Source organism: Patagioenas fasciata, chromosome 5 (assembly GCF_037038585.1).
Source record: "Patagioenas fasciata isolate bPatFas1 chromosome 5, bPatFas1.hap1, whole genome shotgun sequence".
Taxonomy (NCBI): domain Eukaryota; kingdom Metazoa; phylum Chordata; class Aves; order Columbiformes; family Columbidae; genus Patagioenas; species Patagioenas fasciata.
The window spans coordinates 14,705,521-14,820,490 of record NC_092524.1 but is presented as its reverse complement, the minus strand read 5'-3'; the positions used below and the strand labels follow the sequence as shown (position 1 = coordinate 14,820,490).

The 114,970-nt window shown below is 37.4% G+C and overlaps 1 protein-coding gene and 1 long non-coding RNA gene across 3 annotated transcripts; one reads left to right on the top strand and one right to left on the bottom strand.

Moving 5' to 3' along the window:
• Positions 1-4,173: 4,173 nt before the first annotated feature.
• Positions 4,174-114,691, bottom strand: OTOG (otogelin). The gene is made up of 56 exons (XM_065839410.2): positions 114,575-114,691; positions 114,432-114,492; positions 114,239-114,293; positions 111,313-111,403; positions 101,832-101,924; positions 101,459-101,613; positions 100,949-101,067; positions 100,334-100,539; positions 98,684-98,814; positions 97,772-97,878; positions 96,793-96,902; positions 95,836-95,961; positions 94,408-94,516; positions 93,499-93,545; positions 92,518-92,663; positions 85,153-85,285; positions 83,992-84,169; positions 82,057-82,181; positions 80,398-80,610; positions 78,644-78,809; positions 78,066-78,140; positions 75,768-75,811; positions 74,307-74,460; positions 61,465-61,572; positions 56,865-57,003; positions 56,494-56,628; positions 55,328-55,474; positions 54,557-54,676; positions 53,569-53,685; positions 51,966-52,122; positions 50,906-50,932; positions 48,011-48,178; positions 45,570-45,848; positions 37,082-37,199; positions 36,311-36,390; positions 32,107-35,909; positions 31,314-31,482; positions 30,201-30,337; positions 29,062-29,151; positions 28,511-28,694; positions 25,456-25,676; positions 24,407-24,545; positions 22,083-22,277; positions 21,012-21,224; positions 20,165-20,269; positions 19,686-19,796; positions 18,399-18,500; positions 17,853-17,951; positions 17,116-17,156; positions 15,910-15,985; positions 14,796-14,974; positions 13,469-13,573; positions 12,922-13,041; positions 11,652-11,697; positions 6,979-7,058; positions 4,174-5,705 (listed from the first exon to the last, which is right to left on the bottom strand). The coding sequence occupies exons 1-56, from the start codon at positions 114,624-114,626 to the stop codon at positions 5,505-5,507; spliced, it is 10,707 nt and encodes a 3,568-aa protein (XP_065695482.1). The 5' UTR covers positions 114,627-114,691; the 3' UTR covers positions 4,174-5,504.
• Positions 53,419-93,522, top strand: LOC139828086 (uncharacterized). 2 transcript variants are annotated; one of them, XR_011739295.1, is made up of 5 exons: positions 53,419-53,708; positions 67,776-67,863; positions 82,569-82,667; positions 84,022-84,172; positions 89,735-93,522. It is a non-coding gene; the product is annotated as an uncharacterized lncRNA (long non-coding RNA). The 2 variants fall into 2 exon arrangements; XR_011739294.1 differs by lacking the exon at positions 67,776-67,863.
• Positions 114,692-114,970: the final 279 nt, after the last annotated feature.

The window sequence follows — 114,970 nt, the reverse complement described above, 5'->3', positions numbered from 1 at the left end:
AATAAAAGGTCTATAAAACAGAAATACTTTAAAATTCACTCACCTTATAGATCTTTTCCAGCTAATAGAACACCTTGTCGTGGCAATAAACATGTCACATTTTCCAAATTTAGCTGCGCTTTTCCATCTTGAAGATTTGGCTGATGACGACATCTTTCTTCAGCTCTGGAGATACAGGGATAGTTTGGGTATAGCTGTCATATGAAGTAAGCATACCTTAAGACATACAGAAAAAACTGTACAAGACCAAGTACATTACATTACATTCAGCTTCAGATCAAATATTACCATTCATCACCTCATATCAAGAGACTGGATAAAATATGCCATACACACTATCAGAGTGGCTAACTTTTGAGCCTGTCAAGATAACTTAAACCTTTAATTTAAGGGTGAATTTCATTCCAACTAATTTTAACAACCTAAAAATGAGGTGCCTGTTGACATCTTGCCATCCAACTTCTCTCTACATTGCAAAGGAAAGATGATACACTGAAGGATGATTCATCACATCAATCTTATTTTAGGATGGGATGAGTCACTCTTTGGATGCACCTCTCTTTCTTCAGTGATGGATGGAGCCTGGATACTCAGGTTAATTCAGATATCTATGTTTTAAACAGCTGAAGTGAGCTGACACAACGAAAGCCTTGACCAAAAGTCCATACAGAAAGCAGATGTGAGAGGATGGCAGACTGTCAGGTGCTATTTCTAAAGAGGTTAGATGTCTTCATCACAATGAGAGGGGATTTCAAAAAAAACAACCAAAAAAACACCATCTGCATAGCAGCTGTGGCCACATTTTAATTACTCATAGTTAGCCACTTGCACTAAGGGGAAAGATGATTGCATGGGCAGAGATAAGAGCTAGGACAAAATTTTAAAAATTATTTGGTCTGACTTCACGGACTGCATACTTGAGAAGCCGTCTGAGGAGATGCAAGTTATTTAACTTGTGACTAATAGTTTGCATTAAACTCTAAACCAACAGATGCCAATATTTCAGATTTACTTACCAAACCACCAGGCAGCACTATTGCTAATTATAGGAAGCATTACTCAAGAGGCTGTTATCCTGAGACCAGATCATGTAATAATAACCCAGACACTGAGAGTTTAGATACCACAGTTGATATCATTATATTTCTTTTTAAAGGCCTTTCTTAATGGTCAATATCCATCATACTCAAGGCTCCAGCTGCCAAATCATTAATATTTTCCTGTGAATCATGGCTGGGCAAGCTTACTCGAGGTAATGCGAGTAAAGTGTTTTTTAAAGGAGGTAACAATGAGCAATCAGCACCATGACAAACAAGCAATGTTTCCGTACTCAAATCGCTAAATATTTTATTCAAAGATGGAAACCAATCCAGGATTGAAAATCTTTTAAAAAGCTAGTTTTAACAAGATACATGCCTATCATGTTTCTGTACCCACATGAGGACTCACTTTCGTGGAGAATCTCCACATTCCAAACACATGTGAGACCCACAGGGGTGGAGTAAAGTTTTGAGACTTGTGAACAAGTGTAACAGGCCTTGGTTTCAAGAAAGTCATCAGGGTTTCACTCCCCCCCCATTACTTAGTCTCTCACCTACCTTCTGAGTAGAGAAGTTTTCAAAATTTGGATTTGGTTTCTCTATTGAGGATAAACAACTTCACAATGCGCCCAGCCCTGCAGAGCAGCAGTCACAAGATGTCTGCCAGAGAAACTCCATCAGCATTAATTTGTTTGAAGGAATCACCAATCAGCCTCTAGAAGTCCATTTCTGCAGACAGCCTTGACACCAACAAATGACAAAAAAAGTAGTGGGCATTAGTAGCTGTTTTGCCCCAACAATCACCACAGTTTCAGATTTGCAGAAGCAAGGCAGGTCTGCTCTCCAGCCAAGAGCCACCACCCCCAGCAGAGCCTGAGGAGCTAATTCAACGTGCTTGTACAAGCACAGAGGCTTCCAACACCACCAGCTTTCTTATGTATTTATTTGCTGCTTTCCCCACCTGGAAGACAGCTGTTACAGAAGAAAAGCCTACCTTTTCAAATCTTTCTCACAGCCACATCAAGATAGACACAAGGGAAAGAAGAAAGACCTCCTAAGGCCACGCACCTCCTATCCCTCATTTTACAGCCCACAGATCCCATATCAGCAAGCCAGTCCTCTCTTCTAAAATAACAGGCTCATTCAGGAAAAAGAGCACACACAACACACCCCCACTGCCCCTATCCCCAAACACCCAGCCCACCACCACCATCCCCCCACACTGTTGCCCCCAGAAACAGGCTCCAGCTGGTGCAAATTGGCCTTTTAGCTGGAGGGAGAGGAGTCGGCCTCTCCTTAACCCCTTCAGGCTGCCTCTGGCAGAGCAGCAGGTGCATGACAGCAGCACAGGTGTTTTTTCCAGGCCCATCTCCCTGTTTATGAGGGAGCAAAGTCCCTCTGCTCTGGTCTTCACACCCATTGCTGCCCCAGAAGTCACCCAGCTGAGGTGGTTCTCCAGAACACTACCCAGTACCTGCAAGACAGGCAGCATTGCTGCAACAGGAACAACCGTAACAACAGAGCACGTTGTGGCAGCAACGCTTTTAGAATGCGAGTTTCCCTCCAGCAACTTACTTTATGTGCTGGAAACAGGATTTAACTTTTTTTGCTTTAGGAACTTACATAAAGGCTCCAGTATTTCGTTAGCTCCAATGTACATGTGCCTTTGAGGATAATAAAGACACAAATTTGTGACAGTAAAATGCATGTATTCTAAAGAGCATAGCTTCAGTGCTATATGCCCTTCATATTACACCTGTAAAATCAAGCAAAATCAACTTCTTAGTAAAAAGAAAGTTGCTTTAGGACTCAGATTTTGTTACAGTCCAAATACCTCCTGCATGGGATCATTTGATGAAACTCATATCTTGCTGAGATCCCTTTGGTTTCTGAAGACATGGAAGTACAAATTAGGCAAAATCTTTTTCCAAAATATTTTTCCTGCTTTGTCACACACTGCATAAGATAAACACACTGTAAGGGCCCTGGGTTGCTTTGAACTAACCACAGGCAGACAGGCTAAGCACCTGTGAAAGAACTTAACACGGAGGCAGGGATAAAAGTAGCTTCCCTGTCAAACCATAGGCAGTTGGGATCTTTCCCCTTGTTTCTCCAAGCATAAGCCTAATATTTACAAAATCACAAGTAGGTACTTCACACAATATTTATTATTTTACTGCTGAAGTAGAAGCAGTAGCAGTGTTTGATTACAGTTACTGGATACGCTACCACCTTCTTTCTACTCATGCTGCCAGTATTCAGTTGCTCTTTAACCACGAGTTGAAAGCTTGGATCTTGACTGGCTTTCATAGGAGCGGCCCTGAGCTCCTAGAAGCAATGAACGCTTTGCCATTAGCACGAGTGGCAAGAGGATCCTTGCACTGATCTGTCCCTCATGTTGGTGGTTGGCGCTTCACAGCAAATACCATCTTGCTTGAGAGCCAGAGAAAAAGTTGTTTTTTTTTAATTCCTACCCTCTAGGGTGGCATCTGCCAGCTGGTACTGAGGGAAGCTGAACTTGACCTTCGCAAATGCCAAAGTTTCAACGTTAGGTACTTGGGTTCAAGGACTTGTTTTCCAAAGGATGCACTCCTCCCAAGCTCTGTCCTTTCTCACTCCTTAGAAGACGTCATTGAACAAGAAACATATCTTACAAAATGGGTAGTGACTGCACATATTATTATAGTTAGATCTTAATGACTTACCTGGCCCTAAAAGTGTAATCATCACCACATAACTATAACAAAATGCCTACACTTAGCTCAAAACAGTCTACTCATTGCAGTCAATCCCAAGGGACAGTTTAGGAAAACGCTGTGGAAAGGAAATATGCAGAAATCTACCCTCCTTTTTTCCCTTATTTTTCCAGAACAAACAGCCTGACAGTGTCAGAAATGTGTTGTTATACTTTGATACACAACCATTTTTCAGAGGTTTTTTTGAATAAAATGGCATAGTGGAATTTTGCATTTCTGAGACCATTAGTACTAGTGATAGCAGCAAACCATAAAATTAACCATGTGCACTGCTGAAAAATAAATTAGTAAACACTATGTGTTGAATCACACGATAGTAATCTTCTTTAACAATGATAGCAAAATTACTTGTAACAAAATAAGACTTCCTGTTATTTATTAGATATTGTAAGAATGAAATGTACAGTATACAAAATTAATATCAAAAATGTTCACATGATTGATTTTAACCACACATTTTTCTTTGGATCAACTGCAGATTAGCAGCTTTTTAAGAAGTTCTGCTGAGATCTGTCTTCTATTATAGGATCTCAAGTGTATCACTATGTGCTGTCTACAACTTTAATCTACAAAATCAAAGCTACTAAATTTTTGCTGAATCTTGGCATTTGGTGGAAAAGAACAGAACAGCAACGTTAGCTTAGAGAAGAAAAAAAAAACTAGTTTGTTACAACAAAATGTTAGATGTTCAAGTTCATAAGCAAAATAGCTTTTGACCTTACAATTGTACATTTTCCATATCAAACAGTTGCCATAAGAAGTCACATTCTACTATACCGGTGACAATGATTTTCAACTTTGTTTTTCTTTTAGACAAATATCTAATCCTGGTTTTCTTTTTCCTAATGAATTTGCACATCTTTAAAATTACTGCTAGAGAAAGTTCATTCTTCTAAAGAAACAGTTTAAGTATGGTGCATTTCATAAGCTGAATGTTTTCATTTCAGGTATTACCTATATATAGGAATGTAAAATGTTTTTCATTTGTTAAGTCTGTGCATTTTCAGTTTACATCATATTGTTTAGCAGAAAGATAAACTACTAAAGACTCATCTAGATAGCCTAAGACACTCTATCTGTTCCATACATTACATGTTTGCCGTAATGCTTTTCACTACAATATAAAATACACTATAAAAACTGATATTATTACCAGGGAATATTACATACAGTTATTAGTATTGACAATGCTTCCCTGATTAAAAACAAACAATAATTTCTCATACATGCTCTACTTCAAAATAGGAATATGATTTAAACTGAAAATTCTTCTCATGTTGCCAAACATTTTTTCTTAATAGACATTGAATGTATTTGCACAATTGCAATGCATTCAAAATAATGAACTGCTACCAGGTAAGCCAGTTGATGATTTAAAACAGGAATGTGTGCCTGAAAAAGAGTGGGCCAGCCTTCCAGAACAAAATAGATGGTGTTTTTTCTCTTGAGGTGTCTCTAAAGTAAATCACTTCACCTTTTAAGTTGGCACCTATTGCAAGAACTCTTAAAACAATCCCTGTAGATTGTTTTCAGAAATTTCTCTTCAGAAATTTCGAAGACCCAGAAAATATTTTTATTCTTCCACCTTTTAGCATTAACGTGCTAAAATTCAGTTGACCGGGTGTTTCATTTTTAATAGTTAAACTATTCAAACTATCTTATGCTGGGGATAGCTGGGCTTGTTGTTTTCTTTCCTTCTAGGTTTTTTTTAAGACCATTGGCAAGAACAATCTGTAGGCTCTTGGACTGAATAGCTGACCCAGGTTGAATTACTGGCACAATACAATTGCACGGTTCGTCTCTGTAGTCCGAGCTCCCTGCAGCATTTGCAGAATCTTGCATATGTGTTGATGTTGTAGTTGTAAATGCTTGCAGAAGGGCACTTTCCATCACATGAAACAATATTCACCTGGTAACAAACATGCAGAATCATCAGCAAATTGAAGCAGCTAGGAAATAAATCTAGGAGTTCTCAAGGATGTCCAAAGATATCAGGCACCCAAATCCAATGGAAAGCAACCAAAGATTTGGAGGTATTTCCTCTAATCCCTTATAAAATCCCACTATATTTGAGTAATAAACCCCAAAGTACGTTGCACAGAGAGGCCTCAATTTTTATCTTGCAGAGATTAATGATAACTTTCCTGTCATTTTCAGTAACAGCAGATTTTGTCTGTTATCAGAAACCAGGAAACAATTTCAGGTTTTTTTCAGTTTTTAACAAACTTGGCTTGAACATAGCACCAAATGTTCTGTCCACAACTTCCTACAGCATTAATTTCAGTAATACACTGATGTAGTGTTGCTATACGGGAATTGGTAAAGAGGAATATAAGAAATCAACCTTTTGGAAAGCCGAGGGGAATATTACTAATGATACCAAAGCTGTAATAGAGACTGTAACAGAAACAGTCATATAAACTGATAATTTTTTCAAGTTTAATAGTCAGAGTTGCGTTTCTGTTCAATGAGACCGTGAGACTAAATTTCCTGGCTGCTCAACAGTTTACTCTGCAAAATGTACTCTCAGAGTCATTTTAGAGGCTACAGCTGTTTCCCTGTACTCTTTTATTACAGCTTTTCCAAGCACTCTTACACATCTCACACGAGACGTCTGTCTGCACCCTTGCTGCTGCTCCTGCTGCCTGGCTGCCCAGCAGGACACTGGTGGTGTCCTGCAGTAAATCCTTCGGCAGACACGCCGATAGGGCCTCATTCTTCCTACACATTTCACAGTACGCTCATGCTGCAGTCTAAAAAAAACCCTTCACGACCCAAGATTCCTTTCTTCATGAAGCTGGCATTTAAATACTTTCCCTAGACAGATGGAAAATGAAACATATCTGTAGCCGGTTTAACTGTAGCACATCACTGGCAAGATTCAGTCATATCAAAGTTAATTTGCATATAATAATTGTGTTATAGGGTGAACTGAGATCTTGGATTTGCACTAAATCAACATGTGCCTAAATGCATACAAAAGCAGAAGTCACATCCCCCGTTTTCTTATTATTTGAGAATGAGAATGTAGGGAAACATTACAACAGCTCTACGAAGCACAGAAACCTCGGTCTGTGAGAGATGCAGACAACAGCCTTGTGGAATTTGTGTTCTCCTTCTTCCTTCTTTTTATTTCTTGTATTATTTCCCTTCTATTAAAAGAAACTGTGATATTTACTTACTGGTGTGTTACTCCTGCAGTCATTCTTGCGGATAGTCATCCTAACAGTCACCTTTTTACAGAATTTTCCATCTTCTTTACCTGCAAAATGGGAATTGATTGAAAAATATCAGCTCAAAATCCTAAAAAATTCAGAGACAAGAACATTCCTGCATGTTTTCTGGGGTCAAGAGACACAAAGTAGAAAATACCAATACATCACTGCACATACCAAACTTTGGCAAGGTGACACTAGCTATACATTGTATTGCTTTAAAAACTATTCTATGCTTCATGCATCAAAGTATGTCTCATTGTATCTTCAATGATCATTATAAAAGGACTATTCTTATTTCAGAAGCCTTTAAAGAGTAAGCCCACTGCCTTTCAAAAAAATTTTTAAAACTGGTCATCCACTCCTGTCGTAAGGCTTGTTAATAATGCATAAAATTAATTTCCTATGAAATAACTGTAACAAACTTTAATAGCAGCATTTGCATTCCAGTGGTGTAAACAAAGTTTAAAACAGTAGAATCTGATGAAGAATAAGGATTCAGGGGACTATACATTTCTGTACGTTTTTATTAAATGAGAAAATATCCACCAGTAAATAAACAATTTTTTTTTTTAAATTTACATTTTCATTAGCATTATTTACACATTTTTTCTCACAAAAGTATGTAAAAAGTACATGGATGAAATAAAGATAAAACAAAATCACAAAATGAAATGAGGAGTTAAACTCAAGACAGGAATGCTGAACATTTGAAGAGAAGCAAAGTTCAGTATAAAGTTCAGTTGTTAGAGACCAGAAAGCACAGAATCTTCTGACCATGATCCTCTCTATGCTGAAGGAACCAGATCACATTGCAGATCTGCAAGAGAAATGAATAGTTCGTTCCATTATAACAGCTTCCACAGTTCCACAGCAGTTTTTACGCAGTCCCACGTGACTCCACTTACAGAGCTGCATTTTCTTTCAGTCAAGAAATCCAAAGATGTTGACACAAGCTGAATACTGTTAGCTCCAGAAAAGGAAGGGCCATGAAAGACTAACTCGTTTGACCAATACCTAATACTGAACTGTGACAGAGGTTTATTATATCTTCGTGTGCAATGTCCAGTTCCCTGCTCTAATAAATGTCAAAACAGGTAATACTGCTTCTCAAAGAGAAGAATTTTTTTGTTTCTGTTGGGGTTATTTTTTCCTTTTTGTGTTTTGTTGTTGTTTTTTGCTGGTTTGATTTTTTTTTTTTTTTTTTAAACACAAAAGCCTGCTACTGTTTCTAGACATAACACAGCTTTCTGGGATATGGAAGAAAGGACAGCAACTAATCTTCTTGGAAGCAAATAAAAATCTACAGTTGGAAATGGCTGGCTATTGTTTGACTATCATTGGATTACATTTGCTTAGAGAAAAAGTAAATTAAGAAATGAAGAAAAAATAAATTGTTTTTTAAAATAAAAAACTCACCATTATTTAATGTTTCTCATAGTCCTATTCATGTTCTTTCTTCTTTTACATTATCCATGGTGTGTAGGATGGAGAATTTAGTGCAGCTGTAGCTGTGACTTCATCCAGGCTACAGTGAAAGTACATTATATCTCATATATAATGTATTTCCATGCATGTACTTTAATGTCCAGTGGCTTTTAATGAGCTCTGCAATATAATACACTTTTCCATGAACAACCTTACAAAATACACGAGCATCTTATACATGTCATGTTGTAGTGAGATTCTTTTCCACAGTCAGTATGGTTAAAAATCCTTGCTTTGTTTGTTTTTGGGTTGACTTACAACCTTGTCATTTAAAGTGATGTCAATATGAAAAGAGTAATATAGATTTCAGTGTAGTACTCCTAGAGTCATGAGTGTAATTTACTGAATGATGCGTCACTCAGTGATATAGAAAATTACAGGCAACATCATTTCTCTTACAGAAATACAGAGAGAGGTTTTCACAAAGTAAATGCCAAAATAACTACATTCATACCATGTTACAATTCAAAAAATTATCATGCTCTAATAAAAAGAGCAAATATAATCTCCAATTTGCATGAAGTAAATGCAGGCTTGCTATTTTCAGTATACTGTCCTAACTATGGATGGGAAAGGAATAACCTGCTTCTACTGAGTATGCCACTGGAAGCAAAACTATACAACACATCATCTGCAAAAACGTTTACATAGTAAGCTTTAACAAGCAAAGCTATTAGTCTCTATGTTCTACAGCACTATAAACATAACGGAATTAGCTTACATTTTTAAACACAGCAATTTTACACATGCAGCAAGCTAAAGACTATGCAAGTACTTACTACCAACAGTACATTGTTGGCTAACAACAATGCACTGCCCACACAGTGCAAAATGAAAACCAAACCACAACCAAAATGTGAGCCACTCTGAACCATGAGCAGTTACACTACACTGCAGCTTTTGGCATAATTGGGGAGCGTGAGGCCTGATGCTCCTATCAGGGAGTACATTGTTGGAAATCAACAATGATGCTGTTTGGGTTGTTCCTACTTTCTAAGGAAAATGTACCTGGGTAACAGCTAGCATAGGCTGTAGGAGTGACTGGGCTAACAGGGAATGGGAGGAACACTGACACTGTAGAACCTGGTAAGAATATTATATATTGATCAGATTATGTTACATTCTGGAGTCATTAGATTTTGGCATATTCAAGAAAAGAATTCAACTTTTACATGTCTTTATATAACAGGATCAGAATGGCTGAGGTTGGAAGGGACCTCTGGAGGTCATCTGGTCCCACCTCTTTGCTCAAGCAGCCAGCAGCTTAGGACCCTGTCCAGGTATTACTTGCATTGCTAAGCCTAATATCAAAACTAGGAAGAATCTGATCTGCACTAGTATAACTAAGACAATCTGGTACCCTAAATTTAAGTCGTCCTTTAGGGCTACAAGAAAGAAATAGTCTGATTTCCTCTGAGCCACATTTGTAAAAACTCTCTAGGTTTTGCTGGAACTCATGGGACTAAATTTTCAAATACCACTTAAAACTGAAAGGAAAAATCACAATGGTTTCTAATGGTAAAAGACTTCAAAAGAAAACAACCTGAAAACCCTTCTCAGAAAACTTCTCACATGATTACAATTGACTAACAGCTCTCATGCCACATTTGTTTGGAGTCAGAATGAACTAGAGGTACTAGAGGTTCATTCATAGAGGTACTATGTTGTCTATAAACAGGCGCAAAATCAAAACTGTATGAATCTACTTGGTAAATACAACTCTGAAATCACTGGATTTTTCAAAGGTTTAGTTTTGCATTGTAATGCATGCTCCAGATGAACAACTTACACTTTCGTCTTAATTATTTAGGAGTGTGGTTATGATCTTCTGCCTTGCTGAAAAGTAGCTTAATGGATTTTTAAGCTTAATGGATTTTCAACGGTCCTAATAAATTGTTTGTTCAGAAGCTGTCTTAGATGGCTGCTAAAGCACCGAAGGGTAATATCAGATAATCAAAAACTAATCCAAACTGTGGAGAACTGGCTTCAGAACTACAAGAAACAGGTCCATCAGAACGAAAAAATGTGAAAAGATGTTACCATTCCCTTACAGTGATCAGGCACTGGAAAAAAGCAGGTAAATCTTCCCATTTCAATAACTTATGTGCTACAAAACGCAATGCATAATGAATAACACCGAAAGGCACCTCCCAGTTGGCCATATATGTCTCAGTGCAGTAACTGTGCATGTGGTACCATGTCCTGGTCATCATGATTGTTCAAGTCCCATGCCACCCAGCAGGAAATACATGCATTTTTCTCCAGCTCTCTCCCACACTGTATCTGCTGCCATCTTCAGCTTTTAGATCACTATTCCAGCCACTTATGCAAATGAAGTGAGATTTTTTCACCTTTTTGAAGATAATCTGATATTGCCCATTATAAAATCTCCTTTTCAATTGCATATAACATTGTCAACTCCAAGTATTTGAGCTTAGAGTCTTCATCTTAGGTGTCTGATTCCAGCTAAATTCTTCACAAAATCAGCCAAAATGTTTCAGCTATGTACCATTGTGTTAATAAAAACTGTACTCGGCCACTGATTTATATTAAGAATTAACATATTTGGAACATATTCTGTAGATAATGTTTTTTTTCCAGAGAAACTTTATTAGCTCTCTTAGATGTCAAAACATATCTTGGTAATCAAGTAAGGGGAAATTTTTAAATTTTAATTTCTTTTAAAAGATATTGCCTGAATGCTTCTGAACTATGTCTATTAATTGAATCCAATACTATATTAAAATCAGTTAAATATTTACTTCATTAACTTAAAAACTGCATAGATCAGTCTTCAGGTTTACCAAATATGAAGGTATGAATGTAGACAAAGCATGTTTTAAGGTGCCTTTCGAAACACAGTACCATTTATTATACTAAATGAAGTAACTAATATTTTGATGAGTTTTACATGAGAACTACAAAATACTCAAGGTAGTAATTTTATTGACTTGGCCAGCCAGTCACTATCAGTGGAGCAACCACTTCAGTGTTAAACTACTTCATTCTGATTTAAGCATGTGAAACTGGGAATAGCACAGCCTTTCGAGATCAGTGCAGCAAGCTTTCACACAGGAAAGAATCAACCTTATTGCTAAGGTAAGAACAAATCAGATAGACTTGTGAGGCAGCAAGTGTCATTAATCACTTACAGGTTTTGCAGCATCCTTCCAAAAATGGTACAACATAGCCTCCAACCTGGCCAAGAGAGAAACAGAGGAAAAATATTGATTTTTTTCAATCATTCATTCTCACATATCTGCACTATACCCATATATCTGCACTACTAGAAATATCTTCCAGATAAAGCTCTGCAGTGTTATTCAGGCAAATGCAGCACTCTGGCGAATGGATAAAGGTTTGGATGTAAATGATCTAACTTGACTGTTCTAACACAAGTGAGTACTAAGCAGTTGTCACTGAATGCCACTATACATCACCTGCTATCAAAAAGCCAGGTTTGGAGAGGGAACGGCTGTGTTTAGACTGACTCCATTATGTGTTACTTAAGAGTAAATCCCTGACTTCTTGTAGAAGCCATACCAACAGTCACAAAAAACCTGATTCTGAAATCAAAGCAGGAAGAAGTCTCGTCTAAATGAGAAGCTGCCTGGTCCCTGTAGTGGAGACCATGGCTGTTTGCAGTGCTGTAGCATTAAATGAAGCACTCCCCAGAGCACAGTGGAAAGAAGAGCTGCAGCTTGTTGAAAAGCTCTCTCAGGATTACCTTGAAGGAGAGTTCAATTTTTGATGTCCACATCGGTATCTCAAGCCATGATAATCTAGCTTTCTGCCTTAACTTTTTTAGTTTCCCTGGAACAGCAAAAGGCCTTTCACCAGTCGTGAAACTGAAACTCTCTCTGAAGAATGAATACATTCTTATCTGCGAGGAGGAACTACAGCCACCCAGCTCCTTTAGGGCTGTTCCTTGCTTGTGTACCATCATTAATTAAGGAGAGTATCCCTAATCTCATTTTGCAAATTCAAATAGATCTTTTGCTTCTCCTGGAAAATTAGTCCACAAAACCTTCTGTGTCAGTGTAGAAATGTTTTACTGATATTCAGACAATCTTTCATTTTCTTCAGTGTTTTTGACCACTGTGATGAATCAAATTGCTATATGCAGAAAATCAGCTAGAAAGAAGTCCAGCCCAGAAAAGCATCCAAGTTCAGACAGCTGTATGAAGACTCGTTCAACAGTACAAGCCTCTATTAAAAATAAACAAATTCTGAGACTAAGAGGTTTCTCCAGGAGTGTGGTGGCACACTATATGTGTATAGTTAGAGCTTTGCACCTTCAAATGTCTGGGCAAAATGCAAGCATTTTTCCCTTCTTGAGGTAAAATCATCTTTTGTAAGTGTTAGTCTTTTCATGCAAACATTTATCACAGCTGAAAGGAAAAAAATGTATTAAACACTGACCTTCACACATTCAGTTTCATTAAAGGGTGGGCAGCCAACTGAAGAGGAAACCAGAACTGGTCCTATTGCTGTGTTAGTGCATTCGTATCTGATGCAGTTCGAAATCCAAACAGTACCGGGCTGTTTAAAATTGTAAACCAGAACCTTTACTTAGCAAAAACAGTACTAGAAGTATTTATGATGGAATTCCATTGAAAGTGATTTTATCTGAATCAAAAGTAATACTTACAGCAAAATATAATTTAGATGCATGTTAAAGTTCTGTTTAACTGCAGAACTTAAAAGTTCACTAAATATAGAATGTTAAGCAGGTTCTAAAACAGTCAAGTTGAGAATAATTCTCTGATACATCAAAATGCCTTAATCTTTGTAGACAGCTATATGATTTACTCTACAATAAACTGATTTTGTGTACATGCAAAACTTTTCCTAGTAATCGGCCAAATAAAGCTGCTCTTTGCACATTTTATATGGCCAAGTGTGTACAGTATCTCAATCTTTTTGTTTACTTCTAGACATTTTGAGGGAATTAGATGTAAAAACTTACCTTAAAATTGGAAACTGTGCCATTGCTGAAAGTGTGGAGACAAGACAAGTTCTTGCAGCTACCACAGCAAGTTGTTAAATCTTTTGGAGGCTGATAGACTTGGTTCTGCCAAAACCAAATAGAATATTCCTTGTATGAGACCATTTTGCAGCTTGACATTTTACTACTATGATGAGCAGATTTTTTTCAGGTATCTGATTTTAGGTACATCTTTTAAATAACTTTCAAAGCCACACAGCTTACATTTGTACACACTGTACATTCATTAAACTTTTATAGAATACTTTTGTTCTTCATTGAAGGAAGTGGGGAGAAGTTCCAACTCTGACAGAATGAACTGGTCTTTCTACCATTTTCAAATGTGACAGAGAGTTCAGAAGAGGGCAGTGAAGCTGGTGAGGGGCCTGGAGCACACGTCTGATGAGGAGCAGCTGAGGAAACTGGGGCTGTTCAACCTGGAGAAAAGGAGGCTGAGGGGAGACCTTATCGCTGTCTGCAACTACCTGAAAGGAGGTTGCAGCATGGAGGGTGTTGGTCTCTTCTCCCAGTTAACAAGTGATAGGACAAGAGGAAATGGCCTCAAGTTGCGCCAGGGGAGGTTGAGATTGGATATTAGGAAAAAATTCTTCCCAGAAAGGGTTGTCAGGCAGTGGAACAGGCTGCCCAGGGAAGTGGTGGAGTCACCATCCCTGGAGGTGTTTACAAGGCATTTAGACAAGGTTCTTAGGGACATGGTTTAGTGCCAGAGTTAGGTTGTGGTTGGATTTGATGATCCTGAGGGTCTCTTCCAACCAAAATGACTCTATGATCTTCAGGAACCACTGAAATTTTGATTTTGACTTTTTACACATTAGACATCAAGTAAGTACATAATTATAATAATTGATCTATATAATATTCCCATGGTAAGGTACCATACTTTGTAAAAATACAAGGTATCATTTGCTTATTTTATAAAGCTGTTTTCACCACAGCTAGAATTATTGTTCTATTTATAGTTATTATCTTTCCAATTATTTTTGTACTAATGTCTGCCAGGAATTTGTACCAGTTTGCGCATAACGCAGTTAAAGTCACACAGGGATGCAAGGTGGCATTATGCAATATACATTAGTTCGAAGAAGGTTTACATGGAGGAGAAAACAGTGAAGGGAGTGAGACTTCCGAAAACTTGTATCAGAAGTGCGGTAGCACATCATTAGAGGGAGATGTCAGTGTTACTCTTTCTGTCTTGTTTATATGACTGTGATCTACTCAACAAAACCCAACAAAACGCAGTTAAGACCACCAGTCACAATGTACACGTCTAAAATAGTGAATTTCTTACAGCTTTGCACTTGACAGCACAGTCTATTGAAGACCTGTTTATTCGGTAATATTTAGTGGAGGGATCAATCACATTTGTACAGTAAGAAACATGGCAAATGCCATCTGCACTGTGTTCCACGATTGTCTGTCCAGGACGCAGCACACCTCTCTCATTACTCAGGCAAACTTTGTCTCTCACTACAAGAAAACACAAAAAATAAAAAGCATGGTCACGATAGTCAGCTTGGTATCAAGTCTCTGTTAAAAAATGTTTCAAAGACTAAAACAGGAATGAAAAAAGCTACTCTACCTCTTTAAGAATTATGGGTCAGATTTTAAACAGTTAATAGTAGTCTAATGCTTCAATACAATTGCCAAATTATTTCAAATATAACATGAAGGAAATTTAAATAAATCTATAATATTCTACTAGCTGCACCAACAAAATGACAGCGCAGGCTTTTTCAGCAAATTTGTTTTATAAGTCTACTTCAGGATAGGAAATGTTCCCAAGAAATGTCTATTTCTGCTCACTGATTACCAGGGGCGCAGGGGGCTCGGAAGTATACATCTTTGTTGTAGAAATCTAGGCAAGGGCAATCCCAACTCTGTCGGCCAACTGGGTGCCCCATAGGAATTACTTTTCCCTGAGTCTTCCCAGATGCTACTGGGCATGCTCTAAGATGAATTTGCATGGTGCTGAATGCTATCCTTGATCTTGTAGAGCACATAAGCACGTCTACCAGCTTCTGAGTAGTCCCATAATGGGTTAGTGGCACTTCTCTTCATGTGTACATCGAGTGGTTTCATTTCTTGCTGGGGTCCCTACTCCAGCTCAGCGAGGTGCAGGCCGCTTAGTCAACACCACCCAACTCTCCCAAAACTCTGTCTGCTATTTCCCTGCACAGATCTCCTGCTGCAGGAACCAACAAAATACAAGGACAGGCCATAATCAACCAAATATTTAGTGATGGGTCCTGTTTTCTTGCTTTTTCTTACACCATTTGTGAATTATGTCAGTCAATTCTTTCCTCCTCAGGACCATGTTCAAAGTGAACAGCTGATTTATAATTCCTAATTAACATTAGCACTTGAAAGATTATTTTTTAAAATTAAATTATTTTCTGACTTACCACAGATGTACTTAACACAGTTACAGGTATTTTCTGTGCTGTTCTGAAACTGTTCATCTATCTGAAGTTTCTGCCCCTATGTGTACAAAAGCAGAAAAAAAAAAAAGTGAAACAACAAAAGAAAGTGAAACAACAGTGTTTTCTTACACTTGACTTTTAAACACCTTTCCTTCAGTTTTTGAGAAGCAGTATCTCTTGCCTCTAGAAACCTGTTTTGAATCCACTTTCGTCACCCACAGAGGAATTTGATTTAGTAAAGATAACAAAACAGGAATTTTTATTACACCTGAAAACTAGGAATGGTTGTTGGTGTCAGTATAGCAGACATTTAGGACAGAAAAGACTAAGGGAGGCCAACAATAAAATGCAATGGCTTGCCTTTGTACAGAAATCTCCATGTAGGGCAGAATGTAATCTTTCCTGGAATAACTTAATGGCTATCAATAGTACCACCATAGCACAGATGTACTTTTTAATTTTTCCTTTTGTTGTTTGTATGTATGCATATTAATATTTTTCTCCCAATTTTCTGCAAGTCCTTATTACTTATGCCCAAGTTTCTTCATCTACAAAATGAAAGTACTAACAACAACCACACTTACAAAGCATTTTGAGCTTCTCTAAAAAGTGAGTACTATTTCCAATTCCTTCCTAAGACTCCAAATTATAATCATTATAAATTATTCCCATTGCAATATTATTTTCTGGACAAAATAATGACAAGCAAAACCAAAGTATACCCAGTACTGAGAATCTAACTCAGCAATGCTAATGAACATGTTTGTAATGCAGAACAAGTCACAATGAAATACAGTTTAAAAGTTCTGCTTAGTCAGTGGTCTGAGTGCATGACATGTTGACACATTCACTATAACAAATAACATTAACAAAACACTGATGCTCTAAAGCATTTAATTCTGACAATTTAACTATTATATTTTACTGTTGGGTGCAGCTCCACTCTACAAGTACTTCAGGGCAGGATACAGTTGTAAAAACTCCAGAAGTATCAATGTTATACAGCCATTTTATTCTGCATGATATTTACATTTAACTGGCTTCTTAAAAAATTATATGTTTTTGTAAAGCAATTTTTAAAATGAGGTCTTTTCATATTTCTCGGATAAACCTACTAGTAAGATACTGATAAATGCATTTATTAAGAAATTAATAAAATCATACTGCCAAAGAAGATGAATTTCATACCAGTTTGCACTGAGGTTTGGGGATTGTTTCGCATGCACATTCTAAAACAAAATACAACAGAAACAATAATTTAGAAACCATTTGCCATTTGCTTAAAACAGAGCATCAGAGAAAACAGAAATTCCAGATTTACAAGTTATCACTGAAGAAGTTCTGCTGGTTTTTTTAAATATAGTTGTCTGGGGAGTCTAGATTTCTATTCCATCCTGAAAACTCATACTAGCGTCTATGACCACTTTTACTTATTACAACAATTTACAACACTGTATCAACTGCAGAACCCCTGAACACCTTAAAAAGATGGTGATCATTCTAGCCGCTAGCCTCCCAGCAGTGACAACTATCATTATAATCAATATAAAGCAATGGGGAATTGTGTTGAAGATGTATGATATCGTACCATCTTTGTAAACTGGCAAATTCCTCATCTGTGAACCTAAACTTTTTTTTTTTTTTAAAGCCATAAATAATATACTAAGTCTTACGAAATTTTCAAGATGATAAGTCACCTGTTTGAACAGCCAAATTCTACAGTATGCTATCACCCTTGTGAAGCAGAAAAACCAAAACGGGCAGTTTAAGAGATCTTGTACTGTTACATGATGTTTCTGTATAATTTGTCCATAGGCAGATCACAATGGTACAGCTGACTTAAAGCAGACTTAAACCCAAGAGGCCAAAGCTCTTGTCAATGTCTTATTGTCTAAGGCAACTAAAATGAAAATCAGTCATTTTACCACAGGTCCGAAAGGGGCAGCAGTTCTCTGGACTCCATACCTCCACCAAAGACATGCCTAGCATACATTTGAATTCAGGACAACGATGTATTTCGCAAACTAAAATTAAGGAACAGAAAGTCCAATAAACACAAGGTTGATGAACAGAAATACAAATCAAGACACAGTAAATTACTTATTCACAATAAATACCTATAGAAAACATCTTACTTGAAAAGACTAATAGTCAAAATTTAATTATTAGCCATCAGGTAACAGTAGCATAGAGTACAACTACTCTGAGCAAATATTTCAAACAGTTTTAAATCTCTAGAATTTGAGGCCAAAATTACTGTTTTGTCTCCACGATACAGATATTCAGATAATGGTTTAGGCACATCAAGTTTTAAAAGTAAAGATTACTTGTTCAGGACTACAGATGATAGCTTGTTTATATGCACAAGTGGAGTTGTAACTCTAATATACCATTTTTGGCACTGAACATCCACACTACAAAATTTGGTATGTTCTCTATTACTTAAAATACCAAAATCAAGTCAAACTTACTACACTGGTATGTAGGGCAACACCTCTCTGTCGTATTCCCATCCACAATTAGAACTTCTCCTTCTTGACATTTGGGTATTCGATCTGAGCAAGCCCCGCATGCTGGAGAAAACAATTATTTAAATCTAAAATATAGGAAGAAATTTTACTACTGCCTAGGAAACATGCTCATAAGGACTGTCTCAGACACACATGGAGAACAGAGACACTCTGCATTCATTCTTTATAGTCCCTATTCAAGAGGCTCATTTTCAGTGCATCTTGCCTTTTCTATGTCCCCTGCTATAAAGAATGAATACTTTGTGAGTCAGATAACAAACAACAGGATTTTCTCTCCCTTGCTGTTATGAATTTTTGTTGCTAGATTTTCTTTCCTAACAAGTTAGCCTGTCGTTTTCTGGAATGCTCTTCTGCCCCAATTATAGGACCTCTGATCCTCAATGAAGGGCATCTCTTGTGATCCCAGTGTTATCCTCCCACTTGAACATACATGAAAACCACAACAGGTACTCTTGGATACATACAGTGAAAAGATTCATTATAACAAAAAAGAGACAGAAGGATGCTGTGCAGACAGCAAGATTACTGTAAATAACAGAAGTGTAATTCAAGCTTTCTATTAACGTTCAAATTTATGCACGTGGAAGAGCTAATCAAGATGACTTGGCCTTTGATTCATAGATATCTATGTGCAAAAATAAAAATAAATTCAATAGGACCTTTTTAGCACATTATTATCACACAGAAAACAACTGTATGGTAACATTGGAACTCCTATACTGATGCCAAAAGTGCAATTTTATTATTGAATAAAGTCATTAAAGGCCAAACCCCAAAATAACTGAAGAAATTTGCATAATACTCTCATATGGGTTATTTACCATTCAATAAGATGGACAATAGATGATACAACAGGATATAGGGAACAAGAGCATATATAACTTGAGTCTTCTTTCAGATAAAAATATTCATGCAGCCAGGCCACACACTGCATATGGACGGTCCCTCAAAAGCCCTCAAATCCCTCATCCATGGACTCTACCACCACTCCTCTGCATGACCCAGAATACTACTTATTTGCACACAAAGCTGTTTTGTGACCCTTGATGGTTTTTGCCATTTCTTAAGTTTTGTAAAATTAATACCCATTTTTTTAAACCACTTTCAAAAATTTGACTATGTTGGGAGAGCTAAAGGAAGTACAGGGAGCCTTAATTGGCAAGATAATTGTAGACATCATTGCATATGCAGAAGCACATTTAGTCTCAATGAGCCAGGATACTGTACCACATATATAGGAAATGCAGCAGGTGCTCTCCACCCGAGAAGCAACTAGTGTTTGATCATCTTGACAGCTTGGCATCTGCTCCACTGGTTCACATTTTGCTGGATCACATTCTGAAAGAAGAACAACATATGTATCTCTTTATTCAAAGTATGGCATTCCCCCTTGGTTATGCTATAACCCTAAGAAATGGCCGTGCAGAGCACAGAAATACTGTAAGACACTTTAGAAAAACTTCTTCCTTGTGTCTCAAAAAAGTAAAGACATTCTTGTCTGATTGTTAACACAAGACACCATCATTATACCTGTTCAAATTGAGGCATAGACCAACCCTGAGCTTTTAGATGAAAGGGAATTTTGTAAATGGCCATACTATCAATGATGCCTACACGAACTACCTTTTTGCTTCTAAGTTGTTCTATTTAGTTTACTGAAAGTCTTTTACAGGGTGAACTTTTTTACCTTTTCAAAATAAACGTACCACAAACGTAGTTGGGACAACAGGATTCTTCATTGTAGTAAGTGACCAGCTTTTCCAAGTCATTACACTCAGGAATCAGGGGTTCACAGAGGCTCTGATTACAAACTGTTACATAAAGGGAAAGAAAAAAAACAACTTCTAAACTATCTTATGCATTTATAAATTGAGTAGAGCAGTGGTAAGCAGTATTTGCAGTTCAATACCCCAGATCTCCAAATGACAACATGCATATGAAAACCGCAACAAACTAGCAAAAAAAAAGCAATATTCACAAGTGCTTGGCATTTGCAACACCCTCCATGGAGGCAAAGTTAAACTACAGCTGCATCCCAGTGAGAATTAAAAATAAAAATTCCCATGGAAAACTCACTGCAACATGATCCCAGGTGGTCAAAATATGAAAACTGCTTGCAATTTCTTTTTGAAGATGGACTTTCTATGCTAAATAAGGATTCAATAAAGTTTTTATATGCTTTTTTGCTGTTCATGTTGTAAATTCGATAAACAATCATCTCATCTTTTTTTTCCCTAGTAATTAGTTACATCATTTATTTTTATTTGGATATTAAAAATCAATCAGTGGCCTGTACAACTGAGATAAACACAATTCCTATCCCAACAAACACAGAGCTATTTCAGTCCTTATAACCCTTGTCCCCTCCTTCTGCCTCTCCCCCAAAACCTACTGGATATTGAGCCAAAAAGTACAAAGTTCATACAGTTTTCTACTTAATCTGTAAATTCCATTCCTTTCAAAAGTAGGATACGTAACAGGAAAACAAACCACAGAGAAAGGTTATCTGCATTTTCCAGTGGGCAGTATTCACAATCATTAAGGAATACTCACTACAGATCTTCTGAGGACAACATGTGTGATCATCAGGAACAAGCAAGGCCACTTCTGCAAATCGCTGACAGTCTAAATTATGGATATCTGAACAGTTGTGCTCCACTGGAACAATGGTCTCACTGTCAACACATTTTTGCATACAGCATCCACTCAAGGAAGTTTTCCAGATTTCACCTACTGCATGAGGTGCTCCCGAGCTGTCTGTACAAGCTAGATCAGACAACAGAGAACAGAAGCAATTCCTTTTTACCTTAAAATTTAGCCTCCACTTTCTTCCACAGGGTGTGTGGAACTATGAAGTTTAAAGACTCCCAAGTTTTAAAGGTATCACCTATTCCCATCACCCCACAAAAAAGTGAAAGAGGAGACAGTCTGAGACTGAGTTTGCATGGAAAAGCAAGACACTCAATACACTCCAGAGGGTCAGGGCCTCCACTTTGTTTTGTGCCTCCACTGAAAGGCTAGTCACTTAAAATCCTAATCCAGTCCTTTGTTTTCAAAGCAATGATCTAAAAAGAAGTTACTTTTGTATTCCACACAGAGCAAAACTATTAATTAATAAATTTACAGTGCTTTAGGTAATCTGATTTCTAATAAACTGCATCCTTCAAGTTAGTGTTGTTAGTGTTAAGTATTGGTCCAGAATATTATGTGCTCAGGCAGAATTATAATGAAAATAAATATCAATGCTGTCAAAAAGAACATAAGACATATACATACATTATTCAAAATGTGTAATTAACTGTTGTTGCATGTCTTTTGAATCCTATTTAGTATCAACAGGTTTGGACCCTTTGGCAAAGGGCTAGGTGAAAAGAAGGCCAAGATTAGCGTACTTTGAATACTAGAACGCATAAACATAAGCAAAACCTGCCATTTTGAGGAGCATCCTCCAGCTGAGAGCAGGTGTCACAAGGACATTCCTTGCTAGCTCACCTGTACAGTTCATGTTTACTGAACACCTAGAGTCCTCAACTGAATGACATGTGACTGAATGACATTCCTACTAATAATACATCTGACCACCAGCTTGCAGACAATAAAGAAGAAAATCAACATCCAACATACCACATTTTTCTTCAGGAATACAGACAGCAGTGTGAGCTCGGTGAAGGATGGTCCCTGCAGCACAGACGCAGCCTTCTGTCAACAGTGAGCAGGAGTCCGAGTCCAGAGAAGCAACCTCGTTATTGTGACAACTGTCTGCAACCTCACATGCAGCTATACAAGCCTGATAGGAGAAGTTTTCAGAGCAGTGGAAGGCTAGGATGGAAAAAACCAAATCACTCATACTGCAGCTGTAATCACATGAGGCAACACCCAAGAGAAGACATTATGGTCTTCTTGTTAACTTCCTGTACCTGTCAATTCAGTAGGATCTACCAAGCAAAACCACCAATATGGACCAGTTACCTTCTACAGGACAAATTCAAACTGAAGGAAGTTGCAAGTACTTTTACCTGTCTTCTTGTACTAACATTTTCATCAGGTTTCGGTTTGCATTTTGGCAGTAGAGATACCAGACCACACATCAGTGCTGACACAAAGGAATTTAAACTTAAAAACATTGCAAACACTACACAGATTAATAATACAGTGTTATGGATCATTCTGAATACTTTGCAGAGGTTAAAAAAAATGCAGTGATCACTAAAGCTTTTGTCAATTACAAAAATATATATGTGAAGGTAAATTCAGTGTTGTTTTACATGGAATAATAAAGAACGGGATAAACTCATTACTATATTTAACAGATATCCACATTAATTGCTCTCTTTTATGTGTGTCTTATTTTTAAGTCAATGAACACAGTCAAACTTAACATTCTTTACACTACTAATATAAATTCATTGGCATGTTACAGGCGCATGCAAGAATAGACAAAAAAAAAAGCATATAATTTTGATTTAACTTTTCATGTTGAAAAATTAACATGATCTTTCATTTTTTCAAAACAGTGATTAAAGCTGCATAAATATGGCAAACAGAAAATGACTAAAAATGCCAACAGTGTGGTTCTGTGAACTACCAAAATATATGATCCTCATCATGTAATGATATCTAAATCATACAGCAGCACCACCTGGAATCATGGTAATGAAACAAAGTCCAGTTCACAAAGGGGCTGCTCAAAAATGAAGAACGTTCCAGGTTAGACTTGAAAGATGAACTGGGAAAGGAGGTTGATTTTATTTGGCTCCTAACTACTGAAAATAGCCACAGTGCCCCACAGGAAAGTTCTGTTAGAGCCCTGTAAACAGAGGAACTCAGGCTTTTCATAATCACCCACAGCACATCAACACTTAGTGACTACAAAATCCAGATGAGACTTTATGGTTCTTCCTTGCTAGACATGCGCCACCAGAGGCCACTGTGGTATAAAAATAAGAAAGCGATGTGTCCTTTCACCATGGATGGAATACATATGTATATTTACATATATATTCTGTAAAATTTCTTTTTAAACAGTGATTTGCTGGTAAAATCCATACAAACTGACGGGTTTTTTTAGAAAAACAAAATCATCTGGTTTTAAGCTTTAGACTCTAACACTCTTATTTGCAGGGCATTACAATGTACCTGCATGAAGCCTGTACACATGAACACACCTTAAATCACTTCAAAAAAGACATCATTTATGATTTCTATGCACAGTGACTTCTCTTATTTTTGAGGATCATTCTTCATCAATAAGTCTTTCCTTTTTTCAAGCACCGAAACCACAGACTTCCCTATGTTATCACTGCTTAGGAGTTTTCCTAGGTGATCACTGACAGCATAAAGAGATGCTGCAATCCAAATTTTCTATTTACTGACAACCACAGATCCCATTTGGCCTTACATTGTAGTATGTTGCTATGGGAGATGCCTTCAGCCAGGATACTCTAGCTCTCAGTTTTTACTCCTCACTTCCCATCTAATCTCAAAGATGTTTCCTCTTTCTAATTCTTTCTCCAGAGACACAGCTTTCTGGAGCAACATCAAGCAGGCATCGCCAGTTCAAAGTACCACAGAAGCTTCTGTGGCTTCCTCCTTTCTATAACCTATTCTGTTGGGTTTTATCAGTATAAAGTGGCTAAGAGAAACAAACACTACGTTGAAAGTGAGAAGATTTTACTTCTACAGTTAAGTACATTATAAGCCAGAGACAGATTTCTGAGCAAGGTTAATTTTTCCATCTGTGAAATAGCTACAGTGATCCTGATTCCTTTTGTACACTGCTTTGAATTGTATTGTAACAAATGCTTAATTTATTATCTCACTAATGACCTCCGAAGTATGTGAGGACTCAAGGAGCACTGGTATTTTCAACTTAGAGTAACACTTATTTTTAGGCAAATTTTGCCTCTGTGAGAATATCAGAGGTACAGATATATATGTAGAATACTTACGACAGTAATCAGAGCTCCTCCATTCTATACAAATATTAAATTTGTTGCACATTGCCACATAGGCAGCTAGCGAAATGCACGGATTTTGAATGTACTCAGTGTCTTGAGCCCACATATTGCAGAATAGCTCAGGCGGAACCTATTAAAGAAAGAATAAAAAATATTGCAACTTCTTAGAGAGACTGCTAGGTAGGAAAAAGATTGACCTTTTAAAACATCAGCTACAAACAATGAAGCCAAAATTTCTTGATTCATAGTAAGCAAGAGGTCACCAGCTTTCACTGGTGTACGAAGACACTCTACTAGTGTTCAAAAGTAAGGCTTCCTGAATGTTGAAAAAAATATAAGACATCCTTATATTCCTCAGTTTCATCTCTTTTAAGTGCCAAGGCAAGAGCTACTAGTTTTTCCAACAGAAGCCACAATTACTCATTATTCTTTGTTCTTCCTCACCTCTATGTTTTTGTCCATATTTGGCCCCTTCTTCATTGAATGCAACTACATACAAAAGGTGAAATGCCAAATGTACTTATATGAACACAAATACATACTTTATTTGCACACTGAGTTTGTTACTTGCTTCAGGTTTGCATTAAATGGTCTGTTCTACCCTCTCATCTCTCTAAGCTGGAATTCCTGTCTCTAGAGCCTTTGAGAATGCAGGCTCTCAGGTTACCTATTGCATTTGGAATTTATTAAATTACTGAACTCTTAAGGATTAATTAAATCCTAAAACTATTTTATTTTTATTTGCTCTACGTCATGTTGATACAGTTGAATTAGCTGGGATTAATTTATAAATTAGATGACATTTTCAAAACTAACAGAGATACATTATGAATTCTGAAAGAGTTACTTATTGCAACTCCCCTATCAAGCTGCCAGACTCTTCAATTGTTTTCACCTTGCAACTCAGATACAAAAAGTATATATCACCTTCCACAGATGGGGTTACATTTAGTTTCACATTAATCAAATTATCAGTTACACAAAACTATATCAGAACTGCATCTCTCTCAAAATGTAAGTTTCCAAAATAGTTAACGTACATAAGGATGACAGCTGCTGAAGGTCTGGTTCAACACCAGTCTTAAGCACTCTGAGCAGTCCATGATTGAGCAATTAGTTTCCTGATGCCTGTCTCTTCCAACATACTTCAATGTGCCTGGCACTTGCCAGCTGTCTATAAAAGTCAACGGAGGATCACTTTTGCTTAAAACTGTACCGTTGGGTAGCATCAGGTCATTTTCCAAGCTTCTATCACAAAAACCTGTGTAGTACCATAACAAAAAAAAAAAACAAAAACAAAACAAAAACAAAACCAAAGCAGTTTAACACCACATGGTTTATCCTGAAGTAAGTTTGAAGTGGCATATTCAAGTAAGTAAATAGCTTTCAAAAAATCTTATACGACATGACAGTATCACAACTCACAACAGATATGGAAATTCTCTAATAGATAAAAATACACAGACAAATTAAGCAAAGCGAAAGATATATCCATGAATTAAGATGGGTGAAAGGAAATCTATTGGATATCAAAGATCTGTTCAGAGATCCCAGCTATGGCACATAGGCTTCATCACTCAGTTGCATAAGCACCAAAAATGTATTTTAAAAAGGTTACAAAGCACCTCCATGTATAGCAACAAATGAAAACTGAAAATGTTATCAGAAAAAGGAACTCCCATAAAAGATGCTTATCAGATACTGCACTTCAGAAATACTGTACTATTCTACTCATGCTTCTAAGAAATCTTAAGTATCTATTGGCTTAAACTGCACCAGAAAAGTGCAGCTTTTGGCAGTTCTACCTCTGTATTACCTCTGTATTACCTCTGTATTACCTCTCAACAGGGAAAAAAAAAATCCAACTTTTCTGCATTCAGTTCTCAGAAGGCAGCATCACATTTTGTTTCTGTTTAAACCAGTGTAGTTAGCAATTTTGAAACGCTTCAGAGCAAAGGAAGCAATGTCACACATACAGAGTAACTTTGGCCGACACAGAACATTCAAGTATTGTAGTAGTCTCCTCTGGGAGGTCCTTTAAGAGCCAGCAGGTACAAAATAGCAGAATGATGGATCGGCCTCCCGTTCTTTCTTCCTCATCACAGTTTCCAAGACTTTTGTATCAGACTTCTACAATGTTTTCTTCTGCATGACAATTCTAAATCGTTATCTGTCCAAAAACTATTTGTAGATTTAAACCTTTTCTAGAGACCTGGTCTATTTTACCATTCTTCACCAATTCTTGGCAACAAGAGCAAGCCATTGACACCCAGTGATACAGCAACAGGCATACAGACAGTAGAACAGCTTTTGAAGCTGTAACCATTATCGGACAAAAAATGTTTCTAGTAGAACTTTTTGAGGTTGTGATTCTATACAAAACAAATAGGAAATATTTGATGGTTGTGAGAGACTTCAAAGGATTGCTGTCACGTCTGGGATATCTTTTTCCACTACTTTTCTTACACACTGACAAGGAGATATAACACAGCAAAACTAAGGCTTCACAGGATCTGGTTGTAGCTAAAACTGACATGTTTGCACTCTCTTTCACCAGTTTTGCTACAGAGATGTCCATGCTCCATTTCCACATTCTTCATCTCCCACACCAGCTCTTCAACAGTTGCCATGTTTGCCCCATCCGTTCCCTGTCAAAGACAGCGCTGCCTCTGACACAGATCCTTCCAAAAGGATGCTTGTGCTGCAGAATTCTGCTAGTGCCTTCAGTTTTATAATTTCCATGAAGGTGAGAAATCAGGATCTACCAATACTGCAGTTCAGCCAAAAGACACCTGAGAAAGCTCAAATACAAGAAGCAGACTAACACAGTACAGACAGAAGATAAGGGTAGACCAGTTTACCCTGTAAGATGAAGTACAACCAGCTGATTTAAAGCGGGCTCTGGTAAATCACACCACACTGCCCTGTGCAGGCAGATTTACACAGAGAATCCCACTCATAGATGAATAGCAGAAAAATAAAGCACATTTTCTGAAGAAGTTGTACTTGGAACACCATCCACAGAAATGTGTTGTCATCTAGTTAAAGCACGTTGTAAACCAGGAATGTAATGTTCCCAGTCCTCCCTGTTGCAATAATCAAATGGGTGAAGGCAAAAGAGACTTCCAGGATAACTTGAATCAGGGTTACTAAAAAACAGAGCCTTTACTTTCTTGTTTCTGTCCAATCTAATTACAATAACAATTAGCCAGAGCAAGAATACTGTTGAAAACAAAAGTTAGGGTAAATTACAGATAATAATCCAATTTCAAAATGGCAGTAAATTCAAACGGTCTTCCTTTGCGAGAAGCACATTACTCTCTGCAGGACTTGGAACTGGTCTGAGCTCTCACTGGTATTTGATACTGAGCTACAGGCATTTGCCCTTTCTGAAACTGGAAAGATATCCACTGTAATCACATGAACTCTGTAACCCTGCTTTCCAGCTCCAGTTCACAGCAGATAAACTTACAGATTCAGGTGTCACAGTAGGGATTTACATCAACAAATACACGCTTGCAAAAGCTACAGCATCAGCAGCTTATTCAAGGTTATGCTTTTAGAAAGAAACTATGTGAAACTATTGAGCAAATCTAACAGAGTGCAACATTATTGATACTTAACCCATTACTATTAAGAAAGTCCCTCTGAACTGTTTTCCTTCAACAGATAAATTAAGGTTGGTTCTCTCAAGTTAACATTTTCTATGAATTCTGACCTTTAGAAACTGAATATAGCACATATTGCTTCCTATCAGATGGATATCAAACACTAAATATGTAAATGACCTTATTTGACATTATGAATTTATGCCTGACTTACTTGGGTTTGGTTACAGCAATCATGCCTGTGATTCAAAGGCATTACAGTCAAGAGCAACACCACAGGTAAAATGTGATTACACAGATATGTATCAAACATAATTTCAACAATTTACAAAATTAACTTAATTTTAATACTACTTTAAACTTCACAAAGATTTGCAATAACTCTTTTGGGCCAGATCCTGTAAAGGATAACTTTTATAGTTAGGAAAACGTGGCTCCCTAGCAAAGTATCTGAATGCCTTTATTTGTTGCACCACTCCATACTTACCACATAATCCCAAAGGTCTTGGTTCTCTGGTACTATTAAACTCAATAATCATCACACCCGTGTTGTGAAACCACTGAATTCTGATTTTTGTTGGGGTCTCAACTGCATACTTGAAGCCCGAATCCTCGACTTTGAATCCATATTTTCTAACAGTAGGCCAAGCAAATCTTGAATTTACTGTTATCTGAAATACACACAGAAAAGATGTTAAACGTCAGGTGCCAAGTGCTGTAGGTAGAAGAAGTAAGGCCAGATTCTTGACAGCTTAGGCATCTAACTCATAACTAATTTCAGAAGAAGTCAGGCTCAGCTGCACAAATATAGGTACTACAGAGACTAACAGTTTATGTGACTTGCTCTGCAACTTCATTAACCTCATTAACTGTTTGGCTCTTTCAACTTAAAAGCATTTCCTAAATTACAAAGTTGGAACAATTAATTATATTATCTATTGTGTCGTACTCTAATCTTCAGTATCCACACAAGGTGGCAGTTGATTACAGAAGATGCTATCTAAAAGGCAAATAAAAACTAACCCTAAAAATACTTACTTTTCTACTTAAACGATTGATAATAATTTGGTTTGATACATAGGTTAAATTCAACATTGCCAGGCACAAAGAAGTTGAATTTGAATTACTCTGTGGAGAAAGCAAAAATACATCAGCCATTGTCATGACATCCAAAATCTTTATACATTAGCTGCTTATTGGTTTTAGGTACTGAGACATTAAGGATTTTGGTGGTTATATTTTTAAGAGGAGAAAACTGCTGCTGACTGTAGTTTCAAGTCTGGACTACAAAGTTCGTCTAAGTAGCATTCTTGCAAAATCAACAAACAAAATACTATGATCCCACTGTGTACAGCAACTGTATTGTATCACCCAAAATTACAATAGAAATCAAAGTTTTCAGGAAAAAAAAAATATAGCAGACTAGCTGTTTGGACACCAAAAATATTAGATACGTATCTGAAGGTGAGCAAGAGTGAGACTGGGAATGATGAATCTATACAATATACGAACAATACAGAAGTAATGGATCAGAAATACATCCATACTTCCTGAGCTACAAGGTGCTGAACCAAACGGAAAGCACTGAATACAACAGAAAAACAAATCTGAAAGTCATAAACAGATTTCCTTTTTCATATCAATCATAGTGAGCTTCTGGAATTAACTTCCGTAAGGTACTACTTAGGACCAAACTTTGTGATGGACATTTATACAGACATCAAAATTACCTTGCTTTCATAGAAGAGACTAGGTTTAAAGAATTTTCTAAAGGCACACAAGAAATTAACTCTTCAGGACATATAGCCAATCTACACTACCCATTAGGCAGGATCCCGATTCGGGTTTCTCTCTTCTCTCTCTGAAACAACAAGTATTTGCCCCTGTCAGAGACCTGGAAAGCAGAGGATGGTCTAATTTAGTCTGACCATCCTACAGTCTTTTATGGCTCTGAAGACTGGTGTTTCCAGGGCAAACTTATTGGAAGGAACTATACACATACAGTCAGGTGATAAAATGCTGTACAGTTCATTACTGTTGTCAAATAGAAGTACAATTCATAGATATTGCACAGAAGTGAATAATTAACCACAACTATGTAGTATTACTATGCCATTCCTTCCAAGAGACATCTTATTAGCAGTACTGAACACCATCTGTTAGCTGATAAATGTTACCATTTTACAGTCAAGGACGTGGATGCTTATAGTTTCATCTCGAGTTTGACTAACAATGTAGGATGCTTCTTTGAATAAAGCCAAATGATTTCCATCATAGGTTACAATGCTCAGATCAGAGAAAATTGTGCAACGACCTAAGAAAAATAAAAATATATGTGGGTTTTCTAAACTTCTTTTAGAATCTCTGTAAATATTACAAAATCTGAAGATAAACCAATATTTTTTTAAGATTAACTAGGTTACTAGAGTTTCACATATGCACACATTTTCAGGTGTATTTGATAATGTTGTATCACTGTAAATGGACAGCAGAGTCAAATCCTGCATATTTCAGTGGGACAACATGCAGGCCTCTGCAATCAGACATTTTCTTACACTTCTTGCCAGTAAAGGTGTGTAATTTTTACAAACCCCAAACTAGCAAAAACATGAATGACAGTGGATCATGCCAGATCCTTAGATCCTCTCTAGTCTTGTTCCTAAGTCAGGAGCTCATGTGGAAAGTTTCCTTCTTCCCAGTTTTATTGCTAAAGCTTTTGTGTTTCAAACGGCTTGGAGTTCTACTTTTAGTTATCTCAGACTCTAGAGCATAAGCAGAAATTTGCATTGCTTATCTCCACATCCTTTCTTTGCTATTATGGACTAAATTGAATTTTCTTTAAGGTTTGGATTCTTCCAGCCCAATTCTAAGTAACCAATGGGAGTGACTACACTATAGCTGTACTTCCAGAGTCCCCAGACTGTTGACAGAGTCTATGGAATCTTCTCATCCTGAAGCAGATATAAGATGAACCAAAAAATCCACTGAATATATTGACCAGGTGTCCTCTGATGAGGCAGAAAAAAAGACAGGTGTAAGTAAGACCCAGACATCTCCACTGCAGATACCTAAAGCTGGGTAAGAGGAATATCCTACACTAAAGAAGCATTTTGATTTCTTATCCCTGGATGTAGAAGTAGAATTACAAATTGCATTGGACAATGAGTAACTCACATAATATGCATCTTCTATTTCTATGCCATGGTACAGAAGTGTCAGTTCTTAGCCTTATATACACATTAAATTGTTACCTAAATTAACTTCAAAAGTACTGCATAATTAAAACTTACATGCACATTCCCACTTGGGGCAACATTTGTCACCATTCACTTGAGCAGCAAATCCTAAAACTCCACAGCTGTGTTGAGTTGCATTGTACGGGCAGTTCTGCGACTTATTAACTTGGATCAGTTGTCCATTCAAGCAAATGTGTTTTACGCACTCATTCTCTGTGATTGGCTAGCGCATATTTAATAAAAGACATAAATTACCATTCTTACCAAGTTAGTATCACATATTGTAGAGTATTTGCTCAAAAAAGGGGCTGTCACTCTTCAGGTACAAAATACTTATGAATCCTTGTGAAACTGATGGAAGCTACAAGTGAAGAGCAACTTTGAAAACATGACCATCCTGAGGACAGTTTACAACAGCTGTCCTGTTCTAAACCGGAGAACAGCATTATGGAACTTTTAACTTTACATTAAAAGAAATTGAGAAGGAAAAGTATGGAAAGGCACAAGTATGAATAATAAGAAGGACTTTTGGAAAACATACTTTAAGGGGGCAAGGTAACAAAAAACTACCATATTTTGCAAAAAAAGAAAAAAGAAAAAAATCTTGTAACAGTCATGCTTAAAAAACTGAAGCCCAAACCAGTGTTTTGCAGCACTTCTGAAAATCATTATGTCAAATGAAATAATCCACAGTTACAGATATAATTGAGAAAATAATAGGGTTCCCTGTTTGGCAAAGATGTTTTAAATCCTAGAGATCAAAGTATGGCTCATACTTTTTTATCAGTGTGTAAAAGTAACCAAAAAATATTCAAAACTAAATGGACAAATATTTAGAGTTACTCACTGTACAAGTCTGAAGAGTTGCTGTTTCTCTAGGTAGCATAAGAGCTGATGCTGTGACTCCTGACATGGTTTCAGCTGTTGCCAGTCCATCAGAAAATGTTGTAGTCAAGCCATAAAGTGGTTTGGTAGATAAATAAGCAAATGAAGAAACTGATGGAGCTGCTGTGTCATTTGAATGGTCAGGAACCATTAGCAGTGAAGTCATAGAACGTGTTTGGACCTCAGATGGTATTTCATGTTTTGAAGTTTGAGTAGTACTTACCAATGATGCAGCTGCAGAAGAGAAAGGTTTTGGTTCAGAAGATGAACGTACAGTGGACAGTACCCATACACTTAGGTTAGAAGGAACTGAAGTTGTGTTTGTGAAATATGGAGAGTAAAATGTCTGAGGTGTTCTGGGGGTAACAGGAGCACCTTGAGTATGGACAGCTTGGACTTCTGCTGATTCTGGCTCTTCAGACTTTACGGTATCAAGGGACATGGCTCCTTTTGCTTCTGAAGTTACAGAAAAATAGGTGGGCTTCACGGAGCTTGTGATGGATTCTGTTACTGCTTCTGCTTTGTCTGAAGCTGCTGATACAATACTAACGTTCTTCCCAGTACTGCTTATCATTGAAGAGGCTGAGGCTGCAGCTGATGAATGGGCCATAGCCGACAACGTTGTACTTGCTAGGAACGTGGAACTGTAGGCAGTGGTTGAAAGTGTGACTTGCTTAGGCAACACCACAGTTTTCTCTGTACCAGTTCTGCCCGCTGATGTGGATGGCCCACTCCCCATCACAATGGAAATTTCTGTTGTTTCCGGTGACAAAACTGATGAAGAGATTGACTTAGTTTCTGGTGAAGCTGTAGTTGTTTCAAGTGTTTGACTTGAATAAAGTGATTCAGTAAACGAGGACTGCCATGTGAATTTTAGACCAGTACCTGCCTTTTGTGTGGAAAATGAAGGAAATGTTTCTTTTTTAACTGTTCCTAATGCAGGGGAAGCTGCAAGCACTTCTGGTGAGGAAGGGTGAATCCTGGTGCCAGAAATCAAGTCAGCTGTTGTTCTAGTTGGGACTGTAGACTGTAAAACAGAGGAAGTTCTTGACACATATGGCTGCGTGACTGAATCAGTTAGATGCAACTCTTTTGCAGTTGGCAAAATAACTTGTGTAGGACCTACTGAGGTAGGTAATACATCTTCAGGTAATGAGGAAGTAAATTTTACCATAGATTCAGCTGTGCTAAAAACATGTTGTGGTTGGCCAGTGGATTTTCTCAGTGTTTCTGCAGGATAGTGGTAAATTGGGGTACTGCTTTGGCTTGTCAACAAAGGCGCAAGAGTCTGGTGACCAAGTTTTACAGTTGTCTGAGCAGAAAAATGTGGTATAGCCATGCTCTTCGTAATCTGTACTGAAAGTTTATCTTCTGAAGATGTCTGTCGAGAGAAGGGGCCTACTGAAGATGGAAGAAAGGATGGCTGAGCAGTAACTGCTTTAACTGTTATGGTATCCTTAATACTTTGGACTGTAGATTTCAATGCTGTAGAAACTATTTTAGTTTCTACAGGATATTTTGGTGTGGTTGTTACTTCTGGTATCATTTGTGTTAAAGAAGATAAAGAAACTAATTTATCTGCTATATACTGAGACGTGGAGAAAGTGTAAGAAGACTTTGTTATTGGAAGTGCAACAGAAGGGGACAGACTTGATTTGTCTTTGGCTGTCACTACTTTTTTGGTTGTTATGAGTTGACTGCTGAATTCAGAGGATGGGGAGAATGTGGCATAAGTGATATTTAAAATGGCTTTGCCCGGTGATTTGTCATGTGATACCATTGTTATTGGACTTGATTGTTCTGTTATAGTGGATAAAGTAGAGAAAGTTGGGACAGGAGAAGTCTTTTCTGTTGGTAATGTTGATTTTGCTAGAGTTGTTATTGGATATAAAGAGATCGTTTCATGGGATGTATGCACAGGACTGAGAGCTGTCAGTGATGCTTCTTTTCCATATGAGGGTAGTGAAGGAAGAGAAACGTTCAAAGAGATGAGAGAACTTGATGGTGAAGGGGTGAAAGCAGATGGTTTTCTAGTAGAGACGCTACTAATTCTTTCTACTTGTGATTTATCAGGCTGTGTTGTCAACAATGTGGTTTCAGTTGTGCTAGAGAGACTAAGTGGAGATCCAGTGATGGAGGTTCTTTGAGTTGACTCTCTTTCTGTAGCTACGAAAGGAACTGTGGTGGTTTCTTTTGATGAAATAGAGGTTTTCGTTGCTGATGTAGTAACACTACCCGAATATCCCGAACTGCTGATCTTCACCATACTTGACGCCAGAGTTGACTTGTATTCAGTAGATGTTTTTCCAGAAAACAAAGTTGACTTCATTGCTAATTCAAAAGGAGATGTCATTTTGGATGTTACCTCAACAGACAAAGGTGTCACTCTGGCAGTCTCAGGATATTTAGTGTATAATGTAGTCAGGAACTCTGTTGTGTTTAGAACTATGTATGAGGGATATCCTGTAGTTGAAACAGTTTTAAATGTTTTTTTTAATTCACCTGAAGCTGGAGAAGCAGGAGCAGGAACAGACACTGAAGGTCTTCTTGTAGAAAGAGCGACAGATATTTCAGTTGTAGAAGTAGGATGTACTGAATATGGAGGGAAATAGGAACTTGATGTATGCTCCACACGAGATGTTGTTTTAGGAGTTTCCTTTTTATGAGTTGTAAACGATAACAAAGTTGTTTCTGATAATCTCTCTTGAGTTTGCAGAGTTGTCTTCGGAGTTAGAGTCGTAGTGGAAGTTACCTCTGCAGTACTAGTATGGTGTTGAACCGTTTCAACAGGAGGTTCTGTAATTGCCTTTCCTAATGAAATAGGTGGTGTGGATGTTGGTGAAAACATAGTCTTCATGCTTTGTTTAGTTAAAACAGCTGCTGCTTCTGTTGTTGCTGAAGACACTGGTTTTAACGAAGTAGTGACCACAGGAGAAAATGATGCTAACGTAACATTAGCTACTGTGGTAAAAGACTGCTCTACACTTAATTTTGACCCTTCTGAAGTTCCTGTTAGGTTTACTGGTGGCATATATGAAGGCATGCCCTGACGGGGTGATGTGGAAAACTGGGGCAGATACACAGTAGTCTTTTCTGTTATTGATTCAAATGAACTGGGTGTAAATGATGTAAGTCCTCCTGGTTTTGCCTGTGCTTCTTTCATGGGAAGTGTTCTTGTGGTTATTTCTGGTATTTCCATTATTTTAGTTTTGACTGGAAATTCTGTTGTTCCAAGTGGTGTCCCAGTAAAAATAAAAGTAGAAATTGGTCTACTTTCTGATTCTGTGCTTGTAGTCACTGCATGTGTGGCAGTTACTGTCTGAGGTTCTGTAGCCCTCAGTAGTTTAGTGGAACCACTACTGATCAGTTGTATCTTTGTGGAAGTTTCTGAACTGACAGTAGATGGAAACAATGGAGAAATGTCAGCAGGAGAAGACAAGCTTACATTAGATTTTGTTGTCCCAGACATTGCTGTAGTGCTCCTCCCAGATGTCATCTCTGTTGACTGTGAGGAAATGTTTGATGATAAAGTTATGGTTGGAAGTGTTGTAATAGATGTGGGAGCTGAAAATTCAGTTTTCCCTGTAGTTGCAGTGAATGGCAATTTTGAAGCAAGTGTTGTTTCCATGTCCTTCACTTCAGGTACAGGAAATGATGATACTGCTTCACTGATCACTGCCAAACTTGTACTTGATGTTATTTCTGAAACTGCTGGTGTGTGAATGCTGGGTGGCAAAGGTGGACTATCATCTGCAGGTTCAATGCCTGAAATCAACACAAGAGTAGTCTGAAATCTATGAATAACTATAGTCAGAAGGTAGCAGAGCTAGAAGGAAGATATGTTAACTCCCATAACCCTGATCTTTTCAATTGCTTTTAAACTTCTAAAATTCTTAGACAAATTACAAAAATAAATTCATTAAATCATTCGCAGTACATCTGATGTTACTGAAATGTTTTATGAAGAAAGAACATGGTTTAAATTTTGTCTTAGACTTTTGAGGAGTGAAATTGTTTTAAATAAAATGTATGTTCAGTGAACTCAAGATGTAACTAAGGTCATAGTTACATGAATTTAAGCACCCATATTTGAAAATTTGACTAAAGACCTAAGAATTTATATATACTAAGTATCATACAAAATATAAATAAATTTTCAAACATACAGTCTTCAAAATATACGCATCTTTGAGTGATTTCATCCAGCAACATATTGAGAGGACAGGCAGGGACGCATCCTTCTACTCTAAAAGAAAAACAATTCGTATTAATTAGTTGAACAGTACCTTCTGTATCAAGCATTTTATTCTAGGAAAACACAATTTATTTTTAAAGTATTTTTAAGTAAACAGTCTTGTTCTATCTAAATCTTATCATGTCAGTGTACTCCTTCAAAATGTCATTGCTGCTGTTTCCATTCTCAGTTAGATCTAAGCTAAAGCATGAACTTCATGTTATCCAGGCTTTGAAATGAACGGTCTCAGGTTTGGTAGTGAATGCTATTGCTTAAGACATGCCACACATTTTTGCACACCAAAATCCAAATGTCAGTTTTACCAGATTTAGCACAGATTCCAATTGGGAGGAAAAGGCAAGAAGGACAGATACGGCTGTTGCAATGCCATAATGAAAGAGTAGGGGCACAACTATTTGCAACAAACTTATTATCACCTCTCTTCATTAATACTCTGTAATACCTTTAAAAGATAAAATATATTAGTCATTCCAGAGTCTGATGATACGTAACAACTGAAATGTCACTTCCATGTAGCTGCCCAAGCCAGTTTTATTCCATTACTTTTCTCCTTCACTTACCTCATTATACAAGAACACAGTCCTGCTATACTGAGCCTACATCTGGTCCCTCATATTCTTACTATGCTGCATAAGTATACTACCCAAATTATGTAATTTTCCATAAAAATGCATACACTTACTTTGGTACCGCCTGACAGGTTTTTCCCAAAGGGTCCCTGCATGTCTTGAAACACGGGCTTGTACAGGCATCATAATGCCATTCACATGCAGAACGTGATAGAAATTTAAATTTGACATCTGGAAAAAAAATCAAGATCTTCTATTCTCAGAGATTTCTAGAAACACACACAGACACACATCACTAAGAGGCATGCTTTACCTTCACTGCAGCTCTAAATCTCTTACTGTTTCTAGCTGTATTCTCTACAAATAAAATTGGTAATATTTTTTGAACTACTAAGTTCTTTTAAACATAGATAGTTTATGTTTATGCAGAGAATACTAAAGATTGCTGGCTCTGTAGCCTTTTTTACTCTTTGTATTATAAAATACTACATTGAATTATCCACATTTACTGCATATTACAATCACATGAAAATAAAGCCAGTAAGTTGGAGCTGTTCTTTTTAACAACTGTATCAACCATGAAACTATATGTTTGGTTATTCAAAAAAAAAAAAGCAAAATTGAGATTATATTGATTCAGTACACTGCTATTAAAATAAAAATAAAAAGCAACAGTTGGATATACTGATACTCTCTATAACAATGTTTTGTAACAGTTGTATACTTCACGTGTAAAATTTGCTGATATAACACAAAGGTGTACATAACTTGTATGATACAATTGTATTCTAAAGCCAAAACAAACACCATTCCAAATAAAGTAAGCAGAAATCATGCCAACTTAAGCTCTTTAAAACAATATATCTTAACAGTTCATCTTCTCAAAAGCAGTATAAGGTAATTATTCCAAGAGAAATAATTCGAACCTCAGAACATTTTGAATCTGAAATTCTAACCGCTCTTACAACGAACAAAGCAACTCAGATGGGATGAGACCGGTAATCTGGCAAAGTTTAACTCAAAACATACACTTCACGGGACAACATAGTAGCAAGAATGAAACATTATGGTAAATTAAAAAAGAAAAAAAAAAGAGAGAGAGAGAGAAACAACAATAACAACAACAACAAAAACCCCCCACCCCAAACCAAACTGCCTTCAGAGTATCTATGCAGACGGTGTTTATTGAAAGACTTCAAATTCACATAATTGAAATCCGAAGTACAAATTCAGATGGAGGAAGAGTTAAACTTCAAAGTGAGAACAAAAAGAAATAAGGATCAGCTATGCTTCCAGTGCTTATTAATATATGCAGGAATTTTACAAAATTAAGCAAAGAAGTGTAAAATCTGAAACAAACTGGTGGCAATCATCATGCGGGTGACGCATTTGCATGTTCAAATGCAGCACCGTACTTGCTTCCTCACCACAACACTGTCCCACCTGCGTGCAGAACAGCTCCCACACAATGCCACGTCAGCTCAGTCCCTTTTCCAATGCCTGCATGACTTTGACAACACATCTGGATTTCTGCACCTGACCTGTGACAGCCCACTCCAGCCCCTCCTGCAGCAGCCCAGGGCAGCAACACTCACTTATGCCCACAGGAGGCCACCATCATGACATACGGGTCCCCTCTAGATTGGCAAACCTGTTCTTAGAGCCATGTTGTTCACATCCTACAAAGAGTAGCTGCTCTTAAACAACGTTTACATTAATGACCAGAAAGAAGTTTCCATTTTTGGTCTTTTGAAGTCTTTTTGCTTTTAAGCTTCGCTTGACCGAGATACGAAGAGTAGCTCTTTTACATCTTCTTGGAGACACTCAATTTTCCCATGAAGATCCTAAGAAATTGTTCTTCCTGCAATTCAGGGAGATCAGCACTTACGAGTAATTATCTCTCTGCCATTATTAACCATTAATGTCTTTTTAATACAAATAATTATCTTAAATCAAACATATAAATCAAGCTCTAACAAAAGAGTGTGTGTGTTGCCATCTAGTGGTATCCTTTTTACATGACACTCTAGCCAAGGATATAACTTGTCCCTGTTTTTGAAAACACGATTCTTATGACAGTAACAAATGCATTTATAAAGTTACATTCCCATAAAAAGCTAAGTACACGTCACTGAATTCTTCTGGGTCACAGTGAGATCAAATTAAGTCGCTTAAATCTAATGGAGGAAGGGAATTATTTCCATACATTTTGCTGACTTATGTAAAAGGTTTTGTATGCACTGACGAGACAGAGTGGTAAAGTTTAAGGACACAAGAAAATACATGACAAAAAGACAGAAAATATCAGAGATCTGTTTGTCATGGGCAATCACAGTAGTAATAACCAGCAATAACAGTACATCCAAGGAGAATCTAGAAAATATCATTCATCAGATTACCATAGATTAAGCAAGGAGACAGATCTATCTCTTCTAACTCTTGCCATAAACCTCATCATTAATAACACAAGAGGTTTTAAACACAATAAAGGGACAAACTTTGCAGAGCATGTACTGTAACCCAACACACATTATTTTCTAAGTTTAGCAGAACAGTGATCGTGAACTAACACTTCCAAGTGCTGCGATTAACATGCCTTCTCCCATTCTCCAAACAAATACAGACTTTTATTAAATGATTGCCACGATTCCCTCAAGCTTTCTTACAGATTAAGTTCACAGAGTTTGCTGGTGTTGCATGCCTTGTAGGAAATGGGGGGAATTTCTATGTGAAGGCATAGCATTTGTTGAGTGGTTCATAAACATCACTTTCAGTCAAGAATGAGCAAAGTCATGCTTGTCAGCAAATTTTGTCTCTACTTCTGCAGAAAGAAATATGGACAACAGATGAATTCATTAACCTGGTCACAAAAAATGTTTTCAAAGAAGAGCGTTAGAACCAATGGACATTTAATTTTCCAGTCAAGGGATTTTAGAAAACTGCATAATACAGGCCAAGCTGGTTTAGTTTTTTTAGTGTGTAAATTGCATAAAAGAACAGACCAAACCACCACAGCAAGAACTGAATATAGTGCATGAATTGGTTTCTAGTATCACAAAAGTTTTCAGTATGTGTCTGTAAACCCATCAGATATAGTGAAATCTGTGCTTTATGATTAATTACAAGGAAATGCCTTTCCAGCAGTAGAAGAATGTCAGTTCAGTCATTCATCATATTTGAAGTTTTCCCTATTGGCAGTATCATTTCTAGAATGACTAAGGAGCCCAAGGACCTAGTTGAAAACAACCAAAACCACACAACAAGATGCAGTTTCTGCTTTAAAAGTTTAGACTAAATAGAGATTAGACAGACAATGGAAGGGAAGAGAAACGGAGGCAAAGAGCTGTGTTCTGACCTAACATGAATTCAAGTCTAGGCCAAAAGAACAATAAAGTATCTCTGTATCTAGCTAAAAAAATAATTATTTTACCACTTTTTAGTTCATACGTTACATTAAATATGATCCCAAGACTCACAATCAGGAGGGCATAAGGAAAAGTAGTAACAAAGTGCTTTAAAGCCAGTCAAGCATTCCTCTCTCTAAACTGAAGGCAACATTCCTTTCACCCTCTGTATTGATTTTAGACATTAAATGCCATGCCAGGCCAACCTCAGCATTATTGGTACTACCACAGCTCAGAAACTGGGGATTTCACCAGTGTCATGGCACGAATATTTTATGCCAGCCAGGACGCTCATCAGCCATCTCCACCACGTGCTTCCCATTTTTTTAATACTTAAATTCCCCCTCCAGCAACCAGTAATACAAGCTTACTGTACTCTGTGCAACAGTATAGTTCACTCACAACAGAAGAATGATACACGGGTTACAATGAGTCAAGCTTCGTATATCAGGCATGTGTTCCTCAAAAGTATTTGTCATGGAATTTGAAAATAACCACATGCCTGCTGGTGAAGTCTACCAGCATTTGTCTTCTGTTCAGTGACACAGCAAACCCTTCACAAAATGGTAAATTGTCCCCTGGATGAGAGTTGGTCCAGTTGACATGCCAACGGAGCCCACCATTCTTTTACTGAACAGGAGCTGAGCGTGTCAATATGCTACTGCAGAAACCTTTTGCATGACTCCAGGAATACACATTGCCAAAGACAACATGTTAAAAGACATCTCCCAACTCCATTGCTGTCTCGCTTGGACATCAGAGAAGCATTTTGATTCCTTTACCTTATAATCTTCATTCTTCATGTATTTCAAAAATAATTCTGTGATAATGAAGACAGTTGCTAGCATTTAATGTAGAATTTTAGGTCTCTTAATCACTGACAGATTGTGGAGTTGTGTTGAGTCACAAAAACCTTTCATAATATCTTGTTCACTTTTCATGTATTGGCAACTCCTACTGTTCACAAGTCCATCCTGCCTTTTTACTTTCCATGATGACATTTACCTCTTAGGGACAAAATTTGCCATTGTCAGAATCTGCATATTATTAATGTGAATATCTCATGCTGTACTCAAAAAATGGCTATTTACTTAAAAAAAACCTGAAAACTAAAATTTGAAATGTTCTAATATTAATAAAAGGTTATTTACCAAAAAAAAAAAAAAAAGTTTTAAAATTAATGAAAAAAAGAAAAGGATTTGGATTTTCATCCTCACCTGACACTTTTTTCTGTTTTGCTACTTTTCCCAAATATTTAAAAAAATCTAGTAGGAACAAAAGTTGCTTTAGAATTAGTTTTATTTATGCAGGCAGCAAAACATTGCTTACTAGCACAGATTTCCTATCTCCTCAGTTACAAGTTTAGAAACATGAAATCCTATCTACTCAACACTCACAAACTACTAACAAACTCTGCCCAAACTCAAATATCACCAGAAAAACTTACTTTGTGACCAGCCAAAATATCACTGAAAGCAAAGTATAATTATCTAGCTCTCAAATACTTTTGTTTTAGTTTGCTATTACAATGTTAGAGGAATATGATCTTGCTAATGTAACTATTTCGTCTCTTCCTATTTATTCAGTCTAAAACGGAAGGTCAAATGTTTTTATTTGTGGTATAGATAGGACAGATGTTATAATTCTACAGTAACCTCAGCCTGATTCCAAGAGCTACCGAACAGACACGTTCAGTGACATACCCGGGATTTGCAGGTACAACAGCAGTTGCTCAGCATTACCCAGTCCCAGGCCCCATGTCATGATCTTTTGCACTGACAAAGCATATGAGCTCAAATCAAACTTAAGAGCAACTCAATATAAGTAACGCAGAACATTCTAGAAAATTAATGCTACTGATGGAAAAGGATAAGAGTAAGTTGAAGTTAAAATAGTCAACAATATCACTTAAGATGCAAGATGCTTTTGTAAAAAGAAGTTTTTCATTGAAACTAATTTCCTTTTCAGTTTTGTACTGTTTTGGAATGTGTTCCAGTTAATTAAGATACAAACATTAAAAGCAACTAAAAATGCCTTGTATCAAATTTTAACATTGATAGACACCTCGGTGCAGCATGCATATACTTGCTGCATCCTGAGACTTCTGAGTTTAGCTGAAAATTGTCTCTGAGACAGACCTTAAGTTTACGGCAAGGTAGCTGTTAGAGCACATAACTAACATTAAAAACTTTGCTGCAGAATTTATACAGGACAAGTCATATTTTTATAATACATATAAAATTAACTCATAGTGATCGTAAAAGGTAAAGCATATTAAGATAATTCTATGAAAGGTAAAAGGTAACTAGCTTCAGCATCTTATTTTTAAAAAGGGTAAGAAAATTGCACCTATATCCCTAAAAAGATCATCAACTCCCTGCATCCACTAACTTTCCAAAAATTTCAAATGTGAACTGATCACTCTTACATACCACCTCTGTGCTCGGCCATCTAGTCAGACTAAGTGTATTCCTTCTTTTGATTGAATGCATACCTATACATTGCCAGTAAAAATTCCTGTATAGAATGCAAAATATTAAATTCAGTTATCAACTCAAACCCTCAAATGTTTGTAGGAACAGGACAGCAGACAAAATCTAAGTATAATGAAGATAACCCAATTTAAAAGCCGAAGTGACTTCTCATGGAAAATACTTTGCAGTGTTAGCCCATCATATCTATGCAATTTATAGTCAACATATTTCAACGTGACAATATTTATTGCTATGAAATTGGAAAAAGTGACTCGTCAGCTGACTTTAAACAAACATGTTTCTATTGCTGTGGTGATCAGGTCATTTAAAATTCTTCCTTTTGAATGTGCGTCACAGAGCATGAAGAAGTCTCATGAGGAACTTTCTGGCCAAGGGGATTTACTGGGCCTATTATTCTGCTCCCGATATTTATCCCCTGATTCCGCAGGAATAGCTGTTCCCGGTTCAAGAGTTTCTGATCTAATATGCAAAGCATTTACAATAGTCAGCAGGAAACTCAATACGCTTTTGCCTGTGCACTCTGGAGCTGGTGTAACTTTTCCATTAACTTAAACAAATGCTGCTGTATTTTTAGACCATGTAATTACCCTACATCAGCAGGCTGGCCCTTGTGAAAGTACACTGGAGAAAGATTCGAGCCCTGTGTTTCTCTGCTTATAAAACTCTGAAACCCAAGCCCTCGGATGTGGTGATTAATGAAATGCCTCTTGATCATTTGATCTGATCCCACTTGCTGAGGTAAATTGTTTTAGTTTTCCATTGGCATAGATAGGATTTTTTGGTATAATGACTGGAGGGTAAAGACTTCACACTTGAAAAGACACACCACTCTGTGTTAATGGATGACCACTGAGAATTGGAACATGTTTTACCCTTCTTCATTCCTCTCTCAAAGATAAAAGACTAAGGAGATATTTTTGTTATGTCCAAAAAGAGTTCCTTGCTTGAAATGCTGTACGAACATCTTGGTAATAGCATTAGCTCTGTAATTCTGCTGTTCAAAAACCTCAACAGCTCTGTGATTACAAGCATTTGTCAAGAGGCAGCAGGCATTTGGCAATGACAAAATCTGTCATTTTTTCTGAAGTTGGAGCGTGCCACTAAACAGCTGCATTAGGCTGTCAGCATAATGTACCGCAAAACATCGGCAGATTCACAATGCCACCATTAACACTTTAATTCAATGTTTTGATAACAACAAGCTCCATGAGGCATACAGTTGGCCTCTTCTGTCACAGAAGTCAGTGCCTGCTGCAGATTTTGTCTGTGCTGAGATTCAAAATGGTCACTATATAACATGGCCAGGCGGTGCTTCATTTGTAACAATACTTCACTTCCTTTGTTTGTAAAACAAATTTTGATTTCAGAGAATGTAGAACTGATTTTTAAAAATGTATTGCCAAGAATACTTATTAAAATACTTCTGCTACCCCAATAAATGAATTAGTAATGCATTTAAAATTACAGCATGTTATAAAGCTTTCAAACATAAACACTTGTAGTGATTCAGGAATTTTATATACCACACAAAGGCCAATGTTTTCAGCAAGCAGTAGTTGTCACTGAAATTCATAAATAAAGTACTATGAATGTGCTTGATGTATCTGATGTATCAAGACAAGAAGACACTAATGGTGGGTTCATTTTGCTTCATTTTATAGGCCAATATAATTCTTGCATCTTGCTCTCAACCTGTAATGCCATGTTCAGTTCAGCACATGGTTCCCAAGTGTTTAAATCAATATGTTACTCTTATCATTTATTTTCCTTACTCATCTAAAAAAAGAAAGATTAGTAATTATTTTTAATGTTTGTTGTCATCAGTTCTTGTAGGAGCAACTTCTGGATCCAGCTCCTACACAGGGTCCTAAGAATATCTCCTACATTTCTGATTGCTATGTCTCAGGGGAGTGGCACTATTACAGGAATGAGAATCTCTCAAGTAGGTAGAAACATTCTCACAGCAACCTCTGTTGTGTATGTAAGAGCTGTAGCTGTCCAAGAAACACTAGAGAAACAGACATCTAAATCCACAAGAAGAGGCATTTATCTCCACTTAGATGACATTTGAAACACTAGGGAATAACATCCCACAAGGGAGAGCCTCTGTGAGTGCGTAAGGGTCAAGGCGTTTTTTAGGGGAAACATGAGGTTTGAGAGGTGTAATCCACAGGCAATGTCTTTAGCTCTGGATGGCATGACCTCCAAGGAGGCCACAAAGCTTGCAATGAGAATGCACTGTACAGAAAACTCTCTCTTGGCAGCACTTAGAGGGAAAAGAGGAGAAAATGTCATCCACAGACCTTAGCTTTCAGAGATGCATTCAGTTCTTTTCTATTCCCCTCATGAACTCATTATTTATCAGTATGAATCTTCTACTCCTTAAGAATTTCCTGACCTACAAAGCAAGTATTGCCCAGAAACTATACACAAGGCTATATATTTCCAAAACCAGTTGGCAAATATAACAAAGTTGTATGTTAGGCTATTTAATGGCTTTTAGCAAGAAAACAGAATCTCATCCTCACTACAGAGCTCAGAGAAGAAAGTTTTGAGCTTGTATGCCACAGATCACCCACAGCTCCCAGTGATACAGGGTAGAAGTAAGTAATCTCATCACTTCTGAAAATATCAATATCATTTAAACTGTATTTTCACAGGGAGCAAACTGCTGTTCATAAAATACAACTTTAATTACCTACCTACAAGTTTAAAAAGTGTTGACAGTCTGTACTCCTCTGAATGATGATACTTCAAAAGGTCAACTGAAGAGGATGAAATGTGGATGAAGTATCCTGGTTTTGCAAATGACTCAAAAGAACTGTATCCCGAAAGCCATGTATTCTTGTGAATGATAAACGTAGATCTGTTGTGAAACATTTCTCTTTTTTCCCATTTCGAAAGAACAAGAGTATTATTGGAGGCCAACTGAAGAAAATAGTTTGGTCTGTCAGCTGCTTCAAATGAAATCAAGTTGGAATCTGAAAAAAGCACGTAGAACTCATTTACTTACTGATATACACATAATAAACTAAACTCATTCGGATGTATCATTACTGATATTAGCAGCATGAGCAATGAAAACTTTGTATCCACCAGTGAAAATAGTCTGAATCTGGTAATTAATTAAGGTAATATACTATATATGGATTTCAGAGTGCTGGCTTCTGATGGATATTTAGTTTTCTAAATACCCTACAGTTTTTGACAGGAATACAAGCAGATTAAGCCATTTGCCTACATCAGGATAAAGGAATATAGCCCCGCAGTCAAGCAGAACTTCAGTTCACAGCCTTCCCTAAGCCATTTATTTAATACAAATTCAAACTTCATCTAATTGGTTTTACAAGTAACGTTTGCCATCAGGAGTTTACAGCTTAAGAGCTCAGCCTTTCATTAAAAATAAATTATGAAAATGTATTTTGCATTCAGCCTACAGCTTTATGTCTTAATTTTTAAGTGGTCAGCGCCCTAGCCCTTCCCCTAAGAATGTTAATAGTAAAGTCTGTTTTCTGGCAAATGTACGCACAAGATACTTCACACCGAAAACTGCAGTGCTGACTTCAAGCAAGTCTCTGTACAAACAATGGCAGAGTGGTAGATCTTGAGCTTGTTACAGGCATCTGTGGCTCACAGAATTAATTCATTCTGTTTTGCTGTAAACTCTGCTGTTCTCTTGAAAACAGGCATTAAACTATTGTAAAATTAAGCAACTCTCCAGGTTGGGTAGCACTTGTCGAAAAAAATAATGCATAGAAAACAAATGATCTCTATTAGACAGATACACCATCGCATTCCAGTATAACACCAATGCAAGATCAACTTGTTTTATAAGCATAAAAATTTAAATTAAATTGAAAAACATAGTTGCACTCTTGACTATCTTTTTATTAAATGTCTGTAGCAAGTAGCTATTTGGTAGGTAACAACAGACACTCAGTGTGATTTATAACACCTGCCATATAGCCAATCACTAAATCAATGCCCAAAACTCTCCATTGTCTATTATTTGTCTGAAACTGATGAAACACATTAATTTTCTGAGGCAACAATGAACCAAGAACACAGGCATATAAATGAAGACATAGATGTGAAAAATAGCACATTGACTATATAAACTCCTCCATGGCCAAATTATGAAATGTCCTTTACTCGAATTGTACTATAAGGTATAAATTCCATTTGCTAGGTTAAATTCTGAGCAAGAGATTTTTATATGGGAATAGAACAGTAAGACTGACCTTCCCTTTTCAAAGCTAAATTGAACGCAATGGACAAGTGTCTCACAACTATGACTAATAAAAGAAATCTGGTCCTGGATATTGTGTTACATGAGTTTTTGTGTCAGTTCTACAGACAACAGTATAACTAATCAGACACTTGTCATTTTTTCAACTGACTCATCTCTCTTCTTTGATTACACAAAGACAGCCACCTTCAGGCTGTCCAAAGAGCTAAACATGGGACTCTGGGTAGTAAAACTTTATTGAGACTCAAGTGGGCATTAAAATTGTGTATGCAGACAACTCTAGCATGTAAGCAATGTCACAAAGTGCTGCTGAATATGCTCCTGTAAGCTTTCTCCACTTGTCTGAAGGTATGCAAGACTCTTTTTGTCTGCTGAATAAGCAATACATTTCCTTCAGTGGAAACCTAAGTTGGGAACTGAAGGAGGTAAATTTGCAGTATACACCCTTAGGCAGCTCAGGTTAGTGCTAATTGGCATCTCTGTACAAGTGGGCAGACAATGAGGGATAGTGGCAAAGCAAGTCAATTAGGGAGCACTCTTCTTCTGTCATTCCTCCCCAATTCCTTCCCATGTCCCAGTTCTGCCAGAGGAAAGGTGGAGGGAACAACACATATCTGGAGCACTGCGCTACAGCACTGGTTTGATGCTTCTGAAGGCTGGCAGGGGGCAGAAGGGGGCAGTTGTTTTTCTACTAAAAGTATCTGTTTATAAAGCTTCAACCATCTAATTAAAACCAATCAAATTAAAACTTAGGCAGACAACATCAAGATGCACAATCAGCTGACAGATGAAGAAAAGATTTTTGAGCCAGGTCTATCCTTAAACCTCAGCTCCTATTCACAAAGGCAGAATTTACTCTGCCTTATTTAAGCCTCTAGGTTACAATGACTTTACCGTGTGCTTTGGGTTTATAAAGTCCTGAAGTCAGCATAAAGCTCGCTGCATGTCCAAGAACAATATCTTCTTCTCTCACTGGGAAAACAACACCATCCACCAGTCTCACTGCCATTACAAATTCTTCATCCAAATAGCTGACCAGTTTATATGGGCCCTTTCCCAGAGCTGTTGAGGGGGAAGGGGGGGGAGGGGAATAAATAAAATAAATAAAATCAGAATTACTTTTCATGCCAAGTGTCACAAATGTTGGAGCTCTAAATATTATGAAACAGTACATAAAAGAAGCCACATCTCTCCACTCTCAAACAGCTCTAGGTGCCATGCACTAAACTATAATGACAAACAAAACAAAGCCAAACTCTTTTAGAAAACACCTCTGCTGCAAACAGGCCAAAATACCTAGTTTCAATTTTCAAGATTCGCTTCTCCTTTTCCTCCCTCTCATTCACTTTGGTTTCATAGTCAATTTATTACAGTTACCTGACTACTCAGTTATTTGATTTAGAAAAAAAATGTTCTACAGACCACCCTGGGATCCCTCTAAATTGTTTATTTGTATGATTGAACTGATTATATACTTCTTACTATTATCAAAATCTGGTTTATTAGTGTCCAAAGTGTGAGGTATTTTGTTTGTTGTTATCAAGTACTGAAAAATTCCTTGAACAGTGTAGATACACATGTAACCACTGGAAAATGAGACAGGAAGAATCAGCATCATAAGCAAAGGAATGTTCATGTTTTTCCTGTAAGTAAAAGAAAGTGAAAAGCTTGTGAAATTATCATTTCACAAATCTTACAGCATCATACCTCCTTGCTCAGTTCCAGTTTCACTGCAGAAAACTACTTTAAAGCTTATTTTTAAATGCTATTTCAAATAACTTTTGTGAACTTCTCTGTTAGAACAAGGCATTTGAGACCACTTGTGAGCATTTCACCTCACTACCATTTTATGCACAAGCCAGGACATGGCAAGCACACATCTAAGGTAGAAGCGTCACAGAACTTCTAAGCTGATAGTTGCAGCTAATACCATTGATCCTTAAAATCTGTTCCAACAGGTTAAAAGTTTGGACTGCAATTTTCAGCCTGCTCTCATATTCTGGTTCTCCCTAATCTTAAAATTTCTTAGAAGTTTTGAAATCCTAAGGAGGCTGCACTGCAACCAGAGTCGTAGCTTCTAATAGCCAGTTAGGACACAAGGCCATGTCTCGCTGAACATTTACAGTGACACCTCATTACCTTCAGCGCAGGGAGTTGAAAAACATTTTAAAAAATACTTAAAACATCTGCTGTTCTGGAAATGTTATTATACATTTAAATCTCATATATCAGGCCCATCTAACACTTGAGAAACTACAGCTACCAGCTGAGAATTTCCCCTGACCAAAGACCAAAGTTTCTGCTCCTTCTTCTTGTGGGACTGGAATGATTTCACTCTGGATTCATGACAAAGTTAAATAGAGAAAAACTCTCTCTCGTCTAAGAGTTTCTTAACCTTGTCTCCAAAGCTAAGTAATTTTTTCTTTTTTTTTTTTTTTTAAGGATTCTGGGGAATGCTACTATATTTGAGGTAGAGAAGAAAATCTTCAACTTAGAGATGATTTTTTTCCCCATTGGCAGCTCTGAAACATCCTCTGTTGAATGAGCTGGATTAGCAGTCGGAAGATATTAAGTGAGAAGTACACGATAACCATGTTTATTGCAATTTGGTGACATGCACAGCTCCCCACTACTTCAACTAATATCTCTCAGTGAGAATTCAGTAACAAGTAAAACCAAAAACACACTTCAGAAGTGTACGTTATCATGTAACTTCACTACTACCACAGATGTTAGAGGCATTGCACTTTCAATCTGTATTTCGCTTATAAACCAAAGCAAACCAAAAAGGACAAGTAAAACTGCAATCACCTCTTATTTTCAGCTTGCCTTTACTTAAATGAATTTAAAGTCTTAAATAGTGATTTAAATAAAAATCCACTGCATTAGCAATTTGGCCCCACTCAAAATCTATTCAGCAATCATATCAGAAAATTTCTTGCCATATCATTTGGGGCTGGCACATTGCACAAGTCTCTTCTAATTCAAACTCAATCCCTCTTCAAGATCTTTCTGGGGGTGAGAGGCTGGTATATGGAGTCTAACAGAAGACCAAAATATCACAAGCCATCTGGATAGACAGGCTTCCATATGAGCTTGATAAAAAGAGTTACAGAATAAATAGCAGAATTCCTACTGCTCCTCACATCAGGCTGGCTTGCGGTGCTTTTACTTATGCCACAGTTAACCATGCAGACAGTCGCAATATAGCTATAAAATAGTCTGAATGTGGATTCCACTGCTAACACAGCAGTACAGCAGCCAGTGCAGATTCACGGTTTACTCTCACCTCGTACAAGTTCTGCACCTCTCTCTCAGAGCCATTCTAATGCAACAGAAATGCTTGTCGCTCAGGAACTTAAAGCTATGTCAGACATACCTAAATGGAGAGTTACTCCCCATTTGGGCACAAAATGACAAAATAACTTAATAGCTAACTCCCTCTGGAGGCTGCACAAGAGATCATGATCGGTGTAACAGAGCCACTGGGTATCAGTTTTGAATGGCAGGATGCCTTAAGCAAGTAGTGCCACTAGTACTATCGTTTAATCGTGATCCATAAATGCATAGAAAATGAGTTAAAGACATATTATTGGAAAAATCCCAGGAATAAAAAAGATTAGAAAATTAAAAGCCTTTCAAAAAGCAAAATAAGCCAGTCAAACAGAATCTTGGCTATTTAAATAATGTATCATTCAGAACTGTTTTCATTAACACAATTATATACTAAGACTTACATAAAGAAACCAAAGATTCTATTGTCATTTTATCAGCTCCTTTAGGACTTACCTTTGTTGAAATAGTCACAATCATAAGCTAAAAAAAAAAAAAAAAAGAAATGCATTTGCAAGTATTCTGCACAGAAACAGGTTTTCTGTTACTCTTTACGATTAAAGGGTACGTCAAATTCTTGGGCAACTAAGATCATACACAAACATTTATTTAAAAAATCATTACCAAATATTTACTTCACTGTTTTGAATAAAATACTAATCAACTGATTTAAATAAAATAGCGTTTTCTAGAAGGAAATATCAACCTTACATACCTACAGCTGTCTTTTTGTGACCTCTAGTGGTTAAGACTAAGCTTTGCTGTCTTTCCATGCTCACATTAAAGTGCATGTACCATTCCATCAAAAATTAGGAGTAACCCTCTCACTCTATGGCCATTTTCTGTGTGACTTCGAGCAAGCTGCATACTCTCTGTGCAACTGCAAAGTTAGAAAAACGCTTGCTTCCTTCCATTCTTTCTATCTCACACTTTTTAATCACATCTTGGGGAAGTGACTGTCTCCTGTTAGGTATTTGCACTAAGTGCCACAGAAAAAGGCCTCAGATTTCTTCACAGCTTCTAAGCAATGTTGAATAGAGATATTAAGGTAATGACAAAGTTCTGCTTAAAAGCATACTTGGTTTTCTTTGGAGGACTTCACACTTTCACACTTGCTCTGGGGGCAGCAGTAAGGCAGCTATTAATGTTTCCTAAACCCTGTTAAATACTGAAGTCCTCCTGAAGGTGGAAATTACTTGAGCTGTTAACTTTGCAACTTTGGTTTGAGGGATGCATGCCGTATCCCTAAGACAGACTTCTATGACTTTTCCCTTCACATCATAGGACAAGGAATTAAAAATAGAAGAGCAGGACCCACAAATATGGAAAGAAGCACATCCTCTACCTAGACCAAAATTAACATGGAGGGCAATGAGAGGTAGCCACTCATCTTCCTATCACTGTGGCTTGGTGATTCAATTCATGGCCCCAGGCAACTTAATTTTGATTTTTCCGGTCTGGGTCTCACGAATGCAGACAGCAGCAGCCACTGGCAATGCCAGTGAAGTAAACTTACGACACACTCTAGGGGACCTCCAGTCTACAGCAACTCCATGCTGGCAGCACTGATGCGCATATGCAGATACACTTGTACAGAAACACTCGCAGTCACCTCCTTGGTTACAACCACATGTATCTGTCAAGCAGTTTGAGTAAAACCAGGTGACGTCAATCTGGAAACGTAAATATCGCTTATCAAAAATATTCATATAGATACTGCCAACAATCAACTCAATACAAAGCCATGAATCTTTCAAAATTTAATCTATAAGGCTTCAAAGTATTAAATATTTTAATTTCAATGTTTCCTGAAACACAAGAAAACCAGTTTATTAGAACACATCATAAAATCTTGTACAGTACTTAGTAACATAATTAAATCAATGACCCATTAAAAAATAGGCATGCTAACATGTTGATGTGAGCTTGTGTTTTGTATGGTTTTCTAATATTTAAATCACAATAATCTACAAAAAATCCTATGGAATACGACAAACTCTCTCTAAATTGATCACACATCAATAATTCTAAGAAGTGTTAAGAAAGTTAGATATACAGAAAATGTAAGAAATAATAAAGTAGAAGCGAAACTATTCATGTGAGAGTGGTTCATTCTCTTCATATTATTAAACCATTTCAAAAGCAAATTTGTGATGTATCCCTTAAATTATTTTGAAGTCTTAAATGACAAAATATCAAGGAAAACTGTCAGTGCAAATATGCATGGATTTACATGGATTACATTTTACATGGATTTACACGTGAGTAATACTTACACACTTATGAGGAACTTAGTTGCCAGCTATGTTATACAGTGGAATAAGCCGACATTACATTAATACAACTTTAACATTAGCTTCCCCTTTCTTCCAAAATAACATACAAACCGACCCTGCAAGGTTCCTGGTTGACTTCCATACTTTCTCCCTAGGAACCATTCTGACACCTAGACTCCTGAAGCTATGCACACAGTCTCAATACCTGAACATCTTGGCATTTGTAATTTTCCATATGAGACCTGGCACTGGAAATCAGTCTCCCCTCATTCTCCAACTTGAAACTGAGCCTATTGACTATCAGAACATGTTGTATGGCTCATTTCCTTAGGAGGCTGCCTGAGAGAGATGTGTGCATTTCTTTTCAGGAATGAGTTCTTCACATCTGATACTGTCTAGAAGAAATCGACCATTTATTATGCCTGAAAAATGTGCGTGCCATGTAATACATCTGAGCAAATTAAGGCAGGTGGTTATGCTCACACAAATAGTGCTTGCAATGAACAAAAAGATAACACAAATTTGGTTTAATTTTGTCTGCATTAATTACAAAGGTAATAGGAGTACCCATGCTGTAGAATGTTAAATTGGTGCCAAAGCAGCTTACTGCCTAGGTCAGCTAAGTGTAGACAGTCTTTAAAATGTGAATGTTTAACTGGACCTGTTATAAAATCACAATAGGCAGGAGTTAGACTTGCTTCATGGTCTCTTCTGCTACAGCAGTCAAAATTGTTACATTATGGAGGACAAGACGAAGATTTAAAGTGACGCAAGTTGAACAGTAAAGTTTCTCTCCAGTGATATGTTCACTTTCATGTCTTTCTATACGTGACCACAACTTACCACTGGATGGCAAGCTTCAAATGCTTCACTTAACAGTATTCCACATTCCTTCTTGGCAAATGGCTCTCTGAGGGGATTCAAACTGCACGGATTTCGAATGTCAGAGCTGTCAACACACTTAATCAGAAAGCAAAGTCAAGGTGAGAAACTTGTTTCATAACCACTTTGTGTTTAAACTTGAAAACAGTTTTGTTTATCTTTGTTTGTGATTTGATTTTTTTTAGACATGTAAGACATAAAACAAATGCATCATTTATGAAACTAAAGCCAGACTAAGATACAGAATTAAAAGGAGATTATAATTTGCAGAAAAGGAAAATTACACAATCTGAAGAAATGTTCCATTTGTCTGAAACCAGCAGAAAACCACATATGCACATATAGCTCCAGACAGAGCTGCCATGCAGTCCCAATCTGCAGTCCTTGTACCTGAATACTGTAGCTTACATAAATAACAAAGTTCACTCGGAAGACATACATTAAAAGTGACAGAAATCTGATTTTTTTGCTCTAACTACTAGGAAGGAAGATTTCTCTGAACACCACTAGACACATGACATTTAAAAAGTTCAATTTTTAACTTTACAGCATATGGAAAGAATATTTTTTCTTTCCATTGCTATGGTTTCATAGTTAAATATTTCCCAGCTATGCAAGATCAGCTAAACTGACAACACAGTCTAAAGTGAACTCACAGCTCTTCCAATACATAAAAAATAACTACTTTACTGGTTAAGTATCTTTAATAACACTTGTAGATTTATAATATTGTACAGCATTTTTCTCCACACTATAGCTCTGTATAGAAAAAAAGGTGATTATTTTCTTTTCCTTAATGGATTACCACATTTGCAAGAACCACTGATATTTCCATTTGCATTCCCATCTGGTTGATACTTCCAGGAATTAAATTCTGATTTCATTCTAGATAATTATATGAAGTAGCAGCCAAAAATCTACCAGCAAACACTTTCTTTTTACTATGTACCTCTACAGCTGTCCAGCTGTTTCCAAACTCTTGTGAGTTTGTTAATTCAAAATTATCTGGAGTCCTCAATTCATTTACTGTCTTCAAATCAAAATTTCCACATAATCCAGTCAATTTACCCTGTGAAAAAAGACATATATTTATATATATCTACCTAAATATAAACAGACTTTCACATGACACAAAACACTACCAGCCAAGACCGTTTCCAAAACTCGCTTCTTAAGTTACTGTCTTCAGTTGCTTAATTATAAATTTGTCAGGATTTTATCCTTTTCAGCTAAATTTAAGCCAAAACAGTTCAGCTCTTTGTGAAAATTAAGCTATGGGAAATATTTTATTTTGCCAACAACAATATTATTTTCTTTCAAATGAAGTATCTCCAAAGCCTTTGGGAAGGAAGCTGGTCTGTTGTTCAGAGGAGTCACTTGTTTGCTTGGTATGTGCATTTCTATCCATTAGCAAAATAACACCTGCTTCAGTCATATAAGGAGTGAGTACTGAGGAGAATATTGCCTCAAAGACTTGCTTCTGTCATTACAGAAGTCAGACAGTAAACAGTGACCGGGAAAAAAAAAAAAAAAAAGAAACGAAAACGAATATTTTAATTTGCAAGGAAGTTAAATGCTTCTTTCCTTGACTCTGCCCTGGAGTTCCTGCATGATTTCTCAAACACCGTCTATTCTCTGAATGATGATAACGTGTCTTTTTTAGTAAGACTTACATAAATACCTCAAATAAATGGCAATAAGAGCATTGACTTCCACTTACCTGCCACCGATGACCCATCTGTACATGAACTGTTGTTCTCTGATCCCAAAGGATGGTAACGTGCTCATCAGGAAAATGAACAACAGTGAAAAATCCAGCTTTCCACAACTGTATTTTTTTCCAATCATCTATGTAACTAGATAAGCTCTGTTCAAAATAAAACAAAGCAGCTTATAACGTAAGTGATGTCTTCACAAAATGTTCACCTGACAGGAAATGAAACACCCAAATAAAATGAAGGACACAGTTCTCAAATAGATGTCCAAAATCTGACAGAAGGCCACACAGGAATAAACGCTTAAACAAAAGTGGTCTGAATTTTGATTGTGAACTGTGTTCTATTACAAAAGTTGATTTTATATCAAATTTACAGGATGGGTAACAGCAACTGGAGTGAAGATTAAAATGTTAATGGTGCATCTGGGAGGTAAAAAAAAGTCTTAAGGTTACTGGTTATGATTTTCACTCAGTTATACATCATCTCATTCGAAAGGTCTTAGCCACATGCTTTTTTTGAATGTGGATAGGTATAAAGATGCATGGAGCATCTTCTTGAAATAAGGAATTGTCTAAATATGTCCAGAGATTGACATCTTATTTACATAAAGCATTATTCTCTCCATACAACAGCAATCAGATTCCAAAATATTTGTAGCATGGACTAAGATGTCTGGTTTAATTATACAATACCTCACACAGAGTGATGTGACTTCCTTTGTACAATAGTCTATAAACCATAAATAGTACTATTTACTCTAGAATTACTAAAAATACTAAATACAGCAATAGAGTTCGCTGTTTGGCCAAGATAAAAATGAAAATCACGTTGTGGAGTATATACCAGGGACTGCAGTTTATTTTTTACAACTGTGTAGGAATATTCCTCCTATACATTCCAGACCAGACTAAACTCTTCTCCTAAGAACATAAATAGGAACTAAGTCTAAACAAAAGAATTATGATCATCTCATCTAACATTTTTGTGAAATATAGGCAAGATTTTTTTTCAGGTTTCCACTGACCAATCCAGCTGCGACCAGCATTCATTGTAAAGATATTTATACCTCTGCAACTTAAGTGGCACAGTAAGCTTTGCTAACAAAAGGAAAAACACCCAGAAAAGTACATATGCTACCTTTTGATCAGCATTAGAGACTGAAACTTACTGGATTTCCAGTTTCATCATCAAATATTAAAAAAGATTTTCCAACATTAATGAAAATGTTTTTTCTGCAAATGACTCCAGTATTAAAGCAGTTAATATTCTCTATAATAACAGAAAAAGTGGTTGAAGAAGTACCCTAAAAAAAAAAAAAAGATGGAACAGTCTAATTATATTAATATAAATATGTATATTGTTACACAGTTCAATTAGCAGAAAACTCAGTATATAATTATTGCATTATATATGATTCAAAGCTTAAAAAACAGTATGTAGGGCTCAATAAAATGTACAGATTGGAAGTAAGTAGAAGGGTAGTTTTTAACAGGTAGTTTTTAAATCCAGTTTTGCAGAAGCTTTACAAAAAAGTCTCACCTTCACCAGGTAAACCTTGCAAGTTCCAACGAAGTCAAAAGTTAGTCCATCAAATGTTCTGTAATGCCGATCCCCATATGCAGTACACATCGATGGGCAAGGATGGAAGGAGCATTGAAATGATCCATGCTGGCAAACACTGAAAAATGTACGACCAATAATGGTAATATCAACTGTAACCACAGACAAATGCTTACAATTATTGCACTGAAAAGAAAAAACCAAAAGCCATGCAAGAATGATGACTGTGGACAGAAGCATTTTCAAATGTTAACTAAAAGCAGCATATATAAATTGATTCTCTGGAAGAAAAAATGTTGAACGTATTGAACTCATACAGCCTGTGTTTCTTCCTGTTAGAATTCATAGGTTCTAAAATATTCAGACACCGAAAGGGCATTGCTTTTGTTGAAACAACAAAATAAAATGCCACAATTTATTCTCTAGTAACTCACAACAATAATGTGCCACAAGGCTAAATCTTGCTTTTTCAGCTTCTCACAGAACATTTGTTTCTATATAAGCTGAATCTTAGAATCAACAAGCAATGTGTCCTGCTACTACAGTCTTGATTCACTCTCTGCTTGAATGAGAATTTCACTGAACTACAAAGGAAAAATTTCAGTAGCGCTGTTTTGGTGCCTTAAAAGTACTGCGGTTTGGGTTGTTGGGCTTTTTTTCTTCTTTTTCAGATGCCTAGGTATTATAATCCCCAAACCCCAGCCTAATAGTTTTGATGCTTTTAGAATAGTTCAAGTTCTGTCTACGGCCACCTTAAGCATCAAAATGCTTTTGTCACACATACACTAAGCGACTGTCCAGACCTTCCTAAATTACCTTTCCTTTGTAACTGCCCAACAGCAAAGCTTTGTAGCACTAGATATTATGTCTCTTTCTGCATCACCCTCTTACAATCTAAAAAACATCTTTGGAAATGACATAAGATTTATAAATAATTTCTAGAATTTCATTTCCTGTATCCAAAAGTCATTTTTAAAATGTTATTTTTGTTTCTAAATCACCTGCACACTTAAACTTCCCTCAATAAAAACAGCAGAGCTGGTGTGCTGGTATAGCTTCACTGCAGGTATATTTTATAAATACAGGTTAAACTAAATACAGTATGTGATACAATTTTGGCACATATCTACGTTTATTTTCAAAAATATTGAATTCTGAATTTCCTGATTAAATGAATGCCTCACATTTTACAAGTGAAGTATTAATCTGGCTTACAGGAATATTTTATAAATCACTAACGTTTGGCATCTCATATACTGAAGCACCAAGCAATATTAAGTTTTTTGTCAGTATGACTTTTCCTTTTCTGTTCACATTTCTATCATGTGACAGAGTCAGAACACCACAGTTTGTGAAAAAAGCAGCAATTATCTAGAATATCTAGGCAGCTCCAATGTTTCCTTCTGTTGCCTTATTGTGTAACTTACAGGAACCTGCAGTCATTTTCCATATTTTCCAAGACTCCCCTTATCCCATCACTGACTTGGCCAACTGTTAGTGTTTTGTATAACTACATATATAAATACACTAAGCACATGGCTAAAATAAGTTCAAAGTACAACATGTGAGAAGTGTTTGCTGTACCAAAGCACAAGCAGATGGCAGTAGGACTTGCCCAGCTAACTCCAGTCACCTCAGAGCGGTACCTAAGGCAGAAACCTAATCAAGTTGATGGAGAGAGAGGTAAACAGAAGAAATTATATTTGAACTGAAAGAATAAGGGCTTCTTCTCATGCCCTCTGTGAGACATTAGGTTTTAGTTTTACTCTTGGCCTATTCAAGTTGTCCTCCACATCAAGGCTCATGCAGAAACATTTCCTAACATGTAAAGAGCAGGGAGATCCTTTGCATACTTTCTCAGGAGTCTTAGCACATTTACAGCCAGAAGGAAGGGCTTGAGAGGCACACAATGTCTTCAAAGTCCTCTGCACCCATCTCGTTTCATACTAAGTAAACTAACATTCAGTTACAGAATCTATATCAGGGCTGTCAAACTCATTTTCATGAGCAGACACATCAGCCTCATGGTTGCATTGAGTTACAGAACCTAGATCAGGGTCGTCAAACTCATTTTCATGAGCAGACACATCAGCCTCATGGTTGCATTCAGTTACAGAACCTAGATCAGGGTCGTCAAACTCATTTTCATGAGCAGACACATCAGCCTCATGGTTGCATTCAGTTACAGAACCTAGATCAGGGTCATCAAACTCATTTTCATGAGCAGACACATCAGCCTCACGGTTGCCTTCAAAGGGTTGAATGTAATTTTAGGACTGTACAAATGCAGGAGTAGCTACATTTCTGTGGCCCCCAGTAAGAATGAGTTTGACATCCCTAATCTGGAGAGTCCTGGCTGGAAAAGTAGAGCTACTAGCATCTTCCAAACTTCAACTAGCTTTTTAAAAAAGTATTTCCAAGCACTATTTAAGAACACCAAAGACCCAATTCAGCAGTTCACAGAGACTAACCAGCATTTGCTCCATGGTCTCAACACATGATGGCAAACCAGCAGAGCTAACTACACCACTCAACTTACCTTCCTCACCACAGTGCCAAAATGCTGCTCTGATACCTTCAGTTACTGTTATAACCTTTTGTATTTAATCTTGCCAGCACATGATAACAGTTTCAGGCAGTTGCACTGAAAACCAAACTTGGGAAACCCAGAACCCCAGTACAGTCAGAACCCAGAGCTCGGGTTGAAAGTTCCTGGCAGTCCACTGGTATTTTTGCCAATTAAAGAAATTATTTGCCATTTTACTGTTCAACAGACAAGGCAGATTAATAGTCATGTTGTTAATACATCAGGCATTAATAGGATATTTAGTATCAATGCACACTATTTCTGTGCACTAAGTATCACTATAGTTATTATAATAACTGCTGTGAGTGCCTAAGTGGGTTTGTTTGCACAGAAGCATTCTCATGCTTTGTATGAGCAAAATTACACATTTTCCTGAACATATCAAATATACCCCTACATACACACATCACAGTCTCAAAGGCTGTCAACACTTTGTATAAAGCAGAGCTTGTTGCAGACTTCCCATCTTTCAGTGGACAACTGATTGCCAAAAAGCCATTATCACTTAATCTGTCTTCATTTCTGGACATGGAAGACTAGAAAAGCCATGACAATCTTAAGTATTTGTACATCAATTAATGGGCCTGGCCTCAGGAAAAAAAAAAAAAAAAAAGCCTAAATATTCAGTGTCTTTCTGCCTGTACTGCTGCTGCCGTTGGTGAAGTCTCGTACAGATTAAATGGGATATAACAGTTCTTTCTGATGCAAGCAATCCCACACCAGGTCCAATTGGAGAGGCCTTTGGAAATGAAGGGGTGAATAACCCGGGTCGCTTTACCTGCCTGCCCACTGGAGATGGCTTGTAAGTCGCTTCACCAGTCGACCAAAGGGCTACAAATATCTTCTAGAGCAGATAGTGAGGACCTGACGAGAGGCAGAGGTAGGCAGTCAGCACGAGGCTGGAGGGGGCAACGACATCCAGACAAGGCAGTGACTAGTGCTGACCAGACCAGCCTTCGCCGTACCAGGCTGTCCTGAGCTGTGCAGGCCAGGAGCAGTAGTTTACCAGGTGACGCCAGTTAAATGCTCCTGGTAAGCTAAAAGAAGGGGACAAAAGGAAGGAACTGCTCTGCTGAGAAGCTGGAGGCTACACCACTACCACAGTGTCTTGATACTTGACAATACGGCTGATTTTTCCGAGGCTCTGGTAAGACCAACAGTGCTGCTCAGTGCCAGCTTGCAACATCCAACAGTGGTCAGAGAAGAACACAGGCAGGGATCATCGTGAAACAAACGTGTACTTTCACATCTTAGCTCTTGTGAAGCTCATGGAAATAGTAGTCTACCATGTTCTACTGAGAGTGCCCAAGGAAATTTTGCAGAGTAACATAGCTATGGGGTATGTGCTGCATTTACAACACTGGATAGTAAAAGGAATATGTTTCTCCGTGTATTTGAGTGATCCTATCAACTCTTGTCTATTGGAACACTTCCTTTAAAAGCAAACTGATTCATCAGTTATCCACACAGGCAAACTTAACAACCAATTCATCTGTTACTAAGCTCAGTATATGATGTTGCTCAGTACTCTCCTTAATTTATCATTGGCATAAACTTAAGGCCACAGGGTTATGTTTTGAGTCATCAGACTGCCCAGATTCAATGCTAAATGGGAAAATGAATAAGAAGGAAGCTTTAATATATGCCACTCAGGTCTAATGTTAGAAGGATTTTACCTGCACTTTAGGAACACTGGTCAAGGAATGTTAATCTAGATTACCTTGACTAAAAAAATATTTTTCTAAATCAAGCTCTGAAAAAAAATAATCCCAAATTGCTGTTATTTTGTTAGGTAAAAGCCCCTTGAAACAACAAACCCTAAAAAAAAGAAAGTCATTCTGATAGCTCTTTAAACAAATGCAAATACAAAATTAGGGTAAATAATGTACCAGAATCTGGTGTGAAATTTATGATTAAGAAACATGAAGGAACAAATCAATCCACAAATGAACAACTAAAATTAAATAATCACCTAAATAGATCTCTGCTTACCATGTATGACAGGAAGAAATTACTTTGTCACCCGGAAAATACTCCTTTCCTTTCCACAAACATGGACATTCATCTGCATCCAAGCACACATCCCCATGTTTAACAAGACTACCAAAAAAAGGAAAAAAAAAAAAAAACATTCAGCAGAAGTCCACCTGGTATCTAGATACAAAAATATTTTCCTATACTTCTAGATTATTAGCATTATTATTATTATTGAAAAGAAAACATTTTAAATCTTCTGAAATCAAAAAGGCACAATTTCATCAAAAATTATATGAACAATTCTGTATTTTCCTCACTAAAGTTAAAATATTCAGGTACCTGTGAAAGTGCTAGCAGTTGGGGCACTAGCCCTTCAACCACCAGCCTTGTGAAGACTTATTTATTAACATACTAATTTTAAGGCCAAGGAAAGTAATATTTTCCAGAACTCTAAATTTCACCAAATTTGTTGCAACTCCTAACTAGCTTACATTTAACTAAAGTCAAGAGATCTTCCATGAGATTAAAATCAAAGAAATCAATGGCTTATTTATTCTAAGAGTTTTAAAATCAGAATTTCTTCTCATTCCCTCTTTTTTTGTATCCTCATCTAAAGAGGTTTCATTTGCTGCACAGTTTTCCTATAGCTGTAATTACACCTCTGGCTCTGTGAACAATTTAATCAATATCAAAAGAGCCATCTCAGTTGCACAAAATTGAGTACATATTTCTGTACAACTGGTATCTTCATGTAAGCAATCACAAATATACTTACCTTTACTAGCAGAAATATCCTCACAGCCTTCAAAGGAGTTTTTCATGATAACAGATAGCCATATGCATAGCTATTTACAGTTCAAGACTAATATTATACATTTGTGTAATATTATAAATTCATGTAAGTTGTAATCATGGCTCTTAGAGTAACAGATGAAAACTGAAGATTTAAAAAAAAACTCTGAAAAAGATTCCATGAACGGAGAAACAATAGATGAATTCTTGCCTGGTAAGACTAAATAAAGCAACCAATCTGAATTTTAAAATAAATATTTGTGACTTTAATAATATCCAGAAAAACTGAAATAGAAGAGATAAAGAGATATTTCAAACAGATTCTACGAACAAATCTCATTAAATACACCATATTGAATTATTTTATTTAAAAAGCTATCTTTTCACTGAGCCCAAGAAAGCTGTATTTATTAGAAAGGCTGATTCATTTAAAAAAAACCTGTAGTGCTATTGGATAGGCAAACAGGTATCAGTAGAGGACCTGAAGGTCCAATAACAGATAGAAGAGCACCTTCAATTACAAATCAATCTGTCAAACAAAAATTGTGAAATGTAAACTCCTGATAAGCTACAGCAGCCTTTCACTCTAACTACTGTAGCTCAAACTTGTTCTGTGCTCTCTATCTGTTCCTATACAAAATCCGATTTGATACAACATAGGAAGCTGGAGCAACAAACATGCTAATTACACAGTAAAATAATTTCTTACAGCCACCATACATTCTGCAAACATCCTTGTTTCTAAATGTTATTTTTTGAAATATATTTGTATTGGGAAATAAACAGTTTCTTAAAATGGTCCTGTTGGGCTGATTATCTTTTGTCTTTTACAAGGAAAGTTTGTTTAGAATTGAAGTACCTCCCTGTAGTAATACACATTTTATACAGGTTTTCCTGTGTTCCTGATAGTTTCCTGAAGAAAACAGATTTAGCGTTTCTGATGTTTAGCACTGTAATTTGGGCAGGGCCCTGCGCTATGGACAGGAGATCACAGATGTGAGGCATATTCATGACAAACAAGCTGACAGCACTGTTTTGTTTTCCTGTATCCAAAAGGAAAGATTTCATCATTGCATGTACCACAGAACACTTTATTTACTCACAACAATTAATTAAAAACTTGTGCATTAAGACTTAAGACTTTTCAGTGTGTCATTTATCAGATGAAATTTTACTACTCTGTAGCTGTTCTTTCATTTCATTAAGCTGGAAAACTGTAATTTTCCCTCAGGATATGTGAAGTATTCTTTGTACTTATTTCAAGTATTGTGTCACCTGAAGACAATCGGCTGTGAGACTGAAATTCCCACTGGTTTAAAGCTGCCCAAAACTGAACAGGGCACATTCAGAAACAAAGAGCATCACACTGACAAGGTAACACTAAATGCAGTTTTCGCCTCATGTTATTACCCTGGCTAAAACAAGTGATAACAGCTTTCTCTCTTGTAAAGCCAAGCACATGGATAGATTTCAATGATCTAAGAATTCATCACAAGTACCCTACAGAGAGGCCTCACGCAGTTCCCCTTTGAAGTACCAGACATTTTTGTTGATGTCTGTACTGTCCAACCTACAATGATCTGTGAAGACACAATGAGAGCTCTCACACTTCACCATGCTCAACATTCAGTTTCATTACTATTTCATCGTTGTCTATAGCTCTGTTCACTCACACACAAATATATAAATTGTCTTGGTAAAGATATCATTAGAAGCAACATGTCTCTCATGAGTAAACAAACACTTAATTGCTCCTGCAAAACCCATAAATCCAGACCAGAACACTAGAAAATAACCCTCTCACAGCCTCCACTGGAGCAGTTTACAACAGGTTGTATATTGCATGGCTTTTTCTCTCCACTGGGCAACAGGCTACCGCCAAGTGATTTATGCAGCCACAAACACTTTTGCCCCAAACATCACATCTGCTGAGGGTTTCACAAATCCCACAAAGGTCCATAATAGAGTTTAAGGGAGGTAAAAAGAATGAAATAAGCAGCAGCTAACATTTCTAACACTAGAATTCCACCCATGACTTCCCTAACCAGAAAACAGGATAGACCAATCTTTCAAAGACAGCAGACATCGATGACATTTCTGTAGCACCTAATGGCTTCACTGTTCAGCCATGCAGGGTTACTGTATTGCTGCTGACAGCTTCCTTAGTTGATTGGGGAGCTTTTCACAGTCCACCTCTTCCTTCCCCCCTCAGCCCCTAGCTTATTACAAAAAAATATTAAGTAATTTTCCAGAATGCCTGAAGTGTCTTGAGTATCCTTGCTGCATCCTTCTGTGTAACAACTGATTTTGATGCCTCAAATGGGATACAGTCAGTCTCCTGCACTCCTGTAGTTTTACCCTGTATTGGGAAAACCCCTCTGTATTCAGCTCTACCTACTGGTGCTAAGCAGAGCGGGCCCTAAAAAAGGAAAATTCACAGAAACAGTAGTAGCAGCTTAAACACTAAGCAAAAATAAGAGCAAGGAGTAGAATGACAGGGATTCATCTAGATTTCCATATTCTGCAACCTTTTCCACAGAGGATTCTGAAAATTTGGCTTATCCATTGCCTCCTCTGAAGTCACCTTGAGCAAAACGAAGCTCCTGCTTCCACACATCTTCTACTGATTGATGTGGACAGAAGAGGGAGAAATCATCTCACAAGTCTAGTACTCAGAGCAGCATAAAACCTGGTTATAGCTTTTGCTGCAACGTCAGAGCAAAGCAAGCGAGGGACTCTGTCTTGACATCTCTCATTTTAAGGAGAAAAATACTACGGGAATTAAGCAAAATGACTGAAAGAATAAAAATAAGAACACTCTTACTAGTACCTTTTTTCCCCCTATAGATGTTTTATTTTTGTAGTTTGTGATGCGTGGAAGGAAAAAAAGATGAGGGCAGGGAGTGAGGACCATCAGAAAAAAAGAGGGCTAGAAGAGAGGTCTCCCCCAGCCCTGCATCAGGGCTCTAAGATGAGGATCACCCCAAAGAGCACAAGCAATACATGCTGCACCCTCACAAGCAGCACACATCCTGAGGCAAGAGCGAGGGGAAGAAGGTCCGAGGTTTATACTTGGTCCCAGCCTGTTTCACAAACAAGAGGTGCCCAGACTGTAACTGTGTTGGTGCAATGTTTGATACCTTTCTGTGTCATCTCAGCTGTACTTCATATCTACCAATGTTACTTCAGGGCTAGTACTCAATTTTTTCAAAGTCCAAATATTTTTAATTAAGCGCACTAGATTTAAACCTCTCTCTACATGTCCTCAAATAGTACCATGTTCTTCAAGAACACTGTGGTCACAATTCAGTACTAAAAAATACATAAGGCAGGACTCAATGGGAAGGTGAGAATTGCCATTTGTGACTATCCAAGAGTGGCTGTTTCTGGTCTATCATCGCTGGCTCTTTTGAAAACTGCACCTTTATTTTTTATTAATTATACTTTTGAGTAATTAATGTGTATTTGCAGATATATGTCAAAGTATAGTCCCAGTCTCTTTTTTTAATGAGAAGAATTTCAGAAAGTAACTCCAAATGTAACAGAAGTCTTTCTCTCAAACCAAATGACAGAAAATTCAATGATTCTCTTATTTTAAAAAAGTGGCAAAGCAGAAGGCAATATAAAAAGGTGCTTGAGGGTCTGAATGATACTGGTGAAGTTCTACTGCAAATTGAATGCAAGTACCAAAAAAAAAAAAGAAAAAAAAAAGAGAGATTGTTTGCAGCTACTGTAAACTAGATAGTAGGAGAGCAAGAGGGTTTTGGAAGTATTGCAAGAGTAATTAACAAGCACTAAAATCTACCAACGAGAGCAGCAAGTTTGCAGAGCAGAAGAGGATGGAAAATCACCAGGTTGTCTTGTTATGGCACTGCAATGGAGGTACTTTTACTCTTTGGAAAAGAACTCTAACTCAATATCTTTCACATACTATAATTCTATAGCCATCAGAAATAGAAATCAGCATAAAACCCAGCGTGGATAAATATGACTTCCTGAGGCTTACAAACACAGGAACGTGTCCTTATTTACTGGAAAAATATTAAATCTTCCTGAGAGACCTCTCCAAAACTCCGCCTAAACCAGAAAAAATTAAAAATACTTAGTATGCTACCAGCAGCAGAGTCATCCCTAAAAGTGTGAACAGAACACTCCTTTTATTTTAATGCTCATAATAATAAATTCTGAGCTTTACTACTTAAATTGAGGAGCAGGGGGTCTTTTGGAAAACGACACTGAACACATACCAAAAGGACAGGACTCCAAATACATCTAAGGCAGGGTGTCAAACTCATTTTCACTGAGGGTCACATCAGCCTCACGGTTGTCTTCAAAGGGCCGAATGTAATTTCAGGACTGTATAAATGTAACTACTCCTACATACGGTCCTTTGAAGGCAACCGTGAGGCTGATGTGGTCCCCGGTGAAAATGAGTTTGACACCCCTGATCTAAGGAGACACATTTTAAGACATGACACAGTCACAGTATCTGATAAAAATCAGTTTTCTAAAAGTAATTGAAACTGAATTGCCTTCTTCCCTCATTATTAGATTTGTTTGTCCATAGATGCATTTATAAGATAACAAAATTGTTTTCGTTGTGCAAATTAGAAAGTGATGAATGTTCTTTTTTTCAGGAAAGCCTCTGAAGAATGTGTTTAAGCTCCTTACAAGTTATTTGATATACCACTTTAGAAATACAGTGATAATTTAGAAATTTTTGGAGGAAAAACCTGGAGGAAAATTTCCTTTCTTAGTACAAAACTTCATTACAACTACAGGATACTAGAGCTTTCAGTTTACTGTCTTTTCATAGCTCTCCCTTTTGATAACAATAAGTGATAGAAATAGACCTAAAAATTCTAATTAGAGTGAACTGGCCCAAACTTACTATAGTCCAGGTTCAGCACAAAGGAGACCATTCTCTGTCATTGATTATAACAGTTGTCTGCAGCGGTGGACTCTTGGCCTACCACACTACAGAACATCATGGCCAGGGGTACATATTCCAACACTAGCATCTAAACTTGGTCTCACAAATGTCTGTGATGTCTTAATGACCATAATACAGTGTGCCGACATTGAGGTGTTTGGAATCTGGAAAAACAATTTGCATAAACTTCGGTACCAAGAAAATTAAAATCCCAGTTAATGTTTTCCGTTCCGTGAAGTGTCAACCACAACCCCAGTCTACAGACATGGCTGTAAAGTTGGTGAAATGAGACCTCAGCTTTTAAGTTTTTTTTCCTGTTTGTTTGGTTGGGTTTTTTCTGTTTGTTTGTTGTTTTTGTTTTTCTGGGGGAGTGGGTTGGGGCAGAGGAATTATTTTTTTCCTCAATTTACATAAGAAAAAAAATTCTCAGTTATTCTAGTTGAAAAGGTGCCTCATACAGTTACAGACAATTACAGAATATAGCGAAGGTGTCCTGGTTTTCTTAAAAACAAGACCAGTTCTCTTTTAGTGATTTTTCTTTCAGCTAAGTTCTTCTAGGTGGCTGTACTTTTCTGAGTTTCAGCCTGCATATTTTTCCTAGGATGCTGTACTCAGTGCTGATAAGAGACCAATGGAATGCTGAAGCAGCTCATATTTAGACTTATTACTATGGTAGCCAAGAAAGATTGGTAAGTTTTCCAATGTTTTGCTGTGAGAGGGGCGTGTTTGAGGAGGGGTGGATGGCACAGGTGACTAGAACTGACCAACTGAGGATCAACTGAGTATCCCATCCCATAATCATCATACCCCCTATATAAGAGGGTGATCAACAGGGTGAAGCTCTCTTCGACCATGGCCGGCATCTAGAGAGGACCCTGTCTGTCTGCCTGTGATCTACAGGCCTCAGGCCCTGCATCCCTGCAACCAGGTTCCGGTTTGCTGTGAAGTCCTGCCCATGACTTCCGGGGGCCTGAGCTGCACCTTCCAGAGCCACCAGCTCCGCACATCCAGCCCCTGCTGCTGGAATAATGCCAACTCCACATTGAGCACTCAAGATTGGTTTTGCGTATTTTGTATATATATTCTCTATTTATTAGTAGCATTAGTAAACCCTTTAAAACCTTCTAACTTGAAATCTAAGTCTCTCTTCCTTCCCTATTATCTTCCCATCATCTTTCTGATAAAAAGGAGAAGGAGTGGTGGGAGGTAAGAGGGTAACGGGAGCATCTGCCACAGTTTACTGCCACTTTGCTTTAAACCTTGACAGAAGGTAAAAAAAGAAAACTTCAATACTGCAATATCATTTTGTATTCTTAGGTTCAAACAAACTCATAGGTCACAAAAATAAATATACAACTTGGAAAAATGGAGAAAACTATTTTAAAGTAGTATGTGTTCTTTCCTTGTTTAGAATTACGATTCCAAATTCTGTGTTCTTGATCATTCGACAGTGATATTGCATTATTTTTAAGAACAGTCTGTTGACACTTCTCCTAAAATACCAAGATGGGTACTGGATCTTGCTGAGCTGTGAGAAGCTAAGTGACCTGGACCTACAGAAAACTGCTGCGAGTGCCCAACTGAGAATTAATTTTTTATTCTCTTGCTCTACTACCATTGAGAAAAAAGGGAAAAAAATTATATCACTGAAACGAGGAGAAAATTACAGCTAGATTTTTAACCATGGTTAGGAAGAAAAGTTTGGTTATGATTTAAATTTCAAACAAAGTTAATCATGACAAAGATTTACTAAAGTTCCTAAATATTGAGAAGCTAGCAGGGACTTCATGATTTAGGTTAACAGTATAGCAATTGGTTTAATTAACACAGCTTATAGAGAGGACAAAACCATAAAAGGGAAAAAAAGTGGAAGATTGAGTAGGTAGGTAACACTATGAGGTAGTAACAGAAGTAGTAGAAATATTTATTGTTTGCATTTGTGGCAATATATATTGTAAGTTACTGACATAACCCTCAAGATTTGTATTTGTTATTCATATGTAGGGGCTGAAGGGCCTCTTGCTATTCATGGCAAGATAGAATTAATGTATACTGCATATGGAAATTATTAAATATTTCCGTTAATGGAAATATGGATTGATAACATGATTTAAAATTAATACTAGTGTATATTATGAAACAATTCAACCGAGTCAGTTCAAATAAAAGCATCTGTCTTCAAAAATGACAGTGCTATTCTTGTGGTGGGTCTTCTTGAATGAGGTGCTTGACAATAAATGGATAAAAAGAACATACAGCAGGTGTAGCCCAATGTTCAGTTTTCTGTTGTAGTAGAGATATTTTAAAAGATGCAGTTAGTTCTGCAGAAAGTTTTTAAAAGCTCACATTTAAGGAAGAAAATTCCTTTAAAAAAAAAAAAACTGTTAATACCTTCTAGATTTTTTCTTTTTTTATTGACATATAATCAGTTTTACAAATTTTAATCTATTCTTCATCATAGTAACATTTTTGTTAGCTATTTCAGAGCCTCAACTAAGATGAGGAAACAAGGACCAGAAACTACCTGCCCCAGCTTTAGCCTATGTCTTATAACCATAAAGATACATTTGTCCTTTCTTTAAACCCCAAAGTGCTACAAGAACCCACTATATTTAAGACTAATCCATCAGAAAAAACAACAAACAAACTAGATGACAGATAACAGATTCAGGGTGTCCAGCTTAGGTGGACTGAACTAATATTGTTCAGTTCGTGAGCCTTAGCAACTCCACTGCTCCATAATGAGGCAGGTCCATTCATATTAGTGTTGTAAGTTCTGTAATTTCTAACATTTTTATATATTAAAAAAATGACCTCTGGTTATTCTGAAGAGCACTCTATTAAGAGAGGGGGAAAATGGCTTTTTAAAAAGCAGGGTATTCTTTATATCCAGTAGAGCCTGTTCTATATAATGGACCATGACACAGACAAGCTTGTAATACTGACACACCCTATCTCTCAAATCAATTAATCAATATTTCAGAAGCATCGTGAGGTAATCCTTTAACAACAAATCCTGTGTTCAATTTTCAGTCTTTTTTCATTTCTGTGTGCCTCTTAGGACAACACACAGGGAACATTCGTAAATCCCTTCCAGGGATCCTTGGCAATGCAGCATGGAGTTTGTTCCTGCAGCCCCAAGGATTACACGAATCCTTCACCACTACTACTGGATCACACAAGAATAATAGGGAAGCTGCTCTAAAATGTTACTGAACTAGGTAAAATAGTTATGTATGCAACATGATTGTGGCCTCTCTGCTGCAGTGCTATGGTTAATAAATTCCAAGACATATATCCATACAAAACAGCACCAAGTAGCCACCAAAATGCCAGCCAACTCTCAACTCTTAGTTTAAAAAAACCTATATACATTGTATACACAGTACAGGTGGCGTTTTTTTATACTGTACACTATATAAAGCCAAATTCAACTCATGCTGTAGTCAAGGGTAAAATCAATGGGGGAAGTGAGAAAAAAAAAGTTTATTCGGGAAAGTGACTGGGGTTTTTTGACAGCAACAATAAGAGCGGATCATAAGGAACAATGAACAGGAGGTGGCTGTTTTGGAAATCATTATCAGTCTGACTGGAGACCACAGAAAACTAGTGGAACTGGACAGGCACAAACCAGCATATCTCCATTTGTGGTAAACGTGTCACACAGTATGCAGAAATATGGGCAGATACTACTGCTTTTTCTCTCTTTGTCTTTTCTCTTCGCTGCTTCTTCAGTCTGATGAAAGTCTGTGTCTTTGTCTCAAATCATGCATATATAGTATAGTTAAAGAGTGAAAAAGTTTCAATCATAGAAAGCCCAAAGCAGAAAGTAAAATTCAAAGATTGAACTTGAAAAATTATTAACTGTGTTGTAAACATAACATTACTTATTTTTCCAAAATGCAGCATAGAAATCCAGGAAATTGCCATTGATACAGTGACAGATTAAAAACCACAAAATCTTAAATATCACTAAATATGTCAGCAAAGCCAGTGGAACAACATAAGGATGTGTGTTCCAGGAGAATCAGCGTTCTACCTCAGTCACATCTAAAACAGAGGGAAAGTATATGATCATAATTTTTTATACTGTAAGAACTGTAACCTGTTGAATGGGAATTATCTCCTTTAAATTTATATATTTAGAGCATTGTTACTGACATCTGAATTAGTCACTGTAGACTAAAAAGGTCAAATGAATCCTCCTCAGAGAAAACTGCTGCTTTTCAATATGATTTACTTGTTTTGTATTTAATATCAATTTTATGCAAGTTCCACTTGAATGTACTCTAAGCACAACAAAGAAGGAATGCTAGAAATAAAGTATTTGAAAGAATATTTCACTCTCCAGACACTAGAAAAATAGACTGAAGAATAAAAATATTGCCCTCTTGAAATCTTAACACCTCTTTCTGCAAATACAATTTCTTTCTATCTCTTTCTGTGTTAAATATCTTTCACGGTACCATTGAAAAATAATCATCCCACTAAACAGATTGGCAAAATCCTTCCTCCTGAAAAAATGTAGCTTGCTATACAGGGTTCTTAACTCTGACATACTCACTTTTCTACACCAAGTTCTTTTTCATTAGTTTACCTATATCAACCAAAACTAATCAAACACACTAAATCAATTTCATCACTGCTTAAATCAGCTTAGCTTACAGCAAATCAATAGAGCTGAACTGATGAAAGATCTTGAGCAGGAACAAAAGCATGAATAAAGGAATGAAATTAATGGTCTCAGGTAAAAAACTGATGTTAAAAAAACTCCATGACTTTTACCCTTATAAAACACACAACATCACTTTAGTTTTATATTTCCCCAGTCAGAACTGATTGCCTAGAAAGGTGATTTTGAAGTTGCACAAACTCTCAATGCATTTGAATCCTGCACTGCTTGAATTATCATGAACATAAGATACTGTTCAAAGGGAACGGTATTTGTTCCAGCTTTCTCTTCCAACAATTTGGTTCTCTTGTGGTCTTACTGTGTTGCTCTGACTCTCATGTGATCAATTTGCAGTACAGATCAGATCACTGGAGTGTGAATTCAGTGACTGACTTAAAACATTAGGGCAACTCAGATCCAGCAGCTTCTATGCAAAAGCAACTACTATTAAAATGACTAATACATTAAGATTTGTTCTCTAAATGAAAAGCCTGAGTAATTAATACATAGCAGAAATCTCTTGTATTTCCAAAAACACAGCTAAAACCACACACCTTCAGGATCATCTTAGTTTTTCTTAAAAAAATCTCAAATAAAAATAAAGTATATATACAGTATAGGGCCACCAGGACCAAATATTTGAAATATACCAGATTGGACTAGCTTGCAAGTGACTCTATAATGGAAAGAACTGAACAGTATTTACAGTAATTCTCAATTTATTTTAAAATAAATACACAACTCTTGGATTACACTTTATATTCTAAATCGTGCAGTTTGTGATCATGGAAGCAAGATGCTGGCATGTTCAATTTCACCTGAAAGCACTGGCAAAACCTAGAAACTTGTTCCCTTGCCTTTTGAGGAACTGTCCCTCAAACACTGCATAAGTACTTCCCTGTCAGCCAGAACCTGGCACTACATATTAAATACATAGAAACAAACAAATACTTTGTCATTTCTGCTTCATCAGTATAAATCAATATTCTGGGTTTACATCTTAGGCTTGTGACACCATTTTCTGGTTCTATCCTAGCATTGAGGATACAGTCATACAAAACAAAAAAGCCTCTCCCCACCCACTGAAAAAAAAAAAAAAAACCAAACAAAAAAAAAACCACCACAAAAAAACCCCATAACCAACCAACAAAAAAGTTTGTGTCAATATCTCTACAGGCAATGCACACCCATAGCAGATGAGAATTAAGTTTGCTGAAGTTATGGTAAATACAGAACTTCTTCGTTTCGTATTTCCATCTCCAGGAAATGATAAAACTCTTGCTTGTAACTATAAAAATGTATTATCAGAGCTTTGGGATCACTGATAGTTGACACTGAGCCTTCCAATGCTAAAAAACATTTCCATTGCTTAAATTCCAGAACACAGTAGAAATGTTCACAATCTCAGTGGTTGTGCACAGCAAAATATTAATAGATCATGTAAACTTTTTATTCTCTGCTGAGCTGCCTGCCATACAGCGCACCTTTGAAGAGTATCAGCCAGGTCCAACTGAATGAGTTTTTGCAATTCTGAAAACGCCTGCCTTCAGTTACTTTCAAAGTCTATCTTAGTACTGCACTTTTTCACCATGGTGCCCTACTGTGAGTTGGACTAATTCCTGGCTCCATTTCATGTGAATAGTTTGGCATTTCATGCTTCTGAACATTAAGGTAAAAACCAGAAGTCTGAGTATCAATCTTTTACCATAATACGTAAAAATGTACACATAAATAAGTTCACAGACTTACAGATGTCAACTGAGCTATTTCAACTCACTTCAACTAAGGATCTGGCTTTTACTCTTCATTTTGAGGAGGCTCTCAAGGCATAACCAGTAATTTTATAGTGACGATACTCAAAAACTTCAACCTCTGTGCTTAAGAGAGTGAATTCCATAAAAACCAACATAATTTAAACACATAATTGCTACTTTTATATTAAAAAAATAAATCTCAGCAATACAGTGCTTGATTTGAAAACACAATAGCAGCTCATCTGCATGTTTTCAGCATAAATACCCAAGACTACAAATATCCTTTTGAGTGAAGGAATACTGAAAATAATGCCTAGGAATGAAGAAATAAGCTTCCCTCAGTGAAGTGTCCAAACAAGAGCTTAGACAGCTGAAAAAAATTATCTAGGTAAACATGATTCTGCTGTAGCACAGGAATTATATCAAATAACTCCAATGCTCTTTCTATATTCCTGTTATTTTGCTTTTATTATTGTGAGCAATTAGATCTTTGGCTCCACCTGCATCTTGCTTTACTATTTCTTACACCTTCAATGGCCCATATCATTGTGTGGTGAGCCTTCACAAATTGGTTTCTCACCCCTCAACACCTCAAATTCTCCAAGTAGAAATGTGGTGTGTCCTCAGCAGAACTAATTACTCAATCACTACTGAAGGCGGTCACCTATGTTTGTGCACCAAAATACGTAAATCTATTTGTACTCACCCTGGTGGGCAAACACAACCTGAAATGCAGGGAATGTGTGCTGAGAAAGTGAGATTTAGCAGCTGGTTCTCACAAGTTCTCTCTCTGCTGAGTTCAGGATCAACTTGTGGATTACTGCAGTTAATATAAATCTGTCCAGCTGGGCAGCCGTGTGCTGGGGAACAACAAACACATTAGTCTTCACATCTGAAATGCTGTATTTCATAAAGGTGTGCAATAGATTCAGAATATATAACACAAAAGTGTAACATCCAATTGCCTGACCTTCCTGAGCGTAGTTAGCTTCATCAAACCCCTATAAATCTCATACAAAATACTGAAATAGATACATTTGTTTAGTAAAGGACATGATTTTCTAAACAGCCAGGTATCAGCCCTCCAAAACACATGCAAACTACTACTAGATAAGTAGAAATAGACAAAGTGGTGGCAGTGTTTTATAGTGGGTTCGGTTGTTGCTGGGTTTTTTGTTTATTTAGAGAGAGGCACTCTGGATAATTGTCCTATCAGTACAACCACCATCTTCAAGTGCATGGGGAACAGATTTCTGCTAAGAGTCAGAGAGTCAGCAATTCTAGAACTGAAACCTCAAATAAAGGTTTCATGGAAGTAAAAGAAGCATTGTAACAGAGTATGGACAATAACACTTAATGACATATCAATCTACTGTAATAGGAAAAGCACTCGTTACATTCTTTTTTTTTAAGCATGACAAAAGAAATATCTTTTCATATTTCAGTTACTGAGGGTTTGTGGAAGCAAAGAAAAAAATATCTGTGAAAAATTACTGTCAGCTTTCAGTTCCTACAACCATCTTCTAAGAGCCAATGCTAACCTGTAGTTGTCCTACTGAAATTCTCCTGTTCAGCCAGGCTCTTCTCGGTGGCAAACAATGCTAGGACAAGGGGTAATGGGATCAAGCTGGAACACAAGAGGTTCCACTTAAATTTGAGAAAAAAAAACTTGTTCTCAGTGAGGGTGACAGAGCACTGGAACAGGCTGCCCAGGGAGGTTGTGGAGTCTCCTACTCTGGAGACATTCAAAGCCCGTCTGGACATGTTCCTGTGCAACCTCACCTAGGTGTTCCTGCTCCAGCAGGGGGATTGGACTGGATGATCTTTTGAGGTCCCTTCCAATCCCAAACATACTGTGATACTGTGATCATCCAGCTAAGCTCGTTTATATTAGCAATCTAAAAAATAAAATTTGTATTTTAAAGTTCCGGGAAAAAACAGTTGCTCAGATTTGACAACATTTTGGACAATTATGCTGCTGCTTCGCACCAGCCTTGCTTTCAGTCACACAAATATATAATTCCCACATTACAGATACCCTCCTGCAAGTTATCCATTTGTACATCTAGCACAATCTTCTACTACAGATAAGGGGTCCCATGGTGGAGACTGAACTGTAAATATTAACTGGACTTGAAGTATCTTTTCCCTGTCTATCTTCACTCACCTATTATGTTGTTATCACAATTCATTACTCCATCTCTGCAATGGCTGCAATAAAAATACATTAAGATGTAATGAGAGCCAGGAAGATCTGAAATATTAATGTGTTCTGTTTAGTAACAAAGCATTCAGTATGAATAACTAAAAAATAACTGTATAATAACTGCATTGAACATTAGAACTGTGGATAAAGTGGGCATTGCCTTAACACCTGAAGAATATTAATTACTCTTCAAATTTTTGCTTTCTGCATAAGATTACTACCAGTTAAATTGTCTGGGCTGATATTAAAACACAAAGAAACACACCACTATACTGGTCCCAAAGACATCAGTGCAGTAAGAATAAACCAAGCCCTATACATAATGGAATCATCATCATCTAAAAAAAAACCCAAACACGCAATGAGCAACAGCAGCAAAACAAAACCAAACCTAAACACACACATGTATACGTCACAACAAGCTCTGAGTATGTACTCTTACATGAATGTTCTTAACACTACCATGAATGCTCCACTTTCCTCATTATCAGCTTAGAACTCTGCTGCAAAGCAAGCTACTAGTGTATGTGACTATCTTGACAACACCAACAGTTCTAAATTATCCCACAGTTGAAGGTAAAACCCATGTTGAATATAATACAAACACAATCTATTGTGACTGCAACAATTTTTTGTACTGAACTGGAATGACTTATCTGCAAGGAAAATACATTAATATAGATTGACAACTTTGTATTTTCTCAGCTGCTCCTGAATGGATGTCCATGATCCTCATGGATCATGAACAAACTAGCCATGTTTGAAAGACTTTCCTCTCAACAGATCTGCATACTGCCTTATTAAGACATGTCAAACAAAGAAGTCATGATTAAATAGAAGATACGCATCTCTTATTTTATCTTAAAGACTCGTATCTGTAAACCAGTAGATACATTTTAATTAACACATTCATGAGACATAAGCTGTCAGATCCCAAATATCTCCACTGAAATAAACATAAAGATGATTTTTCACCTGTAGTAGTTTCTAAAAAAAAAAAAAAAAAAAAAAAAAGGCATTTCTGGATGATGCCATGATCAATGTGCATTCAGCCAAATATTCACCATAGTGCTTAACATAATTAGCTAAACTAGACCCTGGAGGAAGAGGAGGCTGAAAGGAAACAAAAGAATTCAGCAGGAGGAGACCTTTCCCATGACTGCCAGTGCTGTCTTGCACATGCTCCATAAACAAAAATATCCAGGAAGGCAGGCGACAGCGCACCCAAACTTGGGACAGGCCAATGGCCAGAAAGGGTTGCCCAGTACTCTCCAGAGAAACCGCCCTAAGGTGAAGATAAACTAAGCTGACAATTGTAATCATTTATAACAATCATCATTCATGGACACTAAGATGCTGACAAGAGTGAGAATGAGTGGGTGTTTTTGCTAATTGTCACCATTGCAATAGATGTCTGACAATATTAATCTCTTACTGGCCTTTACAACAAACCAAAGTATTACACTGATCTATCACAGACATGACTCGGTCTGTTCTGCTTTTACTAAGTGCTGTGGTTTTAATTAACTGATACATTACATTACTTCAAGAAAAAGAACTCTGAAAGTTTTTTTAACAGAACTTGTCCACGTTATTTAACCTTTTCCAGACAAAACTAATTCTTGGAAAGGATGTTTCTGGCAGAAGCCAGAATACTTTAACAAATTATCTTCTTTAATAGCGTGATTATAATGATGCAAATGGAAAAGCAAGGGGACAAGAACAAATGCTAAATGTAAGGAACAATAACAGAGATGCTTATTCACCTTTGGATGCAGTTGACAGTTACTTGTGTTGTTTCTTAGTCAATAAAGTCACATTGCTCTATACTAGCGGAAGACAGATTCTTAATAATTCTTCATAAATGGATTTACAATCTGCTATAGGGAAGGAGAATAGCAACGAAGGCTTGGCTGAACAAACTTGAATGGACAGTCAGGAAGTGTCTGGGGTTTTCTAGAGCTTTCTGCATTAGTATGGGTCTACAAAATCATAGTGGCTTTTCTCTCTACTTTGCACTTCAGTATATCGGACTATAAGCACAGCAGGCTGAAAACCTAACTTCTAAAGATCTGTCCAAACATGCATCGAAAACTGATGTAGGTTTATTCTGCATGTTTCATAAAAGCAAACAAATAAAACCCACACAAAACTAACAACAAAACCAAAACCACAACAGGCTAGGCATAATTATTTGACAGAGCTCTTAAAAAAAACAAACACCATTTAGCCCAGGAAAAAACAAGTTTTGTACCTTACCATTTACCCAAAGATGTCATGACATTTTCTCCAGGGGGATAGTCAATTCCTTGAAAATAACAAGGGCATTCATTTCTGCAGTAGAAAAAACAAAACAAAAACATGCAACTGTGATTAATTCAAATTGAAGGAAGAAACAAAGTCCCATTGACATAATTGCTGTGCAAAGTTCAATTGGTTGCTTTGTTGATTTTGGTGAGGTTTGTTGGTGCTGCTTTATTTAATACAAGAAATTGACCTCAGTAACTACTGATGCATACTGCCACATAATTCAAGTATATTCCAAACCCAGTCAGTAACAAAGCAGAACCTTTACACAACAGTGAACACCTTTTGTATTCCTTGTAAGCCAAAAACCAGACAATATACAACAACTAGCTTTGGTGATGCTTGATGAGTGGCAGTACTATAAAAGCTTTTTGTGATCAACACACAGGTTCTGTATAATTCTAAGATCCCACCAAGTTTACAGATTAATAGTATCTACAAGGTTACACGTTTATAGCTTTTCACTCTGACTTGCAAATGCAGTGGTCTAAAACAGTGAATGTGACTATTAGAACTGCAACTTTACCTACCTCTGTACACATCGGTCAGTCTTGGAATTCAAATACATTCCAGAGGGACAAGCACAGCCTTCAACACAATCACTGCTGCATGTCTCTGGCACAGACAGCGCTTGGCAGGTTCTGCCACAGGTAGATACACAAGTACTGTACTCCTTTGTATCTTCACATGAAAGAGCTGTCCAAATGAAAAAAACCTCTCAAATTACAGTGCAAGAGACTCATGTACCTCCCAACAGTTTTCTGATAAACATCTCCATTCTTTCATTCCCCATCACATTAAATTCCACTGAAATTGCTCTCTTGGCACTACGCTGTGTAAACTACACAGATGTAAATCTGCAGTAATAACAAAGACAATAAAGTCTGCATAGTTAATCCAGATTTACACTAGGGAAATCAAATAGTTGAAGCTTTTTTCCCCGTTTGAAAACACTTGGCTCTTGTGCATGGATTTTAGGAAATGGACAGCACCTTAAAGAAACACTAAAAGCAATAAATAAAATCTGTGTACTTCGCAGATGTTGCACAATAACATCTGACATTTTCTTGTACATATATCCTATAAAATTCTACTTTAAAGAAATCCATCTGAAGTTCTTGAAATACTAAAAAGATTCCCATTTTAAATCCCACAAGCATGACTTTAAAAATATATTCTATTAAAACTTTGCTTCTAAAAAAACCCAGAATTAAATGGTTTGAACAATTCATCGAGTCACAGCATATGCAGCCATCCATGCCATAATGACTGCAAGTAAGCCAGTCTTTTCAGGTATACATACAGGTACTCCAACTTGAGATACCTAAGCTGGACCAGCTTTCCAAAATCCTCTTTATCATGCATTACAACATGGATAATTACATTATATGATCAAAACTACCAGATGTTAAACTCTTGAGTGTTCCTTAAAAAATATTTTCAGCTTTGTTTGTAGAGCCAAATCTAGTGAAGCATCAAGTGTGTCAGTTTAGGGCTGTTTTATAGGGTTTCCAATTCTACAATTTAGAAAAAAAAAGTACACAAGGGCACTATGTATCCTATCACCATCACTAAAAGTTCATACAAACTAAATAATTTAATAGTATTATCTCACTCCTTTACTTGTGAGGTGTTACAGGGCAGATAACAGAGGTGTCACTCTTGGCTGTGTCTACACTCTCTGCATTCTTCTAATAATTCAAAATTAAATATCAACACCACCAATTCTCTACACTTATATCAGCACTCCATGTATGCCAGTATCACTAACAGTAAGAAAATAAGCTAGAAGAGATTGTGAGATAGCAAAAGTTGACAATAAACCAGCTAAAACTGCTTAATACATCACCATCATTTTTCATTTCATTCATTTAAAGAATTAGATAAACCTAGCATCTATGAGGAAAAGAACAAATCTATGTACCTAGCTCACAAATAATATCAACATGAGATATTCAAAGCCACATAAGAGATATAGACATTTTTAATTCTGTATACATTTGAAGACTTTCAACTACTAGAGAAAAAAAAACCTTCACATTGTTTCTTAAGTCAAAAGAACTAAAAAAAAAACCAACTATAAGGAACAATCCTCTAAAAACACTGGTACTAATTCTGTCTTGACCAAAAAAAAACCAGAACCTTGCCCTGTACACCAGAGATCATGCCAGAATTAAACCTCTTCTCATTTAAAATATTACACTGACTTAATTTTATTTTCTGATTCTCATTCTAAAGTCCTCAAACAGTGTTTATTTAAGACTTGGAGTGAAAGACAACTCACCACAGTCTGGGACACCTCCTCTGAAATCTATTACAACTCCAAATCTTCGGCAATGGTGAGCGTAATGGGCCAGAGCAGAGCAAAAACAAACCTGCCCACATTTGCACGTGTCTCTTCTGCACTGCTCAAAATAGGGAACAGGACTCAAATAGGGGTAGCATGGAGCAAAAAGTTCTTTCGTAAGGATGCCACAAGCTTCCGCTGCATAAGAGGCTACACAAACAACAGATTAAACACTGTTTCAGTGAGGGAGATTTAAAAAGACTTGGAATAAAAAGTGTTTCTATACAATGGAACTGATCACAGTGATATACGATTGCCATATATATCTTTCTGTCTTTGATGTCTATACAACTGTATGGAAGGACAGAAGAGAACTTAGCTGCTCATGGTTTTGAACTTGTTCTGTGAATAACTTATGGTATGTGGAATACTTTACAATACACAGACACTGCCTACATACAGTCTATCTTTAAACTGGTTCATGGATGCAGGTTAGGCAACACATGCTACCCAGTGCCTTTCATAAACACACAGGATCACCCTTCAGTTTAAGTCATTCCCAGAATTTCAAAGCATAATCTGCTGTTATGCATTGTTTCAGTTGCATAAGGCTGCAACTCCACCTGGAGCTGCTAGCTTGGGGTAGCATTACCACACAGGAAAACAAGCAGTATCAAATTGTACATAGGAAGCTCCAAACACAGCACTCACCTGAATATCTTAATTCTGAATATATTAAATAATTGTGGAGTAGTAGTCAAAAGAAATAATATGTTATATTAGCATACTCAGAAAAAGATAAAATTCTATTTCCCACAAAAAAACAAGAGAGATGCATAAACTAGGACTTCAAATTTCCTTTTCCACAATTTCTGGCTTCCTGTGCAGGTCTCTTTTTTTCTACATTCATGTCCAAACCCATTGCCAAAAATGCAGCTTCTTAGTGCTGCATATTGCATAAATAATCAGAAGACAGGATGATGATGTAGCAGGAGATGTGATGATTTCCTAGCACTGCTGAAATTACAGGCAAAACCTTAATCAATATTTTACTTCTGTATCTCGCCTAAAAGTGTAGAATCCAAGACAAGAAGTGGTAGGAACTGTGAAATTGATATAATTGATGATCTACAAAGTTCATTGTGATTAAAGGTCTCAGTGACCATCTGTGGTCCCCATGGCATCAGCCACTAGCATCATTCCCCAGCTGTACCCTTCCAGCTGAATCTAAAAGCTGGAGTGCTAAGTATGTTTCTCCTACTCATTCTCCTTATCAGACAACTATAATAAAATGTTTCATTCTTTCAGTATTTTCAAAAATGAATACTACAATACTTTTGAGTCTCCATCTTAACTAGCAGTATCACCAATGCGAGACATACCACCAACCTTTAATGCGCGTCTAGCTTTACACATTGTAACTGCATACCAGAAATAAAAAGGGGGCATTCCAAGTGCCTCCACAAGTATCAGAAAATACTTAAATAATACACTACATGATTTGTTAGGGTGTTGAACTCAACAAATGCTCTCTATAAGTATTAATTTTTTCAGTGGGTAGGACTGGTTATTACTGATCCAGCTAGGAAAGTTAGCACAGATGGAACAAGTCAAAATTTGTCAATTTGTCAATAATAATCAACCTTCACTGCCCACCTGCCTGCAGATGAATATCACACGGATCCATTTGTGAACTATCATGCACAAGAACACATGCCGATGAAGTTCTCCATGTGTTTCCAAACAGCTCTGGAGTGCTTTCAGTTACTCCAACTGGAGATCTTTTACAAAACAGAAGTCAGACACAAAAGATACAGTTAATTTACAGAATGGTCTCAGTTCTGCCACCCCCTTTCTGAGCTCCCCTTCCACTACTCCATATTCTCAGGCATTCTCCCATAGAGCACTGTCAGCTTAAGTTTCAAGACTCTTCCCTTTCTTTCCAGGCAAAGGCCCAGAAAAGAAAGAGAAGATTGGCTCTAGAGCCATTAGATATTCTGTAAGGAAAGACAGATCAAAACAGACCAAGTTCCATTTTCACAACAGACGAGGAGGGAGCATCACTGTCCTGAAAGTCTGTACTCTTATTCATACTTCTGTCTCCTCAGTGATATCTGATCCATCTTTATCTCTCCTCTACCTATAATTTTCTGTCTGTTCCTGCGTAGCTGGCTGCCCAGGCTCTCTAGTCCCTGCAAGAAAGAGGAAGGAACAGAAATCCAAGAGGCCAGAGATATAACTGCAAAAGCAATTGGATAGATATCCAGGTAAGCAGAGGGACAGCAGAAGCTGAAACATAAAGACTTTGATGAAAATAACCAAGGCACATTAATACTGTATAGGGAGAGTGATTGAAACCATGCATTTAAATAGGGGATGTTACAGTCTATGGAAAAGATTGCATTAGGCATACATCCAGTAGTATTAATTCTGAGACAGCAGGTCGGGGGTGGAAGCATTGCAAAAGACACCACAGTCCATGGCAAGTCTCACAAACCTCAAGTGGATCAGGTGTTTTGTGTACATATCAAGATGCTTGCACATTATGGTTGGTGTCACAACTCAGCACAATGTGTAAGTTCCTGTAGTTAAGGGCCTTTTTCACAAATATCAACTATTGAACAATTTCTCCCTTATTTGAGGACAACTCCAAAGACTGTCATCAAAAAACACAGTACAAAACTTACTTGCTTCAAACAGATAAATGTTTTAAGCAGTTTTATGTAAGTAATATCTCTCCATTGAGATCCTGTCTATATATTTCCTAGTCTCATTATAAACAATATTCTGATACTTTTTAATCTTTAAGATAAAAATTGTTCAAAAATCCAAGAGAATACTTTTGTGTGTGCATATGTTCTAAATCGGATCCAATATGGAAAGATTTCCCATTTTTCTATTAGTTTTGATTTCAAAAATTCAACTGTTTAGAGAAAGATGTTCTCCTACTCTTTCTTTTTTTTGGTCAAAGAACTATTCCGTCATGCTTTAAATTCATGTTCTCCTTCTCCCACTTTCATTAGGCTCCTTGATCCTCCGGAAATCAATTTTCTTTAGTATCTGTAGAAAATATGCTGCAAGGAAGGTGAACAAACAGCTGTCTTGCCAGGGGTGCTCAGGCAGCTCTGACCACCTTTCACTGCACCACAACAAAGCAAAGCCCAATTGACAGCCAATTCCTGTTGCTGGTGTGCAGACACTGAACAACAGAGGCTGTGTCGGAAAGCAGATAAAACTTGCAGCAGAAAACAGGAGCTGGAAAGACAGAAGAAGGCTTGCAGGGAGGTGGAAAGTTCCTTAAATAGGCCATTTCATGTTTTCGACAAAACTTTTTGGATAAACTAGCACTTAGGAGCCACATAGATTTAATTGTATTTTTATATTAAAATATTTTAAGCAAAACCTGGATTGATATACTGGGGTTGAACTTACAGACTTTTCTGTTAGCAAACTAAAACCTTTTAGCTATCTCACTAATGCAAAACTTAAAATTAAATTTTTCTTGGTATCTATCCATTCAGTACATGCTTAATCCATTCTAATTGTAGATACTTATATATTGGCAAATAGAAATCTTGTAGCTTTTCGTACAAAAAATCATCCTCTGTATTTCCATTGAAGGTTCCACAAAGGCCCACAGTGTCATCTTTCCACCGTCCATCAGCTTGAAGATAAAGCCTCAGTCCTTCTCTGTCATACAGTATCTGTAATCCAATGTGTGTCTTTACTTGAAGAAATACAGAGGAGAGTTTCCGTATTTCAAATAACTCTGGTGAGTAAAAACAGAGATTGTTGAAAGGCAAAGGAAACCTGCTTGTAATTTGCATTGTGTCTCTTATCATTTCACTGTCTTAGTTTTATGTGATTTAAATGAAAATTACATTTTTTTTCCTACTAATGCCCTATTTCCACCTAATTTTGATTTCTCACTAAATGTTACACTGATTCAGACTTTAAAGAAGAAAACAAGAAACTTATGACAGTCACCACACTTTCTAAATATGCATCCAAAGTTCACTGGAATATTCATAAAGGTTAACTAAAAGCAAATCAATTGAAAGATAGAAGCATTGCAGACCATTTATTTTAGACAACCTAAGCCTATCACCAGCATTGTGTTGCCTGTATTAAAGCCTTTTTCTGGGAAATTCGCAGAGCCAAAGCCACACAGACATCAAATGTGCTAATGATTCACACATAAAGCTCTCACTGAAGTCAACATTGAATCTCTCAGAACACAGTCACATATGTATATGTAGAATACTTGACAATATCTTCCAGAGGTAGAGATTTAAAAACTCAGAGGAAAAAGAAAAAAAAAAAATTTTGTCTGAAAATCTGTAACTTATCTGTAAGGGGTAGGAGTGCTCCTTCCACTTAAATTTACTCGAGTTGCTTACAAAAAAGGGAAAAAATAAATCATTCAGTCAAGAATCAGAGAAAATAATTTCCCTTCAGAAAAGAACTAACCAACCTTGAATATGTGAAGGATGGCATTCGAACTTTAGTTAGAGACAGAACATAATCTTAACATGAGAGACACTACTCTAATACAGCTACTGTATAACTCCTACCATCAGTGTAGAAAGTACATCAGCAGTTAATCTGTGAAACATTTCAATAAGAAATTAACAGTGTTGGTATTAACAATATACCACTTAACTTCAGTATGTTAGCAATACTGACATTATCATAACAAACATACATGCCATTAAAAAACTAGGAGTTACATGATGTTATATTATTCCTTACCATCTGCATAAGGCAGGTTAATTTTGTACTGGTCATATACCAAAACATCTCCTGAATGAGTCAGAGTCACTTGCCTCTTGGGGTCCTGCTTAAGAATAAGGCTGACTGATTGGATACATGATCCATCCTGGTTCTACAAGTAGAGCAAAACAAATTTTAAAAAAGACATTTAAGTAGGATGAATGTTAGGAGTCTAAGTAAAGCTAAAATTAGTGGGGAACTAGAAATTTTGAGTTGTATCTTGCTTTTTCACGGAGTGCATTTGTAAAACATAACACTTTATGGTTAAGTAAGAGCACTTAGTATTTTGAATGATTTCACATGTATGTTTAAATATAACTCTAACCTCTTATGCAAATACAGCTCAAAGTGGAATTTGGAAAAATAAATGTAAACAATTCTTACATAAGTTAGTACAAAGACACCTGCAATTCATTACATTCTTGGATTAAAGGCCCACCGAAGCACAGCAGTGCACAGAAATACAAATTTGTACTTTCAAGTGTTCTGATACACTCAGGTTCTTTTAAAGCATATTTAAGATACAAAATTATTTTAAAGGCAAACAACAACAAAAGGCAGAAGCATCTTGTGAATCATAATTTCAAACAGCATTTAAGTTCATTATTTCTGAGAGGAGTTGTGGAGTACGTTCATAAGCTCCCTGGATGAATATTGATAAAAGAAAGGCAGCATCATGTCAGCATACAACATCAAACCAGCATACAACATCCAACCAGCCCAACATGCTTATTGTTGCTACCATGGCTTATTCCTATTTCCATTTTAGTTCTTTAATTAAGTCAAAACATCATATAGAAAAAACATGAAATGGAATATTGTGTTTCAGTCTTGATGAAACATACTCCAAAAAACTCTAGATCAACCTCATCTACCTTACCTACACTCAGTCTGTTCAGTGGCACTTGTCAACATTACCAAAAATAATCCTTAGAAACAGTGTCTTGAGGCTCAGGTCCTAAAGTTTCACAATATAAAGAAGCTACATTGCCCACACAAGAAAATTTCACAACATTAACTATCAAGCATTGAATTCAAGTTAACTGCTTTCATCAAAACAAAGTCAATTACAGCACAGTTGTTCTATGTTAGTTAGGTTGTTGGTTTTCTTTTCCATTCCTGTTTCTGGTACATTATTTTCAATTTTCTAAGGAACTCATTATGGCCTATGCTAACATAAAGAATTGTTTTTAAACCTTCAGCCATTTCTTTCAATGATTTTTAGAGGTGGATGACTCCCACACAAGACACGAAAGCCCACAAAGCCCATATGGTCCACATTTAAAAAACTTTAGCATGAAGAAACACCCGGACAGAAAAGCTTTTGAGACAGCCTAAAAGAACTCTTAAAGCAAGTCATGAAACTGGCTGGTACCTCAATGAAGTTCCAAACTATTTAATATTCCTGCATGTTTTATGCTACTGTAGTGATCCTCAAGTAGACACCACACCACATGGGTGGAATGCAGCGCAATTCTGAGACCTACTGAATGTTTTCAACGTATCACAGTAACACATACACCTGTACTAAATAACATGGCAACTAGCCAGATAGATGACTAACACTTTCAGAATAACTACAGGTACTTTGGCTTTTGATGTCCATAGGGAAAGAATGTTCACTAATCACAGAAGATTACCAGATTTTTCTTAACAGAACCAATTTTATCACTGGGACTTTTTAAAAGAAAAAAGAGAATCAGGCACAGAGATGAATCAAGAGTTGACTTGAAATCTACCACGTCATCATCCTGTAATTCACTTTGGTACATGCTGAAAGACATTCTACTGTCTCTTTACTCCAGGAAGGAATTAATTACTCCTTCTATACTCAAACATCTTTACTACAGCTTCTGAGGCATCAGCTTATTTACATTGGCTTAGTGTGGCTAAATAAAGTTAAGAGATTATCTATCCCCTTCCATCTACAGAGGAAAGGGGGGAACATGCAACTTGCTGTTTCTTTTGCTCAGCCTCCATCACTGCAAGACTTTGCAATGATTTGAAAGGTATTCAAGAAAAATGACAAAAAATTGGGTCCAGTCACTTTTGGCACATTATTCATCCATTTTACTGTCACCTTGATTATGCATCTTCAATGTCTCAATGTCTTACAAACCAACACATACACAGAGGTGTCTGAAATCACTTGATCAAGGAGCAGCCTAAGCCTCACTGCTGCCAGTTTCTCATTGAGTGGATCTGGCCCTAAGCTGCAGTGCAGAAGCATCCAGCAGAAGTGCAAGGGTGCACTGTCCAGTCCCACCGCCTACAGTGAACACATAACTGACAATGGAATGATAAAATGTTAAGCATCTTCAGTGCTGACAGAGACACTGAGCAAGATTTATTTAAAATATCCATACCTTGGGTAAGTTATACTAACAGCAAAATTATACTGCAAATGGCACCATTCACAATGCAAACAGATTAGGATGCCCAGTTCAAAAATCTACACTTTTATCCAGCTCTCCCCAGCTTTCATTGAGACTTGCTTATACAAGGTAAATGTTGACCTACTCATTGAAACAATTACTCTAGCTGCAAGGATCTCTGAACACTACCACGTGGATTTGACAGATATTGAACTGGCACAGAGCAGATCATCTAGCAGTCCTTTACCATGGACACACAAGTACACACAGTGGTGTGTCAAGATTAAAGACTACCTTCTGAATTTTCTCATCTCTAAATATAATAGTGCAGCAGCGATCTTTCACCAACAGTTGAAATGATAAAATGAAACTTAAAAGTCATAAAAACAACTGGAGATATTTCATCAGCTCAACCAGCTCTCCTGGCCTGACAGTGATGACAGACATCAGGATTGCAAAGTCATACTCACTAGCTTATCTTGTTGTCTTGCCTCTTCACTAAAAAATTAGGTTTATGTGCTTATCATTCAGCTATAAATTGACAATTTTTTCAACCTTTTAAGAAGCTGAAAAAAAATAATACCAGCTGGTATGGATAGCAGACCACAGCCAAGAGAATAAACCTTCATAATATATACCTAACTACACAATAGTGACAAAAGCTTTATTATTCTTTCATGGTGAAACTAAACGAGAAATCCTGCCTGACAATTATTCTCTGTTCCAGTGAACTGTTTCTTTCACAGCAATGCCCCTGCCAACTTTCAGCAGGTGTTTTCCCAGGAATGGCCATTTCTTTCACTAGACACTTTAAAAAAATTTCTATATTCAGAAGATCTTCTCATCATACAAAGCCAGTGAGGTTGTCACCTGAAACTCAGATAAGGTTAAGCTGTGCTGATCACTTGACTGATTCTCCTTCCAAAAAAGTGCTTAAACAAAATTTCACATCATTTTGAGATAACTTGTTGTCTGATGACTGTTTATGTCACCAGCTCTAAGGCTCTACATGACTGGATTCTTTGTGATTCTGAGAGCTAAAATCTCCCCAGGTATTTTCTTTCTACATTTATTAATCTACTTGAATGAGATGGGAATGATAACTTGTGGTGTGGGTTGGTGAGGTTTTTTTTTGTTTTGTTTTTTGGTTTTTTTTTTTTTAAATATAAAAACTCAAACCATCAAGAAATATGAGATTCTGCTCTACAAATCTTTCAGCTTCCCATTTCAATTCAGTATTTTTTATAAACGGGAAAAAAATAATGGATGGTGTCCAGGGAACTGTAAAGCAGCTCTTATGCCAAGTGGTACCAACTAGTTGATAGACACTTGAATAGCTGCACAGAAGCCCCACATTCTTGCATTACACTGTACAAACTGTTCTCACTACCCTCCCACCACTTGTACTTTGATAATTAAATTAGCAGCACGTAGCCCTGGAATATACCACATAAGCCTCTCATCACCCACCTGCCTGTTAATGTCCAAAATGTTTCACTCAAACATCTGTAAAAGTCTATATACCTATTAGGGACTGATCAGGCTAGCTTTGTCTGAAATTAGGTGAAATATGGATCCCAACATGTTGTAAAAGCCAAGAGAATCTGGGGTTTTTTTGGACACAAAGACATATTAAGCAAAGTCCCTAAGTCAAGGTGAAGAAGATGCAAGAATTACTGCAGGCTCTTTGCAGTCCCACAAGTGCTGCAGGAAGCCAACTGATGATCACTTTCCCCAGCAAAAGTATCATCACAACAACTAAACCAAAAGGAACATTTCTGTCTGTTTTGCACAGAGGTAAGTGTTCTGTAACGCAAAAAGGAGTGAGACCCACAACACATACCCTGCATGTTACCATAGGCAGACATTCGCTCCAGACCTCTACTGGCCATTGATGGGCTTTTCAACAGGTCAGGCTGAAAGGTAACTCGCTGGGGGCTTCTGAAAGGAGTCAATCATGCCTCAACTTTCATTTGATAAAAATGGTGCCTAGAGTGTTTCTTTGGTGATCCTTTTTGCTTATCTTCAACCATATACTACAAGACACAGCTTCAATATACAACCACTTTTCTCAAACTTCTTGGACTCAAAGTTCTGAGAAAATTATTCTGACTTACCAGACTTATGCCTGTGTTGAATGCCTATGTGCATGTTTTGTTTCACAGCTATTATTTTTTTTCTTCTAGATGGTGATACTGACAATTGGCTCCCCGGGATCCCGAGGTTAGCACAGAATGGAGTCAGCTAAACTCATTAAAATCAGAATAAGCTAAGTCAAACATGCACTTGACATGGGGAATTGTAGCAACGATTAGATATATTGCATCTTGAAACAGTCTCAATCTTCCTATCAACACAAAGTATCAGCAAGATGACTAAATTCCTCCTAACATGTAGGATAATGCACACAAGGTTAAAGCCCAGAAGTTTTTTTTTAATGTTCATGCCTTCACTGAGTTACCATTTCACAGCCCCCACCATAACTCTTTTACCTCAAGGAGCTAGAGGCTATTAGAGTGTAATAAAGCAGACATATTCACAACACAGGAATTCACTTTTTCAACACTAGTAACTTCTACACCCTTTTACATATCTCACCTGATGCCCTGACACACTTCTTCTAGGAACCACAGAAGAAATAATGGGACATTTTAATGCAGACCATCTATCTGGAAAATGTATTTGGTCTCTATTCAGCTAAGCTATTTTTCTCACCTCTCAACTTTTATCACTGAGATGAGAGGGGGACTCCATGCTCTCAGTCTCCCATCTCTTACCTGGATTGCAAATAATTTCCGTTATACTAAGCTTGTCAATGCCACTTTAATATTACTTCCTTCTGCTTAAAGGTCTTCTGCATTACACAGAGAATTAGGTTTCAGTGCACAAGGACAAAAAGACTTTACTGAAATATGTATTTAGAAAGTGTGGCGTGACAACTTATACAACCACTTTTCTTCCCAAGGAAATCTCAAATGCATGAACAATATAAGCTGCAGAGAAGGATGAATGTAATCATTACTCTAAAAAAAAAAACATCAACCTAATTTTCCACGCAGTTAGAATCTTTTCTTCTTAGTAGTTAGTACAGTCTTTTGTTTCAGATTTAGTTTGATAATAACAAGCCAGTGCTCTGGAGAGAGTTAGTGTTTTCTTCCTTTAGCTTTCCAGTGTTTCGGATTTGGTATGAAGAGAATTTACCAACTCATTAATATCTTGGCTGTTGTCACAGACACCACAGGCTTCTTCAGACATCCAGTTGCAGGTGCAAATTTGGAGGAGGTGGGCACAGATGGGACAGTACCTACATTACATTCAGGTTGAATGAAGCATTCCATACCATAGATGTCATGCTCCATATATAAGCAGGAGGTTGCTGGGGACAGCCATTCTTCTTCGATGGCTGCCATCCATGAGGGGTTCTGCTCCCCTGGTTTCCCTGCACTACTATGATCCCTGTGTTTTGCAGGACTCACTGTCCTCACAGTGTCCACCCTCTGGCATTCATTGCTGGCAGCATGCTTTTCAGTAGCTAAGGACTGCTCTGTATCACTCTTATTATTGTTCTATTAAAGCTGTTTCCATTTCAACCCACGAGTCTTTCCTCCTTTTCCTTTCCTTCCCATTGAAGGAAGGAAAGGTGAGAGCAGCTGTCTACTGTTCAGCCATCGGACCACGGCTAAACAGCAACACTACTATAATGGAGTCTAAGTAGTTACCTCCACAGAAGTAAAAAGTAATGCTGCTAAATCTGATTCTATGTGAAGCACATAACTGCAACTATATCATAGCTTAACGTGCTAAGAGCTAACGTTTGGGCCTAACATATAGTAGACGATTTAGAAATACAATAAAGAGAGTCATATTTAAGTGTATATACACTTCAAATATCCATACAGTTGCTCCTAGGTAAAAACCATTGCACAAGACCATGGGAGGCTGAACATAAATCTGGCCAGGATACCAAGTGCAACATCTTGCTCCTACAGCAAGTCCAGAAGCTTAGTAAGTAGCCATCCACAGTACCATTATGGTCCTAATACAAACGCAGGCCAAATTCTGCCCTTACATGCATATGTCTCACTCCAAAAAGCAGCTCAACCCAGTCAACTACACTTCTCACACCTCCTATGTATGTTTAAGATCCATTCTAACTTGCTTTAACTTCCTCAAAATTACAAGAGCTATCACGACAAATAAAAATGAAATGGCGTAGTGAAAATCTTACCAGCGGTCCGCACCTCAGTGTTATAATACATGCTCAGAAATCCACATACACAAAGGAAAGAGAATGGGTTTTGGACATAAAGCAGATTAATTATTTAGTGACTTTGGTGTACAGTATCAGAAACTTTCGAATATGAAGTAGGAGCACTGAGTGTGTCAGGTATATATGTACATACATGTTGGCTGAAATCAACTGTACAGGATATCAACTAAACAACAGTAACACAGATGCATGCATACACCCAAGTCACAGAGAACTGTCCCAAAAGCTATACAAAGTTTTACATATTGATGTAAGTAAAACCAAATTTCAAGTTATAAGAACAAAGCTGAAAGAGGAATCTATATTCAAAGAACAAAAAAGTCATTCTTCAAGCAGTAATTAGCAAGAAACTTATTTTGTGCTGGCTGCGAATCCACTAATATGTACACAGAAGACTCATTAAATCAAGTCATCATTCAGTGTTTGCTGCATGAGCCACCATATGCTACTGAATGACCTCAGTGAATGCCGAATCAGAACAACAGCATAATCTTTCCTATTTATCCCAAGTAAACATGAGAATTTTTGCAGACTTCCTCTGGACTGTTGTTGTTCAACTATTTCATCAGTAAACAAAACTGTTGCTACTGATTAATTTTAATATGTTCACTTCTAGGTAGCTTTCATTTTTTAAATACTTTTCCCCTCAATTAATAAACCCTTCAGCATATAAACATTACGTGAAGGTCTAAGCCTTACCTGTCCACAAGGAGCATTTTGCAAGGATATGGTAAATGCTCCAGATGTACGGCTTTTTGCTAGAATATATTGGCAGGTAGCTTGGAAAGTGTACTTGCGTCCATCAAAGGTCTTGAAGTGAATGTCTCCTGAAACTGAGCATTCAGCTGACAAACATAAAAATCATGTAATTAAATATGTAGAAAAGACAGTATACTCTCACCAGTTATTACTGCTGTAGAGTTCATATGCTCTGATACATGGTATAATTTATAAAATTGTATTCCTATTACAGCCAAGTACTATGAAAACTGTTAGGAACTGAACCGTATCCTTGTTTTTGTTACGGAGTTCCTACTTGATGCCAGGCTGGGATAACTAAACAGCTTTCCCCCAAAAGGAAGCAATAATATGTGTGATCCTTGCATTCTGGGTGTTGCATTTGATTTGTGAATCTAAAAACCAAATTGCAGAAACATTAAACACTCCAACAGTTAACTGGTAACTCTGAGATTAGTGCTTGAATCTACTGGCAGCTGTAAGCAGCATGAGGCCATGGTACCTTTAACATGCAAAATCCTTTTGACCTTCATCTCTGTAGTTTAGCTGCCTAGCTATGAAGTGAGAATAACATCCCTCATTCCGCAGGCATGTTATGAAAAGGATTAACTGATATTTGTGCAATACCTAGATACTATATCACTAGCCAGCAATACAAACTTTAGCTGAACTACAAGAATAACCAGGTAGTACCATCTACTACCAGAGATGTTACGGTGATGTACAGGGAGACACATTACTGCAATAAGTTGAAACACAGATACCTGCTATTCAGATCATTTTAATATTTTAACTACTGTGTGTGTAGATTTGTTTATATGTAGATAGAAATAAAATTACTAATTATATAGTGAAATATCACATTAAGATCAAATGGTATATTTTACCCCAAGTAAAAATTCAGTTGTTAAAAAAAGTTAGGTATTTAAGACTTCCACATACCTGGACATGTAAGATTTGTACAAATCCACTTTCCTCCTATGCAAGTGCTGAAATAAAAACAAAAAGGTTTCATACTTTTTTTTTTTGTGAAGTATATGTGGTTGTCTCTCAGTTTTTCCTCCTGGATTTCTTATCTATGAAATAAGCACCAAGAGTCTTAAGTCTCACAGAGGGTGCAACAGAGCTACCAAAGTCATTAGAATGTCTGGAAACTGTGGCAAGAGCTTCTCAAGAGGACATGATCAGGCAAAATTTCATCCATACATTCAATAACACTTGTTTTTTTTCCTTTTTTAGCTCCTTGATAACAACTATAAAAGTTAAGAACAATTAAAATTGAGAAGAATAAACACAAGCAATTTGAATCTTATGACTTAAAAAAATGGAACTGTTGTAAAAAAAAGTTGCACATCTGTGAGCTCATCAGTCTTCTTCAATTAAGTTGATCCAACAAAAGGCAGCATCTACAAACTTCTCTTCCCAATGTATAAAATTAACTCAGAAATTGCCCAAACAGCAGCTTAATGTCACAATGACATTAGATTCTTTGTGTCTAAGTGAGACAACACAAACAGGAGAAAAAGTAAAGTCAAAGTAATCCTCCTGTTAAGATTTCAAACCCTAGATTCCTTTTAGTTTGAGGCATAGTTCAAGGTGAAAAGAGTACTAAACATTATTCTCTGCAATATCTGTCATTTGCTCTTCTTCATTAATAGCTCTACAGTTTATTTCATTTTTTCCTTCCTTGAAAAATACATGGAACAATAGTTTTTGTATGTAAAAACAGTGAGGACTTACCAACTCCATACAATTTTTAACTAAAATAGTCCTTAAAGACGTTCTCTTATGACCATGAAGGGACTAAGTCCACAGGAAAAAAAAAAAAAAAAAAAAAGAAGAATTACTAACCAGTTATTACATTCCTCATAAACCACTGAACCCATTTCAAGGAAACTTCCATGGTAGTCACAAGGACAGTCCATAGGCTTGACACACAACCCATTTTCATAAATTAAGCCTAGAAGAAATAAAACAACAAGAAAAAAGAGAAATATCTCTACAAATGGTTGATGAAGCACTAACAAATATACACAAGAACAACACAAAAGGTCATGTATGATAAGAAAACTCTGGACTATCTGGTAGTCATTTTTGCAGAACAAGAGCAAATCTGAATTATACTAAACCAATTACATTACATAGACCAAGTCCCTAAATTGCTTGACATACACTAACAATAGAATGAATAACAAGTATTTAATATCGGGGAAAAAGGGCAGGAAACCATCCCACCACATACACACAAAAACAAACAAACACACACCCCAAACAATAAAAACCACCAACAAAAAAAACCACCACCTGCACACCGCACCACTCTGCTTGAGTGCCTTTGGCTTCTTTTTTGACACCTTTACAAATCTTTGCCTCTATGTTTTAAGGTACTGTTTGGTCCTTAATTTCAGTGGGTCTTTTGTCTTTTTAAATTATTCCATTATTAGAGAGCCAGAAGCTATAAGACTTTACTAGCCCATAAAAGATAAAAACGTATGCCAAAGCTAATTATGTTTTTAAATCACCAGGGTACTATAAGAGGCAGGACTTGAAGATCCATGGCGTAACTTTCTCTGTCCTCTTTTTGCTAAAATTAGGAACCCAAGAGAAGCCAGTAACAAGGGGAAAACTGAACATCATAGTATACTTTGGTAATAAGGTTAAAGTTCTGCTATAGGCTACATTGGTAAATATCTCACTTGCCAGAACCATACAATAGTGTATGAATCTCAGTACCAAAACCCATTTCTGGCCACATGAATGAGTTTTAGTCACATCGTGTTTTTGAGCTCTCCTAAGAATCTCATCTTGCAGGAGTTCTTCAGGGAAAAATAATAAAAAAACAAAAAACAAAAAACAAAACCAAACCCACCACCGCACACACGACAACAAAAAAACCCACCACTGCACACAACCCCCCAGACACCATGAACAAAACAATCCACCAAAATATAATAACCCCAAAAACACCTGAGCAAAACCACTAGAATCAGGAGGTTGGATGCCCTTTCAACACAGCAAACCCCATTTTTTACTCAAACTGTGAAGCTCTAGAGCTAGAACAGTGATCTGCACTGAAACCTGTTCCCACTTGCTAGAAGGAAGAACGGACTTTTGTAAGTAATGAGGTAAAGAAGGTCATTCATCCATACTGCTGGCACTGTGGTTATAAAGAGTTCCTGCGAGCACCTTAATCTAGTCAGACCACATACGTAAACTTAGGGGAGAACAATCTGGAAGTTGTATGGAATCAAATAATAGCATTTGAGAAGCAAAGCTTACCATCAGGACAGTAGCATCCATCAATGCAGGGAAGCTCACTGCCAATGCACTGTGACTGTTGATGGCATGAAACAGGGCAACAGTTGATGCATTCATTATAGGTCAAGGGTTCAACACAGGCAATCACTGAAAAACAGAAACGGGCAGAAAAATGAAAAGGTATTGGTTTAATGCTTCAGGCCTTAAATAGATTGCACACATTTCTTTCAAGTAGTTACCTTTTGGTAAGTCAATTGAGTGTCTGTTGTCTAGAACAATTAAATAATGGCTTTCATAACACTGAAAATATACATATATTCATATTCTGTCCATTAGAGGTTCATTGAGAAGGAATAATCTTAAAATACACCAAGGGAGACTCAGGGAAACCTTCTCACAGCAAAGGTATTTAGATATTCAGATCAGTGTAAGAAGTGGTAGAATATCTATTAACAAACATTTTTGAAAACACAGGCAAAATCCATCATGAACAACAAAGCAGTTTTGGTCCTGTGCTCCAGACAGGCAAGCCAGTTACATGATCCCTTTCAAACTTACTTTCTGTGACTTCTAAGATTAAGATTTATGCAAGTGTAACTCAAATTTATTTTTAAACGCTCATGACATATATTTTCTAGATCAGAAAGCCACAAAGACTTGCCAATATTTGAAAGAATAGCTCTATGAAAAAAAAGAAAACGCTTAATCATCTGAAAGAATCTCTGGTGTTTTAGTACAAAGGTTCTTAAAACATATTCTAATAAGCTTAGTACTTCAAATACATTCAGTACAAGCTACGCATGCAAAAAAAATTCCATTGCATTTATGTAGCCTTGAGGTGAGTCCACAGTTACACTTTTACTGAGAACTATGCAAGTTCCAAATAGGAGGTAAGACAAAGAAGTGGAAGTATGAAGAGCATTCTTTTCAAAATACAACTACTAAGCAGTATTTCCAAGTACAAAAGCACCTGCTTACCGCACTGCTGAAAGCGCATTCGCCATCCATGAAGCGGCTTTCCTGCTTGGGCACATGCTCGAGCATATTCAGTTAAGGCTCGACACCAAGTTGCATTATCAACTGCTGACCTTACACAAATAAAAATTGACATATTTTCTAACTACATTCAAACATGCAAAAAACACCTCACAAATGCACTGCATACTACCACAACATCTGAATCTACTTCAATAATGTTCTAAAGTACTGTGTTGGTTGGCTAGGTTAAATGTCTTCAATGGATCAGACATTCTGTATTTGAGACAACACCGAATTCCTGAACAAATGCATGAAAGCCAGGGATACAGCAGTATAAACAGACTTGAATAAAGGTCTTGGTTTTTAGAAAAGGAATAACATCCTTCAGAAAAATAACAAGAAAAAATATTTCTACCAGTGAGTCTCCATGGTATAAGAAATTGAAATTACCTTCTCCTATACTGCCTGGTAATTTAACTAGTCAAAACTGCTTGGACAAGGATTAAAGTAGGTTGTGAAATGACAGCATAAATTAAAACAGCAAACAAATTCCTCATTTCATTGGATTAACATATGGCTTGCAGATGCCAAACTCATCCGTTCACTATTACTTTTCACTAGGGCTATTAATACAAATGACGTTGCACGCTCAGAAACAAAATACATGCCATATTCAAGGGAAGGCACATTAACAAATTATAGAAGTACCTGGGCCTGATTTTGGTCATCCTTTTACTAAAACAAACAAACACAAACAAAAAGCCACAAACAAGCAAAAAACCCAGAAACAACTCCACAGAAATTCCTGGTAGTAAAGCTAGAACAAGTGAAAAAAGCAAAATAATCAAAGAATGTTAGATAGGAACTGACATGCACAAAAGGTACACATTAGTTCTGTTAACATTTACAATTCATTCTCATAATAGAAGGACAGTGCTTTTTATAATGGCTTTGGAATTAGTCAAAAACATTCACTTACATGCAAAGATCATTGGTGCAGCTTGCCATAAAAGGAAGAGGACTCACATATTCATGACATCGTTTAAATGGGGGCTGTAACAGGATATTACACAGAGTGTATGCCCTCTGAAATTAATCAGATAGCTGTTGTGAATAAGAGATTTTCATAAATAATCCTATTCAGAATAGAATACTATGGAATATCAGAACAGAATCTGAGTCTGTGACAAGGAGTCACTTTCCTTCCATGAACTAGAAGCCGTGGCTAGCAACATGTTGTACTCCATGCCAGAGTATTCACGACACTGGTCACATCAGTGGTAGCAAAACATAACCCTTCCCCAAGAAAGGCATAGACCATGTTGTAGCTAAGGCCAGACAACCTGAAATAGTCTTTAGTTAAATCACACAGTAAAAGGCAACTGAAATAAAACATGCCTGGCATCAGCTTCAGCTTCTAACCACTTCATTTCAGGGTTATATCTTGAAAATATTTCTCAAAAGGTAAAACTACTTCTATGTGATGGACAAAAGTGACAATAACTCTTTTTAAACACTGGGACATTAATTGAGCTCTAATTCTGTTTTTGCGTGCCTGCTTCTTTCTATCCCTCCTAAGGGAAGGAATGAGAACAAGCTCCAGAATGCACTACTGCTTTACACCTTTCACCCATTTAGGCCCAGATTCAAACACATTTTTTGGCTGCTATGCAGACAATACAACATTGGAAAAGATCAAGAATTACAAACTCATACAGAAGAAAAGTAGAGGGGAGAAGAGGGGACAAGGGAAGCTCTGCTGCAGCAACCATTTAAATCCACCTCTCCAAAGAAAGAGAACATTTCCAGTCTCCTTCAAAGCCTTCAGTAAAATTCTTGTTCCAATTAGATTCACCAACTAGTGTGATAATCCTTTTGTGTTGATTCAAACCTGTAGAGATTCATGGCTTTGCGTCAGGCAGGGTGGTTCATTGAGAAGAGATTTATCCCAACTGGGTGTTCCTTGTGGAGGATTTTCCTGCCAACTCTCTACAAATTCTGTTACATCATCTGTCAGCTTTCCTAAACAAGACACACAACAGTTACACAGCAACTTGGAAGGAAAACAACATTTCTATAGGATTTCCCAGGGAAACATCTCAATAATCAAAACATCACATCAAGCAGAGAGATCCAAACCCTTCCTACAACTAAATGAATCGGCTATCAGTCTGAAGACAATCTGGTCCTTTTAAGAAATGAAAATACTTTTAAAAGGGACTATAGTGGGCAGCCTTTAGAATGGCAGAAAGCAGTTTACGTGATTCGGCAAGGAAGGGTTTTAGGGAGCAGGACTACACCTGCTGCAGCCCCTGAATGAAAGAAAGGAAAGCTATAATAGTATAAACATAGGTCTATGCTGTTGCTTTACAAGAAATTCCCAGAAGATAGTCTAAAGCCCAAGAAAGATGAGGCATTCCTGGATCACTGCAATGGTAAAAAATTATTACATACATGAACCAAGCAAAGGCGTGACTTTTTCACGTTAGCAGAAACATCCATGCTAGCTTTAAACTAGCTAAGAAAGGCATCATCCATCATAGACATGTGGTGACATTGATTCCTACTTGGATTACGCACTAATACACATCTTGCCATATCTTTATTACTCCCGCTCCCAAGCTAATTGGATAAAGCTAGTATGCAGTGTATTGATCTGTGCTACAACCACAGCGTTATGTGACTGAGATATCCTGAGGAACGTGAGAGGGTAGGGAAAAGTCTCTGAAGGCAATGAGGAAAATGAGCTATTGGTCTTGGTATTATTTTAAGCATTTTGATTTAGTGAGCAATATATTCCACAGGAGTAAGAGTTGATAGTAGTGCAGGGCTGATTTTAAAGGAGGAGTAAAGACTTAAACAGCCCAAAGCAATGATTTCCAGAGGTCTTTATCACCTAACTTGAACTAACTTTCAGAGGCCTGATTTTTTCCCCAGGTTCTTTATAGAGGTCATCACTCAGTATTTATTGAAAGCCAAGACTCTTGAAGTATGTGAATTTGGTATCCAAGGATCACTGGTCACTTCTGAAAGCATTAGCTTAATCGATCAAATGAGATTTAGCAGTTTTCACCAAATTGATCTACTAACTACAATTACCGATCTATTTCCAATTGCAGTATCTCAGGCTTCTACAGACTCCTACATAAAATTGCTAAGAGGGCAGTGAACATTTAAAAGTAGATTTTACCTTTCAACTCCTAGGAGACTGAAGTAAGGCATTACCATTGCAGATAACGGAGTAAGACAGCTTTTAGTCATGCTTTTGAAGACCTTTGACCCCAGAGCCCCATCTATATTGAAATTGACCCTCTTCACTAACAATATCATCTACCACAAGTATTTCCATATCCTATTTTCCATTTCAGAAGTTGACCATCTTATATTCAATTAACATTACAATTTAAAACTAAGCAAAGTAACATTTAGTTCACCAAAAAAAGAAAACCCAAAACACCAAAACAAAATACAAAAAAACCCCACAGCAAACAAATAAACACAAACCTCTACTAACACAAGAGGAAGTATTTTAAATACTCACCATAACTGGTTTCAAGATCATCCTGTAGGATAGCATTATTGTTTCCACAGAGCCCATGTGTTTTGCCCAGGTACTCTGGTGTCATTTTGATATACATTGCAGACATACCATCCCAAGCCAAAGTAAAGGCATACTGGTGTCTGACTAGGAAGTATCCAGCTAGCTTCTGGATGTGTAAGTTTCCAATAATATAAGGTAACTGTACTCTGATAAATAAGACAGAATAAAAAACAACTTTACGTGAGGAAGTATCACTATTCAAAATAAATTACATGCTGATTTAATGACTTCCTTATACATCTCAAAACCCCTGACACAAATATCAAGTAATTCCATTAAAAAAAAAAAAAAGGTGAAAATTGCAAATAAGAGCAAAAAAATCAAAGGACTGATGGCAGTGGTTATGTTTCTTAATACCATTTCGCAGTCATTTAGATATCACCCTTCTCAGACACTATTCTGTAGAAGGCAATTAATTATTACAGCTATGGTCTGGATAGTTTTTTTTTTAAGCTACCAACAAATACCTGATCCAGTTTATGTCTCTGTTATCAAATCGGTATCACAAGATTAGTTACAGTGTAACTACAGCATCAGAAACACAAGTACAATTACCCAAATCCTTTGTAGGTGACTTCACTGCTCATCTTTATCTGTTCATCTCCAGAAAAGAATAAACTAATGGACCTTCTGCAGGAGTAAGGAGAAGAATGGCACTCAGGATCATTATTCACCTGTCAAATCAAATTACTAGCATCAAAGTCAAGATTTTAACCAAACTCTTTGGAATCCACATTACACAACTAATACTCCCAATCCCACCTTCAACATGTGAACAAGTAGTTTGGTCCCTCTCTTCCTCAAAAACCTGAGCACAATTAGTACTCTTTTTAGAGCAGTCTTTTCACAGCAGAAGCAGGTTTTGAAAGTACACACATCAGTTTCCTTCCAGTTATTTATGTTTTGTGCTATAGTAACTGGTAGCACACATTACACTAGAATTACATCTAGATTACATTCTAGAACCCCGTACTACCATTGCAAGTTATTTTTAATGTCCCAATATTAATGCATTATTAGCAAGCTCAAGAACAACCAAAAGAATGTAGAAGTGCAGTCCCTTACCTGTATGGAAAAACTCTGTTCATCTAATTCAGTATGTCTCACAAGTGCGTACGTGGATTTCCCAGGAAAATAATAATAGAGTCCATCGAAAGTTTCAAAATTATATTGACCCCAAGTTCTGCATATATGATCTCTTTCGGCACCTGTATTATACACTAGCAAAAGGAGAGTCACTTGAGAAGTACCACCATTTTTTTAATTCAATCTGTAGCTGAGATTAATGTACACAGTAAGCTATGAAATATCACCACAGAAAAGAGAGGGAAAAATAGTAGGGCATGAAGAAACCTTCAGGTAGAAGGTAGTCATTCTTGTGGTTGTGGGAATGCAACTACAATCCCAGAAACCCAGTCAATTTTCTCTCTTTACACACCTGTCTGGCATCTTGGTCCAGATGCATTAAATCGACTGCAGTTGCACAGCTCTCTGTAGACGCACTCACCTCCATTAAAACATATAAACGAATCTGCGTGGAAAAAACAAGGCATGTTAAAAATAAATTATCATTGTCTTTCTTAAGACCCAGTTCTGTCACCAAACATAACTCCATGAATGACAGGTGATGCTGGCTTAGCATTTAAATGTCCAGGAGATTCCCACAGGCCTCCACAAAGAGGATACATACAGCAAAAGCTACACCTCAAGAAATAAAAGCAGATGAAGCAAATCTATTGTACATTTAGAGAAGCCAGATCAAAATGGCTGTGATATCTGTTAGCCTGACATGTTTTTAGTCCCCCAAGTAATGAATAGAGGAAGTGAACAAGCATTAAACAAACAAACAAAAAATCACAGTGCCTATTACTTAAACAGACTGCTACAGATAACACTGTATGGGTAAGCTCTATCAAGATGAGATGATACTGCCCTAGAAATACAATTGCTGAGATCTCAGCTGTGAATCTTTCAGCTGCCTGGTCTCTTTCCATCTTACAACTTTTAAGTGTACCAACCACAAACACTTTCCATAAAGACACAGACCACTGCTCTCGTTTCTGAGTTTGAGATAAATTTTTAAGAAAGGAAAAATTTAACGCTTAAGTATTGTGAGCCTACTGTAGAAAAAGCAAGTGCCCTAACTTACAAAGACAGGTTTGGGTTTGAGGGAGGGAGATGTTGGGTCTTTTTACTTTTTATTTTCCCTGGGAAGATCCCCATCAAAATCTGAAGACCCAGTCTTCTTGATTTATCTTTATAAACACATAATTCTTGGAAGAAAGGGATTCATATATGAATTTTTAAGTACTGTCCTGAAAACCAGCATTCACAGAAAAGATCTCTTCTCCCATTTCAGTAAAACTCTCACTCATGAAATATCTACTAATCCATAGCACAGAGAGGTACTAACATACCTAGTTTTGCTGATGCAAGCAAAACAAAGCAAGGACCACTTCTAACAATCCAAATAAACTCCACAAATTATTTAGTCTTCACAGTATTAGACTCCAGAGTAAAGCCTTCTAAGGTATGGACCACTGTTTTAGGATTTCATGGGTCACACCATCTTTAGGTTTTGTTCTCACACTATCGACATTTGCTAAACATACACAAAAAGTATTAACATAAAAAGTAGATTCTGAGCTACTTTATAGAATGAAGTGGTTTTCTATAAATTGTTTGCAAGGAAACGAATGCTTTCTAATAAGTCAAGAGTTGATAATTGACATCCTACTGTCATTAAACAGATGCTGAATTCTTGATTCCAGCAGTAGTAACAGTAAAATAGATCAATTTCAAAGCATGTTTTCTCCCTACCTCATTTTTCTCCCCTCTTCTAGAAGCTCATTTTATTGATGTTTTACCAATACTCATTTCCTACCAACATCTTTTACAGCACACAGTTTGTTTTGCCAAAATGTAACATCAATACTAAGAGCTCTTTCAACAATCAGAAACAGCATTTTTAACAAGATGCTACAAACACTTTTCAGTTTCCTTTTAAGCTCCTACTTTAGCTTGAACAAGACTTCCCAATGCCTCTTAAAAACCTCACCTGGTTTGCAAGTTTATCTACTAAACACAAATAGCTTTCAGATGTTCACACCAAGTGACTGTGCATCCAACATTCAATTCACACGCAAAATCTTGTCAGAATTCATGGATTGAATGCTATTTAGACTTGGTTTCTCTTTTACCAAAGTGTGGTCAATGTAGAAGTTTAGTGAGAAAAAAAGGTCATATTTCAATTCCCTTTTTCTTTGTGAGATTCTAGAAACTCAGAAGAAAGATGCTTTGTGCTCACAACTGGTTATAATGCTAGAACGAGAAAGACTTGAAGAAACTTACAGTGTACCATAATGAAAAAAAGCTTACACATTCATCCACTTTAGGCCATGTGATTTTACAAAACATTACCTTCAACTACAAATATATAGAACCCTTGCTTACTGAGTTCTGACAAAATTTGTTGGTACAGTTTATTGGTGTTTATATGGCCATTTCTATTTGCATAAGCATTATAAATGCTATTTACTTAAATGAATACCTTTAAAATACCCAAATGGTTACTTTCAATGCCTTTGTTTTCAACACACACCACATCCTCCCCTAGGAAAAAAAAAAAAAAAAAAAGAAAGGGAGGCCAGGAGGCCATGCTGAAGAAAACCAAGACAGGTAGACAAAGTAAAACTCCTTTGCCTAGCTACTCTAAATACCTATGTCCTTTCCCTGCCTGGCCAGCATGAGCTCAATTTAAAACTACGCAAGCACCATATAGAAAGGACCTTATTTACTCTGAGGCATCTCATTTACATACTCACAGTGAGCAATCTTGTCACTAATGCAAAAACCTTATTCCTCCTGTCAAGAGAGGCAGACATTGATCTCTTTCATCTTGAGTGGTGCAAAACCTGTGTAATCAGAGCTCAGGTCTCTGTTCTTTGCTTCTCTAAGATTATGCCTCACTGCCTGTCCAGTTACAATAATCTGCAATTAGACTGCAAGTCATGTTCATTCTTTGTTGTAAAGGAAGTTCACCCCCTTTTAATGTTTATGGTTGAATGATCCTCCTTCAAGCACAGTTCAGGTAACCTGCTTCAAGTCACGTTTATTCAGATTGTGCACACAGTCAGCTGATCTTGCTGTCACTGGGAAGGAATCTCCCTTGCTCCCTTTTAGAGAGAGGGTTAGTCAAATCTGAATTGGAAGTAAAATGATTCAAGCATTTTCTTCTTTATGAAGTTCTCTTCTGTCTGGGCATGTATGATTCTAAGCAAACATGTCTGGTGGGTTGACCCCGGCTGGATCCTAGATGCACATCAAAGTTGCTTTCTCACTCCCCCTCCTCAGCTGGACAGGGGAGAGAGAATATAATGGAAGGCTCATGGGTCAACATAATGACAGGGGCAGAACACTCACCTATTACCATCACAGGCAAAACAGACTCAACTTGGGGAAATTAATGTATTGCAAATCAAATCAGAGTAGGGTAACAAGAAAAAAAAAATACAACTAAAGCCTTAAAACAACTTCCCCCCACCCCTCCCTTCTTTCTGGTCTCAGCTTCCATCCTACCTTTCTCTACTTCCTCCCCCTCAGCAGCGCAGCAGGACAGGGAATGAGGACTGTGGTCATGTCATCACACATTGTCTCTGCTGCTCCTTACTCCTCAGGGGCAGGACTCCTCACCCTCTTCCCCTGCTCCAGTGTAGGGTCCCTCCCACAGGAGACAATCCTCCACAAACTGCTCCAGCATGTGTCCTTTCCAAGGGGTGCATCCTTCAGGAACAGACTGCTCCAGTGTGGGTCTGCCATGGGGTCACAAGTCTTGACAGCAAACCTGCTCCAGTGTGGGCTCCTCTCTCCACAGGCCCTACCAGAAGTCTGCTCCAGCATGGGCTCTCCATGGGGTCACAGCCTCCTTCAGGAGGCAACCACCTGTTCTGGCATGAGGTCCTCCATGAGCTGCAGGTGGATCTCTGCTCCACCGTGGACCTCCATGGGCTGCAGGGGGACAGCTGGCCTCGGCATGGCCTTCACAGGAATCTCTGCTCCAGCACCTGGAGCGCCTCCTTGCCCGACCTTGGTGTCTGCAGAGTTGTTTCTCTCACATATTCTCACTTCTCTCTCAGGCTGCAGTTGCTGTTGCGCAACTTTTTTCTCTTAATAAATATGTTATCTCAGATACACCACCACTGCTGCTGATGGACTCAGCCTTGCTCAGCAGCAGCTTCATTTTGGAGCCACCTGGCATTGGCTCCATGGGGGAACCTTCTATCAGCTTCTCATAGGAGAGACCCCTGAAACTCACCCGCTACCAAAACTTAGCCACACAAACCCAATACAATGTGATAAACATAGCTCTTGTATTTGCTTATATCCCTTTTTAAATCACTCTAGTATCTTTCTTCACACTGCATAGAAGAGCTCTGTGTGCTTAGTTAGTAGGATTAGTTATCCTTAACAAGATAATGAGAAGAATAGCGTTGATCCAGATGACATTTAGTGATCTTACTACCATAAACAATGTGGCCTCCTTTAATCATCCAGTTCTGCTCAATTAGCACACAAATACTTCCTCATGTATCCAGAATAAACATCTTATAGAAAAAAGTTCACTCTGATATTTGTCATTAAAGGAATATAAGCTGCCTAAATAGGCTAACCCATATGATCATATCACAAGTTTAGATCTCTCCTAGGGACATGAGGAACACTATAAAACTTGCAGAAAGGGAACAAACAAAGACTAAGTAAAGGTTAAAATTAGGAAGGGTTATGGAAGAATATGGTATCCTTCATTTACCTAAAAGTGAATTCTATTAAAAAGCCTTTAGCTCTTCTTTTTCCTTTGACATTAAGCCAGTTGAGTGCATTGGGTTGCAATCTGAAATTGAAGACTGGCAAGACTTTTCTAGCAGAAAGTGGGAGGCCTAAGTAACATGATTCAACTCAGGTAAGTTAGTAACATGATTTCTAACCAGTGACACCATTACCACCTGCAAGTCACTCTGATAATATGACCATTGTTGCCATGAAGCGACGTGTCTCAAATTCCTTCTTTATTGAACAGGGAAAAGACTTTGGAGCATCTTATGATGCAAGTCTGAATTCTTCCCTGCTCCTCCCACTGCTTAAGTACTCTAATCATCTGGTAATTACTGAAAAGGCTGCAACCCCATGCAATATGTGGATGGGGTTATTCTAGTCCCTTGGGCCCCTGGATCTCCATTTAGTCCATTCCCCTTGTTAAGTCTTCAGTGCCACGCAGCACAAGCCTTCAGGCCAGAGCTGGCACCCTATAAGCCGTAGCAGAACCTCATGCCCATTATCTATCACAGCCTTTGAAAAAGTGGAACTATAATCCAGCCTGTTTGCATTTAATTTCAAGTGTTTCCAGAGATCAGTGTCCAGACTTCACAGAGATGCTACTGCTATTCTCTCTGAAGAGATGATTTAACAGTATCATGCATATCTGGCAAGAGAAGATTCCAAAATCCATTTTGAAATACAGTACAGTGCCACCCAACTGTGGCTGGCCTTTCAAATGTTATTCATCTGGGCTCCAAGCACAAGTTCTGCCAATTTCATATAATATACTATTCAAAGGCATCTTGCATCTTCATCAAAATAAGGATTTATTTTGCAATATTATTATAGATGCCATATATTTTGAAGGTTTGTCTCTATGATATTGTGCCCATTTACATTAGTACTGCTCTAATGAGTACTTAAGATCTCTTGAACTTATTTCAGTTGCAAATCAACTGTATGTCCTGATTAGGTCACCCATTATTTGTTCTTCTGATCTTCTAACATATTTATTAGGAATGAAAAAAGTCTGGCTGAAAGTAACTTATATAATATGAAGCCCTTCAGCATGAAATGAGATACAGCCAGTAGAGAACAGCTGCCCTCTTGCAGCACAAAGAGGTAACTGCAAACAAAGCATGTATCTGTATCCCATATGAAAGTTAAGATAGTAAGTCAGAGAAACATCTAAATTAAACTTTTTCAGTAAAACAAAGGCAATCCAACACATTCAAGCACATGTATGGTTACTCAAATTAACATGCACATCAACTGTAAACTACCTTATTTTTGTTTTAACCATCATGTGAATCCAGATTCTCCAACTGAATTTTGACCTTCTTGTAATACACCATTATCTTCAATACGTTACTAATCCTCAAAGATTTGTGACTGATGTGGACCTTCCTGTGGTTATTTTTCTGTAAAACATTAAGCACTTCCTAGTGTTGGGATTCTGTCCTTTAAGACATGGTATGAAAAATTTGTTTATGTAAATCACTGAAGACAGGTGTTCTTTCAGAATCTCATTATTAAATTCACTTAGACAGAAAAGTTGAAGAATGAAAGATTAATTTAGAGATCTGAAAATGGTAAAGTTTTAATTAAGCTAGGTAGGTACAAGGTCCAGCGTTCTCCCTTAGTTCTTATGATTCTGCCTATTCACCAACTTCGGTCTGAACAGTTTCAGAGCTCTAGAGTCATTTGCAGAAATATACAGAGACTTTATAGTTTCCAGGATTCTTTAGAAAATGACGCATTTTAAAAGCTTTATGCAAGTGTAGAAGAGAAGTCTGCCTTAAGGGTATCAAACCACTCAAAAAGGTTAATTATTTACAAATCATCAAATTTTATTCTGAAACGGAAAAGTGATTAAAAAAAGCATTTTGGGATATGAATTTGCAAGAAACACCAAGGAGATCTATAGCTATGCATAAAAGAATATAAGGTACACTTAAAATTAAATATTTAAACTTCTGCTGTCAATGTTCTTGAAATTTTATGTTTTGTAACTGCACAATTTCCATTGCACACTTTCTCTAGAAAGCTTTCAGGCACCCTTTTGACTACATGAGAACTAATGCAACAAATATTTCTTGCATTATCTTTTATCCTTCAACTGCATAGTGTTTGAAAGCATCTGTTTGTAATGGCAGAATTTTTCTGTGGCATACAGGCTTCAACAGGATGCAATACAGCCTTGAAATGAGGACAAAGGGCTCATTACACCAGGATGCAAAACTTTCCTTTCTGAGATTCTGAGGTGAGCGTGTAGGATGTAATTTTAATCCTTCAATACTAAGAGCCTTCCAGCTAACTGTAGATTTTCTGCTCTGCTGCATCTTTTGAAATCAGCACACATACTGTAAGGGACAAGGATCTTCTACAGTAACAGTGACTTTAAACATTAAAGACTTGTGGCTGCTACAGCATTTCAACACATGATGATCTGAAGTGTTTAACCTGTTAGGAATTTTGACCAGTAGTTTGAAACTTACTTCCTGAAATAACTTGTTTTGCCTGTCCCAGGTTCTGAACATGTGTTAGCTCTGGAGATTTTTGCCTGGGGTTTTTTTTGGTTGGTTGGTGTTTTTGTTTATTTCAACTTTGCATGAAAAACAAAAACATGTGAAAGGAAGTTACAAGTTTAACAACTATGAAAACTATGCATTAACTGCTGTCAATTATTCTGGTAAACATTCCCAAACTCAAATTCCATATTCCCTGGGTATAACAGACTAAAACAAAAATTTGTCCCTTAGCATTTACTTTTACTATAAAAACTTTTTGTTCCATTGACATAATAAGAAAATGAATAGTTTTCTAAACTGCTTTCAGTTGTTTAATACAACACAAAGGTTAAAAAAAAATCTATTGCACAATAAATCAAGTACCCATCGTACAAAAATTCCATGTAAAACAGGTTTATCTATATACCCAGAGCTGCATGAAGCAAGAAAAAAAATGTTATTCCAATGAGAATTGACTGTAATAGGATGAAATATGTTAAAATCACAGTTTTCTAAGTACGTTGTACAATAATTTTCATAGAATTGACATTAAACTGCAGAAATAATCTGATAACCTAACCTTGCTGGTTTAAAAAAAACAACCGAACAACCAGACCACACAAAAGTTTTACTATTTCATATACCCCTAGATTGGTACAAATTCCAGTCCATGAGCAGAGCTACAAAAGCTTGCATCTCTCTTCAAACAGGAAGGACCGAAATGAAACTATTGTGCTAAGCATCTAGGGCATGATACCAAACGTCTTGCACAAAGCAGATCAGGTTGTTCTTTTGTTTGGTTTTTAGTTCACCTTTTACACACAGGCAACAATGGATTCCATTTCCCACACAGAGTTTACTGGGATTTAAAAATGAAAGTTTCACTTCTAGCTATTCCACTGTTTAAAGAGTTTAATAATCCTGATTTTAGCTGCTTTCCAACATGGGCAATCACCAATAATTTTTGAAGCTTGCTGTTGTCTCCAACATCATCATATTGCCAAAGCAAGTATCTTAGAAATAGAAAATCCTTATGAAGTATTTTTGCCCCATAGAAATACAACCTGGGATAAACTTCATGGTTTCTTTCTATTACACCTGCAGAGGGTAATGAAACCTAGTTCTTGCCATCGTAACTACATCCTCTGAAAGCTTAGGCATGTGGTGAGTTAGCATGAGATACTCGCTACCCATTTCATTCTCCCTCCTTCTAGATTTGTTCTTCCCTTTCTTAAATAATAGGCCTATTTAAGAAGCAATAAATTGCACACAAACCATTTTCAAAAGTTCTGTTAAAATAGCACAATGAATCTTAAGTCTTTTTTCTAGCTGGTTGCTCTGAAGCAGAACTTGAAATCCACTAGTACCATTAAAGGAATTTTGACTTGCAAAAAAATGAACCCAGAGAACCAATGATTATGGCAACAAATTGCTCAGCACGATTTACATATCTTCTCTTTGGAAGCTTCTTTTTTAGGGTTCAGAAAAAAAAAAAAAGGCTAAGAAAATAACTACTTCTTGGTCAATATGATGGTGAAACCCTCAAAAGCAGAGTGTTTTACTGGTATAGACTGCTATATTTGTAGACCAATTTTACCATACACTATATATATATATAAAAAATATATATTGGAGAGGATCATAGGTGCTAGTTTTTATTTGAGTAATGCTATGCTTCTCTAAACCCTTCTATTACTCTACATTCAGCTACACACTTCTCAAAAGCTGCTGAAAACAGTATGTATTGAAGAAATCAAATGCTTTTGGAGATGATGTAACTCTCATCACAATAGATAAGAGTCCAGACCACACACCAGTTTGACATTTTGTGCTATAGAGCCAGGCTATGCAAACCCAGACTATTCACTGTTCGGTAGGTCCCATGTCCAATGTAACCAATCAGGGTGACTGCAGAGAAACTAGAGGTTTTGCATCACTAACTAGAATTACTGGAATTACTTTGCCTCATGTTTCTCTTTTGTACAATACGAGCATGACACAGGCCCTACAAACAAGCTAACACAGAGGACCTTTACCCTTGAGCAAAGACATTTAAGCCTGTCCATTGCTGAAAATAAGATTAACCAAAAATGCCAAGATGCAAAATCCTCAAGCAAATGCTCAAGCTGGTGGCTACAAGTACCTAATCCTGCTAAACCATAGATTACACACACAAAATGCATCCACAGACTACCTCAGTGGGGGAAAAAAAAAAAAAAGTAACAAACAAAAAACCTCCAAGCATGGAAGAGATACAGGACAGGTAATTTAAAGACATCTATGCAGCAATCGACATCTTTAGTGTATATCACTGCAGGAGCAGACTGCCTTGCTGAAAGGTCTTTGTTAGAAAAACTGCAGTTATAGACAGTCTTTCAAATTATCAAACCAGAACCAGGTGTCACGTCAAAGCTAGGTTAAACCCCATGATAAGTTGTCATACTCCTGTAGTCCTTTGAGATCAATCCAGGTAGAGCTCCCTTACCCTGAAGGCTTGTATGAGCCAGATAGTTTTTTTCTTCATAAAAATAATTAAATTATGCAGAATATAATGGACAATTGAAGTTATTCCATATAGAAACATTAATAACTTACTCGACGATCCACATTTCATACTGTCAAGTCTCCTCTTCTGAGACATGGATATTGTAGTAGATGAAGCATTAGAAACTGCCACTTCAGACTCCTTTCAGAAAGAGCAAAGAAATCAACAGCTATAACCAAGACACCCTAAGAATCTCTTCACAGTCTATCAGCAAATTTACCATTTTTAGTAAGCGCATTGCTGCATATTGGCTTACTAAAAAGTTTTTAAAAAAACCCGTTGTAAAGTAAAAAGTAGTCACTCTACTCAATACTCCAGTAAAGAAGCATCAAAGTACATCATGCCTGAAGACAACAGGCAGATTTTAAGCCAGTTAAGCCAAAATGCCTAAAACTGCATCTCCAAACAGTCCTCTGTGCACTTCTGCATACTCCTTTTATTCTCAATTACAGCCTCTATGCCATCAGGTGGATTTTAACGTAATTCTCAGTATAAACATTCTGCTATGTCTGAAATTCTTAAATCTGCTTGAGAAAATGGAAGAGCAGACCTGCTTAGCCAAGGTACAAAAATCCATTGATATTTTGTCATGATGTGGTTATACTGCCATACTCACAACAGGTACAGTATACCTCCTAATTAGTAGGCTTTTGTTAAAACCACACTGCTCACCTTCTCTGTAACCACTCATCTTTGTTCTAGGCCTGCTCACATCTAGGCCAAGTAACACTTTTCTCAATTTAGCGTGAACTTCACAATCCTCAGAAGCCAATGACTCATGATAGTAAGTTTTTCCCTATTAACTGTGCTGGGTTGGCCGAGATAGGCAAAGGGGGTATTCCATACCAGATAAAGTAATGTTCAGTTGCAAAGGGGGCAGGCAAGGGGGACGGCAAGGGGGCCAGTCTCCCTCTGGGTTTGGTGCTTTTTGTATTTTGGACATGAGCCACTGCTGCTTATGAGCAGGGCACTGGGACTGCCATGTGGTGGTTGCACTGTGTGTCCACTGCTTTGCAGGTTCTGTTTGTTCATTTTTTGTTTGTGGGTCGCTTTTTTTTCCCCTCTCCGTTCCTTACTGTTCTGTTCAGCTGTTCTTATTCCAAATCCACAAGTTTTGCCTGTATTTTCTGATTCTCCTCCTCATCCCAACCAGGGGCAGGGCAGAGGTTAGAAAGCCACAGGTGGTTTAGCTGCCAGCTTTTAGCATGGGGGGTAGGCTGGGGCTGAACTACATCATCAACAAGGCAACTAATTACATTTACCTAGCTTACTTAATAGAGTAATACAAAGGTTATAGCCATTTCATATTATTTCTTCACTTCAACTCAGGAAGAGCAGCAGCTATATCCTCTAAAATGTTCATATTTCAGTGACATGTTAATCATATAGTTTTAATTAAGGAAAATCAAGTGACAAACACAGTAACTGTTGGTAAACATCATTAGCTACAGTGTATGATGTCTATAATGATAGAAATTACCGAGCAAAATATTTCCAAAATAACATCATAAACACCACCAGCTACATCCACATAATTTTACCTAGGAACTCAGATTTATTGCATTTAATTTTCATGCCCTAGAATTTTATCATTCATATATCTTAATCCTGTGCATGATTCTGTAAAGTGTTTTTAAAATAGGTGTTTCTGCGTTCTAGATATCTACTCAAAAATTCCAAGGTCAGTTCTCAGTCATGTATGTCAGTAACTAAGTCTTCATGGACAGAAAATCCTGCAGAGGGCTAAACTACCATTGTTTAGTGTTGCTTTATCCCTTTCTCTAGAGGAAGCTTATTAAAAGCATGAATATGTAAAAATGCATCATTGTTAGTTTTAGACAGTTCAAATGGCCAGTATAACTGCTTGTTCAGGTTCTTACTTTTTAAAACCACTACTGACTTTTTTTTCTTTCTCCTAAGTATATTACTTACTTAAGTTTTCTGCTCGGTAGATTAGCATAGAAGGAAACAAAAGCACCCATTACTGTATCTTGAATTCCTGGGAAGGGGCAGACCTCAATTCGCAAGCATTTGCTCTTATCCATGGTTGATTTTGTTAACCTGCTTGCAGTTATGAGGCACATTTTTCTCTCTGGTGAGCTTTACCCAGAAAGAGCGGGAAGAAAGCACGAAAGGCAACTCCTCTGTGGAGCCACAAACAAGGGCTCCAAACCAAACTCTCTTCTTCTCACATCCCACCCTCAAATTAGGGAGCAGGAACCACACACCATTATTACATTTCAGCAAAATGCCACAACTGATATAGTTGGTTGCCAAGACAAACCACATCCAAAAACCAGCACTGAGTAGTAGCCATCTGATACTGCCAGCTCATTGACTTCTACCGAGAAGTGAAAAGGCTCCCAAAGCAATTACTGCTAGATGAACCAGACCAGACCTTTGCTTTCCTTGAACAAGGATGCTTCATCCAACATATAACTATTTCTGAACGAGCTGAAGCTCTAGCTGCTGTCTTCCCTTGCTACTTAAATGCTTTAAACCCCAAGTGTTCTTCGGTTCATGACTAACACTCCTTATGGCTGGGATAAAACACTCATTCAACATTGTTTGAAAGACAAGTGCTGAAGAATCACATCGGGTACAACAGCCATCAGAAATACTGATGGTACCATTACAGATACATTCAGGTAAGATATGAGAAATACATTAGTGCCCATGACAACCAGAACCCCCATCCCTCAGATCAGCACCACCAGCCACCCCTCAGAGGAGTCTCCCCACACACCAGCACAGTGCGGGAAAGCCAGGTGCCATCTTGGGCCACAAAAAACAGCAGCACCGTTCAAGGACACTGACCGTGGGAAGGGGCAGCCCTCCTCACGGGGAGCTCCACAGAGAAAAGCCGCACGTCCCAGTGGCCTCGTCTCCCCAAAGAGACATAAGCAGCTCCTCCCCAGCGCCCAGCCCCACCATGCCCGCTCATCACCCTCACCACACCCGGCGTGCATCCCCTACCTGCGTCGCCGCGGCGAGGCCACCCCCTCTCTGAGGTCCCGCGGCGTTGCCTCGTCTGAGGGCAGGAGAACAAGACAGGGTTTGATCGGCCCGGGCAGCCCATCCTGCCCCACCTACCTCAGGGCTACCGCCCGCCCAGCCGCCCACCGCGGCAGCGAGGAAGGACACCGGTTAGGCCCCTGTTGGCTCTTACCTGGGGAACGGTAAATCCCGACCGATGGGGGGCTGCGCCTGGGCGCCCCACAGAGAAAGGGCTGGAAGGCAAAGGCGACAGGTTAGTGATGGCCGAGACTGCCGTGTCCTCCCGTCCCATACCCTGCCAGGTGAGAGGCTCACCCGGCAGCAGCCAGGCGCACAACAGCGCCCCAAGGAGCAGCTGGGCCTCCATCCGGGCGATCAGCGGCTGCCCACAAAGCTGCGGCTCCCAGCTCCGGCCGCTACCTGCGCCCTGAAGCTCATCCCGCCCTCCCGGGCGTGGCAGCCTGCGGGCTTATCAGCCGCCCGCTCGCCCTCCGCCCCCGGCCCTTCCCCGAGCACCCACCTCGGACACCACCCCTTGTCCTGCGTCGGAGCTGCCGGCCCCAGAGCAGCCGCTGCAGCCGCGCTGCTCCGGCCCCATTAACACTTTTCTTGGGGCTTCTGTGCCGGGCGCTGGCCCTGTCGGCTCCTCACGTTTATTTCCAATTTTCCGCTCTTCGGGTGTTGAGGAACCGATGAGTGTCACGGCTTTGC

Coding starts and splice junctions, on each gene's coding strand:
- OTOG (XM_065839410.2), bottom strand. CDS start 114,626: ATGGAGGCCCAGCTGCTCCTTGGGGCGCTGTTGTGCGCCTGGCTGCTG. Junction 55,475..56,493: donor ATGATGAAACTGGAAATCCA/GTAAGTTTCAGT, acceptor TATTTTGAACAG/AGCTTATCTAGTTACATAGA. Junction 53,686..54,556: donor ACAGCTGGACAGCTGTAGAG/GTACATAGTAAA, acceptor TTTCTGATTAAG/TGTGTTGACAGCTCTGACAT.